This window comes from Lepus europaeus, chromosome 16 (genome assembly GCF_033115175.1).
Source record: "Lepus europaeus isolate LE1 chromosome 16, mLepTim1.pri, whole genome shotgun sequence".
In the NCBI taxonomy this organism is placed as follows: domain Eukaryota; kingdom Metazoa; phylum Chordata; class Mammalia; order Lagomorpha; family Leporidae; genus Lepus; species Lepus europaeus.
In genome coordinates, this window is record NC_084842.1 from 4,951,627 (window position 1) to 5,095,805 (window position 144,179).

At 47.4% G+C, this 144,179-nt stretch overlaps 1 protein-coding gene across 12 annotated transcripts; it reads right to left on the reverse strand.

Annotated features, from left to right (window-relative positions):
* Positions 1 to 9,791: 9,791 nt before the first annotated feature.
* On the reverse strand, positions 9,792 to 116,617 carry TACC1 (transforming acidic coiled-coil containing protein 1). Of its 12 annotated transcripts, none has more exons than XM_062212765.1 (13): positions 116,526 to 116,617; positions 76,478 to 76,593; positions 45,032 to 46,103; positions 40,522 to 40,582; positions 34,742 to 34,862; positions 30,955 to 31,007; positions 26,281 to 26,406; positions 24,810 to 24,886; positions 23,460 to 23,503; positions 20,405 to 20,565; positions 19,579 to 19,685; positions 14,999 to 15,119; positions 9,792 to 13,802 (listed from the first exon to the last, which is right to left on the reverse strand). In XM_062212765.1, exons 1-13 carry the CDS (start codon positions 116,600 to 116,602, stop codon positions 13,734 to 13,736), a joined length of 2,205 nt encoding a protein of 734 aa, XP_062068749.1. In that variant the 5' UTR covers positions 116,603 to 116,617; the 3' UTR covers positions 9,792 to 13,733. The 12 variants fall into 12 exon arrangements, with proteins under 12 accessions (XP_062068749.1, XP_062068747.1, XP_062068744.1 ...); XM_062212763.1 differs by having other exon boundaries at positions 34,655 to 34,862; XM_062212760.1 differs by having other exon boundaries at positions 34,655 to 34,886.
* Positions 116,618 to 144,179: the final 27,562 nt, after the last annotated feature.

The following is a 144,179-nucleotide window of genomic DNA, read 5'->3' on the forward strand; positions in this document are numbered from 1 at the left end:
AGATGGCAGCTTGACCCGTTAGGCTACAACACCTATGCCTATTTCCACCTTGAAATACACTGGAAAGACAGAGTGACAGAGGGATCCATCTGTCCACTGGTTCACTCCCCAGATGTCCACAGTAGCTGGTGCTAAGGCAGGCCAGAGCCAGGAGCCAAGGACTCCATCAGGAGTCCACATGGGTTGCAGAGGCCCCAGTACACAAATCCTCGTCTGCTGCCTTCCAGGGTGCATTAGCAGGAAGCTGGGTGGGAGAGCGAGTGGCCGGAGCTCACACCAGTCACTCCGATGTGGGGTGTGGGCGTTGTAAGTGGCAGCTTGGTGCAGTCTGCCACAACACCAGCCCCTAAAGGACTTTTTTTTTTTTTAATTTGAGAGCCAATGAGAGAGAGAAAAATAGAGAGAGAGGAGAGATAGTGTGTGTGTGTATGCGCGCGTCCACCTGCTAAGTCACTCCTCAACTGCATATAATGCCTGCGGTTAGGCCAGGGCCAAGGCTGGAAGCACAATCCAGGTCTCCCATGTGTGTGAGGAACCCCATCACTTGAGCCCCTGCGCTGTCTCCCAGGGTCTGCATTAACAGGGAGCTGGAGGCAGGAATTGAACCCAGGCACTCTGATACAGGACCCTGGGGTCTGAACCATTAGGCCACCTCTAGAGGATTATTATGGTGTGAAAATTTTGAAAAGGATGCATGCTAAAGGTGTTCAAGGTGCTCACGGAAAATGCATATCATGAAGGCGCTATGCACGAATTTCCAAATGTTTGCCAGCAAAATAAGCGCATCTTGTAACACCATTTTCTGTGGCTTTTTGCAGTCCACTGACAGGTGAGGGAAGTGGTCCTTCAAATCAAAGTGACAGTCCCCAAGCTCCACTGCACAGGACAGGCCTGGATCCAGCTCTCTTCTCAATCTGACTCTTCACACAGTAGATGCTGGAAGGAAAGCAAGGGGGCCGTTCCTTCAGCTGGGGCAAATTATCACACACTGATTTGTCCTTTTCCAGCCCCGGGAGGCACTGGTGGTGGCTCAAATGATTGGTATCCTGTGTTCCTGGCTTCTAGCTTCAGCCCTAGCTGTTGTGACCATCTGGAGAGTAAACCCATGGGTGGTATCCCTCTGTCCCTCTGCCTCTTAAATAAACAAATAAATATATTTGAGAAATAATTTTGGAGCAAGAAAACCCTGAAATTCATGCATGAAGAACCCTCATGAGGAGTCTTCAAAAAGGCAGAGTTAGAGATCTTCTGTCTACTGGTTTACTCCACAAATGGCCACAAAAGCCAGGACTGCACCAAGCTGAAGCTAGGAGCCCAGAACTCCATCCAGTTCTCCCATGTGGGTGGCAGGGGTTCAAGCACTTTTGCTATCTTCCACTGCTCTCCCTGGCACATTAGCAAGGAAGCGTATCAGAAGTGGAGCCGGCAGGACTTGAACCGATGCCCATATGGGATGCAGGCATTGCAGGCCATGGCTTGCCATGCTGCCCCACAACACCAGCCCCTACCATGAATGTCAAGTTGCCTCATAGACCATTTTTCAGAGCACTTTAGGGTCCACAGGCTTCTACTCCTTATATGCTCCCCTCATAACTTCCTCTTTTCTTCTTCTATCTCAGTTGGGGATTAGAAAGGATTTTGTGTCCTGTTTATTCCACCTCCCACCCCCTGCAGATTGATTGATTGATTGATTTGAAAGGCAGAGTGACAGAGAGGAAAGATCCTCCATCCACTGGTTCACTTCCCAAATGCCTGTAACGGCTGGGCCAGCCCAAAGCAAGGAGCCTGGAACGCCATCCTGGTCACCTCCTTGGGTGGGACCATCCTCCCATGCCTTCCAAGCACTTTGGGAACCTAGATTGGAAGCATGGAGTAGCTGGAGCTCAAATTAGGCACTGCCATAGGATGGTGCATCCCAAGTAGCAACTTAAGCCACTGTGCCACGACACCCACCCTGTGTCTTGTTTTCTGAATGTATGCATCTCCATGTTCCTACTCTAGATTTCTTCTTCCAGTTACCATAAACTGTGACTGTTGGTTAAATGGATAGTGCAATTGTTATTTTTTACTTCAACTCTTGACTGATCCGACAACCCTAATCCCCATAATCTTAGGTTAGTGGATTTTTAAAAAGTTTGTTAATTTTATTGATTTGAAAGGCAGAATGACTGAGAGTCAGAGACCTTCCACCTGCTGGTTCACTCCCCAAATGCCTACGACAGCCAGGACTGGGCCAGGCTGAAGTCAGGAGCCAGGAACTCCACCCAGGTCTCCCAAATGGGTGGCAGGGGTCCAAGAACTGAAGCCATCACCTGCTGCCTCACAGGACGTACATTGGCAAGAAGCTGGGTCACAAAGTGGGGAGCGGGGCCTTGCGCCAGGTGCTCTGATGTGGGGTGTGGGTGTCTCAAGTAGCAGCTTCAGCCACTGCATTACAGAGCCCACCCCCAGCACGTGATATTTAAACTTAAAAGATTTTTTTAACGTTTCATATCCCTAACGCTAGGCATTTAATTTTTTTTTTTTTTTTTTTGCCAGGCAGAGTTAGAGAGTGAGAGAGAGAGACAGAGAGAGAGAGAGTTATAGACAGTGAGAGAGAGAGAGACAGAGAGAAAGGTCTTCCTTCTGTTGGTTCACCCCCCTAATGGCCGCCACAGCCGGCGCTGTGCCGATCTGAAGCCAGGAGCCAGGTGCTTCCTCCTGGTCTCCCATGCAGGTGCAGGGGCCCAAACACTTGGGCCATCCTCCACTGCCCTCCCAGGCCACAGCAGAGAGCTGGACTGGAAGAGGAGCAACCGGGACAGAATTCAGTGCCCCAACCGGGACTAGAACCCAGGGTGCCGGCGCCACAGGCAGAGGATTAGCAAAGTGAGCCACAGCGCCGGCTGGCATTTAAAATCACAACCCACTGGCATTTGGGCTACTCTTCAGGGTAAGACCCCAGCTGAGACACCCAGGTCTCATCAGAGTGCCCTGGGTCAGGTCCTGCCTTCGCTCCTGATTCCAGCTTTCGGATCATGTGTGCCCTTGGAGGCGGCAGGAATGGACCAAGTACCTGTGTATCTGCCAGTCATGTGGGAGGCCTGGATTCACTTCCCTGGCTTGCAGCTCAGCCCTGGCCACTGCAGCTGTCTGAGGAGTGGACCGGCAGATGGGAGGTACGTATCTTCTCTCCCTCTCTCTCTTGAGTTTTGTGTAAAAAAGTTAAAATTGCAGCCCAGTACTTGTGCAAGGGTACTTCAAAAAGTTTGTGGAAAATTCATTCAATGCATATTTTAGTACAAAAAAAGTTTTATAGCCATAGATAGTATTTTCATAATATTCATTTCCCATGTATTATGAAAAATTTTGCACCAACATAAATTCATACTTTCAACTGCATTTTCTATGACCTTTTTGAAGACCCGGTGTTCAAGTGACTGCAGTAAGTTTCATGAAACGGCACTGACCTACAGTCTGCTTTCCCAGCAAGTACTCACTGGTCACTTCTAACCGCGGTGGGTTTTGCCCCCCAGTTTGCACATCACAGCCTGAGATGCTAAGCGTTTGGGAGCAGAGCCCCCAGTGAGCACTGGAAGTTGATGGAGGAAGTAAAATCCTATTTTAGACTTTATTTGCGCTGCAGACTGGTGAGGCCATAAAAATCATCTAAAGGAAGGAAAGAAAAAAATTGTGCCTGGAAAAATCAAGACTTCCTAAATGACAGCCGGCACCGGCCCCTCGTGGAATAGAAGGCCATTCATCACTGCTCTCCCAAGAGGGACTGTCTGGACTCTGTAATATTTTCGTAAAATATTGTGATTATGCCTGATTGCATCAAATTAGCTAATTGCGTAGTCATTTCTGATGTGTGGAACAGAAATGCCTTCCTGAATCTGTTCGGGTGAGTATTTGTGATCATGGGTTTGCACATTCTTCAGAACTCAACACATTTTGTCAACTTTCAGAAACGCAGGAAAGACAGCTTGGCCACCTGCACAGGGCGCACAGGTGGAGTAGAGTGCGTGGGCACACCAGGGGCTGTTCACAGTGTGTGTGTGTGCTGATCACGGAACGCTGGGTACCATGCCTTGATGAGGGCGGCAGCCTCAGCGGACAGAACCCAGCTTTGTGGGTAAAACTGAACTCCAGAGGAGCAGCCCACTGGGGCAAATGAGGACATGAACTTGGGGTTGAAGCCCAGGCTTTTCCCCTTGGAGTGATGTGGGCTGCCCACAAATTTTTCTCTGAATGCTGTAGCCAAAGCAGACATGGGAAAAAGTCCCATGGATTCACCAAGTTATGGCAAATCTTATTTTTTTTTATTTGAAAAGCAGAGAGCAAGCAAGAGAGTGAGCACATGCATGCTTCCATCCACTGTTCACTCCCCAAATGCCTGCAACAGTCTGCTGGGCCAGGTGGAAGCCAGGAGCCAGGACTCCATCCGGGTCTCCCAGGTGAGTGGCAGAGGCCCAAGCAGTTGAGCCAACATCTGCCACCTTTCCAGGCACGTTAGCAGGGATCTGGAATGAGAGTGGAGCAGCTGGGGCCTGTGCTGTGGCGTAGCAGGTAAAGCTGCCACCTGCAGTGCTGGCATCCCATATGGGCGCTGGTTTGAGTCCCGGCTGCTCCACTTCCGATCCAGCTCTCTTCTATGGCCTGGGAAAGCAGTAGAAGATGGCCCAAGTCGTTGGGCCCTTGCACCCACATGGGAGACCCAGAAGAAGCTTCTGGCTTTGGATTAGGTGCAGCTCCAGCCGTTGTGGCCAATTGGGGAGTGAACCAGTGGATGGAATACCTCTCTCTCTGCCTCTCTGCCTCTCCTCTCTCTGTATCTCTGACTTTCAAATAAATAAATCTTTTTTTAAAAAAATGTGGAGCAGCTAGGACTTGAACTGGTGCTCCTACATGGGATGCTGGTGTTGTAGGCCATGGCTTAAGCCACTGTACCACAATGCCAGCTCAAGGCAAGTCTATTCTTTTTTTCTTTTTTCTTTTTTAAAAGATTTTATTTATTTGACAGGCAGAGTTACAGACAGTGAGAGAGAGAGAGAGAGAGAGAGAAAAGTCTTCCTTTGGTTGGTTCACCCCCCAAATGGCTGCAATGGCCGGAGCTGCGCTGATCTGAAGCCAGGAGCCAGGTGCTTCCTCCCAGTCTCCCATGCGGGTGCAGGGTCCAAGCACCTGGGCCATCCTCCATTGCCTTCCCAGGTCACAGCAGAGATCTGGACTGGAAGAGGGGCAACTGGGACTAGAACCGGTGCCCATATGGGATGCTGGTGCCACAGGCGGAGGATTAACCTAGTGTGCCACAGCGCTGGCCCTGGCAAGTCCATTCTTATCTACACATCTCTAGCAAGTGTTTCAGTGATTTTGAAGGGAAAATCAGGGGATCTTTTGTTTTATGGTAAGCACTTTATGGAAACTTACAAAATCATAGGAAGGCAATTTCTGGGATTCACAGGGCAAATGAGGGTGTTACAGAGCTGCCACAAGCTGTAGATCAAAGCTAGGACTGTGGGGTAGCCGTTAGGCTGCTGCCTGCATCCCATATGAGTGCTGGTTCGAGTCCTGGCTGCTCTACTTCCAATTCGATCCAGCTCCCTGCTCATGCTCTTGGGAAAACAGCAGAGGATGGCCCAAGTCCTTGGACCCCTGTACCCATGTCAGAGGCCTGGCACAGCCCCAGCCCCAGCTGTTGTAGCCATTTGGGAAATGAATCAGTGGACACAGACTTCGCTCTCTGTCTCTCTCTCTCGGTAACTCTGCCCCCCCCCTTTTTTTTGACAGGCAGAGTGGACAGTGAGAGAGAGAGAGAAAGAGAGAAAGGTCTTCCTTTTTGCCGTTGGTTCACCCTCCAATGGCCGCTGCGGCCAGCGCATCTCGCTGATCTGAAGCCAGGAGCCAGGTGCTTCTCCTGGTCTCCCATGTGGGTGCAGGGCCCAAGGACTTGGGCCATCCTCCACTGCCTTCCCGGGCCACAGCATTGAGGTGGCCTGGAAGAGGGGCAACCGGGATAGAATCCAGCACCCCAACCGGGACTAGAACCCGGTGTGCCGGCGCCGCAAGGCGGAGGATTAGCCTGTTGAGCCATGGCGCCGGCCAACTCTGCCTTTTCAAATAAATAAAATAAACCTTTTTTAAAAAAGAAGCAAAAAACAAACAAACAAAAAAACCAAAACCTTAGGACTAAAACTCATGTCTCAGACTTCTACACTAAAGATCTTTCACAAAACAAGGGTGCTAGGAAGGGAGAGATGGAGTTTGTTTTTCCTTAACAATGTCTTTCTAGTATTGTGTCTGACTAGGATTCCTAGTCTCACACTAAGCTTTGATGCTATGATTACTAAAGGCTTCTTTGATATCCATTGAAATATTCCCCCTTGATGTGAGGAGAGGGCAAGAGAATTCATCCAGTGAACAGAAAGCCACCCTCTGTGTTGCTGAAGACTGTTCTGGCATATGCCCCAACACACATGAGGGGACCTGAAAAAGTTTGTGGAAACCGGAATCAAAAGGTAAATTTATTTTGATACAACAATTTTGAAGTCCATAGTTTTTTCATAATATCCATTTTCCATAGACTTAAAAAATACACACGTTGGTGTTAGAGCGAGAGCTCCCGTCACTGTTTCATTCCCCAAATTCCTGCAACAGCCAGAGCTGGGCCAAGTCAAAGCTGGGAGCCAGGAGCTCCATCCAGATCTCCCACGTGGGTGGCAGGGGCCCAACCCCTGCCTCTCAGGGTGCACAGTAGCAGGAGGCTAGAGCCCGGAGTGGTGCAGGGACTTGAACCTAAGCACCCTGACAGGGGACATGGGGTCCCAAGTGGCACCCTAACTGCTGAGTCAAATTCTGGGCCCCTCTGTAAGCTTTCTGAAGTCCCTGTGCAGTGGCCATAAGGACGATGGTACACCAGATCAGACACCTGGGTTCCAATACCAGCTCCGCCTCCCAAGCTAACTGATGGTAGCTTTTAGCCTCCTCCCTCTGTCAATTAAAAAACACAATCCCCCTTCAATGGAGGTGTTGATGTTCCGTGCTTGTCTCTGTAAAGAGACCTGGCGTGTGGGGCACTCGCATGTCAGTTACCCTTTCCTTTTTACTGGCTGAAAAATGGATTTGTTCACCGCAATGGATCTTTAGCCTGTCCTTTAAAAGAAACGTATTTGTAAGATAGAGCTATAGAGCGACAGAGATCTTCCATGAGCTGGTTATTCCCCCAAAGCCCACAATGGCTGGGGCTGGGCCAGGCCAAACCCTGGAGCCTAGAACTCCACCTGGGTCTCCCATGTTGACTGTAGGGGCCCAAGGACTTGGGCCATCCTCTGCTGCTTTCCCAGGTGCATTAGCAGGGAGCTGGATGGGAAGTAGAGCAGCCAGGACTTGGACTGGGGCCCTTATGGGATGCCGGCATCACAGGTGACAGCTTAACTCACTACGCCACAGTGCCAGCTCCTATAGTCTCTTCTTGAATATGTATTCCCATGGGAGCCACACTTTGAAGCAGTTAAACAGTTTGGCAAAGGAAAACAGATCTTAGAAACCCAGTATTTGACGGCTGGTATACATCTTGGGGAGTTTTGGCGTGGGCTGTAGCACACGAACACGCATTTCTGTCTCCCAGGGAATAGCTCAGTCACTCCAATTTTAGCATCTCCTCTTCAGCTGGTTTTCCATTCCTCTGTTTTGACAAAGTTAGGTAACTCTTTACGTTTGCAAAGCTGTTATATTGGGTGCATTACAAAAACATACACAAAATCATCTGGCCTCAAGGGGGAGCCACTGGAAAATTTCTGAAACTCCCAAGTTTCAAGTGGTAATTGTCATTGACAGAGTTTCCGAAGGCCAGGAGTCATCAGAGTCACGTTGAGGTGGGAACTGTGACCCCAGGAGTCCGGGAAGGGAAGTAACTGAGAAGCCAGGCTCTGAACGCAGGTCTGCGTTCAACACAGCGTGTTGCTCCACTCAGTCTGGGTGTCCCTTCTGTTAGATGTTCAGCAAGCCCAGTGCCACACACCTGAATTCCGGCCCCCGCATCTTGTCCTGTTTGGGGGCTTCCAGCCTGTGGCAGGGGCACCATCATCCGCTGCCTTCTCAGGCTTGCTAGCAGGAAGCTGGGATGAGGCGTCACTGTCCCGTGAAAATGTCTCTGCTTAAACTCTATGAATGCACTTGGTGATGTAATGAACAATGTAGATGGATGGATGTGGAAGGCACTGATGTGATGGATCCTTAGAAGCTGCAAACAGAGCAAACGGTAGGAACACTGCCCAAAGTCTGGAGGACTTGGTGCCCAGAAGGGACTACACTGCAATTCATTTGCCCGTCGTGTGAGGGCAACACTACCCACTAACGCAAACTCTGCGATCTTGGCTGCGGCACTGACCTGGTCCAGGTGCAAACGGCTCACGCAGGCTTCTGCATAATAACCAGTAGCCCTGACCTTGCACACACACATTCACATCTGAGGCAAATTTCTGGAAGCAATGCTTATCACCCTTAACTGCAGTGCCCTCTCACGTCTGCTCATCAAATTGTATCTTTTTAAATACCGCCTGCCTCTTGCTAACATGAACCCCATGCTCTCCCATTTGTCAAGATACGGAAGACACTGGTGGCCTGGAGTTATCAGAGCATAGCACTCTTCTAAGAAGCCGAGAGGCACGTTTCCACTGTGATCTGCCAGGGAATTCTCCGGATGCAGGATACCAGGCTTAGCATTTCCCTGATGGTGCTGCCACCTCCCTCAGTGCTTTTCCCAGCCTCTCCTAGTGGTTCCTGGGTGCCCTGGTGGGAAACTCCACTCTCAGGAAGCTTCAGAGGCCGCAGTGCCTCAGGTTGTAGCCAAGGGCCAGCGCCGGCCTTTAGTGCGCTCCCATCATCAACTATCTTCCTAATTTATTTTTTCCTGTAATTCAGCCCACAAAACTTCCTGTCCCATCTCCTCCCCCTTAAGCGGAGAGTTGGCCTGGCCGGTATTGAAAATGTGTTTCCGGGTATTAACCTAGAAGAAACACAAAACGTCAACTCTTTTCTGAAGGCTATTCTGTAATGTTTACACAGCTCTGGCTTATCCCGTGTCCCTCGGAGTTCAGGGCGCTTGGGGAGACTCGGAAATGCCAGGGCGGATAACCAGCCTCTGGGCAAACCCAGCAAGGCACAGACTACCAACTTTGTTTGCACAGATGCAAAAGCATGGAAATTTATACAGCAAGGGCCGGATGCCAAAGTGTGTGTGTTTTGTTTTTAATTACACACCCAACCAAGTGCATAAAACTCAAGAAAATGAGTGTGGAGATGTCATCTTTCCTATTTTTAGGCTGAAATATGGAGCTCTTAAAAGTGCGGCTGCCGTATTTCACTCTGGGATAAAGTGACTTCGGGGCAGGAAGACCACTTACACACACACACACACAAATCAGTGGTAAATAGTTTTTATTCAGGCAATGAAACATGGAAAAAATATATTAGTAATCATTATAATTTCATTTGTGTGAGTATAGCTTTTACAAATATTTACCTGACATATAAAAAGGGAAATTATGTATATAAAATTTATGTAGATGATTATCCCACACAACACAATCCTGACAGTAGTCAATGCAGCGCCCGCCCGCCCACTCGCTGAGGGTCCTCGCGTGCTCCGTGGCACCCGAGGGGACACAGTGCAGGACGCGCAGTGGACACTGGACTCGTTGGCACATTAGTACAGTGGGGGAACTAGTGGCAAACACGCACTGGCTAACAGCAACACTGCAGAGTTGACTGCTACCGCTGAGATCTAGAAGCCTGGATCCTGGGTGGAGACAGAGGCTGAGGCGGGGTGGGGCGGTGGGAGGGGGGCCTGCACACTTCCCTGCATCTGCACGGAGGCTGGTTTTGGAGCCCACTGGAAGGTCATTCGTAAATACGGGGTATCAGTTAACCACGTGACGGGGAAGTACTTTTTTTGGAGTCTAATTCAGATACCACTGAAAGGCAGAGCGGGGGCAGGGACGTCAGGCCACTGTCGGCTCCAAGCCTGGCCTCACTGGAACGGAAGCAGATGGCCCCAGGCCAGCATTGCACACAGCATCCCCGTGGTAGGACAATGGCTAGAACACATATGTGGTAGCTGTAACCATATTACAGTTGATAAAGTCATTCCTTAGGAATCTTGTGTGTCCAATTCTAACTGCATGCTAAGAGGCACAGAAATGGGATTGCATTTGGATTAAAAGAAACAACAACTATGAAAGTGCAATCTTTAGTCTCCAGAAGCGAGCTTGGCACAGGGCTCCAGCGGTCACTGGAGAACGCTCTCACTCAGATGGTCTCCCAGAGGAGACCCTCAGACACAGGGTCTGTAATAATTTATTTCTAGTAATTGGGAGGCTATAGGTTTGAGTGGTAAATTGCTTCCTCAAAATAAGGGGAATCTGGAAGCCAGGTAAACCTCTGTGGACAGAAATCGCCTCAAAATACCTCTTTTATTAAAAACCTCTGAAGACGACTTCTTAGACCTTTGGCTTGACATCCTGGGACTCCCAGACTACATCCGTTCTCTCAAACTATTCAGAATATATACATCTGCACTTCACAGTCCTGCTGGACTCGTTTCATCTTTCAAACCCCAGTTTGTCTCTTCCCAAACCGGAGTCGGCGCGCAGGCTCACGGCTCACGGCTGCAGACAACAGCCGCCTACGAACGACTCAGGAGATGCTCACCGACTGCGGGAAACACCGAGAGGAAAGAAAATGGGGAGCTTGAGACTCACTCCGCTCAAAAAGGATGCGCGGATCACTTCCAACTCCAAGCGTGTGGGCTACGCTAGCGCCCGCTCTGAAACCCCCCTTCGTGAGCGTGGGAGTCGCCACGAGGCCCTCTGTAGCCTTGCTGGCACGGAGCGCTTCCATCCGGGGAACACCTGCAGAGGGTTTACGCTGCTGCTGAGTGGGCAGGACCTACCCAGGGCTGTCTGAGACCTAAGTCCTCGCGTGGGGGGCGGGCAGAGAGCAGCTGGCTGGAAAGAGAAGGCAGCGTGAGCTGTCCTCCAAAGCCAAACGTAAAGCTCTCCTTGGATGCCACAGCACTCTGGCCGGCTGCCAGGGCCTCCGAGCCTTGACCCTCATGTGCTTCTGCACTTCCTAATTTGGGCTGGGTCTGAAGAAGCCAGAAACCACGTGTGGAACGTGGGGCTTCTGGTGTTTCCAGAGCAGCCTTGCAGAACAAAGGGCTTGGGCAGGTCACGGGTTTCAAGGGGCTTCTGCAGGCAGGTCTGTCTTCCATCAGAACATCGCAGGGAAGGACGCCACACACCTCGGCAAAGCCGAACACTAGAACAAAGGCTCGGGACCCGGAGCCCAACGAAACCACCCGACGTTCCCGAAGCACACGCAGGCCAGCGGCCACCTGCCCCTTCCCCCTGCCTTTTGGTGACGGGGCCCTGCACTGCCCAACAGGCAAGTGACATCAGGCCCTCACATGTGCTGAAGCAACCTCTAGACTATATTCTATTTATATTTTAAATATATTCTACTTTCAAAAGTTCCAAAACGTTTCTTTTTTGCTTGGTTTTAATGTAAAGTAAACATGCTTCATACTGCCTAGTCTACTTTCTTGACTTGCCTGATGGGTAAGACACACTTTAATTCTCCTTGGAGAGTAGCCGTCTAGTACATCAGACTGGCGCACATGGCCGCCTAATAGTGTGGCCGAGCAGCCAGCAGCAACTGTGACTTACCGCGGGCACCCCGTGTGCTTGTGCAGCATTGCGTTTACTGGGGTCTAGTTTTTAAGGGGGTCCTCGGAGAGACTGTCACCGCCTCTGTTCTAACACATACTGTGCTCCTTTAAAGTAGCGAAGTCTATAAATGGACGCCAGCCTGGGCCTTTCCTACTGAACTACATCAGTATAAAACAAGCAGACATGGGTACATCACCCAAACACAGCAGCACAGAGGTCTGGTACTACTTCTTTCAGCAGAATGCCAAGTTAATTTTTCTTGTGGAGAAGACCAAGGCAGCAGGGGGGTCCTGGCCGCAGGAGAGACACCTGCACTTGACACGGAGGCGAGAGCGATGCTCACGGGAAACCACAACTTCCAAGGCCCAGATGATTGTCAAGCCACCTCTCCAACCACAGACAGCCTGTTTTCTTTTCTTTTTTTGTACAAAATGTTAAGACGATAGGCTTCAAAACGCAGCCTAAGCACCGATGATGATAAATGCGTGTTGGTGAAACGGGACCTCTGGCTTTGAAAGGTGTTCTCAACTTCCCTGGGGCTGAAGATTGCACCTCCGTGAACACTGCTAGGGAAAAGGCAGTTTCTCGACATCTACAGAGGTTCTCCACTAGGCACGCTCACTGCTGAGCTGGGTCATGCAACAGTCTTACAGAAGTGGGAGAGGTGCACGAGCTGAACGCAGTGCGCGGCTCCGTGAGGATGTGTGAAGGTGGGCGCGCCTGGAAACACGCGCGTGGATTCGGTTTTGCCTGACACACGGGAGGGGATCCACTGGTATCACATGGAAAACTCGCAGTGGAGGGTTAACGCTGCGCTGGGCCCAGTGAGAGCTCTGGGGACTGGGTGTTGGGAGTCTGGCCCTCCCTCCTGCTCTCCTTCCCCAGTATCCTAATGGCCTCTGTTTGAAAACATTCGAAAGGAGCCGATTTCTGGAGCGGTTCACGTGATTTGTACTGCCTATTTAATTAAAAATACTATCTTAACTCTGAAAGGACTTTCTGATCTTGGTTTTTGTTGTTTTTTAAATATCTGAAGAACAGTGCATCACATTGGTAAGTTTAAAAAGTTTCTTTACCTAGTATTGGATAATGGGGCTACTGTTACTTTTTAATTAAATGAGACCATCTAAACCTTTCACAGCTGATCTTCTCCGTATATCTGAAAGACAGCAAAGATTAGGTGTTGATTCTGCATCTGTGACAAGCGGCAGAGGATTCTGAGTGACCCCACACCAGAGCTGCCAAGCCCCAGCTTAGCGGGAGACCGACCCCTTGGCTCACACAGAGGCTGAGGAGGAAGCCCTGGGGGTCACACCCCCCAAAGCTGAGGTGAGACCACGATGGGACGGCCAGGAGCCCTCCTCGTCTTTTCCCCGGCCTCCCAAATCCTCCAGTTGGCATTCAGGGCCAGGACTCTATTTAGAAACAGGGTTTGACGTTCACAGAAACACGTTCTTGCACGCGTTGGATCTTATCTGACTGTGCTTCAGGGACAAGCAGCAGCACATGGAACTGTATAGAGAGGAGCGTGTGACCGTGGGGGTGCAGGTACTCAGGGCCCCTTCTTGTTTGCAAACTGCAAGTAAGATCAGATCAAATTATCTCCTTAAGTAAAACCACTGGCATTGGAAATTACAAGACTAAACAATGGGTCACACAAAATCATCAGGTGGTTTTAGAAAGGCAGTGACAGCAACTAGAAGCCACAAAATCACAAATGTAACACGCTTGGGGTAAGAACCACGGAAGAGCGAGGAGTCGGAGGCCCGCGTGTGGTGGTCTGACTGTGTGTGCAGCTGGCAGGGACAGCGGGGGACGGGCAGTGCCCTTCCTGACCCTGTGGAGCTCGGGGCTTCTTCCAGGGCTGTGGTGTCGTGGCAAAGCGGGACAGGCATTGGTAGCCATGTGCTTTTTCAAAGTCGGTTTTTGTCTGCAAAGGGGCGATTACTCCTGGATAAGGCAAGGTAACTGTGGTCACGAGAGAAGCAGCCAAGTGCACTATCTGCTGAGCTACGGGAGGGAATCTCAGTCAGTCTTTCCCAGTTTGGCGATCAGCTCGTCACAGATTTTCGTCAGTTCTTCAATTTCTTGGTTCTGAAAGACAATGGACATGGTTATGCAGGCTCCTTTGGCTAAGCAGTCCCAAGACAGGCTATCCGCTTCAGGCAGACTAGATGTTATGCACGTGCAGACATCCTGATTATTACTATGTATGACTAGACCTCCTAATTCAGTGATTCAGCGATCCTTGCACAGCACGGGGTGGGGGTGCCCCGTCCACAGGGTCACTTGGTCCGGCCCTGCCAAGGCCACTACAGCAGGCTAATGTTTTAAGCTGATCATTTTGCATGGCCCACGAATGATGTGGTAAATATCCAAATGGTCCTTGGCAGAAACAGGTGCCCCGCCCCTGTGAAGAAACAAGGGCCGGGCACCTCCCCCTCCAGAAACGGTCACATGCTCACAACACTGTTTAGACTGAGTGGGGGGCGGGGGCAGGCACTAGGCTGCTGGAGCTAGCCCGGGAACCTCAGCTCCCAAGTGTTCCTGTTAGCACAAGAATCCCTTGGGGCACCTGTGAAAACCACAAGTGTCTGGATCACCCTCAATGTCTCCTGGGAGCTGGGATTCAGGCATATGATTATCCCAGATAGCACTGGCTTAGGAACCGCCAGAATAAGGACCCTGCTCTAGCCACAGGCCTGAGCACATAAGCAGAGACACAGTAAGCCCAAGAGACACTCCAGTCGAAGAGCAAAGCCTCAGACTGCTGACCAGCGAGCCTCAGGGGCCGTGGCTACCACTCATCTCCACTATCTGCGGCAGCTTCCCAGCCCTTGCAACGCTGGCTTTGGGGCCAGGCAGGTCCTCATTCGGCAGCATCTCTGGCCTCTACCCTCTGGATGCTCCCAGTTGTGACAACCAAACCCACCTCCAGACACAGCCCACATCCCCTAGAAGGCAACGATACCCTCACTTGGAAACCACTGACTGCAACCGATGAAGAGCGAAGAGACACAGCCACATATTACAAACAAAAGGGGTGGTCTCATGACCCTAAGAAGCCTTTGGTCCTCCAAACTTCAAACACCACAACCTCTCTGCACCCAGCCCGAGGCTGCCTCACACGACAGTCCTGGAAGTCCAATGCTTCGACTTTTTGTCTCCACCTGAAGCAGTTCACTGAGGAGCTGGGTTGAGGTCCGCATACAGAGAGGCAAGGCCTCTCTGGCCAAGATCCACTGTAAGCTAAGCAGCGCCAGGACCGATGGCAGCCACTGGCCTCGTACCTTCTGCTGCAGGGCCCTCTCCAGGGACTCCACCTTCATCTGCTCTTTCCGGAGTCCGGCGTGGAGAGCCGCGCTCTCGGCCTTTGCTTTGGTCCGAACCTGAGCGATCTCTTCATTGGCTCTGTTTATGGTGTTTGGTTAATAGGAGAAAGAGAGAAAAAGCAGAGTTAGCCACCGATCACAGCCAGAGTCAGGATATTCATCATGGACAGCCGTGTGACACAGGCCCGAAAGGACTGACTGCGTAGAAGAGAAATAACTGGTGATCGACGTAACTCAGTAAGAATCCAATTCATGAACAACTGCTAAGGAAATTTCTGTGGCACAAACCAATGACAGAATTAGTCTCAAGCACCACAATGTTTTCACAAGAAAACAGAATCATAAACCAGTTTCTACGATGGTCTTAGAGTAAAAAAAAAAAAAACCAGTGTAACAGTGGGCTGGATCGTTTTGGAGATCATCACAGTCAAGTCAGGACGTTTAGCCGCTGACATTGACTTGATTAATGAGACACAGAGGGAAATGTTAGAAACCAGAAATGTCAGAGGCCAAGCAGCGGGTGAACGGCGCACAGGATGCTGATACTCCGCTCGTAGCCAGAGGTGTGCAGATGAGAGCGAGAGGCTTGGATTTACCACACGGCTAATACTAAAAAGGGCGGTCTCGTCCTAGGTCCTTGGGAAGAAAACAGACTCCCGTGCTGCTGGGAAAGATGGAACTGGCCCCGTCCTTGTGGAAGGCACCACCCCCACGAGGACGATCTGAAACGCGGCCGCCCAATCCCACGTTCCGTGATCTCCTCAGAGACATCCACTCAGCACGTGGTGAGTGCAAGCCGTGGTCCCTGCCACGTGGTTTGCCACAGGAAAAGGGCTGGGACTAAGAAACGCCTTTCAGTAAAGAAATGGCTGAAGTCCCGTAACCTGGCAAAGCCTGAGCTACAAGTGCCTACGTGGGAAAATGGCCCTGGTAAACTCTCAGTGAAAAGAGGAAATGTGTATAACATGACTCCAATTAAAAAAAGTTCCAAACCATTTTGGGCAGGCACAAAGAAAGATCTAGAAGGATATTCAATAAAGCTTTAATAACAGTACCTGTGCGAGCGGGAAACAGTTAAAAGTTTTACAAATAGGAATATAAATGGTAAAATGTGTAAGTATAGATAACTTTCTACTTAAGAGAATACCCTTCCCCACTATAAGTTCCAAATGTACTGGATGTGAGAATTAACTGAGAATTTAAGAGAAAAACTAAGCTATTGGGGCTAGTGTTGTGGCACAGTGGGTTAAGCTGCCGCTTCTAACACAATCTTCTCAGGTTTAAATCCCAGCTACTCTGCTTCCAATTCGACTCCCTACCAATGCACCTGGGAACGCAGTGGAAGCTGGTCCAAGTGGTTGGGCCCCTGCCACCCATGTGGGAGACCAGGACGAAGCTCCTGGCACCTGGCTTCAACTTTGGCTATTGTGGTTGTTTGAGGGGGTGAACCAGAGGATGGAAAATCACTCTCTCTCTCACTCTGCCTTTTAAGAAAGTTAATAAGTCTATTTTTTTTTTTTTTTTTTTTTTTTTTTTTAGATTTTATTTATTTAAGAGGCAGAGCTACAGACAGGGAGAGACAGAGAGAGAGGTCTTTCATCAACTGGTTTACTCCCCAAATGGCCACAACAGCCAGAGCTGAGCCGATCCAAGGCCAGAAGCCAGGAGCATCCCCAAGGCCTCCCATGTGGGTGCAGTGGCCCAAGCTCTTGCGCCATCGTCCACCACCCTTGCAGGCCACTAGCAGAAGAGGAGCAGCCAGTGCACAAACAGCAACCATGTGGGATGCCGGCACTGCATGGGAAAACCCAGCCTACCATGCCATAGTACCAGCCCTATTAATACATCTTAAAAACCAGGGGTCAGCATTGTAGCACAGTGGGTAAAACAGCCACCTGCATACCAGTTCACATCCCAGCTGCTCCACTTCCAATCCGGCTCCCCACTGGTAACCTGGGAAAAGCAGTGGAAGATAGCCCAAGTGTCTGGGCTTCTGCCACCCATGTGGGAGACCCAGATCAAGCTTTAGGCTTGGACCAACACTGGCCACTATAGCCATATGGGGTATAATCAGCAGATGGAAGATCTCTAACTCTTTGAAATCAATAAATTTTTTAATTTTTAGAATTACAGACAGAGAAGAGACAGAGAAAAGTCTTCCTTCCGTTGGTTCACTCCCCAAATGGCCAGAGCTGGGCCTATCTGAAGCCAGGAGCTTCTTCCAGGTCTCCCACGTGGGTGCAGGGCCCAAGCATTTGGGTCATTTATGCTTTCTCAGGCCATAGCAGAGAGCTGGATCGGAAGAGGAGCAGCCAGGACTAGAACCGGCACCCATGATGGGATGCTGGCACTGCAGGAGGAGGATTAACCTACTTCACCACAGTGCCAATCCCCAAATAAATAAATCTTTAAAAGAAAGCAAAACAAAACCCTAAGCTATTAAAGCACTATTAGAAGGGAAATATGGGAGAGAGATTATTTCCCATCCAGAATGGTGAAGATCTCTGTTCCTATGACAGGAAATACATAAGCTGTAGAAGAAATGAATGATAAACTTTACTCCACAGAAATAAATTTCTACAGGGCCAGCATTGTGGCATAATGGGTTAAGCTGCTGCCTGCAATGCTAACATCCCATGTGGGTACCAGTGCGAGTCCCAGCTGCTCCACTTCTTATTCAGCTCCTTGCTAATGTGCCTAGGAAAGCAGCAGAGGACGGCCCAAGTGCTAGGACCCCTGCACTCACGTGAGAGACCCAGATGGAGCTCCTGGCCTAGTTGTGGCCATTGCAGCCATCTGGGGAGTGAACCAGTGGACGGAAGACGCCTAAATCTGCCTTTCAAATAAATAAATCTTAAATTAAAAAAAGAAGAAATTCCTATATACCAAAAGTACCACAGAAAGAGTCAAGAAGGTAAATTAGAAACTGGAAAAATTATTCACAATTCATATCACAAGGGGCTGGTGTCCCTAATACTTAAAATGCATAAATTACCCAAAAATGGACAATAATAATATATAGTAAAGCAAATATATGAATTGATTGCTGAAATACATTTATGTCTATTTTCCTATTTACAAATTTATGTATTCTTTGGCCCAATAGTTGCTTTTCTCTCCTGTATGTCATAGGCAAAATGATAATCTACAAGGTTACTTAGTGCAGCGTTGTTACAGCAGGAAAAGATTTTAAAGATGTATTTCACGTATTTGAAAGGCAGAGTGACAGATCTTTCCATCTGCTGGTTCACTCTCCAAATGGCCACAATGGCAGGGCTGGGCCAGGCTCAAGCCAGGAGTCTGGAACTCTACCCAGGTCTCTCAAATGGGTGGCCAGGGCCCAAGCACTTGAGCTAGCTGCTGCTTTTCTATGTACATTAGTAGGAACTTGGATTGGAAGCAGAGCAGCTTAACCCTTTCCACCACAACACTGGCCCCAGCAAAAGATTTTAACTAACCTGAATTTCCAACTGAAGGGATTGGTTAAATAAGGATACATTCCAACAACGGAATACCATGAGGCTGTTTAAAAATAAACAAGGAAGCTCTTCATGGATTGATGCATAAATATTTCTTTTATAAATTTTTTTTAAAAGATTTATTTATTTATTTGAAAGTCAGAGTCACACAGAGAGGGAAGGAGAGGCAGAGAGAGGTCTTCCATCCACTGGTTCACTCCCCATTTGGCCACAACGGCCGGAGCTGCACCTATCCGGAGCCAGGACTTCTTCTAGGTCTCCCAAGTGGGTGCAGGGGCTCAAGCACTTGGGCCATCTTGTACTACTTTCCCAGGCCATAGCAGAGAGCTGGATTGGAAGTGGAGCAGCTGGGTCTCAAACCGGCGCCCATATGGGATGCCGGCACTGAAGGTGGTGGCCTTACCTGCTATGCCACAATGCCGGCCCCCATAAAGATTTTCAAAACCAGACTGCTTGGAATTGGTGCTGTGGCATAGTGGGTAAAGCCGCCGCCTGCAGTGTCAGAATCCCATATGGGCGACAGTTTGAGTCCCGGTTGCTCCACTTCAGACCCAGCTCTCTGCTATGGCCTGGGAAAGCAATAGAAGATGGCCCAAGTGCTTGGGCCCCTGCACCCATGTGGGAGACCCAGAAGAAGCTCCTGGCTTCAGACAGGCCCAGCTCTGGCCATTTGGGGAGTGAACTAGTGGATGGAAGATCTCGCTCTGGCCTTTCAAATAAATAAATCTTAAAAAAAAAAAAAAATCAGACTGCTGAGCAAAAGCAAGGTATACAACTGTCTGTATAAAGGGGAGAAAAGTACACCCTGGAGGAAAAAACAGAACTGACAGTACTTGGGGTGAGGAAGGAGCTGAAACCTCCGTGGAAGTAAGTCAGAGCTGAGAGGGAGACACCATATGCCTTTTTATGTTTTTCATGTTGTAACCATGTGGAGATGGTTCAAAAAAAACGAAACAAAACACAAATTCAACTGAAGTTGCAAAACAGTGAATTTTGTTTCTGTGTCTCTGAAAGTCTTCCCGCAGCACCATGGGAAATGTCAAATTTACAGGCTCTTACTTGTCTAGCTTCTCTTCCGCATGCATCTTCAAGGCCTGGTAGCGCTGCTCCTCTTGCTTAACTCTGGCTAAGTAATCCTGAGCGCACTTCTTCAAGGCTTCTTCATTCTGTTCCAAGGTGACATTTAAAATAAGCTATCTTCTTCTTCTACTAGCAATATACCATGTATCAGTTTCATTTTTTTAAATGGGAAAACAATGACTTCAGAAGCCCTTAATTTATATCCCATGGCAATTTGTAACAGGCACATACAATTCTCACTGAAGAATTCTACATAATTCCTTTAAGTAATAATTTCAACATCACAAAAGTAAGGTTCAATTACACCAACATGCCTACTTAGTAAGGTAGTTATTTAAAACTTAATGGCAATTTCATTCTCAAATTGGCTGGTCTCACTTTTATTTTTAAATGAAATGGAAGATTTTTCAGTGCTGTGAAATAATATGCCTATTTACATCTCTGTTTGAAATGTTACACTTAATTTCTTCTAGAACCTGCAGCTTGAATCTTTCCCATATGGAATCCCTTCTACTTTTGCTAACACTGAAAAAGTGAATTAGCAAAAAGAACGTTTCATGGATTCTCCCAGGGAGGGTGGAGAGCTCTGGCGCTGTGCTCTGTGTTACACTCCGACCATGTCTGAGGCTTCCACTCGGGACCCGGTAGAGGAATGACCAGGACATGCCACCCAGTGAGTCAGAAGCTGCAAGGCCAGTAGGCCCTGTCCTCCTATTTCAAAGGTCACCCACACTTCTGGCCTACGTTTGGTGATTCCTTACCATAAGAGTACACCACCAGGGCTGGGAGGACAGGGACACACTACCTTCTTGAAGCCTTCCAAAACGCCTTTCAGGTTCTCATATCGCCTGAAGAGATCAGAAAGGGACCTCTCCACAGAGTTAAGGTCGGCCAGGGCCTGCTCCTTTTCCATGGTCAGCTGCTGGAAGCTCTTCTGGGAGGTCATGCTCGTCCTCTGTTCATCTTCTGGAGAATCGCAAGTCAAAAGTGACGGCATGGAAGTTGTCCAACAGATACCAGAGTCAGGCAGGAAGTTCTAGTGTCCACAGCACAGCGGAGGACTGCGGTTCACTACAACCTCGTATGTGTCTGACGAGTAACTTGCTAGCTCCAAACCCAGTGATGAGAATGAGGGAAATGCTACTGACCCTGACCTGGTCAGTATACACGGTGTTCTAAGTACTGAGACACCTCACTGGACCAGAGATCTGTGCGGGCATCACAGGAGATGGAATGCTCACCTCCCTGATTTAATCAGTGCATGCTGTAGCCCACAAAAATGTAGAATGAAAAATTTAAAAAGCATATAATGTCATGTTTAATAGAAGATAGCTGGGGCTGGTGGTATGGCATAGTGGGTAAAGCTGTGGCCTCCAGTGCCGGCATCCCATATGGGCACCGGTTCGAGTCCTGGCTGCTCCACTTCCCATCCAGCTCTCTGCGATGGCCTGGGAAAGCAGTAGAAGATGGCCCAAGTCCTTGGTCCCCTGTGCCCACATGGGAGACCGGAAGAAGTTCCTGGCTCCAGATTGGCCCAGCTCTGAACACTGAGGCCGACTGGGGAGTGATCTAGCAGATGGAAGACCTTTCTCTCTCTGCCTCTCCTTCTCTCTATATATAACTCTGACTGTCAAATAAATAACTTATTTAAAAAAAAAAAAAAAAAACCAGAAGACAGTTATCAGCTTCTTGTTGAGGGCCAAGTAGTGTTCTGGGTGGTGGTGGGCACACAGCTGTGAACGCAGCAAGTTCCCACGCTCAAGGACTTACAGGAGATACCCATCCATTGACAAGAGAACCAGGCAGGGGAGGGGGCTGCTGTCTTTACAGACGGGTCTCCCTCAAGAGAAAGATCTGAGCAGAGGTGGGAGCCACACAGCCTGGGAGGAGGATGGGACATGCACAGCATCGGCCGTGGCACAGGCCCAGAGCCGGGATGGCGTCAGGTGCTGTGGGCAGCAGAAAGACCAGGCTTGACTGATTTGGGGGTCAGTCCTTACCACCTTGACTAGAAGAGGCTCTAAGAGGACCCCTCAGCACTGCTTTGTTAAAAAAAAAAAGGGCTTTCCACAGAATCCACCATATGCCATCCTCTAAAACAAACCCAACCGCAGCCTTTGCTCACTTTCCGTCGAGTCTGTACATGCAAATTCACCTACTTGCTAAAATTTGTCTGTAACCCCCAAATCAACACCCAGGGGCTTTTTTTTGCAGTCATTTGTGAACATGTACAGAGCAGCAAACAATTTTCAGTCACCTGATACATTCTCAGCAGAGGTCAAACAAGGCGACACGCTGCCATCTTGTTTCCTGCTACAAACTAGTGTCCTTCTTGTGGTCTACTCAGTGCCATGTTTCTACACTTCTGCACTCTTTGCTGGTGATCTCAGTGTTTACGGTGGTCCCCGAGGGGTAGTGCGGAAGTGCTGCCTGTTGTCCCCTGGCTCTGGCTGGCTGTGAGTTCAGGGTTAATAAATCAGTAATGCAAAGCCATGTCCAAAAGTTCATAAAAATGGAATTAAAGGTATGTTGGTACAAAAAATTTCTGAAATCCATGCAGAGATTCTTCCATAATATGCACGTGTGAGCTTTTGAAGATCTCCCCAATATATGCATTTCAAAAATTTTTTTGTATCAAGATGAACTTTACATTCTTTCCTTACTTATGAGAGGCAGACAAAGGGAGACATTCAGGCAGACGAGTTCCTATCTGCTGGTTCACTCCCGAAATGCCTGCAGTAGCCAGGGCTGAATCAGGCTGGAACTGGGAACCCAATCCACGAGAATGGCAAGAACCCAGCTATTTGAGCCCTCACTGCTGCTCCTTGGGTCTGCACTAACAGATAGAAGCAATGATTGGGAGCCAGACCTGAAGCTCGAATTCAGGTACTCTGCTACAGGATGTGGGCATCTTAGCCAGTGTCTTAACCATTAGGCCAAACGCCTGCCCCAGATCTATCTTTTAAATCTATTTTCCCATAAACTCCTTGTACTGAATGAGGTGCCTAGGGGGCAGTGCTGTGTGGTAGGTTAATCTCTGCCTGAGGTGCCAGCATCCCAGATGGGCGCCGGTTTGAGTCCCAGCTGCCCCACTTCCAATCCAGCTCTCTGCTCTGGTCTGGGAAAAGCAATAGAAGATGGCCCAAGTCCTTGGGCCCCTGCACCCACGTGGGAGACCTAGAAGAAGCTTCTGGCTCTTAGCTTTGGATCAGCCTAGCTCTGGCAGTTGCAGCCATTTGGGGAGTGAACCAGCAGACAGAAGACCTTTCTTGCTGTCTCTTCCTCTGTCTGTAATTCTAACTCTCAAATAAATAAATAAACTTTAAAAAAAAAATGAGGTGCCTTTAAACAGAAACAGGAGACCAGGCTATGAATTAATCTAAGAATGGGAACATCATGACCAGGGACTCATAGGAAGCCAACCTGGCATTCTCCCTAAGAGCCATGGTTCTTGGTGCAGTGTTTATAGAACTCCCAGAGATAATGAGATAAGACACAGGCTGCATCACGGGCCAAAACGCATCTGTGGGTCCTGCTGTGGTCTGAATGATTGTGCCCTCCTCACGTGCAGAAAGCTGATCTCCCAGGTGAAGGTGTGCCGGCCTTTTAGGAGGCAAGGAAGTCCCAAGAGGGAAGTAAGGATGAAGGAAAGCAAGAAGGCGTAAAACAGGCCCTGCCATACACCAAATCTGCAGGGGCCAACCATGATCTTGGACGTCTTACCTTGGAAACTCTGGGAAGTCAAGGCCTGCTGCTTATAAGCTGCTCCGGTTATGGTAGTTATTATGTAATAGCAGCCAGCACAGGGTAAGACAGATTCTACGGCTGCATACTCTAGAGAAAAAAAACTTTCTCCTTACCAATCATTTGAGCAATGGTCTTTTCATATTCAGCCACAATTTTCCTGAATAAGAAAAAAAGTTATGATCAGAAGAGAATTTTCAAGCTATGGAACTTAGAGAAATACTGCCCCCAATAACTATATTAACGTATGCTGACAATTTGCATAACTCTTTTATTTGTGTGGGGCCCTCACTTTTTAAAAAAAAATTTTACATAAAGTTTATTAATGTTCAAGAAAGCTTTTTTAAAGACTTTATGTTTAGCAAGATTTTTATGATAGCGATAGAAACAAATGCCTTTACTTTTTCCTAGCATCTATTTGGATACCTCAGGGCAATAGATAAATTCAGTTTCGACAAAACAATCTTGCACAAACTAAGCGAAAGACATCCTTCAGGGCTCCCCGAGAGATCTGATGAGAGTTCAGGCTTTCAGGGCCCTGATCCACTGGCATTTTGTGTCCTTGTTCCAAATGCGTTTCAGTTATCCCAAGATTTTCACGGTGGCCCTCTCGGGTGCAGCAACGTCTTCCTGACTGTCTGCTGTCAGATGCTCTTCCCCGTGCTCGCCTCCCTCCCAGGCCCCTCCTTGGTGGCGTCCCTCACTTCAGACGCCACGTCCAAATTATTCTGGGTGGCTACTGCAGGGCCGTCCCTGCTACTTCACCAAGCCCAGCTCAGGAGATGCCCCAAAAACAAACACGGGAGCCGCCCAACAGAGTGGACACCTTTAAAACATCTCCTAATCGCTACTGTGCAGTGTGAGAACTAGTCCTTTCTTTCCCTTTTGTTTCTGTGATGCGTCTTTTGTCATTTCATGGCTCCTAACTCTCCTTTCTAGGGAGTGAGCAGAAAAAGTTAAGATTTCAATTTAAAGTTGACTTGTTTCTTGCTAACAAACATTTTAAAGCCTATTTGGTGGTGATGCAATCTGAAGCAATCGTGCATAATTAACTTTTAAAAAGAGTACTCTGGGGGCCGGCGCTGTGGCATAGTGGGTAAAGTCACAGCCTGCAAAGCTGGCATCCCATGTGGGCGCGGGTTCAAGTCCCGGCTGTTCCACTTTCAATCCAGCTTTCTGTTATGGCCTGGGAAAGCAGTAGAAGATGGCCCAAGTCCTTGGGCCCCTGCACCCATGAGGGAAACCAGGAAGAAACTCCTGGCTTCAGATCGGTGCAACTCCGGCCATTGTGGCCAGATGGGGAGTGAACCATCGGAAGGAAGACCTCTCTCTCTCTCTCTCTCTCTCTCTGCCTCTCCTTCTCTCTCTGTGTAAATCTGAATTTCAAAATAAATAAATAAGCCTTTTAAAAAAATCAATAATGTATACACAGCTATTCAATCCCTCCCCCAAACCTCCAGACTAACCTCATCTCCAAGACTTCTTGTCGGGTCTCTTCGTATTTTTTCTTCCATTCGTTTGCTTCAATCTCTTTAGTGATTATCTGGATTATAAAGAGCGTGGTTTTACCTAATCAATTTATTACAGGTTCAAGAGAAAACATCTCCCAGGAATTCCAGGGCTACCGACAGGCTCTGTGAAGTTCACCTGGGAGCCTCTTACCTCCGTGGGCCCAGAACCCTGCTTGGCACAGGACAGCCAGAGCAGAGCATCTGACTGGCAGAGTAGATGCCAGACCACCTGTCCTGTGTCGGATGATAGAATGGAACTGCTACTAAACCAGAGTATTAGAAGCTGGAACAGGCACAACATTCTGCGCCACAGAGACTTTCAGCTGCTTGGGAAGAATGGAGTCGGAACAAGGGGCTCAACAGTCTAAGGCTGCAGGCTCGAGGCATTCAGCTACAGGACCCATCCAGACAGGCAGGATGCTGCTGGTCAGACTAGAGCCCACAGCCATGTTTGGGTTGCTCTTGCTAAGTGGGGACTGCAGCTCCATTTACCCTGGGGCGTTCAGTTACTGTACACCCCTGGCTGTGTCTCGCTTCCTAATGGGTACATTCATTATGGGGGCCTTTCCTCGAGAGCTCGAAGGCTTCCGGAGACCGGGCACCTCTCCACTCTGATGCAGTCAGTGCTCCCCTTGGGAGGAAGCTGAGGCCACTCTCCTCACTGCTGAGGCTCTGGGGGCCCCCTCGCTGCCGCTCCCACGGTGACAGCAGGACGTGCCCCATTAGCAAACTCACACGATTCTAGGAAGCTTTAAAAGGCCATCGGCCAAGGTGCTTAACTACCCTTACCGTGGCATAAAAATAAAATTGCTATACCAAGGAATTATCTTCTGGGAAAAAAAAAAAGTGGAATCATGAAGAAACACACAGACCAAACATAAAACAGCACGGACGACTCAGATGACAAACGCGTGGCAGTGTCCTGTGTATTTTTCACATCACTCAGGAAAGGTCCAGCCTCGATCAGTTTTGAACAGAGGCGGCTCAAAGGACATAATGAAGGAAGCCAAGAGTTGACCTGTTTGATTACAGAATGAAAGAATCAAGCGGTACCCATTTTTGCATTACTCCAGCTGTAGCTTTCAGGAGCATGAGCACACCCTTCGTAAAATGAAGGCACCGACTCAGCTACATATGGAAGCAGAGTGGGCAAATTAGACACTCGGAACTTCAAAGCCGAACCACGAAGAGGTGCACAAAATTCTTAAGAATATTTCAGAACCACAGCTTTCCCCAGACACCAGAATGTCAGGGCTCCAGTGCCAACGCCGAGCGTTTGGCGGAGGCCTTGACCCGAGCTAAAGAAGCTGCAGGAAAGGGGAGCTCCCAGTCTGCGACAGCTGAAGCCGAGAGAGATAGCACCTGCCCGCTGGCACAGCTCTACCCAGAAGCAGGGCGACAGCAGAGCCAACAAGAAAGCCGTTACCTCTTCTCTTATCAGGGTGAGCACGGCCGTCTTATCGGATTCGCTGAGGCAGATCCCGTCCAGGGGGCTCTCACCGCCGCAGGCCACAGACACAGGGGCCTTCTCTGGGGAGGCCTCGAGCAGTCCCTGTGGGGGAAGTGGACATGTTCAAGGCGCTCAGTCTTCAGCTTCTGAACCCCAGCTCTCCTCATCCCTTTTTCATCACACTGACTACAACCTTTACAAACACGTTGGGAAAAAAAAACAGTAGGAAGGAGGCTTTTGAGACACACACACACACACAATGTTAGTGTGCAGCTTCACAGACCTCAGCCTGGCCCAGTACAGAAACCCACCTCCGGCCACAGTAAATGGAAACACAAAACTACTTCCTAGCAGCTCTGGGGGAGGGCAGCTTACCATGCTGGCAGAAGTCTGAGGTCTCCTGGAACCTCTCTGATATTCTGGGAAAGGTCACCAGAGCCAGGGCACCTGTACCTCCAAAATGGCCCCTAAACCTCCCACCCCCATCTCCCAGTTCTGATCTGCTCATGTCATCTCCTCCCTGTGGGAAAGGACCTAGTGCATCCCATATGGGTGCTGGTTCGAGTCCTGGCTACTCCACTTCCCATCCAGCTCTCTGCTATGGCCTGGGAAAGCAGTAGAAGATGGCCCAAGTCCTTGGGCCCCTGTGCCCACGTGGGAGACCTGGAAGAAGCTCCTGATCCTGGCTCCGGATCAGCGCAGCTCTGGTCCTTGTGGCCAACTGAAGAGTGGACCAGCAGATGGAGGACCCCTCTCCCCTCTCTCCCTTTCTCTCTCTGTGTAACTCTGACTTTCAAATAAATAAATAAATCTTTAAAAACAAAACAAAAAAAGGCTCTGGCTTCCATGTATGACCGCTCTATGGAAAGGCCCAGGCGGCAAGGAACTGAGTCCCTGCCAATAGCCAGTGACCTACCTGGCTCACACCTGGAGATGACTGTAGCCCCGGCTGGTGTCTTGATTACAGAGACCCCGAGTCAGCACCCGGCAAGCGTGCCCTATGACCTCTGACCCACAGAAACCGAGAGGTAATTCCGTGTTTGCGGTTTTACACGGCAGTGGGTGACTACTCCACCCTGGCCATCAGAGCACTCACTGTCCTGTGCCCTGTTTCTTTTCATGAAACTGCCTCACCACCTTGCTGCAATAGGACCTGCTGGATGGGAAGGTAACACACTAAGCGAAGCTGACACATCTGGTTCATTCTGTTGCTTTTTTAAGTTTATTTGAAAGACAGAGCAAAAGTAAAATAAGAGGTATCTTCCATTCACTGGTTTGGGCTGGGCCAGGCCAAAACCAGAGCCCTCTGGGTCTTCATGTGGGTGGCAGGAACCCAAGCACTTGAGCCATCACCTGCTGCCTCTCAGGGTGCACATTAGCAGGAAGCTGGGATGGGAGCAGAGGTGGGACTTGATCCCAGGTTCTCCAATATGGTAGCTTACCCCACTGCGCCACAACGCTCACCCATCTTGTCACATTTCTAATTATGAGTTAACACATTTCAGAGTCTTTTCAGTTTGTGTTGCTTTAAGTCAGAGTCCCAAGGCCTAGTCAACTCCAAGAAGCAGCTCGTCTGTCTCCTTGGCCATACAGGAGTTAAGAATTTGGGAAATATGCCCTAAAGTCTTCTTAGTAAGGACAACGTTAGCATCCATTCTAGAGTTCAGCATCTCATCTGTCTGTGTGCCTGCTTGTGTGACAACTCAGTGTCAACCAATGCTGTGTCAGAGCAGGTGATGGCTCAAAGCTGGGTCCTGCCACCCTTGTGGAAGGCCTGGATCGGGTTACCAGCTCCTGACTTCCATCAGGCCCAGTCCTGACCACTGCCGGCATTCAGGGAGTGAGCCAGCAGATTGGAACTTGCTCACTCTGCCTCTCTGCTGCTTAAAAAAAAAAAAATTAAGAGGAAAAAAAAAGACTCCTAGGTGAAAAGCATTGCAGACCAATGGCTGGAAAGCAACGTGAGACAAGGTCCTCCACGTACCATATTCCCTGGCCTTAGTTTTGTCCCAACCACTACCTAGCACTGGCATGGCACTGTAAGAGGAATGTACTTCAAGCAACACAGAAAGACTTAAAGTACACACTGGACTAAACAGATTTCTCTATTCAACGTTTTGAACACTGAAACTTCTTTCTATGTTTACTCAACATTCTAAGAGAGCAGAAATTAGTTGCTGTCAGGAAGTTTAAACAAGGTTACTTTTAAAAGGCCACAGCACAGGATATTTTCTTCATCAGCCAGCTTTCAACACAGGTAAGTGTTCTCCATTCTCTCTGTATCACCCTCCTCATCAAAACCGCACCACCCCTGCACAGCTTGAGTCTTCCTCACCACCTGTCGCACCTTCTCCTTACAACTACTCTGACTCACTTTATTGGTAAGTTGGGAATCAGGGGGGTTAAACCATCTGAACCTGCGGCCACATGAGCCAAGGCTTTAGCCCACTCCATGCCCCTCTGCTACTCTCACACACTGAAAATACCGGAAGTGCTCTCAGGGGTCCACAGAAGGAACTGGTTCCCAGGGTGTGCCCGCAACTCTGGCAGCAGAGGGTGCCTCGTCCTCTCATCAGTCCAGGGACACACCTCACTGTGATGCTTCCAATTCCACAGGCTTTAGGTATCTTTTCTTCCCCTAGCTCCTTGCCCAGCCTGCTACAGGCTCCTCCTCCACTCAGCCCTGAGAGGTTAGAGGTCGGCCTACACAAGTAGTTCCTTCTCTACCTTCTAGGTCTAGGGAAACAGTGTGGTCACAGCAAAATAGTGACTCGTGAAAACGATTCAGAGGCACAAGCCATCTGCATTACAAGAACGAGAGAGAATAGGAAATTTACAGTGAATCATGTGAAGGTATGTTGTTTCGTGCAGTTCATTTGACAAATATACAAATGCATGTGTCATAATGAGTCACATAGGAGTTTTCAAAAAGGTCGTGGATGGGGCAGACACTGTGGTGCAGCGGGTTAAGCTGCCGCTTGGGATGCCTGCATTCCATCTCAGAGTCCCTGGTTCAAGACCCATTTACTCTGCTTCTGATCCTGCCTCCTGCTAATGTGCCCAGGGAAGGCAGCAGATGATGGCTCAAGTACTTGAGTCCTGCTACCCATGTGAGAGACTCAGATGGAGCTCCTGGCTCCTGGCTCCTGCATGGCCCAGCCCTGGCTGTTGGGGGCACCTGGGGAGTGAACCAGTGAAATGCAAGATCTCTCCAATGCTACCTTTCAAATAAAATCTTTAAAAACAAAATAAGCGTATCTTAATTACATTTTTCCACAAACTTTTTGAAGTATTCATATATGTACTGTCAAGATGTGAGGTTTTTACTGCAGATCAAGATGTTTCTATCACAACTTCACGTACTCCCACAATGTTAACGATCACCTGTGTCCTAACTCTATCAAAGCCAACCAGACTTTTCTTGAGCTCATGTCACATACTTACAACTGCCTATTGGATATAGAACTTAGGAAGTGGCCCTACAGCATCTCGAAGCCACGCAGCTAAAAATGAACTGCACTCCTGCACTCCCTTCATATTCCTAACTGACAGGTTCCTACACTCAGCACAGTATTTGTTGTGCTAAATGCTGGGGTGTAGTGCAACGTCTTGCAGAAAAGGCAAGGAGAACAAAGAAATGTCTCAAAGAATTCACAGAACTGAAAGAAACACCATGGGATTAGAAAAACTTCAAATGTGAGAGGGAAAGAGGAGACTGCCCCACTATAGAAGGCTGCATTGGACCCAGTAAGAGTCTGACCTTCTCCTAAAGGGAGAGGTTTATGCAAAGAGTAACAAGATCAGTTTTGCATTTTGTAATAAGATGAGAAACTAAGCCTGGTTAAAAAACGGCCATGGTGTTTAAAATGGTACTGGCCACGGGCTCAAGAAAAGCCGACGGACTCACAGTACATCCTGGATGTAGAGCCACAGATCTTGCCTGTGGAATAAGGAAGGGGCAGAGAAGGGGCAACGTGACTCCAGGTGTGTTGCCTAGACAGCTAGGTGACCAGTGCTGCCACCTGCTGAGAGAAGTCTCCTGAGGTTAACAGCAACAATGGCCACTCAGATGCTCCAGACAGAAACTCCAAGGGATCCTCATCAGCTCGCTCTCACCACACCCACCCAGGCCACGATGTGTGTCACTATGACACCAAGCAGTAGTGCTCTTCCTGCTACATCCCTCTCCGCCTCCATTCCACCTGTCACGGGTCACAGCGCTCCCTACTGAACTCGCCTCCGTGGCTGCCTATCACTTCTACTACAGATGCCAAACCTCCCAGCGCTATGACGGCCCCAGATGCACTTGCCTTTGCTTACCATACACACAGCATCCGCCAATCACATGAGATTAATTTTAACAACATGGTTTAGTTAACCCAACATATCCGAAAAATTACTGTCTTAACACATAGTCAATATAAAGAGTCCTTGAGACATTTCTTTTTGTATGAAGTCTTCAAAAACTGGTCGTTTGGGACATCTCAAGTCAGACTGGCTACAGTGCTCTGCCAGTGAAGAAACTTTTTAATGTTTTACCCCACCAGCTAACACAAACTAGAATTCATTTAGCGAATTAATGTGGCCTTCAAAACAGATACTGCAAAGAAACCCGGCTTCCACCCCGTCCCTCCAAGCTGAAGAACTCACAGGCACAGCACAGCCGTCTTTTTCCATCTTCCGGCATGCCTCTCTCTCTAGGCCTGAAACACAGAAATCATCTTTAGTTAGCCAAGAAGCCAGTGCCTTTTCTTCCTCATGACACTCTTGGACCAGAATGACTGCAAACACAGAGACAGCATTTCTGGATTTTAAAAGGAGCACTGGCTCTGCTGAGCCCTGTGAAGTTCAGTGTTAAAAGTCCACAACATTCAGAAGGAAGGGGAGGACAAGGTTAGTCAGCCAGTGACACTTTCAGGAGCAAGGAACAGCAAAGGCTGCCCCCTTGTGTCCACAAGAAGTTTAGCAGATGCGTCGTCCTAACCATGGATTATTTCATAACGAGGAAAAGACTGAATGCCATTTTATTACTCAGTCTCAGTGAATTTAATTTCCAGCCCAGAAGGGGGCCTTCAATCCGCTTAGTGTAACAGATAAGGCAACAAGGTTTACTTTAATGCCTGCAAAACTGCAGTCGTTGGCCTTTCCACACTCTTCAAATTGGTTTCCTGTCTCATATCTATCTTTTCCTCTACCACCAGAGACAACACTTAAAAAATAAAAACAGGGGTGGGCGCTGTGAGGCAGCAGTTAAAGACGCCACCTGGGATACCTGCACCCCACTTTGAAATGCCTGAATTCAAGTCCCTGCTGTTTCCCCTCCAGCTTCCTGCTAATGTGCACCCGGGAAGGCAGCAGGTGACGGCTCAAGTACTTGGGTCCCTGCCACCCACAGCAGAAACTTGGAATTCTGGGTTCCTGGCTTCCGCCTGGCCCGGTCCCTGTGATTATGAGCATTTGAGGATTGAACCAGCAGAAGGAAGATTTCTTTTTCTCTTTCTATGCCTTTCAAAAAAAAAAAAAAAAAGCAATATACTCATTAAAAATTTAAAAATACAGAAAAAATAGACATTTTTAAACCTATAATCCTTGATGTAGCAATAACCAATTACCATTTTAGTGAACAGTTATTTAAAACACAAATGGGACCACTTCTCTGCCTCCCCCAGACCTGTAAGATCAAGTGCAATTTCTCCGGACTGTGCTTGTTTCCCACTTCCCTGCCTGTACTCACACAAAGTGGGCATTTTAGCAATACAGAGGTTCCTTCCCATGGCTGTGAGTCTCATCTTCAGAAGAACATCTATGTATGTATCCATCAAGACCCAGCTCCGGGGTCACTCTCCCCAGGAAAGTCTCTGATTCACTGGAGAGACCCAGAGGCCACCCCCACCTCCAGCCACCACAGGCTCTGCTTGTGCCCGCGATACAGCTGATCGATTACAGTGTAACAGCTTGTTCAAATCTGCCTCACTTTTCCAAAGCAGACTGGCCTTTACTAACTGTGAGGATGGAGCTGTGTCTAGGAAGCCACAGCTCTCTGGCGATTTAGCGAAGGCATTTCTTCCAGTGAGAAAGAATGCAATTCAGGGAGTATTGCCCACGTACCTGCGTCAGAGGAAATTCAAAGATAAATGTCTCATAGGCCCTAAACTCTAGAAGTCTATCATTTTTTACCCCTGTACAATAATACATTGCACTGGGCATCGTGGAAGGGTGGAGAGAAATATGAGGGACCAGCAGGCATGGTAGGATCCAAGTAACCTTTGAAACTGGTCTGAAAGGATGGGGTGAAATTTTGTAGAAACTGTCAAAGACAGATATTTCAAACAGAACGAACGAAATGCAGGAGTAAGAGTACCCAGGATTCACATCGGGTGCCTGGATGGGAGACAGGTCTGCGGGAGCAGGCAGGACAGGAAATAACCTGTTCACAGTCCTTTCACCTGCTCCTATGGTGGGACGGCAGAGCGTGACTTCTACAATTCTAAGGGGGCTGGCGCTGTGGCGTAGTGGGTAAGGCCACCACCTGCAGTGCCAGCATCCCACATGGGCACCAGTTCGAGTTCCGGCTGCTCCACTTCCAATCCAGCTCTCTGCTGTGGCCTGGGAAAGCAATATTGCTTTCCTGCACTGCTTGGGAGACCCAGAAGAAGCTCCTGGCTCCTGATCAGCTCGGCTCTGGCTGTTGTGGTCATTTGAGGAGTGAACCAGTTGATTGAAGACCATTCTCTCTCTCTCTCTCTCTCTCTCTCTCTCTGCCTCTCTGTAACTCTGCCTTTCAAACAAATAAATAAATCTTTAAAAAAAAAATTCTAAGTATACAAAAGCCCACAAATTAAATAGGCTACATGGGGTCAGTGTGTTGCACAGCATTTAGGCACTGCTTATGATGCTGGCATCCCATGTTGGAGAGCAGGTTCAAGTCCAGGCTACTCTGCTTCCGATCCAGCTCCCTGCTAATGTGCCTGGGAAAGCAGTGGAGATGGCCCTTGAGCGGACTCTGCCCAGATGGAGTTCCAGCCTCCCGGCTTGAGCCTGGCCTAATCCTGATTGTTGTGGCCACGTGGGGAGTGAGTGAACAGGTAGAAGATCCATCCTGTCATTCTGCCTCTCAAATAAATAAATCTTTTAAAATATATAAAGAAAAATTATATTAAAAAGGTGTGAATTTTTTGTTACGTTTAACACAGTTAGGAGCATGGTTCTGAAGTCTCCTCATGTGAATTTTAAAGTCACAGATACAGCCTGGGATCTAGAGAGGGCCTTCACTCTAGAATGATCGGACAAGCCCAAGTTTAAGAGGCTGCTTCTGCTCAGGTTCGTCTAGGTTCTTAACAGAACTTAGGGAGGACGTCACAGGGCACTGGTCAATTTCATTCTACCACATCCGTGCCAGGAGCAATTTTAATAGCCTGCTATAATGAAAACAGTCTCTTCACACTTCAGCACTGTGGCTGAAAAGCCACAGAACTGCTTCTGTTCGAGTCCAGGCCCGCCAATTACTAGTGACAGGGTTCCCAACACACTGTCACAACATATGACACTGGGCATCTGGGGGAACAGCAGGGGCTTCTACCGTGAGCAGCCCCTGAAAATTCTGACCTTCCTCTGAAGAGTCATAAAGATCCTCATCCCACAAGGGTCCTTCCTGTGCCCGGGGGACAAGAACGTCCTTACCCCCAAGAACGATCAGAACCAACAGGCCTTGCTAAACTCTCCCACGTATTACCATGAGCTCCATTCCCTTCTGTTGTCCAATCAAGCTTCCTCACAACTGTCCATAAAAATAATTTCTCTTGCTAATCTGTCTCAGCCATGAACCCTGCAATTGTGCAAGGAAAAGGTATTACTGTTTTCCCCACACTAGCCCGGGGAGCTCAGTCAGGTTATGTCACTCCTGAGTCTCACCCCGTTTCCCTGGAGAAGGGAGAAAGCAGCAATGCCCAGTGAGGAGCAACGAGTTCCCAGGAGGCACCAAGAACAAAGTCTGCACACAGAAAAGCACTACCCGTTAATTATTACTCCTCTAAGTTTTAAAAATGAGCATAATCATGACAAAAAAGAAAAGCCAAACGTATGACACAGTTTTAGGCCACTCTATGTTAAGGTACAGCCACATCAGCAGAACTACGACGACATTCGAGCAGTCTCATCCACCAGTGTCTCTGGATATCCTGTTCCTGTTACCCATACATCCCTAACTCTTGGATAAGCACTTTGTGAATCACCATCCTAAATCCATCCTCCAGGTGACCCAATTCCCAAATCTCTCTAAGGTACCGCCTGGTGTAGGCTTTCAGGCATTGCTATGCTTATGTATGAGAGAAAGATGAAGAGAACTTCATACCTGCTTCTGAGGATGAAAACGCATGATTTATGGTAGACACGGGAACATTGGAACATTCAAAGTACTCCAGGTCTTCCTCTGGCTCACCTTTCCCCTCGGCCCCAGCTGATTTCTGAGCACACGACGTGGACGCCAGCTTCTCCTCGTCGGTAGCATGGCCATCCCTATGAGAAATGTCTGAGAGCTCGGAGATCACTGCTCCTTCATCCTGCGTAACGCAACAGAGAAGAGGCTGCCCTTCAGGAGGGCACAGGGAAGTGACATCGGGGACAGAAACCCCAGGGCCAGCCACCTGGCTGCGACCAGAACGAAGGGGAACCATTCAATACGAAGTGCTGCTTCCAGAACCTAGCTCCTGTAATTTGAGTCTGAGGTTTGAAAACAGCTTTCCTGGCCTACATTTAAAGGCAGACAGTTTAAGTGGTCCAAGACAGAGGTTTTCAAATCTATTGCTTGTATACCTAAGTTTTTTTTTTTAACTCCATAGAGCCCTATTGTATTTTCAAGTCATATTTGAAAACTTTCAGCATTGCAAAAAATACATATTTAGGTATCTGGCAAGGTCTAAATATCCGACCTGACCTGCATAGTGCATAATGCTAATGCATAGTGCTTAATATCCTATGGCCCATTTTAAAACTATACAAGCAGGTTCTTCAATAGTCACAAATTTACATTATTCTTTTCCTTCTCTGAAGATATATTTCCACTCCACTTCCATCAAGAAATTATTCCAATGAAATACATTTGTATGATTCAAAATCTTCTTTAGGTCACTAGTCGTCCTTGTTGTTTAAAAATTCTCTTCTCTTGGGGGCAGGCATTTAGCAAGATGGTTAAGACGCCCCTTGGGATGCCTGCAACCCATACTGGAGTGCCTGCATTCGAGTCCCCACTTCAAATCACAGCTTCCTGCTAACACACGCCCTGGGAGGCAGTAGGTGATGGTGCAAGGACTTGGGCCCTGCCACTCCCTGAAAGACTCAGACTGAGAGGCAGGCTTCTGATTCAGCCTGGCCCAGCCCCAGCTGTTGCAGGCATCTGCAAGTAAATAAATTTTAAAATGTTTTCTTTGACCCTAAGTGTTAAAGTTTTTTCCTCCATTACAATTACTAATGCACAATTTGTTTTCAAAATATTACAAACACAAAATATTATCAAACACAAAAGAAAATTTTCAGACGGCAGAGGAAGACGGTGGCTGAGTTAAGATGGGCCAGGTGATCGTCTCCTTATAGACACTAATTTTAACAGCTACTCATGCACTAAGTCACTTTTACAAGCACTAAGAAAGCCAGGTGAGAGACCCCAGTGCCAAGTGTTAGTAATAAGTAAGAAAAGACATACAGGAGATGGCAGGAAGCAGAGTTGCCTGTGCCATCCATCCTCTAGCTCTAAGTATTATAGTGTGGAGATTTTTCACTTCCTACTTGGTGGGGGGGAGTAGGAATTAAGACCAGACCATAGACTTGAAATTCAGTACCACTGCCACCATGATAAAAACCACAGTCACATAGGGTCCCAAGCCAGTACCCACAACTGAGCCTTTGGACCTTCCTATATCTTCTGGCAGACAGCAACAAGACTCCAACCTCCAGGATTAGGCAGCAGGAAGGGAAGTTTAGGACTCTGCCTTGAAACCCAGAGCCAGGCCTACTGCAGTGAGATCCAGCACTTGATACAACCCAAATGCCTCCCAGGCCACTGCTTGCAGAGAGCCTCTCCACTTACCCACATTGGTTGCAGACCTGCTCCCAGTGGGACATACTTACTTTCCACCATAAGGGGATGGACTTGTTTCAGCATGAATTGCCACCAGTCTTGCATGGGCCTGACATGGACCCCCAAGACTGCACAGGGCCCGGTGACTGGGCAACCCAGAAGAGTTTCAGCCTGAGCATCCCTGAGAGACTGCCACTATTAGCCTTCCCTCAACCTTGAGCAGACAGCAAGGAGTCACAGGACTGTTTCTTGGGACTCAATGCTAGGCTGGCAAAAATCAACTCTAACCAGACCCTTAATGGTCTCTATCCCCAAGTTGGTACCAATGGACAGTCTCTGGACCTGCCCTGCTGCCAGCTGCACTGCTTTGCTCCCAGATGATATGACTTATATCACGGCCAGCATGATCTGCATCTGGCTGTTGCTGTGATCTTGGGCTGTGTGTCTACGTCAGCAGCAGACAGACCACAGTGAATGGGTTTTGGTCCCCCCCACATTCCCCAAAATGCATGGTTTCAGTAGGCTGTGGGCTGTGACCTAGCATTGTGGTGTTGGCAGCCACAGGACTACACATCAGGTCTGATCCCAGCCCCAGAAAAGTATTTTAGGGATAGACTATCCCTGTTTAGTTACTGTCCAGTTCATTCTGAACAACAGATCAACTATGGGTTTGGGAGAAATCTGGGCTTGAAGCATCCTCTATTAAAACACTGACAACACACCAACAATAAACTTGCAGCAAGCCTCCACTTGGGGTGTCACCTAGTGCTGAAACAGTACAAGTGTGCATAGGATCAGAGAGACTAAGCAGACTGCACAGAGCACCTGGGACAGCCATAAACAAGACTAAGTTACAAAGACTGGAAAAAATAACCAATTCTTCAATGCACATTCAACATCATATGCCAACAAGTTTCAAGAACTTTGCGGGGTACGGGTGGGAAAAAAAGCATGTGGTATAGGGGGTTACGTCACCACCTACAATGTAGGCATCCCATATGAGCTCCAGTTTGAGTACTTGTTGCTCTACTTCTGATAAAGCTCCTTGCTAAAGTACCTGGGAAAGCAGCAGAAGATGGCCCAAGTGGGCCCATCACTCACATGGGAGACCTGGATGGAGCTCCTGGTTCCTGGCCTTGCCTTGCAGCCCAGGCTGTTGAGGCCATCTCTGAAGTGAACCAGTGGACAGAAGTTCTAACTGCCTTTTATGTAAATAAGTATTTAAAAAGCAAAACAGAAAAGAACTTTCAGGGAACCATGACCTCATCTAATGAACAAAATAAGGTGCCAGAAACCAACCAGACAGCAACTGACATTTGTAAATTCTCAGATGAAGAATTCAAGGTAGCTATTCTAAGGAAACTCAATAAATTTCAACAGAACACAGAGAACAATTCAGTACCTAACAGAGAGACTTGATAGAGCTGGTGGTAATTTTTAAATAAAATCCCTGAAATGTACATAAACAAAATTAAAAACCTGAAAGAGGAGCAGGTATTATAGTGCAACAACTTAAACCACTGCTTGGGATGCTTGCATTCCATACTGGAGTGCTGGTTTGAGTTCCAGCTACACTGTGCTTCCAATCCAGCTTCCTGCTAATGTGCCCAGGGGACACTGGATGATGGCTCAAGTCCTAGGATTCCTGCCACCTCATGTGGGAGGTCTGGGTGGAGTTTCTGGCTCCTGGTTTTGGCCTGAGCAGATCCAGGTGTTACACATGTTGTGAAATGAACCAATGAATAGAAGATCTCTCTCTCTTGCTGCACCCCCATCTCTGTCACTTTGCTTTTCAAATGAATCTTTTTTAAAAAGCACAAGGAAGCTATCAATAGCAGAATCGTTCAAATTGAAGAATTAGTGAGCTCCAAGACAGGCTACTTGAAAATATAGAGGAGAAAAAAGAATCAAGAAGAACAAAGAAAGTTTATGGAAACTTAGGAACAGCATTAAAAGAGCAAATATCCAAGTTTTGGGGGTTTAAGAGGTACATGAGAATACTGAAGGGTTAGAAAGCACATTCAAAGGATAGAAACAGAAAATTTTCCAAACATAGAGAAAGACACAACTATCTAGGTACATGAAGAATAGAGCTCATCAATCAGCTTCAACTCATCCAAGTCTATCCCCACAAAAAAAAAAAAAGTGACTCAGATGAACTCAACACATTAAAACAGAGTTAGAAAAAACACCTTTCATAAGTAACGTTTTTAAAATTTTAGACCAATGATAACTTGTGTTGGTCTAAATAAATTATCTTCATGTTCTAGAGCCTGCACTATCCGGTTGGTAATAACTAGCCATATGTGGCTACTGAATATCTGAAATGTGACCTGTTTGAAACAAGATGTGTTCTAAGTATAAAATTCATACCAGAACAAAAGACTTCTAAAGGCAATCCCAATGGTTTGTGAATACTTATCAGACAATAAAAATATCTAGGTATATATTGGGTTAAACAAAACAACTCTGGGGTAAGTGTTTGGTCTAATGTTTATGACACCAATTCAGATACCTGCATCTAATACTGGAGTGCCTGGGTTCAAGCTCCCCATTCCAGCTTCCTTCCAAGATACATTCTGGGAGACAGTGATGATGGCTCAAGTGGTTGGTTCCCTTTACCCATGGGGGAGACCTACACCGTGTACCTAAACTCCTAGCTTTGGCACTGACCTAACCTTAGCCACTGTGGGCATTTGGGGAACAAACCTGTGGATGGGAACTCTGTCTCTCAAATTTTTAAATGTAAGTAAAAAGAAAATATGTTAATAAAACTAATCTCTGTATGTCTTTTTTACTTTTTATGTGATGTAATTTTTAATTAAAAAAGTAAATTTTATATCTATTATAATTTTTGCCATAATTTAAAAAGCTTTACAGTACAATGCTAGTTTGTTTAAGCAAACCAAAGGCAAATTTCTCACTGTTTTTGCGGCTTACATTAACAGAATTTGAGGGTCTCTTATACATTTGTTTAATAGATGAGTAACTCAAGATTGTAAGCCCCACCCCTCCTTTTAAAAAAAATCTTAGATCACAGCAATCAAATGGGCTTGGGTTTTTTTGCTTTTTATTTGTGCTTCTCAACTTATTCATAGTCATCAATGGCTTATTTATTACTAGAATACAACTCGGGCCAGCATTTATTTAATTCTTGCTTTCCATATTTATAACTGTAATCACTAAGAAACTATATAGATGAAACAGAAGAACATCCTGCAACAGAAGTATCTCTCAATTCTTTGTACTTCTTTCAAGTCATGTAGCAAAAAAAATCTATCATCAAAACTTATATTTTAAGGTAAGAAATTTTGTTTTTATCGAAAATTTGCCTATCACTCAGTATTGAAATAAAAAGGTAACCATTTTCACATAAAAAAAAGATCAAAGGGCTGGTACTGCAGCATAGGGGGTATAAAGGCAACGCCTGTAGTGCTGGCATCCCATGTGGGTGCTGATTAGACTCCCGGCTGCTCCACTTCCGATCCAGCTCTCTGCTATAGTCTGGGAAAGCAGTTGAAGATGACCCAAATCCTTGGGCCCCTGCGCCCACATGGGAGACCCAGAAGGGACTCCTGGTTCCCGGCTTCAGATCAGCTCAGCTCTGATCATTGCAGCCAACTGGGCACTGAGCCAGCGGATGGAGGACCTCTCTCTCTCTCTTTCTCTCTGTGTAACTCTTTCAAATAAATAAGTAATGATTTAAAAAATCAAAACTTATTTTTAATGACCTATGAACTCACAAGTCAGTTCTCTCTATTCTATTAAAAGCAATGAAAAAGTAATTAGAAAATCATCTGACTTTTAAGAATTATCCAGCTTTTAGAGTCAATTCAAACCTTCTCTTTGATGCCCCAAGGGTTTGCATACCCTGTGGTGATGCACTTTTGCATGATTTAGAATGGGAGTTTTAGTGCCCCATCTCCTAAAGGTGAAATGAGAGTCACTGTCAAAGGGTCCCCTTGTCTTCAGGGGCCTTCTTGGAGGATTTTAGGATATTAAAGATCTGGAAATTGGCCTCCTTAAAGTTGAGTACTCAGACACCCACTGGAAGGTCTTTGTGAATCAGCCCCCAGGGAAGGTAAACTCCAGCTGGGGGCCCCCTCAGCAGCTAAGAGACATTCCGGTGATAGGCACAGACTTACCTGAGAACCTGCATCCAAAGCAAGAGGCTGAGTTTCATGCTTCTTCACCTTACAGCCACTCCTGGAACAGAAGAAGCACAGACAAACTAGTTTGCAATCACATTGACAACTTTCAAGGTATGAGATGGAGCAGAAAGCAGTATGTGCAGATAGAAGCCAAAGCACACAGCACCACGTGAATCACACATCTGCACATCAGAGATGAAGAGACAATTTTTATGTCTCTGAATCTTCTCACAAGAGACAGAGTAAGCAAAGAACCACAGTGAGGCTCATTTTCTGTGGGTTGCCAAATACCAGTATTCTGACCCCTATGGTTTCTAGTCCCAAAAGCCTGAAGTCAGGATAGCCTTAGCAGCTAGACACTTGGTTCTTCTCATCTTTACTTGCTTGGCTCTGACATGTCATCGTTAGAAAAATCATCACGCCGGACCATATTCTTTAGAAGTCCTTTATTGCACTAAAAGCCACAGAAGTCTCATAAGACAGCTCCAGTCTAGACCTGTGTGGTAACAGAGAAGAACTGTGGTCAACAGAAAGTATGAAAACACTTGAGTAACCTGTTACCATTCCTATTAAGTAGCAAGATGGAAGACGAATGCCATGTACTGTGCAAAGTCTGGAACTGGAGAAAACTTGGACCACCTGTTATTTTTGGGAACACAATTTGTCATCACAAGACTAACTCAGACTCTGCTGTTTTAATGACCCTAATAAAATTTCCAGTAAAAACACCACTCCAACCAAAAAGAGGGGAAAAAAGATATTTTTTTCTAAAGTTACTGGAACGTACGCGATTATTAGTTCACAGTTTTCTCTCACTAATGCTCTTACTAATGCTAACCTCAACCACCAAACTCGAGTTGACTCCAATAAAATTTATTACCTGCTCCAGGCCAGCATTTATCCTACCAGAACAGCCAATTATTCCCAACATTAAATAGCAGAGCAGTCCCTCAAACCACTGCTGTGATGATATTGGGGCCAAGCCAGCTCTGGGTATTGTCAAAGCACCACGCGACACGTGCCAAGCCAAGGGAGCGCAAGCTCTAGCATCTAAGGTAGGGAAGGCCGATCTCCACTCCTTTTAGGTACAGATAATTGCAAGGCTAAGCTGACTTATGAAGTGGCAAATGAAATGCAGAGAATCATCAAACTCAGAAATGGAAGCCAACATGCTAGGTAGAGATGGCCAGGGCAGGGCTGGGAGAGGAAACTGCCAAAGTCCCAGGGACAAAGAGAAACAACAGCAAGAGTACTTACAACAGAAAACAGAGAAATTTCACTTGTTCAGTAGTCCTGATGCACCAACAAAATTAGAGACAGGAAAGAGACAGACAGATGGAGAAAAAAATCATGTAAAGACTGGAATATTTATCTCTGGTCTGGCAGATGTAAGAGCTGTACATTTCTTTCTATGAGGGGAGAAACAAATGAAAAATGCCATACTTATGAATATTATCACTGGTGAGTGAATGACTAACAGGACCTCAACTCTAATGCAGCAAGAGTGCTAGAAACACTCAGAAATATGTTCAAGTTTACGATGAAAAGTAAACTTCCCAATATTTGCAAGTATATAAAAACAGTATTTCACTACTGAGCACTTAAATGTCTACTCACCCAGATCAAAGACAACACATGAGTAAAAATATAGTTGGCAATGTGTCTGATTACCTCTACAATACGTGTGTGTCACCAAGAAGCTTAAAATGATTTTACAGCCATGCACTGCGTAACAACATTTGGGTCAATGACATATGGCATATTCGGCATGGTGGTTCCATATGATTATGCCGCCGAGTGATGTCAGAGCCATCCTAGTTTATGTAAGTACACTCTATATTTGCCAATGGAATTAACTAATGATGCCTTGCTCAGAACATGTCTCATCAGTAAATTATGACTATAATTTATCATATCTGGTCTACAACAGTCATATCATGGTGTCCCCATCCTACAGAAGAATCTGAGAAGCCAATTCTAGGTATCTTTTTGATTGTCCCATACAACTCCTTACTCTCTTGAGACTCTACCACTATATTTATGCAGGCACTTCAAAAAAATCATGGAAAAGGAAGTTTAAAGGTAAGTTTATTTTGGTGCAAAAAAAAAAAAGGTTTGAAATTCATGTCTAGTTTTTTCATTAATACTTATTTTCCATGAACTTTATTAAGACCTTGCATATGATTTCAACCTTTCCTATGAATGAAGGGATTTCCCAATGTTACACAAGAAGGTTTGTACCCTTGTCTTGTGAAAAGAACAAGAGTTCTCATTGTGTAAGAAATTTTTAAAAAAACCTATAAGGTATATGAGATCACCTGATAAAAAACAGGATAAAGGGAAAATGCTACCAGCTAAGGGTGGCAGGACTCAAGACAGGATACTTTTTGCTACTGAACAAAAAGTATAGAATAAATTGCCCTCTCTTTGGCCTTGATTTAGTCTTACCTAACGTTGAGTGTGCTGCCTACAGATCTCCAACACACAACTGAAAGAGAAGGATTCTAGAACAGCTCCTTAACAATTTTGTAGGCAGAAGCATCCTGCTCTTAGAGGAAGAAGTACCAAGGCAGCAGCATGCACAGCACCTACCCTAAGTTTTGTCTAGACACAGGTTACGAATCTTAAATGCCCCAAAAGAGGACTGTGAAGACAGCTGATCAGTATTTTCCTACAACCGTTCAGCTGCTCACATATAATCAAAGAATAGATGCTTCCATTCCCAGCTCCTTTAGACATGCTGGGGCTGCCAAAGAGCTGACTCCTATGTTGTTCAACCTTCTTGGTGCCAAAACCAGGACTTCTATAAACATCTGGGCACTTCCTTTCTGGTTTAATTCACCATGGCATCAAGCTTCTTTAAGTCACAGTAATGCTAAAGGATGTCCCTGACCAACCTACAATGATAACTACTAACAAGGTACCTCTCATCTTTCTTGTCATTGGCCTTCTTTATATTTGATTCTTAGTAAAATGTCACATGATCACAAAAGTACACATAGTATTGTCATCTACTCAGCCTTGAGTTTTGCAAAATGCAATCCTGTCACAAAATTAAACTGAAATCTTGCATGGAACACAGACTGAAGTGGTTGCTCTGAGAACTCCAAGGACCCTGCGAGAGTCCATCCAGATTCCCCAAAAGAAATGGAACAGGCGGCAGCCAGGTCCACACAGCAAATAACTAAGTAACTGATTCAGTCAGGTTGAACTGATCATCTAAAAAAATTATACACTCTTGTGGCTGGTGCTGTGACGCAGCGGGTAAAGCTGCCGCCTGCAGTGCCAGCATCCCGTATGCTGTGTGGGCACCAGTTCAAGTCCTGGCTGCTCCACTTCCCATCTAGCTCTCTGCTATGGCCTGGAAAAGCAGTAGAAGATGGCCCAAGTCCTTGGATCCCTGCACCCACATGGGAAACCCTGAAGAAGCTCCTGGCTTCTAGCTTTGGATTGGCATAGTTCCAACCATTGCAGCCATCTGGGGAGTGAAGAAGCAGAAGACCTCTCTCTCTCTCTCTCTGTAATTCTGCCTTTCAAATAAATAAATCTTTAAAAAAATAAATAAAGGGAACGGTGCCGTGGCTCACTTGGTTAATCCTCCATCTGCAGCACTGACATCCCATATGGGCGCCGGGTTCTAGTCCCGGCTGCTCCTCTTCCAGTCCAGCTCTCTGCTGTGGCCCAGGAAGGCAATGGAGGATGGCCCAAATGCTTGGGCTCCTGCACCCGCGTGGGAGACCAGGAAGAAGCACCTGGCTCCTGATCAGCTCAGCGCCGGCCATAGCAGCCATTTGGGGGTTGAACCAACAGAAGGAAGACCTTTCTCTCCGTCTTTCTCTCTCACTGTCTAACTCTACCTGTCAAATAAAAAAATAATAATAATAAATAAATAAAAATAAAAAATTATCCACTCCCAACAGAAATTCACTTCTGCTAATGAACTGGAAACTACATGGGGAGGCAGGAATTCTCACCAATACTTTGCGGTAGGAGAGTTTCCAACAAAAATCATAGCTTTCTGTTTAAGTAAAAAGACTTCTACAAGACCTCTTTGGACCACTTCTCATGTGCTGTTGACACTAGACAGGTAATCTGTAGGCTTGGCATTGTTTGAACCACACAGAATCTGAAAATGATGGCTAGCATACACTTGAATCTGTATATAAATTGATTCCTGATAACCCAGTTAAAATTTCTGATAACCATCTGATCCCTCCCTGCCCATCTTGTGCCATACTAATATATATAAGTACATGGGATATGGAGGAAAAGAGCTTAGCTGACTAAGACAAAGATGTAGGAATGAGGCAGAAAACCCCTGGTATTTCTGAGTTCACACAAGAGTTATATAAAAGAGTAAAAACCACAGTATAAATCTAGAAGCTTTGTATTTGTCCTGCTGTACCTCAAAGATAACTTTAGTTTACCAACACCAAAAGCAGCCAGCTGCAAAGTCACAGAGAACACACAGGACACAACACCCAGCACACACTATGTCACTCACGTTATTAAACGCGACTTGGCCTTCTTGGGTGACTCTAAGATTTCATTTATATGATTACCAGTGGTAGAACAAAAGTCACTGCTTGTTAAAGTCATAGTTGGTTTAAAGGGATCCAAGGATTCGTCAAAGTTATCTGGGTCAAAGTGGTAGGAGCCCTTAGAGGAAAGGGGTGGGGAGTTCTGCAGGATGGAGCGGCTCCCAAAGGGGTTACAGTTGGGGTTGTCCCACTCATTAGGGCCTAGCCTGGAAGATGCTTGGGAGAGAGAAGCATCTCTGGCTGCTGGGTCTGGAGGCTGCTCTATATCTACAGGCTTACTGACACCTTCTTTTTGTATCTTGGGAGTCAGTTTGTTACCCAGTTTCCTGCCAAGTTTCCTTGGAAGAGCTTTTCTGGCCTCTACATTTTCCACATCTTCTGTGAAATCAAACTCAAGTTTGAGAGGTGAGCTCCTCGCCTCCTCCAGCAGCTCAACCCCTGCATCAGTGGTGTCACTACTAAGCGCGCCCGAGGTTCCTTTAACATCAGGCAGTGATTTCTGGATCCTGGAGCCTCCTAGGAAAGAAGGGTTTGGGTTTTCATCCAGCTCGTCCACAGCAGACTCAGTTTCTGAGAACTCTCGCCCTATTGTTTTCTTCCTCAGAGAGACAGGTTTGGGCTTTCGCAGCTTGCTTCTGCTGGGCACAGGCTCTGGACAGGAGCGTCCAGCCTTGAGATCAGCTTCGGTGGGAGCTTCTAGCATAATCCCCATGCTGCCTTCTGTCATTGCCTTGCCGTGGTTGGCTTCCGGCACACTGGAGGGCAAAGCCTCATCCAAGACCACAGTCACACAGCCATCAGCTGCTTCTGTTCCTAGAGCTGCCGGTGTATCTGTGGAATTCTTGGTTTCTATGGAAAATGGCCTCACCACTGAAATCTTGCTACTGTCATGTGCTGGCTCTTCTTTGAAATCCTTGACTGTGCGAGAACCAATGGCCTGTGGTGGAACCTCATTTTCTGAGGGTCTAGAACAAGTCTCAGATGGGCATTTTTCAACCACTTCTGCTATCAGCTGTTCATCGGCTTCTTGTGATTCTAAAACAAAACACAAAAGCAATCTCTTAAAGAATTATCCTTATGGAACTGATCACTACGTCCTGCTTCCTGAATGTACATATACAAATAGAAAGCTCTTCCCTCAGTTTTCATTATGCACCTCTAAAGTTTGGTAAGGATGGCAACATAGCCTCAAAGAGAAAACCCTTAAATGAATCTTCCTAACCAAAACTGTGTGTGTTCGCATTATCCAGGTGATATGAGTAGTGATGACATCAATAGCCAGTTGGTCAGGAGTACTGGGACCACTAGTGTCTGAGGGGGCAACCCTGTGACACAGAGTCTTTACTTACTCAGCACTTGTACAGATAGGGACAGAGAACTGAACTGCTGTACACCCAGATGGGGCTTAAGAACTTAAGAAATGTGCCTCAAAATAGTGAATATTTAATAGACACTGCCACTTAAGCAGCTGAGTCTTCTAAAAAATGATACTTGTAAACATTTCAATGTTGCTTTTCCTACCAAAAAGATTTAAACTCCCTTTACGTTCTCTTCTACATTTCACAAAATTTACAAATTTAAGAAATTAGATGAGGGGCCAGCACTGTGGTATAGAGGGTAAAGTTGCCACATGTTATACTGTAACATTTATATGCATATGCCAGTTCATGCCCCAGGTGTTCCACTTCCAATACAGCTCCCAATAATGGCCTGGGAAAAGCAGTGGAAGATGACCAAAGTGCTTGGGCTCCTGCACCCAAGTGCAGAACCAGATGAAGCTCCTGGCTCCCGGCTTTGGCCTGGCCTGGCTCTGACTATTTTGGCCATCTTGGGATACGTCTCTCCCTCTCTCTCTTTCAAATAAATAAATCTTTAAAAAGAAAAAAAGAGAGAAAAATAAATTAGATAAACTGTTATTGTTAATAACAACTTTGAAACATAAATTTCCCCTGTTCCTCCTTCTGACTTCTAGAATAGTTGATTAAAGCACAGTCTTAGGTGCCAAGCTGAACTGTTTAAGCATTTATCATTTGCAGGGCTAGTGGTGTGGCACAGCAGGTTAAGCTGCCACCTGTGGGTCCCAAATGGGTCCTGGGTTAAAACCTGGCTATTCCACTTCTAATCTGGCTCTCTGCTAATGCACCTGGGAAAGTTTGGGATGATGGCCCAAAAACTTGTACTACTGCCACTTAGATGGGAGATGTGGATGGAGTTTCAGGCTCCGGGCACTGGCCTGGCCCAGCGCTAGCTGTTGCAGCCATCTGGGGAGAGAACCAGCAGATATAAGATCTCTTTCTCTCTGTCTTTCCTCTCTTTTTGTAACTCTACCTTTACAATGAATAAATAAATATTTTTAAAAAATCATTTGTAACTACTGATTTGCATCAGTCAAAATTCCCTCAATAACACACAACCCAAATACTACTAAATAAACTAGATTTCAATCAGACTCAGATTTAGCTATTCTGTATGTTTCAATCTCATAAATCACATTGTTTTTAAAACTAATAATTTGAATCTTTGGAAGTATAAAGTATATCACCTTCAACCACAATTATTTTAAGGAGAAGATTCCACTGCCTAAAACATTTGAAAACTACAGTTAAAAGGGAAAGTTCATCTCTAAAAATGGAGATAAGAAAACGGGAATGAACTGGCTGGCCTTCTAGGAATTTATATACACCACCTTTTAAGAGAACTTCAGCATCTCTCAATTTTTACCACCAGTGATCCCACTGCAGGTGACAAATCATGAAAAATTTACAAGAGGAGCTGTTTTTGAAGTCTTTAACTGGGGACTAGTGTTGTGGTGTAGCAGGTCAAGTCTCCACCTGTGGCCACTGGCATCCCATATAGGCGCTGGTTCAAGGCCTGGCTGCTCCACTTCCAAACCAGCTCCCTGCTATTGAGCCTGGGAAATCAACGGATGATGGTTTAAGTATTTGGGCTCCTGCACCCACAAGAGAGACCTGGAAGAAGCTCCTGGTCCTGGCTTCGGCCTGGTCCAGCCCCAGCCATTGCAGCCATTTGGGTAGTGAACCAGCAGATGGAAGACTTACTTCTCTCTCTCTCTCTCTCTCTCTCTCTTACCTCCTCTCTGTGTAATTCTTTCAAATAAATACAAAATAAATCTTTAGAAAAAAAAGTCTTTCATTTGGTGCCCAACAATGGCAGGTAGCACAGTGAGAGAGCTCCCCTCTCCACAAGGAAGAAACAGTCCTGTTTGTCCTTACGGAAAATTATTTTATATTAAGAGTATGAATTGTATCAAACAAGGTAGATAGTCAAGAAAGGTATTTCTTTTTTCCATCCTTTTAGTCTGCCTCAGTAAACTTTCACTACAAATTAAACTGATAAACTGAAAGAAGTGGCTACTTAATAAAACACGAAGAATTTGGTAAAATAAATACTCCTAAAGTACTGATAGTAAATGTGTATTTTCATATGTGAGCTTTACTGAAACTGCTGTCTACCCATAAATTAATATAGTCTATATCAAATGTTATGACAGCTCTTTCCTTTCACTTGCTGTGGATATGCTTTCCAATTACATTTGTAAAAATTGGTTCTTTCAGTTTTTATATCTGCAGAAAGGTGATTTTGACTTGGCCATGGGAGCATCTCTGTTTACTTTAAAACAATCTGATTATTTAAATTACGTGGAATAGGGAATACTTGTGTTTTTACCATCCAAAGATTCAGATCTACTTACTGCATAAATTGACTCTGTCAGGTTGTATCTGGGAACTGTCTCAGCCAATCTGCATCTTTGTACCTAAGCCACTGTGTCTAAAGACTCCTGCAGACCAGTTTTAACCTACAAAGTGTTGATATCACATGGTATAGGTGCAGTGCATCCTTAATCTGCTTAGTCTTTAGCTAAGGACAGTCTATGAGAGTTATCTAAGTGCTACAAATAATAATCAGATTCTCTCAAAATCTGAATGTAGACAGTAAGTGAATGTGTGCAAGGATGAGGATGGAAGGCAAGGTAAGACAGACAGAAGACCATGTTATCCCAGCAGAAAGGTGACTAAGAAAAGCGGTGCCTAATGACTTTTCAACACTCACCCCAGCTTAGTTCCCAAGAAATTCTCCCATGTCTTCACAATATATAGTTGAGCTGGGTTGAGTGGGTGTCTGCCCTAAGACCAGAAGTATCCACACCAAAGTTCACAGGAAACTCACATTCAAAGATCTGAGGTCAAGTGCTGCCACCTCACAAAACAAACATACAAACTTTCTGATACAACAGGATGAACCCTACAACCAGCAACACCGAGAAAATAGGATGGGCGAGCATTCAGCACAGCGGTTAAGACGCTGCTTGGGATGCTGGCATCTCATATCAGACCACCTGGGTTTGAGTCCCAACTCCACTTCTGCTTCAACATCCTGCTACCGCACAACCTGAGAGGCAGCAGATGATGGCTCAAGTAACTGGGTCCCTACCACCCACATAGGAGGCCTGGGTTGAGTTCTGGGCTCCAGGTTTCAGCCTGGCCCAGCCCTGGTTGCTGTGGGCATTTGGGGAGTGAAGCAGCAGATGAAGGCCTCTATCCCTGTGCCTTTCAAATAAATCAAAGTAAATAAATAAACATTTTTCAAGGTATGGGATAGACTGGCTAAGATCTGGCCAGTATTTTTTTCACATGTGATTTCAGCTGACTACAAGCTCAATATATCCCACTGTGGTATAAATGAGCACAAAGCAAATTCCACCTGAGACAATATTAACAGATCAACAAAAACACCCATGACAGCATTAAGTAAAATACACGAGGGCTTGTATGAACCAGGCAATGAGCTACCGAGAGCTCTGCCTGGATTATTTTATTAAACCAGACAATGGTTTTTAGCCATATGCAATCCTAAGTCTTTAGGACCTCCAACTCCAGGGCCTGGCTATTAAACCATACATTTGTTAGATCCATCCCTTAGCAGCCAGAATAGTGTCCTGTAGTCTCCTTGATCATAACATCTGGGTTTGTGAATTCAGTTAGGTTCTAAACTCAGTTTGGCATTTTTCATCTTAAAAAACCAAAGGTGGGAAGGCACTGTAGTGTAGTAGGCTAAGCCTCCACCTGCAACACCAGCATCCCATATGGGTTCCTCCAGCTCTCTGCTAACACAACTGGGAAAGCAGTAGAAGATGGCCCAAGTGCTTGGGCCCCTGCACCCATGTGGGGGACCCAGAAGAAGTTCCTGGCTCCTGGCTTCGGATTGGCTCAGCTCTGGCTGTTGCATCCATTTGGGGAGTGAACCAATGGATGGAAGACCTCTTTCTCTGTCTGTAACTCTGCCTCTCAAATAAATAAATTATTTTAAATCTTCTTTAAAAAATGTTAACTAGTTCTTAAACAACATTTTAAAAAAATCATAGGTAGGGGCCAGCGCTGTGGTATAGCAGGTAAAGCCACCGCCTGTAGTGCCGGCATCCCATATGGGCACCAGTTCTAGTCCCAGCTGCTCCAATTCCCACCCAGCTCTCTGCTATGGCCAGGGAAAGCAGTAGAAGATGGCCCAAGTCCTTGGGCCTCTGCACCCATGTGGGAGACCTAGAAGAAGCTCCTGGCTCCTGGCTTCGGATCAGTACAGCTCCAGCCATTGTGGCCAGTTGTGGAGTGAACCAGCGGATGAAAGACCTCTCTCTCTGCCTCCCCTTCTCTGTGTAACTCTTTCAAATAAATAAATAAATATTCAAAAACAAATAAATAAAATAAAAATCATAGGTAAAAATGAATGCATGGATGTAGACCAAAATGGTTGTATTTCTAAACAATCAATCTGGGGCCTGCGCTGTGGTGCAGCAGGTTAACGCCCTGGCCTGAAGCACAGGCATCCCACGTGGGTGGTGATTCAAGACCTGGCTGCTCCACTTCCTATCCAGCTCTCTGCTATGGCCTGGGAAAGCAGAAGATGGCCCAAGTCCTTGGGCCCCTGTACCCACGTGGGAGACCCGGAGGAAGCTCCTAGCTCCTAGCTTTGGATCAGCACAGCTCTGGCCGTTGCAGCCAATTGGGGAGTGAACCATCGGATGGAAGACCTCTTTCTCTGTCTCTCTGCCTCTCCTCTTTCTGTGTTAACTCTTTCAAATAAATAAATAAATCTTTAAAAAAAAAATCAATCTATTATACGTAGCCTAGAAAAATAAGAAACATTATAGCATCTTCGAGTATATTAAGGGTTGCTTGAGGTAAAGGGATTAGAATTATTTTAGCTTCAGAGGATAAAATTATGGTCATGTGGTGAACTGTTAAGAGGGATGCTCACTAAAAGGAAGAGAAAACTAACAGAACCAAGAAAACAAGTAGTTTAAACAGCCAGCTCCCTACCAGTCAGAAACGGTACGGAACAATTTCTACAGCAAGGCCACTTCCAGGCAGTAACACCTTTTCTTATGCTTCCGAATTCCTTCTGGACACGCAAAAAGAACCGTGTCTCAAGTGTAGAGAATGTCTGGACAGGTAGGTGGTCAGAAGCCTGAGCAATAGTACTGGTTTTGTTGTCAGCCAATCTGATGTTTCACACATAACTACCAAGGTCTCAGACTCTTCATTTGTAACATAAAAAGTCTGAGCTAAAAAAACACTTGAGAGCCCTCAGAGAATCCAGGTATTTAAGAGATGTACAATAATTAAATGGCTAGACTCTTCACAATGTGTAAACATGTTTTCTGGGTGGTTCACCCATCCATTTCTTTCTTTTTATTTTTTAAGATTTATTTTAGTTATTTGAAAGGCAAAGTTAGGGAGGGAGAGGGAGAGACAGAATCAGGGCTGGGTCAGACCGAAGCAAGGAGTCAGACACTTCATCCTGGTCTCACATGTGAGTGCAGGGGCCCAAGGACTTGGGCCATTCTCCACTGCCTTCCCAGGAGCATTAGTAGGGAGCTGGATAGAAAGGGGAGCAGCTAAGGACTCAAACCAGCACCCATATGGGATGGTGGTGTTACAGATGGTGGCTTTATCCACTGCACCACAGCGCTGGCCCCTCACCCACCCATTTAATTCAGAGTCATCATTCAACAAATATTTGAGTATTTTTTATATACTGGGCCCTGAGCACCAGGAATGTAACAGTAAACAAAGAGATGAAGTCTCAGCTCTCATGCAGTTTAGAGTCCAGTAGGGAAGGGATACCGATTAAATAATTACTGAATGCATGAGGGGGAGAAATGAGCTTGGAAAAGACCAGAAAGGCATCACAACCTGGTAGTAATTACATCTATACCCATAGCTTCACTTATGTCATGGCTTTACCCTAAGAGCTCAAGGAAGCCACACAGGGTGTTGAGAGCGGGGAGTACAGCCAGATTTATGTTCTAAACAGCCCAAGCCAGAGGCAATGTGGACAAGGACTAGAAGGGGGTCAAAATGGAAGAAAAACAGTTAATATATTATTCCGGGGGCTTCGATGAAAGGCGGTGCTAATGAATAGGAAGAGAAGCTGCCTGCATCTAAGAGAGGGGGGAAAAAACAACCAGGGAGGTTAGATAAGGCTTGGTGGCAAGCTGGATACAGGACTGAAGTACAAAGAGGTATCAAAGATGATGCCGCAGTTTGTAGCATCTGAAACTAGAAATGAGACTATTGTTTGATGAGAACCAGGAAAGACTAGCCAAAGTGCTGGGGGCCTGCTGGAGGGAGGCCATGCATTTGGCCTTGGACCCGTTGCAGGCTGCTCTGGCACTTCGAAGTGGAAATGCTGAATAGGCAGTAAGCTCAGAAAGAGCTGCTGGGAATAATACTTGACATAAGCAAAGCCATGGATGTAGATGTGAGTACTGCCAACGTCACTCTGAGTGCTCACTCAACACTATAAGTCATCTCCACTCCACACTTTCAGCACTGGGTCCCAACACATTTTAAATCTAAATTTTTAATAAGTTGATTTTAAAAAAAGAAATTCAAATAAAAAAGATGAACCTAATTAATTTTAATCATCTATATAGATTAAAAGAATGTTATTGACAATGACATCATAGTTACAGATGAAAATGCCCAAAGATATTGAAGATGCATATGGAAATGTTTATGAGATGCTGTCTGGTTTAAAAATATTTAAGCAAAAAAAAAAACAAAAAGAAAAACTGGATGGTGGAAGTAGGTACAGCAGAATCCTGTTAACTATTTAATCTGGGCAATGGAAGTACAGAAGCTCTAGTTTTTTGTGTCATGTTGGAAACATCATATTTTTTTAAGTTTTTTTAAGAAAATATTTATTTGAAAGTCAAAGTTACAGAAAGAGGGAGAGACACCAACAGAGAGAGCTTCCACCCTCCAACTCACTGTCCAAGTAGCCACAATGACCAGGGCTGAGCCATGCCAAAGTCAGGAGCTTCATCCAGGTCTCCCGCATAGGTGGCAGGAGCCCAAGCACTTGGGCCATCCTCTGCCTTTCCCAGGCCATAGCAGGGAGCTGGATGGTAAGTGGAACAACTAGGAAACAAACAGCATACATACTGTGGAATGGTGACACAGGCGGCAGCTTTACCGCTGGGTCACAATGCTGGCCCCCAAAGTTTTTTTTTAAGTTACATAATTTCTCTCCAGTTCCCCTGTCCCTGTCACTGGCTCTTTAACACTGCCCAGTTCTCCTTCACAGGCTTGAGAAAACCTGCAGGGGGCAGGGGCACTGGAGAAGAGAGGAGCAGTCTGGGACCCAGCAGTCCTTTCCAGCCTCCTACCATTCCCAGACTCATCCAGTTCCTGGGGTTCTGGTGCCATCAGCATCATTCCCACACTGCCCAGAGGAAGCAGTTCACGACTCCCCTTTCAATCACCTCTCTCCTCACTTTCTGTTCCTGCCCTAGTCTCCACCGTCCTCCACATCTACCCAAATCCTCCCCCCAGATTCTCCTCCTCTCCCCTGACCATGCTGGGAGCTGACACTCTTGAACGGGGTGTGTACAGAGCACCTAAAAGGCAATCTGTAGAAGTGAAATTGACATTTAGAGAAGCAATGACTTCGAACAGCCCTTGTCGTGACTGTTGAAGAACAGTTTTTTTTTTTTATACTATTTGTTGAACTCTTTACTTAGAGTTAATCATATGTGATTAAAGTTAATTGAAAATAGACCTTAGTGGGGCCAGCACTGTGGCGTAGCAAGTGGGGCTGCCACCTGCAGCGCCAGCATCCCGTGTGGGCTCCAGTTTGGGTCCCAGCTGCTCCACTACCGGTCCAGCTCTCTGCTGTGGCCTGGGAAGGCAGTGGAATGATGGCCCAAGTCCTTGGGCCCCTACGCCTGCGTGGGAGACCCAGAGGAAGCTCTTGGCTCCTGGCTTTGGATCCACGCAGCTCCAGCCATTGCGGTCAGTTGGGGAGTGGGCCAGCGGATGGAAGATCTCTCTCTCTCTCTCTGCCTCTCCTTCTCTCTGTGTAACTCTGACTTTCAAATTAATTAATTAATTTAAAAAATCATGGGGCCGTCGCCATGGCTCACTTGGCTAATCCTCTGCCTGTGGCGCCAGCATCCCATATGGGCACTGGGTTCTAGTCCCAGTAGCTCTTCTTCCAGTCCAGCTCTCTGCTGTGGCACGAGAGGGCAGTGGAGGATGGCCCAAGTGCTTGGGCCCCTGCACCCACATGGGAGACCAGGAAGAAGTACCTGGCTCCTGGCTTCAGATCGGCACAGCGCTGGCTGTAGCGGCCATTTGGGGAGTGAACCAAGGGAGGGAAGACCTTTCTCTCTCTCTTTCTCACTGTCTATAACTCTACCTGTCAAGTAAATAAATAAATAAATGATTTAAAAAATTAAAATAGACCTTAGTAAAAAAATAAGAGTGGGAATAAGAGGGAGGAAGAAGAGGGGTGGGAGGATGGGCACAGTGGGAAGAATCACCATGTTCCTAAAGTTGTAATTATGAAGTCTGTAACTGTAAAGCTATATATGTATATTCCTACAGATTTAAGAGTACAGTTTAAAAACTTACCATGGGACCCTAAATCCACTTAAGCTGGGTGGGAAAATAGAATTTTAAGTGTTAAAGTGATCACATGGATAGGATCAAGTGTTAAAATGATCACATAGATAGGATTAAGTGTTAAAGTGATCATATAAATAGGATTAAGTGCTTGGTAATAACAATAGATAGAATTAAAAAGGAGTGAATGCTCCAACATGGGAAGCAGCCCATACAGCAGACTCACAGAATGACAATCACTTTAAGTAGCACTCTGACCTCAGAATCAGCCCTTAAGGCATTCTGATCTGGCTGAAAAGGCCAGGGGAGCATTTTAGGCATGGGAAGCCAAGACACTGTGGCAAAAAATGTCATACATGAAGGACTTCTGTGGGCAAACCCCCAGTGGAAAGAAATGGTCATCAAAGAAGGAGGTACTTTTCTCTGAAGGGAGGAGGGAACTTCTATTTTGCTGATGACCTTGGCTAAATACTCATGGAGTTTGTGGATTCAAAAGGCTTCTACAGCCTTCGTAGCTCATGTAGAGTATCGGGTGATCACTGACATCATATATAGGAGTGTTAATTGTTAACAACAGGAGTCACTGTGCACCAACTTCCCATGCAGGACTCTGTCCTCAAAGAGTTGTATTATGAGAGTTAACAGTAAAACTTGTTCTCAAAGATTGATTTGTTTTAGTGTATTAAGTGGAGGATATTATTATGTCCCATAAGTTTTAGTTATGCCTAGGTGTCCAACCCCATTGCTTGTTTTCTTAGGTGCTTCCTTAATTAATGATAAAACTTGTTCTCAAGGACTTAATTTCTTTTAATGTATTAAATGGAAGATATTCTTGTATCTCAAAAATTATAATTGTGTCTAAGTGTTTAAGATGTATTATTCTTGGGTGCTTCTTTAAAGTTAATTAAGTTTCTCCAAAAAAAGTCAAATTAACTTCAAGATACAATGACTTTGAACAGCCCTTATCTCAACTGTTTTTTATGCAAATTGCTTAACTCTTAGAATAGAGTTGTTCTTCTGTGTATAGTTAATTGAAAACAGATCTTGGTTGGCACCGCAGCTCACTTGGCTAATCCTCCACCTGTGGCGCTGGCACCCCAGGTTCTAGTCCCGGTTGGGGTGCCGGATTCTGTCCCGGTTGCTCCTCTTCCAGTCCAGCTCTCTGCTGTGGCCCAGGAAGGCAGTGGAGGATGGCCCAAGTGCTTGGGCCCTGTACCTGCATGGGAGACCAGGAGGAAGCACCTGGCTCCTGGCTTCGGATCAGCGTAGCGCGCCAGCCATAGTGGCCATTTGAGGGGTGAACCAACGGAAGCAAGACCTTTCTCTCTCTCTCTCTCTCTCACTGTCTAACTCTGCCTGTCAAAAAAAGAAAAAGAAAAAAGAAAATAGATCTTAATAAATAATAGGAATGGGAAGAGGAAGAAGGGTGGGAGTGTGGGTGGTAGAGCAGGTATGGTGGGAAGAATCACTATTCCTAAAGTTGTACTTATGAAATGCATAAAGTCTGTCTTCATCAAATAAATGGTTTCTTGGGGAAAAAAAGGGGGGGTGGGGGTGGGAGTGTGTGCCTCAAGAGACAAGGGCAGAGCAAGGCAGGCAGCCTCCAAGCTGGGGCAGGAGGAAGAATGGAAAAGGGATACACCCCACGGTGTAAGACAGAACTGTTAAGCCCAGCTCCACACCAGCAACTGTCCTTGCACACCTATAGCCCACCAAAGGGTCGACAGCTGTGTCACCCCCTCAACTGCCATCCCAAGCTCCCATACTCCTTCCTCACCCTACACCTAGGAGGGGCAGGCTCAGCTATGGAAACAGATCAGCGCTTTGTGGAAAATAGCTTTACCACCACATGTTCCTCGTAAGGTTTGCTGTGTCCACCTCCAGTCAAGTGGCTGGGAATCAGGAGATTTAATCAGGGGCTTAGTGGGTGTCACAGGAGCCTCAACTGCAATATCATAATGTGTGCTACCCTGCCAGCCTGAAACGGGAAAGGGAAACACACCACTCATCTGGCTTCAGGCCCCTGCTGGAGCAGATGGCTGAAGGAGCTCAGCCAGACACTTGCCTGGCAAACAACTTAGCCAGTCCTACACCTCATCACTGCAGACCCTTTTCCCCTTTATTTATTTATTTATTTATTTTTTGACAGGCAGAGTAGATAGTGAGAGAGAGAGAGAAAGAGAGAAAGGTCTTCCTTTTTGCCGTTGGTTCACCCTCCAATGGCCGCTGCGGCCTGCACATCTTGCTGATCCGAAGCCAGGAGCCAGGTGCTTCTCCTGGTCTCTCATGCGGGTGCAGGGCCCAAGGACCTGGGCCATCCTCCTCTGCCTTCCCGGGCCATAGCAGAGAGCTGGCCTGGCCTTTCCCCCTTTATCTAGAATCTTCCATCAGGGCAGAGAGATGGGTGGAAGAGGACTGCTCGTTCACTTATACCAGTCCAGGGAGCTATGAGGATATAAAACAAGATAAACAAAACAACCAAATGAAACACAGAACTCAAACAATACACCATCAATCAGCAAGTGTCCCAGTATCAGTTGGCCCCATAGACGTACTGATCCCCTGAAACAGAACCTAAACATCAGATATCACAACACAAGTAACTTCTAGTAAGTAAAACAGCCAAAGTCTTGGTCAGTTCCAGTTCCCAATTAAGTGTTCTGGCCACAGCTGTCAGTGCTGGCTTTTCATCTGAAAGCACTGTTATGTAACTAACCTACCTTTATGTGCCTTTCTGTGTTCACAAAAAGCCTGTGTTCCCTAAAACCCTCCTTCCTGAGTGCCAAAAAGCTCTCTCCTTAGAATGTGTTTGATGAATTTGACTGTGACAAGCACAGCACTGCCTGGCGGCTGGGTGAGCATAGACGGTAGAGATTTGATCAGTAGATGAATTCAAAGCAAACACAGAGGAAATCCAAAAATAGTCCAGCAGTTCCACTTCTGCCACATTTACTGCTCCTAATGAAACTCTTCCTTTCAACAATCAGCCTTCCCTAAAGCTAAAAGGTTCTGTGAATCACCCACGGTTCTCTCAAACAGTAGATGCCTATGATGCTTACTCAACACAGATTATTCTTACATAAGAAGACATCTTCCCCTTCATACTTTTAAAGGAAAAGGCATGGAATGCAATATTTTAAGGATTGAGGTAAACAGTTTTGACATTCTAGTCTGCACTCTGAAAGTTGAAAATATACTGGGTTAGGGGGCCAGCACTGTGGCATAGCGGGTAAAGCCGCTGCCTGCCATGCTGGCATCCCCTATGGGTGCCAGTACAAGCCCTGGATGCTCCAATTCCGACCCAGCCCTCTGCTATGACCTGGGAAAGCAGAAGGTGGCCCAAGTCCTTGGGCCCCTGCATCCACATGGGAGACCCGGAAGAAGCTCCTGGCTCCTGGCTTTGGATCAGCTCAGCTCCAGCTGTTGTGGCCATATGGGGAGTGAACCAGAGGATAAAAGACTTCTCTCTCTCTCTCTCTCTGCTTCTGTCTCTATGTAACTCTGCCTTTCAAATAAATAAATAAATCTAATACACACACACACACACACATATATACTGGGTTAAAATACAACTTTATGAAAAACCTTGAATGCCTTAGAAAAAATGTCATTATCACAAACTATATTTTTGAAATTCTGATAAATGTATTCCACTAATTAACTGCTTACATGTATAGTATCATTTAAGGGGAGCTAATATAGCAATCAGTTTAAAAAGCATCAATACTCCTTGACTTACAATTGGGGTTGTATCAAGATACACTCAGTGCAATTGTGAGCCCCATCCCCCCAATCTCTCTCCCTTGATTTGCAGTCCCTGTCTTCACTGTGGTGATTACAAGCCAATGTCCTACTAAAGATAAATGCACTAAGGGAGTGGCATAAAGGTCAGGCCAGCCTTGCAAGACCCCAGACCACAAGATACAGAATCCAATGATCATTTTATAGCTCATATCTAAACACTAGACTTTTAGAGATGCTTCACAGGGACTTCAAACCCTGATCAAACAACCAACCTAGCCAGAGACCCCAGGCAGGCCAAAGTCTACGGGGTCATCATAGCATCTTGAAAAGAACATGCAGATCTCCTATAGCTGACCAATCCAAGGAGGGACATAAGTGCTGTGAACCAACCAGAGACCCACACATTAGCTGATGACACAGTGCTCCCCCTCGGCTTTAATCTATGAAATGCACCACCTTTTAGTCCCTCGGGGAGTCTGAGTGATAACTACCCATTCCATGCTCTGCACACTGCAAATAAACTACTTCCAGGAATCAGCTTGCTGCATGCCACTGCACTACAGAGTACAGTCAGTTGTCTTCCCTGCAATCACAGACCTCACTAGAAGCTGCCCAGCGTCACATGAAAGCATCTTAACACACATGGAAAAGATCAAAACTCAAAATTGGAGGTATGATTTCTACTGTACTTTCCTAAGGTCATCTTAAGTTGAACAATCTTAAGTCAACTTGTTCTAAGTCAGGGATCATTGGTCTGAATCTAACACTGCAGAATTCACATTATTTTCAAATATGCTTGACTTTTCCCTCCAAGATTTTAACTTTCAAAAAAAAAAAAAAAAGCTTTATTTGAAAGGCACAGTAACAGAGACAGAGAAAGAAATAAATCTCCCATCTGCTGGTTCACCCCCCGCCCCCATGTGACTGCAATGGCCAGCAGTGGGCCAGGTCAAAGTCAGGACCCAGACCCTATCTGGGTCTCCCAAGTGGGTGGCAGGGGTCCAAGTACTTAAGGCATCTTCTGTTTTCCCACACACATTAGCAGAGAGCTGGGTTGGAAACTGGGCAGCCAGGACTCAAATCGGTACTCCGACATGGGATACCAGCATCCCAGGTGGTGGCTTAACTTGCTGTGCTACAACACTGGCCCCTGGTTTTAACTTTATGGCAAAATATTATGTGGAGCTGGCACTGTAGCACAGCGAGTAAAGCCACTACCTGCAGTGCCAGCATCGTGTATGGCCCCTTGGGCCCCTGCACCTGCATGGGAGACCCAGAAAAGGCTCCTGGCTCCTAGCTTCAGATCAGCTCAGTTTCAGCTGTTGCAGCCATTTGAGGAGTGAACCAGCAGATGGAAGACCTCTCTCTCTCTGGTTCTCTGAAACTCTTTCAAATAAGTCTTCAAAAATATATACACTTTTTCTATGTTCTTATTTAAGATCTGTCCATCACCTCCTCTCCTTCAGCTATGGATGGCCTTTTCTGGGTTTCTAAATATCTGATATAACAACAGAGAAAGTTGCCAAAACTGGAACAAGCCTCTTGCATCTCAAAAACATACACACTGGCTCTCTTCTTAACCTTAAACCTCACAAATACCTCAGACCCAAGTAACATCAGGATAAGGGTTGCCCACTGGAAAGATCAAACAGTCAGAAGGAGGGAACTTTCAGCTCGCCCCACCCTCATCCTCTGGGGGTGTGGGGGAATGGGCTGGAGACTCAGTTACAAAAACTCTCTGGGCATTTGCCCTAACAGTTAAGCCGCTGGTTAAGATGACTCCGTCTCATAACCAAGTTCCTGGGTTGCAGTCCTGGCTCTACTCCCTATTCCCACTTCTTTCTGATCCTCATTCTGGGATGCAGCAGGTGATGCCTCCAGTACTTGGATCCTTGCCATCTACATGAACCACAGGATTCAGTTCCTGGCTTTTGGTTTTGGCCTGGCCCAGCCTGGCCACTGTGAACTAGCATATGAGAGCTCTCTCTCTTTCTCTATCTCAAATAAATTAGTGGTTTAAAGAAACTCTTAACAGAATTGAGAGAGTTCCCAGGCTGGTGAAGACACCGAGGTGCTGAGAGGGCATGGAAATTGTCTTGCCCTACGCATCTCTTCCATTTGGCCGTCTTGTGTTTTATCCTTTATAATAAACCAGTAAATGTTAAGCAAAACGTTATCCTGAGGTCCATGAGTTGTTCTTGTGAATCATCAAACCCGAGGGGGTGGTTACAGAAAGCTCCAGGTTCACAGACAAGTCAGACACAAGAATAGGTAGCCTGGGGACCCAGGACTTGCCGCCAGCATCTGAACTGAGGCCAGTCTTGTAGGACTGAACCCTTAAATCTCTGGAGCCTGACGTTAACCCCAGGTAGTTCGGATCAGAATTGGAATGATTTGCTGAATACGCAGGTGTTGCTGCAGAATCAGAGAACTAGTGTAGAAAAGACACCATATACCCTACAAGTTATAGAGTGGCCACAGATTAAGCAGAGAAATGTAGTCTATGTATGAGCAGGAATAAACATTCTGTCCCCACGTAATGAAGAAAGCATTTTGTTTCATGATGACTCAAGGCTGGAAGGGAAACTAAGCAAATTCCTATACAACTAGGCACCACAAAATTTCCAGCAGTGAAACCCATAGGTCCTCCAAAGAAAGAACAAAGTTTCCCCCACAGCCAACTACCTAACTTCTTCATTGCTAATCGATTTCAGTTCAGAGATCAAAATAAAACAAACAGGGACCACTACAGATATGTAAACAAGTGATTCATATTGAGCCAATTCTCATCCTGAAGTCTAGAACCCTTCTTATTTAGCATGAAAATCTCATTAGTCAAAACCAAATCCCTTTCTACCCATTTTTCCTTTGTCTCCATTTCAACACTTGACTGGTAACACCAATGAGCTCCACCTCTCCTCTAACAAGACAAAAGAGTAGAACTTACACTTCCACAGACACACACACACACACACACACACACGGACTAGTCTGAGCAAAGATAGGTCATGAATCAACCATGATATAGAGCCTCTCTAATTCATTCCAGAGCTACCTTCATTAATTTAATTTATCTTCATTCATTGGATGAAACTGAAAAAAAAATAAAAGTGGGATTATAAGCCAAGGAAGAAGGGCTCCAAGGTTGACATTCAATCTTGGTGGTATGACGGGGTCTCAGCATTGTCACATCCATCAAGGGGCAGGCATCTGAGAGTCAGGATGAAAGAGGGGCAGCCTCTAGGAACAAATCCCCAGTTTCCTTGCTTCAGGGTGCTCAGAAGATAAGGAATCTGTATAACCAACATAGGCCAGATAACTCTAATAGAGGAAACTGTTCCCTTTACTGCTCTACCTGTCTCATTGGGAGAGGTGATTACACAGCTTCCAACAACTCCTCAGACTATAATATGTCTCATACTGAGCAGACCTCTAAACTATAGTATAGGTCCCTCAGTTGTTACCAAGATCCTGGCCAGCATTTCTGAACTCAGGCCCTAAGCACAGGTCTCTGTTATTGAGGGCCACGTGACAGATATGCAGACATGCCTCAAACCTGGAGGGCCCAGCCCTGAAATTTTGCAAGTGTATGTATAACAGTAAGTAACTGACTACAAGCCATAGTACTAAGAAATTCTATGTAAAGATCCAAAACAGATGTTCAATGTGAGCACTCAACAATTAAACCAGTAGCTTCTTTGTCAGAACCTGAAGCCCTAAAATCAAATCACAGAACATTTCTATCACCCAACCAACCACAGTTCCTTATCCTGTGCAGCACACACTGTGCTAGGCAGAGGCACAAAGGAATCATAAAAATAAGTGTGTGCAAGTTGAAATCCAGTCAGACACACAAAAGTCCCTTCAAAGAACAGTCAAATGCTGGGTCCTGAGGGAGTAAGCACTAATTCTCATTATGATCACCACATCACAGCTCACAAAACATTACACAGAACATTGCCACTGCTACACCTCTGATGTTAAAAGAGTCAGTTTCTTGTGTCACCAACTTCCCTTTCCAAATGAGTTACTTTTTAAATTTGCCTTCATATGTAGCAAATAAAAAACCCCACAGAAATCTGTAGAAGCATTCCATAAAATAATTATTTGCAAATGCCAGCTAGACTGTATTTTAAAAGGACCTTTAGACTGACTTCAAGCTGAGAAGAGGAGGGATGAATGAATACAGCTACAGAAGCTGGAGAGTCAGTGAGTGGACCAAGCTCAGCATTTCCTCTGAAAAGGAAACAGCTGCTCTTAGTGCTAAGAGCTGAATAAGTTAGAGCCTAAAGATGACTTCCTAATTGAGCACTGATACACTTTGACCCTGATACTACAGAATCCATGTTCTACCACCCTTTACACAACAAAGATAAGCTAAAAAATCACTTTATTAGCTCTTCTAACCCAATCTTAGTTCATATTCCTTTGGTAACAAGAGTAACACTCTCCCCTGAAATGCCAGGTCACAAAGCAAGAACATGGTATAAATGTTAAATTTCATAAATTGCAGTGTGGTTAATAGTGGCCTACTCCTTTTTAAATTTTATTTATTTTTATTTACTTGAAAGGTAAAGAGACAAAAGAAAGAATGAGAAAGAGGGAGAGAGAGAAGAGAGAGAGAGAGAGAGAATGAGTATCTCCCATCTGCTGGTTCACTCCCTGAATGCCCACAACTTCCAGGGGTAGGCCACGCCAAAGTCAAGAGCATGGAACTCAACCCAGGTCTCTGACATGGGTGGCAGGGATCCAACTACTTGGGTCATCACCTGCTGCCTCCAAGGGTGAGCATTAGCAGGAAGCTAAAATCACAGTGGAGTCAGGGGTCGGCATTGTGACTTAGTGGGTAAAGCTATCACCTAAAATGCCAGCATCCCACATGGATGCTATTTTGTGGCCGAGCTGCTCCATTTCCAATCCAGCTCCCTGCTGAACCAGCTTCCTACTAATGCACCAGGGTGACTACAGACAGCAGCTCAAGTATTTGGGTCCCTGCCATGCACATGCGAGACCTGGATGGCGTTCCTGGCTCCCAACTTTGGCCTAGCCCAGCCCCAGCTATTGTAGGTATTTGGGGAGTGTCAGTGGATGAAAGATCTGTGTGTCACTCTGCCTTTCAAATAAATAAATTTTTTAAAATAATAAGGCAAATGAATAGGAAAACAATCAACCCTGTAATGTAGCTGAACCTTGATAACATTATGGTAAGGAACAGATCCAGTCAAAAAAGATCACCTATTAATGTGAATTATCCAGGATAAGCAAAGCTATTTCAAGACAAAGTAAATATCAGTTGCCTAGGACTTTGGGTGAGATGGGAGGGGAATAAGACGTGACTGTTCACAGGTGGAGGTTTCTTTGGGGGTGACAAAATGGTCTAAAATTAGATTACTACACAACTTTGTTGTTATACAAAAAGCCATTGACTTGTATGCCTTCAAAATCGGTGACTTGCATGGCATGGGAACTATATCTCAGTAAAACTTAGAAAAAAGAACACTGATGCCCAGACCCTGGGGCAAGGAGCAGGAGCAGTGTCCCGTGATTCCTAATAAAATTTCTGGCTACTTTACACAGACATACATTTCAGAGTGTGCTTTAAATAGTCTCATATGTGTCACCTGTAGAGGCACACAGGTGGAGAGGTGCTGGCCTTATCACATTGGTTTTGGGTTTTAAATCTCTCTTAAGGAAGCCCACAAAGTGCTAGATAAATCCTATTTACAGAAAGGTGAAGAAAATGACGTCATTCCTCTCTTCACCAGCTTTAGCCAAGCATAGGAAACAACCCAGAGATACGACAACTGCTAAGCTTTATTTTGGGGTGGGATGAGGCGGGGGACTAATCTTTAACATTTAACTTATTCCAAGTCCTCCCTGCCTGTTGCTGCTAAAGCTTCTTAGGATGCTGAGGAGGGCAAGAGGTCTGGGAAACAGAACCTGTTTGTCTCCCTCCAGACTCAATGCCTAACTCCTTTTGTATATTCTAGAAGCAGAAACCCAGTGTCCAAACAGGATGAGGCTCAATCATTGTCCACTGTGGAGCAAACGTCTGATTCACACAGGAATCCCTTCCTACCACATTTTTTTTAACATCAAAAAAAGCGTTAAGTAAGTAGTAAGTGATGAAGACGGTCAGCTCTGTACCAACAGCTGTATAATGGATTAACATTTATTCCTGATCTGACCCTTTCCCTTTGAAGGCCCCACTCTGCCCCTCTCTTACCCTCCCAGCTCCTCCTCCTCTGTGTTGAATCAAGGGTTCCGCTGGGAAACACGTGTGATTGTGGTATTAGTACCACCCATTTCTGCTCAAGTGGTCCAACCTGAGGAGACTATTAATAAGATCTATGTTAGCATATGGGCCAGTGTCCAAAATTTGAGAAGTTTTTTTCAATGTTTCATGTCTGAGTTTCCATCCCTCTGGTTCCAATGTTAAAATGTATTTTATTCCTACATGTTCTCAGCCATTCAGTCAAGGACATCAACCTTAAAATGGGGAAGTAGATACAGGGTATGGTCCAGTAATGAATCCACCATATAAGAAGGCCTTTTCCAGGAATGCAGGGTAGAACCTCAGGGTGTGGGCTGCATACCTCATGTTTGTTCCCCTGACAACCAATAGGATCCAGGCCACCCAGAAGTACGGGAGCAAGGGGAAGGAGTTCCAAGTGGGTGAGGCAAATCAGAGGGCAGCACACTGTGTCTACTTTCCCTTTACTAAGTGACAGAGAACATGCATTTCAACTCTGGGGCAAATCACATGGACTGGACACTCAGACATGAAGTTAAAAAATACTTCCCAAATTCTGGATACTTGTTTATCCTCTTAGAAACAACATAATTTTAGGATGTCTCAATACCCAAAGCAGAAAACACAAATACCCCACACAACACACACCAATGGAACCAAGACAACAGACTAACTGTTCAAACTCTTCCTTCCTAGCATCCAAAAAGGCACCCCACAGAAACATAACCAGGAGCTAAGGGAGGCAGGTTTAGCTGCTTTCTGTTAAGAGACAGGGCACCAGCTGCCTGCTGTTCTCTGAGATAAGCATCTAACTACTCACAGAGGCTCACTTTGTAAAACCTAAGATTCTACCGGTAAAGAATAATCTGGAAATCCACTTGATAAACTGAAAAAGCTTGTACTAAGGATGAAGAAAGCATTTCAAATTTCCAAAAGCCTGCTTCATGCTATTTCATTTTAAAAGAGACTCAAACTCTATCTTTTGAAGCCCAAGATTAAAAAATAGAAGGGTGGGGCCCACTAATCCGGAAGTGTCTGCCCACCAGGAAGCCAAGTCCAACAAGTCCAACAATGAACACATTCCCTCTTCTCCCGTCCTGAGTGTTCAGAGATGCCATAGCCATTTGGAATTGTTAGGTGTCATTCACAACAAAGTAGAAACCCCTCCCACAGACAGATGTCAGAAAAGACCCCTCCCCCAACAGGACTTCTCCCTGGATCCTGAACTCTTCCAGCAGGAAGCGCAAGGGGAGAAAGAGCACGTGCTGGCAGATGGGGCTCCTTTGCAGAGATCTGAAATTGTGTAACTTCAATCTGTTGCTGCCAAACCAGAATGTGCAATCTCTTCAGAAATAATTACTGGAGGATTCAAAATACCAACTGCCTCTCTCACAAAGTAGCAACCACCCACACAGAGCTGGGAAGCTGATGCTAGATAAAGAGGGAGGAATTTCAGCTAGAAAGGAGCTTCCGGACAGAGCAATGGCAGCCAGTGTGCCAGGGGCATGTGCCACCAGGACAGCAGGACACAGACCCTGCCTGAGGACCCTGTCACTGCTGCCACTTTTGCTCCTGCACTCTAAGGAAGGGGAGGGGAGGCAGTAGAGAGACCTCAAAGGAGGAAAGCAATGGGAAAAGCTTTACTGACTATGAAATTACATGGTTTGGTACAAGTTTTTTAAAAGTAGAAAAGTACTGGAGAGGCCCCAGTGAGTCTCACTTCCTGGAATTCATGCCTTTGAGCTGACCCATTTTAACCAAAGGGAGACCGGAAATAACAGTGTGACTTCTGAGGCTACATTATAAGATATCACAGCTTCTGTCTTGCTCTATGAACAGCTAGCCACTGTGCAGGGAGGACTCTCCAGTAATGCTGACGAGTGGTCCACATGGGGAGGAACTAAGCCTCCCACCAATAGCCAGCACTAACTGACCAGGCAGTTGGTGAGCCAGCATAGGACAAGATCCTCAGGCCTCAGTCAAGTCTTCAAATGACTGCAGCCCAACCAACACCAAACTTTTAGTATTCTCACAAGTGACCCGAGCCAGACCTCCCAGCTAACCTGCTGCTGAATTCTCCACTTACAAAAACTGTGAGATAAATATTTATTATTTTAAAGCCAAGTTGTGGACTAATTTGTTATGTAGCAATAGATCACCAACAGAAGCTTCTTAAAAACCCATCTTTCTACCCTAAAACAGGTGCAAAGTCCCAAACAGGCTACATGTATTATCATATACTTGACTCTTCTCATCTATATATAACTTAGGTAGAGAAGGAACGCAAAAGCTGTTACTAATTTTTTAAATTTCTCATTGATGAGCTGAAGCTAAGCATTAAGGAGGCGAAAGGTTTTTAATCCTACTGCATGGTTTTCCCAGTGATGATTTTTGCTTCTGGTGAGTACCCCATAACTAAACTGTACTCCATCCAAACTTCCAAACTTCTGATGCTCAGAATTCCTAAGGTATGTTTTTATACTTCATGCACTTTATATTCCAAGTTAACACACATGAAATGTGAATCTCCTGCTAATTTTCTGTAACTACTATCACTTCCCAGGATACTGATGAGGATGTCTGTTCCTACCACACACCCTGTTCTGGCAATGTTTTCAGAACCTTTATTTCCTCTGTTAAGTCTTCCTTTCAGACAGCAAAGAGATATTTCACAAATTCCTTGGAGAGAAAAACTGTATAATACGTTCCAAAGAGCTCTGATCTGTAATCTTCAAAGCTGAATTCAAGACCCAGACTGCATCCTAGTAGTAAACGCTCTGGCCTCAGATTCACAATCTGTGAAATGGAAATCACACATCTGGCAGCATCATGGTTATAAAAATCAAATACGCAGCTTCTAGTATAGGCAATAAATAAATAGAGTTGAAACAGAAAGCTGGTATTCTACTAGGTGGGAGTCTGGGATGAGAAAGCTGGAGATCAATCATTTCTTCATTTCTGGCAATAACATAGGAAAGAGGGTACTTGGCTGGCTGGCCAGGAGGGTATAGGCATCAAGTACAGCTTGCATTCATGAATTAATAAAATATTCCATATCATTACTATCTTTAGATCATCAATTTAAACCCTGGGGCTCTAATCATACTTGTGTGAACTCATAAATGCATGCAGACATTAGGGGTGAGACAGTGAGCTCATAAGCAGCAGTCTTCCTGGGACAACTTTAACCATCACAAGGTGATTTTGCAACCCTCCGTTATCAAATCCCCAGTGAGATGGCTGTTTGAAGTGGATAAACCATGACCTCCTATTACTAGTCTGGGATGAGGAGATAGTGACAAACTGGTTTATACCCCAAGGCTCCCTGGGAGCAGAACTACTGGTCACTCAAGAAGAAAACTACAACTATTCTTGAACTTCATCATTTAAACGGCTTCAGACCACATCTACTTTTTAGGTGATGGTCTAACCTGAATGGTGACAATGTGATTTTAGAAGGACAGATGCCTCCCAAAACACCCATGTGGAAAATGCCTCTGCCACCAGAAGCTACCAAAGCAAATTACAAGGCTTTATCTGATGCTCAGGTAAGTCCAAAACAGGGAACTATGACTCTGAAACGAATTTAATTATTTTAATATTTCTTAAGTTCTTAATGAGATGTTATTACTCACCTAAATGGAAAATACTTACTTGACACTTACTAAAATTTTCACTTTCTGCAGGCCAACTTTACTCCCCTGCCTTGGAGTTTATTTTATTAATGCTATTCCTCAAATCTCTGTTGCAAAAACTAAGCTTTCTCCTCCCAAGAAGACATTCTCTTGGGTGCAGCACCACATGGAAGTGGTGGTGCTTCCTCTGTGGCTTGGTTATATTGTCCTAAGTAAAGCAACAAAGAAAACATGGTTCCAATCCCATTGATCAACTGAAAATTTCAACTTGAGAGGTAAAAATATTATGTGGAAAAAATGGAATTGCATAATGCTGCTAAAGTTCTCAGCCCTTGCATTATCTTAAAATAAAATCATATAACCTAAAAAAATTAAACTGTGAAAGTCAATCACAGCAAAAATAATTTTAATGAAAATAAAATATAAACATTAGTCTGGGATGCTGTCAAAGGAGCAATAGGACTTAGGCAAGGTAATGTTAAGGGGCCTTATTAGTGCTATTATTTCTAGGAAATTGTAATAAAGCAATCCCTTAGTGGGGGTGTGGAAAGGATGTTATACCTAAGCCTCTGGACAGACATACTTGTAAATCTGAATACAATATTCTAATACGTTGTGAAAAATATTTGCACAACATTTGCTTATACAGTAGTCCCCCCATCCTCAGTCAACCACAGTACAAAAATATCCAATGGAAAATTCCAGAAATAAACAATTCATAAGTCTTAAATTATGCATCATTCTGACTAGCAGGATGAAATCTTGTACTGTCCTGCACTGTCTTATTCTCTCCTGCTCTGGGCCTGAATCATCCCTTGGTCCGGCCTATCAAGGCTGTATAGGCTACCTGCCAACTGGTCACTTAGGAGTCATCTCTGTTACCAGATCAACTACTGTCATGGTATTGTAGCACTTGTTCAAGTTAACGCTTATTGCACTTAATAATGCTGCCCAAGAAGGAAATTTTATTACAGTATATTGTTATCACTGTTCTATTTTACTATTAGTTATTGAGGTAAATCTCTTACTGTGCTTAATTTATAAATTAAACTTTAACATAAGTGTGTATCCAAAGGGAAAACATGGTGCTAGGTACTTCGAAAAAGTATGTGGAGGAGCAGGCATTTAGCCTAGTGGTTTAAGCCACTGATTAGGATGCCTGCATCTCTTATCAGAGTACTTGGGTTCAATTCCCAGCTTTGGCTCCTGATTCCAGCTTCCTACACACCCTGGAAGACAGCAGGCAAGGGATCCAAAGTTGGGTCCCTGCCATCCACATGGGAGACCTAGATTGAGTCTTCTGGCTCCTGGCTTCAGCCTGGCCCAGCCCTGGTCATTGTGGACATTTGGGGAATAAGTGAGTGGATGGGAGCTCTCTCTGCCTGCTTGTCAAATGAATAGAAATAGGGAAAAAACAAAAACAACCCCACAGCCTTAGCTTTAATTCCATTTTTCCACAAACTTCTTGAAATACTTTCATGTGTACAGGGTTCATGCTATCTGTGATTTCAGGTACTCACCAGAGGTCTCGAACATTAGATAAGGTGGAGACTACTGTAAATGTAACTACTGGAAAAATCTAAAGCTCAAATTCTAACAAGACCTCTCTTCTAGGTCTTACATATATGCTTTGTTAAATAAAATTTATAGGAGGAATTTATTTTAATCTGAGCTCTGGCAATAGGGCCCAACAGATTAGACCAAACTAAAATGGAGTCAAAAGTGCTAAATGTCACAAAACCAACTTGAGGTTTTAAGAATGCATATAGATCTTTAAACAGACCAGTTTTTTCTGAACCAGGAGATTCCAGTTTACTAGAGTCAGTATAAGTCCCTTCTTCTTTTGTTTGTTTGTTTTCATCTGTTTGAAAGGCAGAGCAACAGAGAGACACATCAGAGGTATCTTCCATCTACCACTTAATTCCCCAAATGCCCACTACAGTCAGTGGTAGGACAGGCTGAAACGAGGTGTCAGGGACTCCTGAGTTTCCCACATGGGTGGCCAGAACCCAAAAGCTTTGGCCATCATCTGTTGCCTCTTGGGCACATTAGCAGGGAGCTGGATTGGAAAGGAGTATCTGGGACTTGAACTGGCACTTTGATATGGGATGTGGGAGTCTCAAGTTGTGGCTTAATCCACGGAGCTAAAATACCCACTCCCCCTAAAAAAGAAACTGGAGGTTAACCAATCAGCTTTTCCCCTATTGCTCTGTTTCCTTGTGCCAACCTTACAGAACCCCTTCCAGTGGGAGTCCTTATTTTATTTTGTAGAATGGAGCAGCCTCATTCATAAACTGCAAATAAAAGTCAATTAGATGTTAACTAAATCTGTTGTAATTTGTCTTTTGACAAGTCTAAAATATTCCAATAAACATACGATTTCAAACTTTAAAGAGATCTGCACAAATTAAAAATTCTCAAACACCTAAAGCTGCATCCCTGCCACCAACACAGGAAACCCAGATTGAGTTCCAGCTCCTGGCTTTGGCCTGGCCCAGCCCTGGCAGTTGTACACATGTGGGGAACCTTTCAAATAAAATAAATTTGAGGCTGGCGCTGTGATGTAGCAGGTGAAGCTTCTGCCTGCAGGGCCGGCATCCCATATGGGCGCCGGTTCAAGAGCCAGCTGCTCCACTTCTGATCCAGCTTGAGCCCCTGAACCTGCGTGGGAGACTCAGAAGAAGCACTTGGCTCCTGGCTTCAGATAGGCCCAGCTCTGGCCATTGCAGCCATTTGGGGGGTAAACCAGCAGACGGAAGATGTCTCTCTCTCTCTCTCTCTCTCTGGCTCTGTAACTCCACCTTTCAAATAAATAAATCTTTAAAAAATTAATAATTTTTTAGAAAACAAGTATTTGTAAAAAATAATAATGAAACAAAAGTATAATGGCTGGGGAGCCACATAAAAAACAGGTGGCAGGCCAGGTTTGACCTCTGGAGTCATGGTTTGCTGCTCCTAATCTAGACCACCAAAACTGTGTCAACAAACAACAGTATTCCCTGCAGGGCTTCCAACAGTAAATATGTATAGATTGATCCCATTTATCTCTTTCCTTCTATTCCCAGATTACAATATGTCTTTGAAATACCTAGTCATCCAATTAACATATCAAATTGCATAAATTTAACTACAGAGCTTCTGCATTAAGATTCTCTTTCTCAAAAAAAGGTAAACAAAGGTGCGTGTATGGAGGAGTGAGGAGATGGAGCTCAAGTGGCAAAGGGCTCCAGTGCAGTTTTTGTAGGCTAAAATGACATGGGGCGGGGTGGGGGGGTGTGGATTCCAGCAGACAGCAAATAAGAACTTCTAGCCCACACATTAGCACACATAGCTGGCGCTGTGACGTAGCAGGTAAAGCCGCCTCTTGTGGTGCCAGCATTCCATGTGGGCACCGGTTCAAGTTCTGGCTGCTCCATTTCCGATCTAGCTCTCTGCTATGGCCTAGGAAAGCAGTGGAAGATGCCCCAAGTCCTTGGGTCCCTGTACCCACATGGGAGACCAGGAAGGGGCTCCTGGCTCCTGGCTTTGGATCAGTGCAGCTCTGGCCGTTGCAGCCAATTGGGGAGTGAACCATTGGATGGAAGACCTCTCTCTCATTGCCTCTCCTCTCTCTGCAACTCCGACTTTCAAATAAAGAAATAAATCTTTAAAAAAAAAAGTCACTAGTCTGACATTTTCAAGAAATCTCTTTGGCTAGAGTTTTATATTACCAGGTGGGCTGAAACTGGTTTATATCTGAGGTATTAAAAAATAAATACATAAAGTCCACAACCTTCTCCACTGTTAAGTTTCTGGCACAAGGGTATTAAGCCTGGCCGTTATACCCCCTCCTGGGTCCCACACAGGAGTGCCTGCTTTGCTCCAGTTCCTGATTCCAGCTTCCCGCTAATGCAGACTCTGGGAGGCAGCAGTGACGGCTTAATTACTTGGGTTCCTGCCACTCATGTGGTAAACATGGATGGAGTTCCTAGCTCATGGCTTCTGCTCTGACCTAGCCTCAGCTTTTGCCAGCATTTGGAGAGTGAACCATTCTTTCTCTGTCTCTCAATAAACAAATGTTTTATAAAAATCCATGGCATACAACTATGTCGCTGGAAGAGTCGTTATAGAGTTCAGACATTGTAAGTGTCTAAAAGAGACCCAGTAAAAAGAAAAGTCATTTCAAAGTAGACTTAGATGCTTCTTTGAGTTCAACGAATTAGTTGGAAATCAACATGGGAGCCACAGGTTCAGTGGATGGCACACAGCCCACACATTTGAGGGACACTAGTATATACCAGGAAACAGAATCCTTACACATAACTCCAACTTCTTCACAACTTGTAAATCATTAAATCATTCCTACAGAAGATACAATCTTAAATAATCTATAATTGCTGTCCAACCATGTCTCAGAACCACATAACCAAATAACAAACAATTTTAGGAGAAAAGGAACCATCCAGCCCCTGAAATTAAATTTTGACATGAGATGACTCTTAGTAAAGCATTTTTGCCCACCAGACTTGGTCAGACCTGTGCTTGGCTGCATTTTCACATTTGCCAAGTCCATGACAAGGTGATTAACAAGACTCTGGACTAGCTCCAGATGTTGGGGTAGGAGTCCTGGAAGGCAGGACACTACCAAGCTGGTATGCAATTATCCCACTGTTTAAAGAAGCTAGACTGAGAAATCTCACGATACAGAAGGTCATTTCCTAGGCTGTATGCCATTCCCTCTACATCTCCCACTCCCACCCGTTACAGTCTGCAATCATGAACTATCCCCGAAGGGTTTTCCTGAGCCCATGACTCTCTAAAAGGAAAATGTTCCAAAGTTTTCCTCCTAGAGAGAATGAAAAGGAAATTGTGAGAGCCACTGGCACAAGATGGACAAAACAATTGGGTCTCTGTGGCTTCGGGGGCCTAGGACATCCAGGCCTCTATTCACAATTGGTAAAGAATCCGGTCAGATGAATCAAACAGCTGACAAAATGATGAAGAAGGGCTGACCAAGTCGAGGGCAAGTCAAAGAGGCTTTCAAACAGTTACTTAACATGTCTGATGAACTTTATTTAAATATGATGGAAAAAGTGGGAACTGTGGCACAGTGGGTTGACACGCACCAGTATCTGAGTGCTGGCTACACAGTTTCAGATCTAGCTTCTTGTAAATGCATCTTAGGAGGAAATGGATAATGGCTCAAGTGCTTAGGCCCCACGTGGGAGACCCGGATGGAATTCCTGATTCCTGGCTTCAGTCTGGGTAGGGAATTTGGGAAATGAACCAGCAGATGGAAGATCAATCTGTCTCTCCCTCTCTCTGCATTTCAAAAATACATATATATATATATATATATACATATATATATATACCTTTAAAACATAATAATAACGAAATTTGGTTGGGAGGACCACAAAATAGTTCTTTCAGGCCTTTCAATCTCCTTTCTGATGTGCCAACCTTGAGAGAAGAAAAGGAAAGCTATGAGGAGCAAGTGGCATCTCTGTCACTGAGAGTGCTATGCAGCTAAATGACAGGCACAAGATCTCCAAAATATAAACGTCTCTTCCCATGTGGTCTCTCCCTGCAGCAATGGCAAAATGCACCTCCAGGTTGAGGGTTCTGCTGAATTCTCAGTAGGGCATGCACTCATGGAGCTCTCAATCTAAAGCAAAAAATGTCCAAAAGCTGATGTCATTTTACCACTAATACCAGCTCCACTACAGTCTACTACCACAGTGGTTTGACTTTCTTGGCAACCACTGAAGAAGTTACTAGGGACTGGAGAAGTTACTAGGAGGTAAAGCGGCTGCCTGTAGTGCCAGTATCCCATAAAGGCGCTGGTTCCAGTCCTGGCTGCTCTGCTTCCAATCCAGCTCTTTGCTATGGCCCAAGTCCTTGGGCCCCTGCATCCACGTCTGGGACCCAGAAGAAGCTCCTGGCTCCTGGCTTCGGATTGGCCCAGCTCTATGAACCAGCTCTATAAACTTTTCTCTCTGCCTTTGCCTTTCTGTAATTCTGCCTTTCAAATAAATAATCTTTTTAAAAAAAAAGTTGCTAAGCAATAAAATACAATAACAATGGAGGAAACTGGATAACTTAAAGCTGGTAACAGCATCAGACACTGGAATAGAGAAATCACAAGAAAAACACATCTATCCCGAGTCTCTTCTCCCTACAGCAGCCATTTACATCATCTCTCTGCTCACAGCCCTCTGTTTCGGGTTGAATTGCGTCCCTTAAGAAAATACGTTAAAGTTCTAACTCCTGGTACCTATAAACATGACCTTATTTGGAAATACCTTCAAAGATGTAATCAAGTTAAGATGAGGTCATTCTGGATTAGAGTGGGCCCTAAATGTAATGATTGAAGTCCCCCAAAAAAGGTCACAGGAAGACACTGACACACAGTCAGAGAAGACTGTCATGGGCCAAGGCTGAAATCGCAGGTAAGTCACCACAGGCCGGAGACTGTCAACAACTCCCAGAAGCTAGAAGGGGCAAGAAGGATTCTCCCAGGAGCCTTCGGAGGGAAGATGGTCCTGCCAATACCTTGCTTCTAGTTCTGATTTCAGTTCTCCAGAATCATGAGAATAAATTTCTGTTGTTGTAAGCCTCTCAGGTTGAGGAACTTTGTTATGGCAGCCCTAGTAAGTCAATACACCTTCCAATGGCTTTCAGTGTTACTCAGAAAGAAAACCTAATTTTCGTGACAATGTGATCTGGATCTCCACTCACCTTTGTGACTTCAGCTCCTACCGTCCTCCCCGCCCCCCCCGTCCCCCCCCCCCCCCCGCCCCGCCACCACCACCACTACCACCACCACCACCACCACCACCACCACCATGACCGTCACTGCCTGCTAGCAGGCGTGGCACACCAGCCACTGCACTGGCCTCCCTGCTGGTTCTCAACACAAGGCCTCAGCCACCACATGCTGCTCATGTCAGACCCTTGCGGGTGCCATTCTCTGCAGAAAGGATCCTTTATCCTGGAATCTACAGGTCTTGCTTCCTCAATCTTCCTTCAGGCCTCCATTTAAATCACCTTATCTGTGATGTTCCCCTAACTGCCCTCAGCATCTCCTGCCCCACCCCATATTCCCTACTCCTCCCAGCCCTGCTTCACCTTAACACAATCTGACAAACAAGCGCTTAGCCCTTACTAGCTCATCCCCTTCCATAATGTTAGCTCGGTGAGATCAGGGCTCTACTGAATGAACGAATTCTATCAGGTCAGGTGAAATTTTACACAAAACTGCCTGGGTAGCCAAAAAAGGTTCCTACTCATTAAATGGGACAGCGGAAACTGTTGTAGATGAAGGGTTCTGAGGGGGTCATGAGAGAGTACACGTCAGATTTTCCAGGTAGGCTGAAGGGGCTGACCACTGTCCCTCTGTGGAAAAGGGAAAGGTAAGCCATTTTGAAACAGCCTCACAAGATTTTTATGAAAACGAACTCTTACCTATAATTTTGGTCTCTAGCCACACCCCAGTAGAAAGCGGTTTTGTCTGAGCAGTTGGTAAAGCCAGATCTTAAACCTAACTTCACCACTGCATGACACAGACGTTTTTACTGTTTAGGGTTTGAGGAAAAGGTCCAAAAAACCGTCATTAATGATAATGTATTGCAAATGCACCTACTCTACTCAAAGAAAACCTCTGATCGCCACATTCCTTAAAAGAAACAAAAATGAAAACCTTTTACAATCAAGCCAGGAGCTGAGAAACAGCTCTATCTGAGTAAGGAGACAATCCACACCCTCACAAAAGGTCTGAAGTCAACACTTCTTTCCTTCCTTCATTTACATTTTTTTCAAAAATGTAAAACACAAGAGGCAGAAAAAAAAAAAATCAAAGTTTTGTTTTACCTTGGGTTCTGGCCCCAGGTCCTGCCAATTCTGATGATGAATCACAGGACTCCTTGAGGGGCGATTTGATTGGCGTTTCGGCTTCAGGGGTCTCAAAATTACCTTCAGAATCCGAGCTGCCAAGGGGGAAAAATGAGGAATTACCACTTTCAACGGTATTTCCGACACCCTTTAAAAAGCCACCTCTCCACAAAGGCTAACGTCCGGCATGTCTAACTTTAGAGCCAGCTGATCCTCAGCACAGATGGGCCTGCGGGAGGCCGCTGCGGGTTTTCGGCAGTGCCCTCCTTGGGTTTCTCGCTCTGGCCTCCCCCATGGAGCTTGTCTCGAGCGCCACGCATCTGTGAGGTCCTCTTTCCCTGACACCCGAAAAAGGAGCTTTTCAACCGATTCCCTTTCTCACAAGAGCCCCTTCCCAGAGGCGTAAAAATCCATATCACTCCCGCTCCCAGATTAAGCCGATGGTAGCCATGCCTTGATTCCTCGGCCGACCTCTCTACCTGTGTGGAACTCCCTGGGCTAAGAAGGCTGTCACCTGCCTTTTGCAATCACTCGGTGACAGCTCAGCGGAGCCCACCATGTCTCCCAGCTGCCAGGGGCCTGTCATCGCGCGACCTTTCCACACACAGCTCGCATGTAGGGGGCCCGGGGGGCGCCTTCTTCCCCACGGGGAGGGCTCTAAATTCCAGCCGGGGTGACCTGTGCGTGTCTCGGGGGATGGGGGGTGGGGGGCCGGGACATCGAAGCTCAGAGAGAAAGTGACCGAGGCGAACGCCGATGCGGAGAGACTGCAGATTTCGCTCACAGCGAAACGGAGGGGGAAAGAGAATACAGGCGGAGACAGAACATCCCGAACTTTCGATCGCGCCGCGGGAGCCGGGCACGGGCAGAGAGGCAGCATCGCCACAGACACGGTTACCGCGGGTGGGCGACCACACACAGGCAGGCGGGAATGAGGCGCGGATGGAGGCAGCAGCGGCACGGGTGCGTCTCGGCGGGGATGCTGTGTACTTGCCTGAAACTCAAGGATTTGGTCTCGGCTTGCGAGTCCTCCTCCTCGGGGTCGCCCTCGGGCCCTCCGGCCTCGTCCTCGCCGGCGCCCCCGCCGCGCACCGCGGACCACGTCCACTTCGCCCACTGCACGGGGGACAGGATCTGCCAAGGGCTGAACGCCATGAGCGCGGCTCCTCCGGCTCCGGTTCCTACGGGTAGTAGGAGGATGGGGGGAGAGCCTTCTTTCCCTTTCAAAATGGAGGGAACCGGTGACAGGCGGCTGTGAGCGCTTCCAGCCGAGGCGCGGATGTGGTTAAACGAGCGCCGTCGGGGCCCGGGTGGAGCGCTTCCTCCCTGCCGGCAGCCTGCCCGCTTCCTCTTCGTCCTCGTCCCCCCACGGCTGCGGCCGCGGCGCCCTCCGCGCCGGGCTCGTCCGCCCGTGAAGGTGTCTCTCGTGAGGGGGTGGCCTCCTCAGGGCCCCGGCCCGCGGCGCCCGGCGGCTCGAGGTCTCCGGGGGTCTCAGGCGCCCGCCCCTCAGCCGGCCGGGCGCGCATCAGCTGCCGCGGGAGCCGCGCCCCAGGAGCCGCCCCCTCGGACCGTACTACTCGCACGCGCGGGCGGGGGCGGCGGCGGCGGCGCCGGGCCTTTGAAGTCTGCGGCGCGTCGGCCGGATCCCCCCCGCCGCGGCGCCGCGCTGGTTGCGCCCCGACTGCGGGCCGGGGGCTTCCCGGCGGGCGCCTGCGGCCGGCGGGCGGACGACCCCGGCGCCCCCAGAGCTGCTCGGGCCTGGTCCGGAACCACTTGGAGATCCCTTTTCCGAGTCCGTGAGCGCTGCGCTCTTCCGCCTTCCCTTTTTATGTTTCTGGGTGGCTACTGGGACTTAATGGCGATATGGTACCGCACAGAAGTTAGACCCCTCCTGAAGAAAAATAAAAGGCGGCGGCGGATGGCGGCTTTCCCTTCCCTGACACTGACGGCGTGGACGAGTTCAGCCTGGTCGTCTCCATCCCTGTCACTCCCCGGGTGTGGACATCCGTCAGCCCGGGGTTGGAACTTAAGATGCCGCCCGCCCGCCTGCCCGCAGGCGTGGAGTCGCCGAAGGGCTGCTAAATGACCCTGTGAAATCAGCCCGATCTCCTAGCTGAGGCTTCCTTCTGATAACTTCCAAAGCTTCCGTTGCTGGCTGACTGCTGCTTCGGTAGTTTGAAGCCAAGCAGGCCTGAGGACGGATGGCAGCCTTCAAAATAAAACATCTCCGTGTTGGAAGGCAACGGGAGAGCAGACTTCCTTCGTTTTCCATTTGGAGGGTGTGCTCAGAGCCGGCCGTCTATCCTCTTCCAAGTGAGCCAGTCGCCCTCCTACCTGGATAAGGTGTTTGTTGTAGGCACCGTTTTATCGCTTTCCTGAATCTGGGGTGACTGCAGATGTCCCTGGAGAGAGCCATCTCCGAAATTTGGGGGAAGGCCACACTGAAATTTGCAATACGGCCGAGTCATGTCTGTCTTACATATTGGATAACAAAAACATAAGCAAAAATAATACAGGGCTTGGCAGGTAGTCTTGTCCTGATGGAAAGGCCCGCGGTTGCCTGAAGTCTTAGAAAAAAGGAAGAAAAGGCGAGAGTTTGGGAATGCTTTGGAATTCATTCCAATTTCTGCCCAAAGATAAACACAGCCCTCACGAATGTTCTAGGGACTGCCAAGAACATTAACTAGTAGGCTGCAGTCCTTTTCTTGGGCTCACATGAAACATACTACATTATCTGGCTGCTTGTAGGTTTTTGCTAACCAAGTAAACTTCCAGATTCGTGGTCCCCCATGTTCCTGGATTTGACACATGTTCCACTGCCTGGAAATATTATTACGCCGTGTGAATCAGTAACTGGCATACCCTAGGTCCTGTCCATTCTTCCTGCTCAATAGTTCTCAAGTATTTTCACTCCTCCGCACCCCTGCTATAATGACTGCACACCCCATTTTTATAGGTCTACTGGGTGAAGGGCTCCCAGCTGGTTTTTACATCTGAGGGTTTTCGTACCTGGGCTCCCCTTGCCTGGCTGACCTGTGACCTGTGCTCTAATATTGCCCTTCCTGTACCTCTCTGTTCATGTCTGTTTGGTTTCCTAGCCACAATCAGTGAAGGATTGGCTCTGAACCTTGAATATGCCCAGGAAGCATCTGGTGGGGGAGCACTTCTTAAAAAATTGCCAGTAGGATCTCCGAATCTGTTTGACCAAAGGTCCTGGGAAATCATTTCAAGGTAAATTTGGGAAACAATGCCTAGCTTGAACCAACAAATTGCTGCTTCCCGAACAATAATACCTTTTCCTGCAGAGTTCCGCCCATTCCCAGAAACATTCTCTCCCCCCAACCCCACTCCAAGTTCTCGGTCCTTGGCTACCTCATCTAGCCCAAGTGTCTCCCTCCTTTCTGTCATTTCTGTACCCCAGTCCTTCATAGAGACTGTGACCTTGGCGTTTAGAAGGTTTGGTTAGTGGAAGGGAGCACTGTTGATGGTCATACCAGGACAACAGGCAGTTAACAATAGTTATACCAGGACTGTCTCAGGCCGAATGTAAGAATGTCACTCGGCCCTTAGCCCACTGCACATAACATTTTTACTTACATATCTGTCCTACTTCTGGACCATAAGCTTCTAAAGGGCAGGAATGATACATTTGTGTTTCCCCAGAGATTAGGACGGGGCATACACTTAGTTGTGCAATAAATGTGTAAAAAATAAATATTGCTGTTTACAAATATTGCTTGTATTTTTGGCTAGTGGGACAAATTCAAGTGTGACTTCTGGGAAAATCAAATTCTAAATCAGCAGAGAGTAGAAACCAGGACCAGTAATGCCCCAGTAAGATAAAGCCTGAAATACTATTTTTAAAATTTATTTTATTTGAAAGAGAGAGATCTTCCATCTACTGGTTCACTCCCCAAATGTCCACAACAGCAAGAGCTGGGTCAGGCCAAAGCCAGGAGTCAGGAACTCAATCTGGGTCACCCATGGTGGTGAGAAGGTCCCAAGTATTTAAGCCATCATCTGCTGCCTCCAAGGGTTCGCATTAGCAGAATGATGGAATTAGGAGCAGAGCTCGGACTCGACCAGGCAATGTAATTCCGGATGTGGGTATCTCAAGTGGAGCCCTCCCCACTGGACCAAATGTCTGCTCTATGCAGCAACTTCTTAAACCCAAAGAGGCAAATGCCTAGGTCTCTGAAAATCACCTGTGTGCAAATTCATGGACTTAGCGTGAATAGCAATGAAGTTACTATTCCATAGCCTAAAATGATTTTATTTCCTAGCAGTATAGAAATGAAGCTCATACATCAATTTTCCTGTACTTCTGGGAAAACAATGAGCAATGTTTGACAACACATATTCTACCAAGGTAGACTAATTTTGTTGCTACCACCTGCATTTTATTGAGGAGAATGTCTGCAAATACATAACCAAGTAATCAAGCACAATGTATTTGTTTTGGAAATGACCTTAAACTCAAATCTGTTCTTTCCTTCCCCTGCTTCTTGACCTGCCAAGGAGTTTGGGATCAACACTCCATGAAAATCTAAAATGTGGGGCCAGTGCTGTGGCATAGTGGGTTAACGCCCTGGCCTGAAGCGCCAGCATCCCTTTTGGGCACCAGTTCAAACCCCAGCTGCCCCTCTTCCAATCCAGCGCTCTGCTATGGCCTGGGAAAACAATAGAAGATGGCCCAAGTCCTTGGGCCCCTGCACCTGCATGGGAGACCCGGAGGAAGCTCCTGGCTCCTGGCTTTGGATCGGCACAGCTGTGGCCATTGTGGCCAGTTGGAGAGTGAACCATCAGATGGAAGACCCCCCCCTCTCTCTCTCTCTGCCTCTCCTCTCTCTGTGTAACTCTGACTTTTGAATAAATAAATAAATCTTTTTTAAAAAAGGAGCTTAAAAATACATATGCATATACCTTTAATAAAAGTTTAAAAAAAAAAAGAAAATCTAAAATGTAACTCCCTTGAAACACTCCACAAATGGTGGCCAGGCCAGGCTCATACCTCTAGCTAGGTTGGCAAAGTGGGTCCTTTTGTAAAACATAAATAAAAGATTAAAACAAAAAGTAAACAAGCTCAAAGGGGCTGAGGAAGACTCTCTCTTTGACCTAACTCTGGTCAGGCCCCATAAGCCCTCTGAGCTTCAGCCCTGGGCTTGGGTCCTTCCTGGTGGGGTCTAGTTTTATTAATAATCTCGAGGGTCAGTCTAGTGAGAATTCCCCCACCTTTGACATCTTCATCACCATGGCCCACATTCTGCAAGAATCCTGTCCAGTTGGGTTAGTCAGAATCCTTCTTTATCCCTGGTGTTTCCTCTGACCCTGGGCTGATCAGTCCCTGCTTGTCCTTGTTGTATTCAGAATTGAGCCAGATCTCTCTTTCAGTTGCTGCAAAACCTATTGCGATAGACCCTTCTTAAGTGAAGTTGTCCTTATTTAATAAGTGCTAAGAAACTGTTTTCTGGGGACGCTGTTGTGGTGCAGATACCCACATTCCACATTGGAGTCCTGGCTGCTCTGCTTCAACCCAGCTTCCTGTTAATGCACACCCTGGAGGGCAGCAGGTGATGGCTCAAGTACTTGAGTCCCTGCTACCCATGAAGGAGACCCAGATGGAGTTTAGTCTCTTCTGCCTTTGGCCTGGCCCAACCCTGACTATTCTGGGCATTTGGGGAATGAACCAATGAACAGAAGATATCTCTCTCTCTCTCTCTGTCTCTCTGTCTCTCTCTCAAATAAATAAACATTTTTAAAAAATGTTCTTAATTTAAAAAAAAAGTTTTCATTAACAAGGCAAGTGACTACCTCTTTAGCAGCATCGTTACTGTGGGAATACAGCAGAGGGAGGGGGACAGAGGCAAGATGGGGCCAAATTGTAAATGATTCCATATACCTGTACAAGAGTTAGAACTTGATTCTGTAGTAGAGAGAGCAAACACAAATGGCCTCTCAGCTACTGAAAGGGAATGAAGGGGCCTGGGTGACATCTGTGTTACCTGGACAGCAACTGCCCTATCCAGTTCCTGCTGCCCAGAGTCACCTTAGCAATCTTCATGCAAAACCAAAATCCTGTTTTTTAAAGAAATTTTCCAATATTATAATTGCTTTTACTAACTTTAATTGTTGCAGGACAAACAAAAGCCATCTGTGATTCTGTTTTGCAGACAGAGCTTGGATAGGCAAGTAGGAAGCATCAGGCTTTGAAGCAAGCAAAATTTCCATTTAGAAGGATCATTCTGGGGCCAGCACTGTGGCTCACTTGGCTAATCCTCCGCCTGTGGTGCTGGCATCCCATATGGGCGCTGGGTTCTATTCCCGGTTGCTCCTCTTCCAGTCTAGCTCTCTGCTGTGGCCAGGGAAGGCAGTGGAGGATGGTTTGGGCTCTTGCACCCGCATGGGAGACCAGGAAGAAGCACCTGGCTCCTGGCTTCGGATTGGCACAGCGCCGGCCGAAAGGGCCATTTGGGGAGTGAACCAACGGAAGGAAGACCTTTCTCTCTGTCTCTCTCTCACTGTTTATAAATCTACCTGTCAAAAAAAAAAAAAAAAAAAAAAAAAAAGAAGGATCATTTTAGGGGCTGGACATTTGGCACAGAGATTAAGACCCTGCTTTGGGAAGCTCATGTCACATATTGGAATGTCTGGATTTAAGTCACAGCTCCAGCTCCTCTATTCTTTCTAGTACATACCCTGGAAAGGAAACAGGTGATGCCTCAAGCATTTAAGTTCTTGCCACCCATATGAGAGACCCAGAATGAGTTTCTGACTCCTGGCCTCGGCCTTTCCCAGTCCTAGCTGTTGCAGAAATTTGGGAAGTGAACCAGTGGATGGAAGATATGTCTGTCTCTCCTTGTCTGCCCTTCAAATGAAATGAAAATAAGTTAAAATTTTTAATAAAAGAAAGATCATTCTGGTAACACATTGGCAGCTGGGATGGAAGGTGTTGAGACTGGGGGGGAGGGGCCTTATGAAACTGGTATTTCCCTGCCCTAAACTGCCTAATGAAGAGAGTTGCCCTCACAAAGGTAGAAGCAGAATTGGAATTAGTGTCCTTGTCTTTGCCTCCGCTTGCTCAATAAGTATGAACGCTGCAGGCAATCCAAGTGTAACGTGAACACTAACACAATGGAAGGAAAAGAAAATCCCTCCTGCTCAGAAAACTGAGTTTCTCACAGCCAGTGAAATGAAAAGGCATCTGTGTATGACATGGAGTTGAGGGAGTGGATGAAATGAAGAAGGATTATGGGACATCCCTGGGGGGACACTGGGGGACCACAGAGGTCAAGAAACTGCTGAGAAAGCAGAAAGGTCAGGCGGGTAGGGAAACCCATGCCACTCAGCTATATTTTCTAACAATCCAAGAAATGCTGAGCAAAATACACATATAATTCAACTAGGATGGAAGGCCAGATTGATGATGCAACCAAAACTTCCAGGCAGCTCCAAAGCTCTTGGGAAACACACAGGCCCATCCGAAATTGGAACCTACATGGCAAGTAGGTGCCTCAGTGGAACCTCCACAGACCATCTCCCACTCCCCTTCTCTGCTTTTGGAGAGCCATCCTATGCACTGACTGGATGAGTTCTCTAAGACGTGCTGGGAATTCCCTGGATGTGGTTGTCCTATCAACCCCATGATGAGTGAACGTTCTCTCCCCGACTCAACGAGATAAACACCACCTATCCTTAGCTTTTTGAATCCTGGAATATTTAAGTGCAGGTCTCTGAGATGTGATAATAGTACCTTATACCAATATAGCCCTTTAAACATTTCAAGTAGTTCCATCTGATCCTTGCAATCATTGTCTCAGGTAGGCAGAGCAGCTGGTGATAAGGAAACAAATGCAGAAAGGGCAAGTTGCCTGTCCGAAGTCACACAAGTAACTAGCGCCAGACTGGAACCCAGAACCAAAACCCCCCTGTTTTCATCACTATTTACTCTGCATCCGACTGAAAGGAGGCAGAACACACTCCCAGCCACACTGTGGCTTACGATGGCATCAGCTGGACCACTCCCCTCAGTTTGCTGCTGCTGCTGTCCTGACTTCCTTCTTATTTGGTACAGGTTACACAGTCACGCCTAGCAATGGCAATGAAGCTGCCATTGCCACCAGCCACTTCTCTGCCCTATCGCAGTCTAAGCAGCCAAGAACATGCTGATGTCCACACAAGACAATTGCCCATCACAGCCTCTGACAACATTCAGGTATGTTAACACGGCAGTCTTCACCTTGCAAGATCAGATGTTATCTTAATTATCTTCCACCTGCTGCCCATAAGCAAACACCTGTAGAACTACAATGCTGCTTCTATTATCCAAACACACCCAAATCAGGAAATTTGGACAATGCATTTACATAAGATTATACTGTAAAGAGAAGCTCCCTTCTAATTTTTTAAAAGAGGAAAGTTAGACTTATAACCACAGTTAATACTCTTTCAGGACTCAAGGAAGATTAACTGGGATGTGGATTGTTTCCATTAAAGACTGGGTCGAGGCCAGTGTTGTGGCTCACTTGGCTAATCCTCCGCCTGCGGCGCCAGCACCTCAGGTTCTAGTCCTGGTTGGGGCGCCGGATTCTGTCTTGGTTGCTCCTCTTCCAGTCCAGCTTTCTGCTGTGGCCCGGGAGTGCAGTGGAGGATGGCTCAAGTGCTTGGGCCCTGCACCCACATGGGAGACCAGGAGGTAGCACCTGGCTCCTGGCTTCAGATCAGCGTGGTATGCTGGCCTCAGCGTCCCGGCCATAGCAGCCATTTTGGGGGGTGAACCAACGGAAAAGGAAGACCTTTCTCTCTTTCTCTCTAACTCTGCCTGTCAAAAAAAAAAAAAGACTGGGTCAAGTGGCAGGTATGTTGCTATAGGGGGTTAAGTCACTACTTGCAGTGCCAGCATCCCGTATTGGAGTGCTGACTGAGTGCTGGCTGTTCCACTGCTGATCCACTTTCCTTGCTAAAATACCTGGAAGGCAGTGGAAGATGACACAAGTATGTGGGTCCCTGCCACCCACGTGGGAGACCCAGATAGAGTTCTAGGGTCCTGGCTTTGGCTTGGCCCAGACCATTGCAGCCATTTGGGGAGTGAACCCTGAGTGGAAAATCTCTCCCTTCCACCACCAACTTTCAAATAAATAAATCTGAACAAACAAAAACCCAACTGGGCCAAGCTGCCCGCCCTGGGGCCTGCTCATGCTCTGGTGAGCAACCCTTGTCACATCCACCTTCGGATATAGTTGATTCTGTATCATGTAAGTAAAGTGTGATTCCCTGAAGTATGGCATTCCTTGCAGGTCACAGATCAACCATTAGCAGAAATGCCATGAGGTAGAGTTCTACCACGTCAGCTTTCAGAGACCCTAGGAATAAAACATACTAATGATGTTTACACTAAACAGGGGTGCTATGAAGTCCACGAAATCATTTGGTCTGGTCTTGCCAAGGCAACTACAGATAGGATTCAAAATTCCTTAAATCTATAACAGACAATTTCTTTTTAAAGATCTATTGATCTATTTGAAAGGCAGAGTTACAGAGAAGCAGAGGAAGAGAGAAAGACATCTTCCATCCACTGGTTCAATCCCCAAATGGCTGCAAAGGCCAGAACTGGGTCTATCCAAAGCCAGGAGCCAGGAGCTTCTTCTAGGTCTCTCACGTGAGTGCAGGAGCCTAACCACTTGGGCCATCTTTTACTGTTTCCCAGGCCACAGCAGAGAGCTGGATTGGGAGTGGAGCAGCCAGATCTTGAACTGGCGCCCATATGGGAAGCAGGCACTGCAGGCGGTGGCTTTACCCACCTCACCATGGCACCAGTCTCAAGCAAATTTTTTTTTTAAATTATTTATTTGAAGGGCAGAGTTACAAGAGAAAGGGGAGAGAGAGAGAGAGAGAGAGAGAGAGAGAGAGATTCCACACACTGGTTCACTCCTCAAACGGCCACAACAGCTAGAGCTGGGCCAGGCTGAAGCCATAAGCCTAGAACTCCATCCAGGTCTCCTGCATGGGTGGCAGGGTTCCAAACTCTTGGACCATCTTCCGCTGCTTTTCCAGACACATTAGCAGGTAGCTGGATAGGAAGTGGAGCAGCAGGGACTGGAACCAGTGCCCATATAGGATGCTGACGTTACAGGCAGCAACTTGACCCACTGCACCACAATGCCAACCCCAGCGGGCTAATTTTTAAGTTGATAATTTCGTATGGCTCCCAAGTGAAATAAATATCCAAATGGCCCTTGGCAGAAAAAAAAAGTTCCCTTACCCCTGCTACTAAACCATTATTATTGAAAAGCCAGTCCTATGAGGTCCTCCCTTGTTCCCATGGAATACTGTGAATGTGTATTTTTTTACTTTATAAGAAAGTTCACTTTAGTTCTCTTCTGTGGGCTGTAGGAGCATTCAAGAAGCAGTTGTTGAGTCTAGAATACATAAACACAGCTCAGTCAGTCTGTTTATTCTAAATGAGGAAAAGAACCCCAACATTATCCCAAATTCCTTCCCCCAATTACCACAAATCCGAAGCTGAAAACAAACAAACCAAACACGAACACAAACGTCCACTGGAAGAAGGGAGCTATCTTTACCTGTAGAATCAGCTACTCCAGGTGGGGGCATGCGGTCCTTCCTGCTAAACTACACTCCTGCCCATACAGAGCCTGTCAAACAGGAAGATCACTTTGTGGGATCCTTCTGACTGACTCGGCACATTTTCTGTCCTTTGGTTGAACTCAGATTCCTTTTGAGCAGATTAGGCCTGGAGAAGGTGGAGAGCTTGGTACACAGAGTCTCAAGAAGCGAAACGCCCCAAACCTCCCCTAAGTTGTTGCTGAATTCCAGTTTCTAACAAGCAGCGCTGTTCCGATTTGAAATGTCTGCTTGATTTCGCTTACCTGTTTGGGGGAGGATAGAACCTGAGGCTTGGGTTTTATAAAGAGGCTGAAGGGATTTAGGAAACTGGAAGAGAATTTTCGTATCCCTTGTATTCCATCTCCTGTGCCCAAATCCCACAGTTTATCCTCAAAGACTAGGACACCAGTCATTCAGCCGGACTTTCTGAGATCACCCTGATAGCAAATATTCCACCGCTGTCCTCATAAACACACATGGGAGCTTTCACAAGGTCACACGTCCCCATTGTGGGTTTAGGAAGCACTGCCCCCAGAAAAAATGAGAAGGTGACAGACAGGAAACAGGGTCGCAAAGCGCAGCTAAGCTTCACTAGCAGGAGGATGTGGGTGAAGAATCCACCCAGAAGCAAGAGTAAAACCACCAAAAGCTTCCAAAACAGCGGGCCACCTCCCCCACCTTGGGCCTCACCCTGGGGATCTGGAGGGATTTCTTACAGTAACGTAATGTCAAAACAGTGTTTTCTGAACAACAGTCTCCCTATGTTCCAAAGAGATAAGAAGATGGGAAACTAAGGAGCAAACTCTACAAGCTGAGACGTGGCCTCCCATAAATTCCAGTTTTTATCTCCTCAGCTACTTTGGTGCTAATAATGACATAGTGTGTGAAGATTGAAGGAAATATGTCCTTTTATTATTCTTTTTGTTACAGTTCAAAGCACAGAGGGAAAATTATCTTTTTTGGGTGCATTAAAATTTTTTTAAAGATTATTTATTTGAAAGGCAAAGTTACAGAGAAAGAGGAAGGGAGAGACAAAGAGAAAGAGACAGAAAAAGATCTCCCATCTGCTGGTTCACTCCCTTGTCACAAAAGCCAAGGCTGGGCCAGATCAAAGTCAGCAGCCAGGATCTTCATCTTGGTCTCCCCATGGGTGGCAGGGGCCCAAGTACTTGGGCCATCTTCTGCTGCTTTCCCAGGTGCATTAACAGGGAGCTGGATCAGAAGTGGAGCAGCTGGGATTTGAACAGGCACCCATGTGGATGCCAGTGTCAGGTGCTTGACCCACTATGCCACAACGCTGGCCCCTAGTTTAGATTTAATAGTGATAAAAATGAGTGATATGTTAATATTTAGATTTTTAAAAAATCTGGGGCCTGTGCCACCCACAGGGAGACAGGATGAAGTTCCTAGTGCCTGGCTTTGGCCTGGCCCAGCCCTGGCTGTTGCAGCCACTTGGAAGTGAACCAGCAGATTGAAGATCTCTCCCTCTCTCTGTGTAACTTTGCCTTTCAAATAAAGAATCCTCCGCAGGCAGAGGATTAGCCTATTGAGCCATGGTGCCAGCCTTAAAAAAAATTTTTTTAACCAACAACCAAGAGTTAAGAAGGGAATTAGTTCCACAAGATATTAAGACACATTTATACGGAAACAGGCAGCTCCTTGTTCTGTAAACAAAATCAAAAGCCCAGAAAAAGAACCTATCAGAGTCAGGAATTTATTACATGATAAAGATGTTACAGAATCGAGGGGGATGGAAGATAATTTAAGAAATAGTTGGAGACTAATTAGCTTCCAATGGGAAGAAAGATCAAGTTAAACACTTACTTCAAAGCATATACCAAGATAAATTCCAGATGGGTTAGATGGCTAAATAATAAAAATCAAACCAGGGAGAGGAAACAATCTAAAAGCAACAGAATCTGTCAAAGCGCTAAAGAAAGGATGGCTGTCCAACTTGGAACTGATGGAATCACATGGAAATAAAGATGGCAGAATTGGCTACAGAAAATATTAAAGCTTCTGGGAGCAGGCATGCAGCCTAGCAGTTATGACACTTGCAATCCGCAGCAGAGGACTTGGGTTCAGTATCCAGCTCTCGCCGCTCACTCCAGGTTCCTAATGCAGATCCTGGTAGGCCATGGTGATGGGCCACCTAATTCAATTCCTGCCACCATGTGGGAGATCTGGATTGAGTTCCCAGATCCTGGCTGTGGCCTCAGCCCAGCCCTGGCTACTGCAGGCATTTGGGGGAACGAAGCAGTGGGTAAGAGATTCTCTCTCTTTCCAGTCCTGCATCACCGTGGATACAACCTAAGAACAGGCATGCTTAGGTGATTGTGTCATTTGCAAGGTGGCTACAATGTCACTTGGCAATATGGTCTGTTTTTAAGATTTATTTATGGGGTCGGCGTTGTGGCGCAGCGGGTTAACACCCTGGCTTAAAGCGCCGGCATCCCATATGGGCACCAGTTCTAGTCCCAGCTGCTCCACTTCCCATGGCCTGGGAAAGCAATAGTCCTTGGGCCCCTGCACCCACATGGGAGACCTGCAGGAAGTTTCTGGCTCCTGGCTTCGGATCAGTGCAGCTCTGGCCGTTGCAGCCAACTGGGGAGTAAACCAGCGGATGGAAGACCTCTCTCTCTCTCTGTCTCTCTCTCTCTCTGTCTCTGCCTCTCCTCTCTCTGTGTAACTCTGACTTTCAAATAAAAATAAATAAATAAATCTTTTAAAAAAAGATTTGAAAGGTGGAGTTACAGGGAGAGAGAGAGGCAGAGGCAGAGAGAGTGAGAAGTCTTCCATCGACTGGTTCACTTCCCCAAATGGCTGCAACAGCTGGAGCTGGGCCAGTCTGAAGCCAGGAGCCAAGAGCTTCTTCTGGGTTGCCTGTATGGGTACAGGGGACCAAGCACTTGTGATGTAGGCAGGCAGATAGGATAAACTTCGATTCGTGAGCTGGAAGACCAAGCCTTCACCACACCCCTGTGTGATCTCATCCCTCTGCCAGACCCCACCTGTATGCCCACCTGCCAATCAGGCCACATAACCACTCCTCTTTGGAAGTGGATAAAAGGCCTGGAACATGGTGGGCCCTGCCTTTTTTCTTCCTCGCCCTTATTGCCCTTGTTGCTCTTTGCCTTTGGGGTGCATGGCCTTCAGGTCGCCGGCGCTCTCTTCTTCACCTTTGCTTCGCTACTCATGCTAAGCTGCATGGGGCTCTTGGCCTGCTCTCCGCTCAGTATGGACCCCAACTTAATTTCCAGATTTTTTTCGTTCTCCCTTAAAGCCTTCACTCCTCTATGCATTTCTCTCACTAAATAAAAAGCTTAAAACTTACCATGCTGCCTGGTCTGTTTGAGCCAGTATTCAGAATTCTTCTCTGAATACGTGGCAAGAACCCACACAGCTTATTCATTTCAGAAATATTTGTAAGAAAAACGGTTTCACTTGGGCCATCTTCTACTGCTTCCCCAGCCACTTTAGCAGGGATCTGGATAGGAAACGGAGCAGCCAGGACTTGAACCAGCACCTATATGGGATGCCAGTGTCCTGGGCAAAGGCTTAACCCTCTGACGCCACAGTGCTGGCCCCAGCAATATAATCTTACAAGACCACCAGTTATACCCAGTCTATCATTGACCAAAATGTCATGCAGTGGGGCCAGTGTTATGATGCAGCAGTCTAAGCCACTGCTTGCCATGCCAGCATCCTATATTGGAGCACTGGTTCAAGTCTTGGCAGTTCCACTTCTGATCCAGTTCCCTGCTAACTCATCTGGGAAAGCAGAGGATGATGACCCAAGTACTTGGACCCCTGCTACCCACGTGAGAGGGCCAGATGGAATTCCAGGCTCCCGGCTTCAGCCTGGCCCAGTTAGGGCCAAAGAGGCCATTTGGGGAGTGAACCAGCACATTGAAGATCTCTTTGTCTGTCTTTCCCTCTCTGTCACTCTACCTTTCAAATAAATAAATCTTAAAGAAAAAAAGCCATGCAGTACATTCATGGATTTGAACAAATTTCTCCTCTTCTTATCCATGTACACTAAGGCTCCATGCCAGGAACAGTGTTTTAGTACTTTAATTTTGAAATCTGAACGTGTAACTTATTAATAGAAAATTCTTCAGTTATGAGGAAGTTTTAGTCAAAGGAGCTCTTTCACGGGGAACCCTGACCTGCCAGAGATTAATACAAGGGGACTTCAAACAGTTCATGGGAAACGCCTATTATGACACACCTTATACTTGCCGGGTCTCTGCGTATCTGACCCTGGCCGTGGTGCTCAGTGATCCTCCCAGTAGCATATTCCATCCTCACCAGTCCATTAGTAAGGCCTCATCTTTGGCACCAAGATCAACTTGCCTGTTGATTCCAATCTTCCATGAACTTTTAAAAGTGCTTTTGAGTACGAAGCCACCTTTGAGGGCACCCGGTGGGTGGAGAAGGGAGGAGAGCAGGTGTAACAAAGCTCACCATCTCTGTCAGGGTGTGCTCTGTCCTGGAGGCCCAGGGCCAGCCAGTGGCATCAGGCAGTCTATGGGCCTAATCTAAGTGGCTGGTGACCAGCACATGCAGAGCTCGGTACAAGGAGGCATTTGTCTGTACAGCCAGCGAGCTATACACAAGGAGATTTTGCCAGGGACTTCTAGGGCTACGACAGCCCTCACAGACACATACAACTAGGCCAGAGCATAGAAAGCACACTGTATGTGGGAAATATGCAGGGGTTCATGTGACCATCTCTCTGGGGGTGCTCTCTCTTTGCAATTCTTACCTCTCGGATGGTCTCTTCTTGAGAAACCATGTTGGTAAATGGATCTGGACTAGAGGGAGTTTCTTCCCAGCTAGGAAAAGTAGAAACTATGGCCAGGCCTCTGGAATAGGTTGCCAAGGCAAAATTTTATAAAGCAGGACACTTAAGAGTTTGGAAGTGGGGGGTGCCAGTGCTGTGGTATAGCCGGTAAAGCCACTACCTGCCATGCCAGCATCCCATGTGGGTGTTGGTTTGAGTCCCGGCTGCTCCACTTCCTATCCAGCTCTCTGCTATGGCCTGGGAAAGCAGTAGAAGATGGATCAAGTGCTTGGGCCCCTGCACGCGCGTGGGAGACCCAGAAGACGTTCCTGGCTCCTGGCTTTAAATCAGCCCAGCTCTGGCCGTTGCGGGCATTTGGGGAGTGACCAGTGGATGGAAGACTTCCTTTCTCTGTCTCTCTGCCTCTGCCTCTCTGTAACCCTGCCTTTCAAATAAATAAATAAGTAAATCTTTAAAAAAAGAGAGAAAGAAAGAAATAAAAGAGGGGCCGGCGCTGTGGTCCAGTGGGTTAATGCCCTGGCCTGAAGCACTGGCATTCCATATGGGTGCTGGTTTGAGACCCGGCTGCTCCACTTCCCATCCAGCTCTCTGCTATGGCCTGGGAAAGCAGTAGAAGATGGCCCAAGTCCTTGGGCCCCTGCACCCACGTGGGAGACCTGGAAGAAGCTCCTGGCTCCTGGCTTCCATCCGTTGAGGCCAGGTGGGGAGTGAACCAGAGGATGATGGAAGACTCTCTGCCTCTCCTTCTCTTTCTGTGAAACTCTGACTTTCGAATAAATAAACAAATCTTAAAAAAAAGTTTGGGGAGCTCTTTAAGGAAAAATGCCACAGGACCTCATGAGCACAATGAGCCAGAGCCTAAGAAAGGAGTTGAGGACAGGGGCCTGTACTGTGGCATAGCTGATCAAGCCACCACCTGTGATGCCAGCATTCCATATGGGTGCCCCACTTCAGATCCAGCTCCCAGCTAATGGCCTGAGAAAAGCAGCAGAAGATGGCCCAAGTGCTTAGGCCTCTGCCACCCATGTGGAAGACCTTGAAGAAGCTCCAGGTTCCTGCCTTTGGCTTGGGTCAGCCCAGGCTGTTAAGGCCATCTTGGGAGTGAACTAGTGGATGGAAGATCTCTCTCTCCCACCCCCTCCCTCTCCTGCTGTAACTCTTTCTTTCTTTCTTTCTTTCTTTTTTTAGGATTTATTTATTTGAAAGGCAGAGTTATAGATAGGCAGAGAGAGAGAGAGAGAGCAGAGAGATCTTCTATCTGCTGGTTCACTCCCTAAATGGCCACAACGGTCAGAGTTGTGCAGATCTGAAGCCAGGATCTTCTTCCGGTTCTCCCACGCGGGTGCAGGGACCCAAGGACTTGGGCCATCTTCTACTGCTTTCCCAGGCCATAGCAGAGAGCTGGATGGGAAGTGGAGCAGGCAGGACTCATAGCGGTGCCCATATGGGATGCCAGCACTGAAGCCAGCGGCTTTACCTGCTACACCACAGCGCCAGGTTCTCTGACTTTCAAATAAATAAGCAAATCTTTAAAAAAAACAAGGAAGAGGAGGAGGAGGAAGATGAAGAGGAGGAGCTGGAGCAAGTGTAGGGTCTGAACTTTAAGCCATTTTAGCTTTATGGTCAATTCAGCTCTTCCCAGAGGGCAAAAGAGACCCTTGTGGCTTGAGAGTGGTCCAGCAGGCTTCAATTTGGGAAGTGAAAATATTGATTTATTGAGGGAGAGGCCTACAATGACCTCCTCTGTCTTCTTAGAGGAAATGAAAAATGTTAACTCTGAGAAACTTGATAAAATTGTCAAACAATATCTCCTACCCAGATTGTGAAACAGAACTCAGGGTTGTATTCCTTCTGCACCAGTTATAAACACACACACACAGCACCACACACATACACCATACACACACATGCTTTTAATTATTAAGATAGAAAAGAAAAAAAACCCATAATGCTTCTTCAGCATTATACGCCTTGGCCTTTTGAATTTCCACAAGATCGCTATGGTCGAGTCTAACCCCACCCCCACCCTTTCCATCCATTATTTCCTTATTCTGATCAAAGAAGCCCCTGAGATTTTGCTGGGCACAGAACCACCCAGCTAGAGCCCACGTGTCCCATCTCTGCCTGGCCTCGGTTCTCACCTGTGGGATGTGGGCACACGTAGGGGCAAAGCCTTTAAAAAGAAAACTGCTTGTCTTGCGTCCTCTTGGCTGATGGTGAGCCCACCTCTGTGATGTGGATGAGAACCAGACTCAGCAACAAGAGAGACAGGGCCACAGCCCTAGGATCCCATGTCTGAGGCATGCCCACATCCCAGTGGACCTGCTTCTGACCCAGCTTCCTACTGATGCACCTGGAAGGCAGCGGGTGATGGTACAAGTGCTCAGGTCCCTGTCACTCATGAGAGAGACCTGGATGGAGTTCCTGGTCCTGGCTTCGGCCCAGCTACTGCTGTTGGCAGCCATTTGAAGAGAGAACCAGCAAATAGATCTCTTTCTTTCTGTGTAACTCTGCATTTCAAATAAATCTTTAAAAAAATTAAAAAAAGAACCTAGGTTATGCTGAACACTGGATCTCTTTGTTAATGGCATCTACATCTCCCCCAACCATAAGTCTCCTTTGGGGCATTTCAACACCTAAGTGCCTTTAGATGGAGGTGCAAAAAGAACCCACCTTAAATTTCATTCTAGGGCCAGTGCTGTGGCATAGTGAGTAAAGACACCACCTGCAGTGCCGGCATCCCAAATGGGCACAAGTTTTAGTCCCGGCTGCTCCTCTTCTGATCTATGGCCTGGGAAAGCAGTGGAAGATGGCCCAAGTTCTTGGGCTCCTGCACCCACGTTGGAGACCCAGAAAAAGCTCCTGGGTCCTGGCTTCACATTGGCACAGCTCTGGCCTTTGCGGCCATCTGGGGAGTGAACCAGCAGATGGAAGACCTCTCTCTCTCTCTCTCTCTCTCTCTCTCTCTCTCTCTCTGCCTTTCTGTAACTCTGCCTTTCAAACAAACAAATAAATCTTTTTAAAAAATTCATTCTACATCATTGTGAGCAGGATTATATTAAGATCCATTCTGAAATTCATCTTGTATCTCAGCGGTGTTGTTTTCCTGGGGACAGAAAATTCCCCATCCATGAGGCTCGAGCCTGCCATGTGGATCAGGCTCTAATGATCCTAGAAACAGGGCTGAGCTCAACCCTCCCTCTGCAGTACAGCTCTGAGCTGCAGTTCTGACTTTCTGGAAATTAGACAGTTGCATCCCTAGGATGACAGGTATGGACTAACAAGCTGAAAGGGGGAAGACACTTAGGGCCCACAGAGGCTAAGTCCTCCAGGTAGAATGCAATTGGATATTGCAAGACAGATATTATCTTCTCTGGGGAGATCTCCTTGAAATAATATGATTTCTTAAGATTGCAAATATTACATAATAGATGAGCACTTCCCCGATTCTAAGGGTAAAATACTGCCTGACCTACATGCAACAAAGAAATTAATCACTGTTGTTCTTTGGCTTTAACACTAACTGGTGTTGGAGATTATTTCTAGCACCTACCCATAGAACACTCTTTTAGAAATTGTTTTTCTATAGACTTGTAATTACTCAAGTCATTTTGTTATGTATCTTATAGAACTCCCATAAGCAACTCTGTGTCTCTTCCTTGCCCTTTGTCAATCTGCTTTTCAAGTAAATAAACAAATCTTAAAAGGGCTGGGGTGGGGGGGAAAGCAGCACTGAAGTGTAGGGGGTAAACCCGCCGCCTGCAGTGCTGGTATCCAATATGGGCAGTGGTTTGAGTTATGGCTGCTCCACTTCTGATCCAACTCTCTGCTATTGCCTGGGAGAGCAGCAGAAGATGGCCCAAGTCCTTGGGCATCTGCAACCACATGGGAGACCCTGAAGAAGCACCTGGATCCTCCCTATTTGGGAAGCGAACCAGCAGATGGAAGATTCTCTCTCTCTCTCTCTCTCTCTCTCTCTCTCTGTAACTCTCTGCCTTTCAAATAAATAAATACATCTTTAAAAAAAGGCATTAAGTCTGGCCTGAGTGTGACAGCACCAAAGTTTGTACTACTAGGACTCAAATCTCTGGGGGAAGGTCTGAATCTACACTTTCTCCCCACCCCAAAGATTTGCAAACTTGGTATGTGTAACAGGGATACAACTTCTTTCTCAAATTCACCTTTGTTTTAAAATGTGACATACTTTATAAAGCAAAGAATTCGGGGCCAGCACTGTGGTGCAATGGGTTAAGCCACCGTCTGCAGTGCTGGCATCCCAGATAGGTGACAGTTCGCTTCCCGGCTGCTCCATTTCTAATCCAGCTCCCTACTAATGTGCCTAAGAAAGCAGCAGAGGACGGCCCAAGTGCTTGGGCCCCTACATCCACATGAGAGACCTGGATGAAGCTCCTGGCTCCTGGCTTCGGTCTGGCCCAGTCCTGGCTGTTGCTGCCGTTTGGGGAGTGAGCCAGCTGATGGAAGACCTCTCTCTCTCTCTCTCTCTCTCTCTCTCTCTCTCTCTCTCTCTCCCTCTCTGTAATTCTTTCAAATAAATAAATATTTTTAAAAAATAAAAATTCTTTTGTATACAAATAATGTGTTTCATTTTAAAAGCCTTTGTTTAAGGCAAAACAATACAAATATCATTCATTCATTACACAAATTTTACCAGTGACCAAGCTCAAGCTCTGCTAGCCTTTGCTAAACACTTGGTTGAACAAAACACTGTGAGGGGCCAGTGTCGTGGTGCAGAGGGTTGAGCCAGGGCCTGTGATGCCAACATCCTATATGAGTGCCGGTTTGAGTCTCCACTGCTCCTCTTCCCCTTTAGCTCCCTGCTAATGTGCCTAGGAAAGCAGTGTAAGATGGTCCAAGTGCTTAGGCCACTGCCACCCAGCCTGGCCCAGCCCAAGCTGTTGCAGCCTTTGGGGAGTGAACCAGCAGATGGGAGATATCTCCCTCTCTCTGTAACTCTGCCTTTCCAATTAATTAATTAATTAATTAATCTAAAAATAAAACCCAACAACAATAGACTATGTTCCTGCCCTCATGAGTTTGCATATGAGTGAGTCTTGTAAGTAAACAAAAATTATGTAACTTTATAAGTGGTCAGTATGAAATACAGGAGTCATTGGGGCTTTGAGAAAGGGAAGAGGGGCGGCCAGTGGAGGCGTCCAGGGGTCAAAGGAGGGTGCTGTGGCGTGGAGATGTGCTGAGATCTCAGGGATAAGTAGGAGTTCACCGGGGAGACAAGTGGGAGTGGCAGAGAACTGGGGGAAGGAGCCCCTGCCCTCCCAAAAGTGCGGCAGGAGAGGGGGAGCAAGGCTCTCAGGTTGGAGAAGTTGGAAAGGCGCAAGTCAGCAAGGCCAAGTCACCACAGTCAGGATCACTGTCTTTGAAAAGTGATTTTTTTTTTAATGGACTTATTCATTTGACAGGCAGAGAGACAGAGATCTTCTTTGCATCCACCGGCTCATTCCCCAAATGCCTGCAATGGCCCAGACTGGGCCTGGTGAAGCCAGGAGCCTGCAATTCAGTACAGGCCTCCCATGTGGGTGTCAGGCACCCAACAACATAGGCCATCATCTGCTGCCTCCCAGGGTGCACATCAGCAGCAGAGCCAGGACTTGAATCCGTGCACTACAACATGGAATGCAGGTATCTGAAGTGGTATCTTTAAATACACACACACAAACACACACACATATGTATATATACATATATTTGAAAGTCAGAGTTACAGAGAGAGACAGAAAGAGAGATCTTCCATCTGCTGGTTCACTCCCCAAATGGCTGCAACAGCCAGGACTGGGCCAGGCTGAAGCCAGGAGCCAGGAGCTTCTTAGCTTTTTCCATGTGGGTGGCAGGGGCCCAAACACTTGGGTCATCTTTTATTGCTTTCCAGGTGCATCAGCAGGGAGCTGGATCAGAAGCGGAGCAGCCTGGAATTGAATCAGTGCCCACTTGGGAGGGCAGCAGGTGGCAGCTCCTCAGGTGGTATCTTAACCACTGTGAAAAATACCTGCTCCTGAAACTGAATTTTTGACAATGCAGAAAAGTTCAAAAGTTCACTTAGAGTTTTGCCTTTGATAAGCAGCCATTGTTAAAAATGCTGGTGAGCAATATACCCAATTTTTATCTGTTTCAAAGTACTTTTTAACTTCTATAATCAAGTTATTTCTATTTTTGTACTATGTTTCTCGCTACTAGAAATAAGCTCTGTGAACATAAAAGCATCATATCCATCTTTTACTTTTTTGCTCAATAATATTGGTGACAAAATTTTAAAAACCCCTCTCTTACCTACACACAAGCATATACTTATGTGGCTGGAAGGATGAATGAAAGATAGATAGACAGACAGACAGAAAGGTGGATAGATAGGTACGGAGGTTGAATGATGGGTGGGTGGTTGGGTGGACAGATAAACATATAGATGATACTTCTACATATATTGAGTCTTGCATACACATATTGTCCTCTGCTCAAGGTGAGTGCTTAGTCATGACTCCTCCTGTTCTCATTATAATGTGCTGCTCCCCAGAAGAGGAAGAAAGAACTAGAACACGCAGCCAAGATGTCCCTGACCCTCCCTGGGACCCGCCCCCCTGCAAGTGCTCTGCTCTCCTTAGCTGCACGGCGTGCCTTTGTGTGTCTGTACATATAATCTGCCTAACTTGCTCCCTAAGGAGGGGCACTGTTCCTCAGAGAAACGAAACTGTGGTGACCAACCCTATGCTTACATGCAATGTCTTAGCATAAAGTCCTAGAGGTAGGATTGTAGTGTTAAAACAAAGGTATTTTATATTTTGGTGCACAGAAAGGTGGCACTAATTGTCATTTTTAATCAACAATGTATGAGTCAGCATGTGTACTAAACCTTAATCAATACTCAGTCCACTCACTCTTTTAAAAACCTCGCCACATGGATGGAAGAGATAGGCAGCTTGCCAGTGACTGTTGGTTGTATTTGGACACATTGATTGTTTATGAAGTCTGAACATCTCTGAATGTGTTTATCCAGCCATTGGCTGACTTCCTCTCTCCCTCCCTGCCTTCCTTCCCTTCTCCCTGTTTTTGTGAATGCAGTGCCTTCAGTCACTGCAGTGTGGTCCCTGGCCTGGCAGCAGACCCCAGGGAACACAGCAGAGTCCCCAACAAGGCCCTCCCCTGCTGAGTCAGAAACTCGGGGGGGCTTGGCCCTCTGACATTCAGACAAGGTCCCCTACGCCCTGCTGGTGCCCACGTACACTGGAGAGCCTTAAGTCACAGTATCTCCAGGCGTGGGGACTTTTTTCTGCCAAGGGTCATTTGGATATGTATAACATCATTCACAGGCCATACAAAATGATCAACTAAAAAATTAGCCTGCTGGAGATTTCTTGAATTTAGAGCCCCACCTGCGGTTGCCTTGGTAGGGCCAGACCAAGCGATTTTTTGCGGGCCTTATAACAGCCCAAGTGCCAAACGTTCCCCACCCCTGCACCTCATTCTCCATACAGGAAACAAGTCTCCAACATCCCCCCTAGGGACAAAAAGCCTTTTGATCAGCAGCAAGTTCAACAGTTCCTTCCCAAAGCGGGAGGAACATCATTTATGGATTGCATAGCATTTACTATTTTCTCGTTTCCACAATACTCTGAATCACCTCAACAAAACTCACGAGTCCACAGCGTCACCAGCACCAAGCTCCAGAGCCAAATTACAGCTGTAAGAGGTATTTCCTGTTCTGTCTTTGCAGCTCCAGGGTGCATGTGGTTTGGCCGTCCTGGCTCCATCGCCTACTCCCAAGGCAGCGGGTGGAAAGTGACTCAGGCCTGACTAAGCATCTTCCATCCCCTTGTGCCCCTGATCTGCTTCCCTCAGTCACACTCAGCGAAGGGCAGGAAACTCAAATCCATCCCATTAATGCCTCCTGACAACCTCCCCCAGCTGTCTCGCCCTCCTGTTTCCTACAGCAAATCTGAGGCCCTCGGCAGTTCCAAAATCATCCCATATCCTTGGTGTGGGAGACGGGTGAAGGGTTGGCGCCGCAGCCAGCAGCAGCAGGCGTCGGTCACTGCGGCAGGCGTCAGTCACCGCAGAGTGTTGGCAGGAATGCTAGGGTGTGAGGTTTCTTCCTGATACCAGGGGACAGTACATGCAGAAACGTGACCCCGCCCTGGAATTAGCCAACAAGATGGGCAGTTTCATTCGTCACCAGCCTCTTTTTTCACAAGTCCCTTTACCTAAGATGCAGCAATGACCTACCCTGACAGACAGATTGCCCAGGCTAACGGATGCCAGGAACAGCGACCCGGATATTCTGTGGCAATGTTCCTCTGCCTCATTCCACGGTTCCGGACACATCCGCTTGGCAAAAAGCTGCCCCAGAGAGTCCCAGAATCCCCTCGCCAACACCATCGAGGCCAAATTGAAAGAACTTCCCTAACACTCAGAGGCTGAGTGGACTCCTTGTCCTGGCCTCTTTCTTTCCTCCATTTAGATGCTGACTTCTTCCCCTGATGAAATATTCAGAATCACTCTGTCTTACCACCTACACCTTAAGGAAGGTCAGTCATTCAAAAACATCATGGCTCTGAGATGGGTGAGGCACACCTCGGGAACCTCTTCTGGCCTAACTCCACCGCACGAAACAAGCAGGCTGCAAGCAGCCAAACACGAGGAACCGATTCCTTTTCCCTGTCGCAGGGGCCTCCGAGGGATGAACGCGGGAGAATGTTCCACTATACCCAAAAAAGGGAACAGTGTGACTCAGCTTCCATGGAGGGTGGGGAGAGGGGCCACGAGGGAGGGCAGACCCAGGAGCTGTGAGGTGACAGAGCCAGAGGCAGGGGATGAAACCCACAGCCCCCAAAGCCACCCAGGAGACAGCAACGCTGCCGCTTCCGGAGTGGCTGACCCACGGCCGCACAGCGTCGAAAGCCGGCTGAGTGGAAGGAACCTGAGAGTCCTGGGTTCCCAGCTGTCAGGCTGGGTCTTCCGATGGGGGCGCCGCGGCTCAGCAGGGGGAGCGCAGTCTGGACGCTTCTGTGTGAGGAGGCCTGTGGGAAAGTCAGGGCTGCCAGTGCAGGCCCATGCACAGGGGCACTCAGGCTACACACACACGCACACACACACACGCACACTCACACCCCTCCACACATAGAGATACACACATCCTGTACACTCCCAGCATCTCACACACACACTCACCCCTCCACACATACAAAGATACACACATCCTGTACACTTCCAGCGTCACACACACACACACACACACCCCTCCACACATAGAGATACACAAATCCTGTACACTCCCAGCATCACACACACACACTCCTCCACACATACAGAGATACACACATCCTGTACACTCCCAGCATCACACACACACACTCCTCCACACATACAAAGATACACACATCCTGTACACTTCCAGCATCACACACACACACACACACACTCACACTCCTCCACACATACAGAGATACACACGTCCTGTACACTCCCAGCATCTCACACACACACACACCCCTCCACACATACAAAGATACACACATCCTGTACACTCCCAGCATCACACACACACATACACTCACACTCCTCTACACATACAAAGATACACACATCCTGTACACTCCCAGCATCACACACACACACACACACCCCTCCACACATACAGAGATACACACATCCTGTACACTTCCAGCGTCACACACACACATACACTCACACTCCTCTACACATACAGAGATACACACATCCTGTACACTCCCAGCATCACACACACACACACCCCTCCACACATACAGAGATACACACATCCTGTACACTTCCAGCATCACACACACACATACACTCACACTCCTCTACACATACAGAGATACACACATCCTGTACACTCCCAGCATCACACACACACACACCCCTCCACACATACAGAGATACACACATCCTGTACACTCCCAGCATCACACACACACACCCACCCCTCCACACATACAAAGACACACACATCCTGTACACTTCCAGTGTCACACACACACATACACTCACACTCCTCTACACATACAGAGATACACACATCCTGTACACTCCCAGCATCTCACACACACACACACACACACACTCACCCCTCCACACATAGAGATACACACATCCTGTACACTCCCAGCATCACACACACACACTCCTCCACACATACAGAGATACACACGTCCTGTACACTCTCAGTATCACACACACACACACACACCCCTCCACACATACAAAGATACACACATCCTGTACACTCCCAGCATCACACACACACACACACCCCTCCACACATACAAAGATACACACATCCTGTACACTCCCAGTATCACACACACACTCACACACACTCACACTCTTCCACACATACAGAGATACACACATCCTGTACACTCCCAGCATCTCTCTCTCTCTCTCTCTCACACACATACACAGACACTCCTCGACACATAGATACACACATCCTGTACACTCCCAGTATCACACACACACTCACACACACTCACACTCTTCCACACATACAGAGATACACATATCCTGTACACTCCCAGCATCTCTCTCTCTCTCACACACACACACACAGACACTCCTCGACACATAGATACACACATCCTGTACACTCCCAGCGTCTCTCTCTCTCTCTCACACACACACACACAGACACTCCTCCACACATAGATACACACATCCTGTACACTCCCAGCGTCTCACACACACACACACTCACACTCCTCCACACATAGAGATACAGACATTCTGTACAGGCCTCCGACAACAAAGCCTGGAACCAAACAAACAGAGGCTATATAAGAGGCAGTCAGGTGAGTCCAGGGGCTGTTGGGTCTGATCTTCGAAAACGCCCCCCTCAGGCCAGTGGGTGTTTCCACACAATTTGGCCAGTGAACACCCCTGAACAGCGTGCAGAAGGAGGACCACCAGTGCCTCAGAAGCCACAAGGAATGTTCTACCCACGCGAGGAAAGACCAGCACCGCATGCCTCAGAGGGGACACCCCGGCGTACAGACGGGGCAGTTATATCAAAAAGGCCCGTCTCCTTCTCCTATGTCCCCTATTTTCTCTTACATGGACTATATATTAATACTGTCTTTGAAAGGCTTTCTCATTTTCTCCTGGTCAGCACAGGAGCAGGTGGAAGGCCCAGTCTCACTTACCGCCCCAACCTCAGGGGAGGATAGCACACGCCCCCTGGTGGCAGGACTGGAGAACAGCGCCTTCCACATGGCTGGACTCTGGAGACACCAGCCCTGCCTCTCTCGGGCAGGGTGAATGCCAGCTACTCCTGAAATCTGGGTGCCTATCTTAGTTCTAACCGTCCTCAAGGGAACTGGCCAACGCCTTGCTTTGGGTATCAACTGTAAGGGTGGCCCACTGTTATTCAGGACTTGATGTGTTATCATGGTGGGCCACCGGACATTTATCAGAAACCATGTCTTCACACATATGTGATTCTCATGTGGTCAACATGGGGCTCAACAAGGCTTGTAGGTCAGTGGACCCAGGTTTGAGAAGGCAAAGGAAACGGTCATCTTCCCACCTTATCTCACCCGAGCCTTCTTGGTTTTGTTTTCTCAAACCCATATTTAGAAACGATTTTGATGTAGCCATAGAAACATAACATTTTGCAGTTGTTAGGAAAGCAAAGTTCACAGACAAAAATAATTCAGAATAAAAACCACGGAAGGCATTCTATCTGCTCTGTATAAATGCAATACAGTACACAGGTAATTGTCTATAGAATGGGCTGGACAGTGCTTCCTCAAATATTTACTTTCCTGAAGGTACATTATCATAGGGAAAGCGCCATAGAGACTCACTTTCTAGCAGATAAACAGGAACATCTGCTGGTTTATGAGCTGCCTGGGTAGGCAGCCCTTTGTGGAAAAGACTGCTAATTGTGTCTCCTCTGCTTCAGTCGGGTTCATCAAACCTGAACCCAGATCCACCCTCTCCCAGGCCTGTTTCTTCATTTGTAGAATGGAGACAATAATGTCTACTTCATAGAGGATTAAATGATGTAGGTGCTAAGACTCAGGGTTTGTTTAAAAAAGATTTGTTTGTTTGAAAGAGTGACACAGAGAGAAAGAGACCATCCATCTGCTGATTCACTCCCCAAATGGCTGCAACTGCTGAGATTGAGCCAGGCGGAACCCAGGAGCCAGAAGCTCCATCGGGTCTCCCACTTGGGTGGCAAGGCCCTAAGTCCTTGGCCACCTTCTGCTGCTTTCCCAGATGCATTACCAGGGAGCTGAATCCGAAGTGGTGCAGCCAGGACTCGAACCGGCGCTCCAAAGTGGGATTCTGGCTTCACAAGCAGTAGCTTCACCAACTGTGCCACATCAGCAGCCCCTCGGGGTCTCTAACATTCCCAACTTTTATATCTCATATAAATGTATATTTTACATGGAAAAACCACTAAACATTTTATCCTATTCTCAAGGGATCTCTGACCCAAAGTTTTCAGATCTGTTGCTCTACAGCAAAGTATAGAGTCCCAGGAGCTCCTCATTAGCAGTGACACGCTACGCACTCAGGTTTTTATGAGAAGATGCATTCTGAGACAGATGTGTGGGTTTTCCAAGAAACAGAAAGATCCTGCCTTCAGGATCTATAGCTATGACTCCAAGGTTTCCATGTAACACTCCTGCTTGTGGTTTGACTACCCCTTTACGCTGTGAAGCAGCACGGGGTAGGACCAGATGCGATCATTAAGAAGTGATTTGGTGGCCGGCGCCGTGGCTCACTTGGCTAATCCTCCGCCAGCGGCGCTGGTACCTAAGGTTCTAGTTCTGGTTGGGGCGCCGGATTCTGTCCCGGTTGCTCCTCTCCCAGTCCAGCTCTCTGCTGTGGCCCGGGAGTGCAGGGGAGGATGGCCCAAGTGCTTGGGCCCTGCACCCCATGGGAGACCAGGAGGAAGTACCCAGCTCCTGGCTTTCATATCGGCGCAGCACTGGCCATGATGGCCATTAGGGGAGTGAACCAATGGAAAAAGACCTTTCTCTCTGTCTCTCTCTCACTGTCTATAACTCTCTTTCTCTTTCTCTCTTTCCCTCTCTCTCTCTCTCTCTCTCTCTCTCACGCACGCGCGCTAATTCTGCCTGGCAAAAAACAAAACAAAACAAAAAAAAGCAAACAAGAAGTGATTTGGTGATTTGATTATGAGGACTCTGCCCTTAGTAGTGGAGTAATCCATTCATAAGCTCATGGCTTAATGGGTTGATGGGTTATTTTGAGAGTGGGTCTGTTTTAAAAGGCAGTTTAGGGGCTGGCACTGTGGCATAGCGGGTAAAGCTGCCACCTGCAGTGTCCACATATCATATGGGTGCTGGTTGGAGTCCTGGTTGCTCCACTTCCCATCCAGCTCTCTGCTGTGGCCTGGGAAAGCAGTGGAAGATGGCCCAAGTCCTTGGGCCTCTGACCCACGTGGGAGACCCAGAAGAAGCTCCTGGCTCCTGGCTTTGGTTTGGCTCAGCTGTGGCCATTGCAGCCATTTGGGGAGTGAGCCAGCAGATGGAAGACCTCTCTCTCTTTCTCTCCCTCTCTGACTCTGCCTCTCTGTAGCTCTGCCTTTCAAATAAACAAATTAAAAAAAAAAGGCAGTTTGGCCCTGTCTCTCCTATGTGTCCCTCCTGCCATGTGATGCCCTGCTCTGCCCCAGGGCCCTGCAGAGAGCGCCCGCCTGCAAGAAGGACCTCACCAGATGCAGCTGCCAGACCTTGAGCCGGGAGCCAAATAAACCTCTTTTCCATATAATTGACCTGGTCTCAGGTATTCTGTTATAGCAACAGAAAACAGGCTAAGACAATTCCCAATTATAAAAAAAAAATTAGCTCCTATGTACAAGGGAAAATATGAGATATTTGTATTTCTATCTCTGGCTTATTTCACTCAACATTTCCTCCAGGTGAAACCATTTTGCAAATGATAGAATTTCATTCTTTTTTAAAAAATATTTATTTTATTTACTTAAAAGAGTTACCGAGAGAGAGAGAAAAAGATAGAGAGAGAGAGAGAGAGAGAGAGAGAGAGAAAGAGAAAGAAAGATATCTTGGTTTACTCCCCAAAAGGCTCAAATGGCCAGGGCTGGGCCAGGCTGAAGCCAGGAGCCTCTTCCGGGTCTCCCATGTGGGTGCAGGGGCCCAAGGATTCACACCTCCTTCTGCTTCTTTCCCAGGTACATCAGCAAGGAGCTGGATCGGAAGTGGAGCAGCCAGGATTTGAACCAGCGCCCATATGGGAAGCCAACATTGTGCTAACCCCAGGAACTTCATTCTTTTTTATATTTGAATAATACTCCATTTTATACATATATCACATTTTCTTTTTCCATTATCTGATGATGGATGCCTGAGTTGATTCCACAGTTTGGCTATTGTGAACAGCGCCGCCATATACATGGTGGAGCAAATATCTCTTTGAAACAATGAGTTCATGACTTTTAGGACAATTTCCAAATTTAAGCAAGCTAAATATTAATTCTTTTTTCCTTGAATGGTTACTAATGATATTGTCAATGGACCAAACATACGATTGGTCAAGATTAATGTATAATACAAACAAAAACAAAAATTCTGTACAAATCCTTGCCGGCGCCGCGGCTCAATAGGCTAATCCTCCGCCTGCAGCACCGGCACCCTGGGTTCCAGTCCCAGTTGGGGCACCGGATTCTGTCCTGGTTGCTCCTCTTCCATTCCAGCTCTCTGCTATGGCCCGGGAGTGCAGTGGAGGATGGCCCAAGTGCTTGGGCCCTGCACCTGCAAAGGAGACCAGGAGAAACACCTGGCTCCTGGCTTTGGATCAGCGTGGTGCGCCGGCCTCAGTGCACCAGCCGCAGCGGCCATTGAGGGGTGAACCAACGGCAAAGGAAGACCTTTCTCTCTGTCTCTCTCTCTCACTGTCCACTCTGTCAAAAAAAAAAAAAATCCTTCGGAGTTAAAAACGCTGAGAATAAAAGTGGTCAAAGTGAGGGGTTCCTGGCGTTAATAACTCTCCAAGGTCACCAAGTCTCTACAGGTAAAAGGGTTGGAGGACAAAGGAGGGATAGAAAAAGTGGTTGACCAGTTGCCATTTCTTACATAGCCCTACTAGTACTTTCCCCATATTATTACAAAAAATACTCTAGACCACCCATGAAACATGCGAGCCTCACAAAGCAGCCAGATGACCCAAGAGCTGCTAAAGGCGCCAGCACTTTGGCAGAGGAAGTTAAATTTAAAATGCAACTTTATGACGGACTAACAGTTGATTAGGCTAGCATAAAATCTATGAGAAGCGCAACTAATGTGGTCCTTTTCTTCCAATCTCCACACATCCCTCTGTGTTCACAAGGCCACCACCTCCTGTCTGACCTTCTGGTATATGTCCTGCCTCCAATATTATAAATGAGTATTCAGAGTTTACACACTTAGAAATGCTTTTCTATGCTCACGTAAATTCCCACGTAGTGTTCACAGTACCTGAACTTAAGAAGGTGGGCAGTTAAAAGTTGTTGAGTGAGTGAAAATGGAAAGAAATATCATTTGTTTGGTGATGAAAATGGAAAGAAAAAAATCATCAAGGGTGTAGGAAAAAATATCTTAGTATAAAATTGGCAAAGAGAAATAAACAAGGAATTAAAAATGCCAAATAGCCGGCGCCGCGGCTCAGTAGGCTAATCCTCCGCCTTGCGGCGCCGGCACACCGGGTTCTAGTCCCGGTAGGGGCACCAACCCTGTCCCGGTTGCCCCTCTTCCAGGCCAGCTCTCTGCTGTGGCCAGGGAGTGCAGTGGAGGATGGCCCAAGTGCTTGAGCCCTGCACCCCATGGGAGACCAGGATAAGCACCTGGCTCCTGCCATTGGAACAGCGCGGTGCGCTGGCCGCAGCGCACTACCAAGGCGGCCATTGGAGGGTGAATCAATGGCAAAAAGGAAGACCTTTCTCTCTATCTCCCTCTACTGTCCACTCTGCCTGTCAAAAAAAAAAAAAAAAAAAAAAGCCAAATAAACATACAGAGAAAAGTTAGCTCTCATTCATGACAAAAGAATGTATTTTTTTTCTCTTACCAAATTGATGCAAAATGACTGTGCCCATGGGCAGGTGTTTAGTGCTACTTGGGAGTCCTGCAGCCCATACCAGAATGCCTGGATTTGAGTCCACGTTCCTCTTCCAATTCCAGTTTCATGCTAATGCGTACTTTGGGAGGTAGCAAGTGATGCTTCAAGTACTTGGATCCCTGCGACCCACATAGGAGGCCTGGGCTGAGTTCCAGGCTCCTGACTTCAGTCTGACTCATTCCCAGCTATTGCAAGTCTTTGGAGAGCAAACCAGTGGATGAAATATCTCTCTGTCTCTTGCCTCTTTCCCTCCCTCTTTTTCACTCTGTCTCTCTGCCTTTCAAGTAAGAAAAAACTAATAATTTTTTTAAAAGATGGTGCCCAGTATTGGAAAGCATGCTATGAGAATGGTATTGTCATATACTGCTGGAAGAACAATGTGGTACTATTTTGAGGGTACAAACTTGTAATAAATAGCAATATTTGGAATGTTCACATTCTCTAACCCTGTAATTGAACCTCTAGGCATGTAAGTTATTAACCAGAGATGCACAAAGAATTCTAAAGATGTCTATTAACCATATTATTTATATGAGCAGAAATCGTAACCATCCACTTAGGGGAAAATTAAATTATAGTACCTGCAGATAATGAACCACTAAGCAAACATTAAATGATATATATTTTTTTCTTAAATATTTATTTATTCGTTTGAAAGGTGGAGTTACAGAGTCAGAGAGAGGGAGAGAGATCATCCCTCTCCTGGTTCATACCCTAAATGGCCACAACGGCCAGAGCTGAGCCTATCTGAAGCCAGGAGCCAGGGGCTGCTTCCAGGTCTCTCACGCAGGTGCAGGGGCCCAAGGACTTGGGCCATCTTCCACTGCTTTTCCGTGCCATAGCAGAGAGCTGGATCGGATGTTGAGCAGCCGAGACTGGAACTGGCGCCCATATGGGATGCTGGCAATGCAGGCAATGGCATTACCCACTACGCCACAGCACAGACCCCTAAATATTTCTGAATTAAGTAAAAATAATATGGGGAAATGCTTATATGGCTAAAGGAAAAATAACCCTCTTTTTGTAAAATATTTGCTGGAAAAAAATAGAAACTGTAGAAAAATGTGCCAACATGTTAACAATTGTCTCTGGGTGGGGTGCTTTATTTTCTTAATGATAGTCTGGGTTCTCTAAATTTTTAGATATTCTTTTTCAAAATGCACTTTCTGATCATAAAAAGAATATATGTCATGGAAATTTGGAAAAATCGGAAAAACAAGAAAATGTTTATACATGCTATTGAATTATTAATAAACAAACATTAAGAAGCTAAGTGTTGAAAAAGGGAAATGTAGCCCCCAGTGTGCCACGAGGCACCAGCAGTGAGGAGCTGTGGGCAATCACAGGAAGCTGTGGCTTCAGGCACCCAGCACTGTGTTGGGCTGCTCCCTGTGCTGAATACTTCTCCCCAGTTCCCTGGTCAAAAAACCTTCACCTGTGGCTCCTGAAGTTAAGAGCAGACTCCCCCATGGCACCCTCCGGCCCCACCCAGCTCTATAAACTCACTGCTTCCCAGCCTCTCCAATCCACTCCGTCTCCATCCTCTCTTCTGAATCTCACCATCCCACAGGTACTACAGGCCACCTTGGCACCTGCTGCTCTTCCACCCAGACTGCCTTTCCCTGGCTTCCTTCACCTGGCAGCTCACCCTTCCAGACTTCTACAAGAGTCAGTTTCCTGGGGCTGGCGCTGTGGCGTAGTAGGCTAAGCCTCTGCCTGCAGTGCTGGCATCCCATATGGGCGCGGTTCTAGTCTTGGCTGCTCCTCTTCCCTTTATCATGAGCAAGGATAAAGGATTGAAAATCAGGTCTTTTGATGTGTTTTGTCCCCGCCTTGTAACTGAATGTCAATCAAAATTATGCTTAAAAACTCAACTACCATGGACCACTTTGGGTTTTTTCCTCTCTCGGAAGCCCCCTCCCCCTGCCCCATGCTGCTCTGATTGGAGGTCTTTGACTCTAATAAATGTTGCTTTTTAAATCTCAAAAAAAAAAAAAAAAGGATTAAAAAAAGAAAATTTAAACATAGGATTATCATATAATCTAGCAATTCTACTCCTATGCACATTCCCCCTAACTGGCAAAAATCTGTACACCAATGTTCAAAACACAGTTATTCACAAGAGCCAACGGAAGGAGGCAAGCCAAGCCTCCATCCAGAGCTGAGTGGCTAGAGTGTGGCGCAGGTACACACAGAGAGACAGCATTCAGCCGCAAGAAGGAATGACATTCCGATCCACGCTACAGCACAAGTCAGTCCTGAATGCATTATGCTAAGTGAAGTGAGCCAGACACAAAAGTACAAATACTGAATGATTTCACTTATTTGATAGACTTAGAGCAGAAAACAGAGACAGAAAGTAGGATAAAAGGAAGCAGGGGCCAGGGGAGGACAGACACCCGGGAGTCATTGTGTGATGGATGCAGAATCTCTGAACGGATGAGAAAGTTCTGGAATGGATAGTTACGATGGTTGCACAGTGTATTTCATGCCACCGGACTGTACACTTAAAAATGGTTACGATGATTAATTTTATGCTCTTTAACAAACAGCCAGAGCAGGCTTCCTCAGAGGGTGGACCTCCACGATCCACAGCCATGCGGCACAGCACCAGCTCATTCCCAGCCCAAATCATGTACTCTGTGGACCACTCTGCTTCTACCCAACCCAAGACTTCAGAAAGTCCACTTTCCTAGCTCAGAACAGCAGCAGCCATGGTTGGGTTTTCTTTTTGCTTTTTTTTTTTCTTTCCTCTTCTTGATTTTCAACACTGAAACAAATACCAGCTGGGAGAAGCTCTGGGGAAAGGGGTGCAGTTGGCCACTAGAGCTAAAATAAGGAAGAAATTGTGGAGCAGAACTGCACCTGAACTCCCTCAGGGTAGCACTGTGGGTAGGAGATTTGTCTTACTTTTTTTTTAAAAAAGATGTACTTATTTATTTGAAAGAAAGAGAGGGAGAGACAGAGATAGAGAGCTTGTATCCGCTGGTTCACTCCCCAAATTGCCACAACTGCTGGAAGCCAGGAGCCAGGAACTTCATCCAGTCTTCTACATGGGTTTGGAAGCCCATGCATTTGGACCATCATGCACTGCTTTCCCAGGTGCATTAGCAGGGAGCTAGATCAGAAGTGGAGCAGCCCATACAGGATGTGGGCGCTGCAGGTGGTGGCTTTACCTGCTACACCACAATGCTGGCCCAAGATTTCTCTTACTTTTAAGGATTTGTAGAGAGGGATTTTTCTTCCCTTAAAAGCAACTCTTTTTAGTAAATAGTAAAAAGCAACTCTTTTTACTAGTTCAGCGACCATCACATTCTAGAAGTTGTTGTGTCTAAACTCAATACATTTGCACAAGTAATTCCCTTGTCCTGCAACCATTTCCTTTTGAATTGATATCAACAGAGATGAGGCCAGCCAATTTTCCCTTAAAAACCACACATTTCCACATCCACATTTTAAAAGCTACAGCAAATGGGAACTGACGTGTTTTTAATGACAATAAAAATTGGACGGTGTGAGGGTAGTGGACAATGCCATAAATTTGAAAGGAACAGGTTTCAGAAATGTTTATCCCTTGAGGCTGGCATTATGGCACAGCTGGGTAAGCTGCTGCCTGCAACACCCACATCCCATATGAATGCTGGTTTGAGTCCTGGCTGCTCCACTTCTGATCTAGCTCCTGCTGATGTGGATGGGAAGGCAATGGAAGATGGCCCAAGATCTTGGGCCCCTCCACCCACATTGGAGACTCAGACAGAGTTCCAGGCTCCAGGCTTCAGCCTGGCTCACTCTGGCCACTGCAGCCATCTGCGGAATGAATCAGCAGATGGAAGATTCCTCTCTCTCTCTCTCTCTCTCTCTCTCTCTCTCTCTCTCTCCCCCCTTCCTCCTCCACTCCCCCCAACCAATCCCTGCCACCGTAACTGCCTTTCAAATAAATAAGTCTTAAAAAATAAATAGTGTTACTCATTTTGGGCCATGTTTTCTTGGGTCTAAAACGTCAAAGCCAGCCCCTCTGTCTTCATGTCAGAGCCATGTGTCCCACCGTGACTCACCAACAGAAGGCATTTCAGCTTAGCTGTTGCTGACTTTATCATTCACCAAACGTCATACAGCATGTATTGGATCTACATGATCAGAATGTTGCACAACAAAACCACTCAAGGTTTCAGAAAGTTCTCCTGACTTTGCCACTGGCCTGCTCTTTTATGCCAGGTTCCAAATGCAAACACTGGTCTTGAAATATAACCAGTAAGAAGTAACAACAGGTGCCTATCTTGCATTCCAGGCAAACAAGCTACACAATTACTCAGTAGTTAATTAGTCACGCACCAGATTCCCCAGTGAATCCCAGGCTCTGTGTTACGTCATTCCCCGACCTCTCCACCAGTTAGTAACTGCTTGAAGAGACCTCTCAGCCACATTGCCAAAAATAATAACCAATTCAGGAATTCACGACTTCCAACATTTCCTCAAATTACCGTGGCCCCCAAATACATTTGGAAAATTCACCCCAAAATTGATCACAGGGCAAGTGCCTGCGATGCTGGCATCCCATATCATAGCAGCAGTTTGAGTCCTGGCTTGCTCAGCTTCTGATCCAACAGAGGATGGCCCAAGTGCTTGGACTCAGATGGAGTTCACCTGGCTTTGGCCTGGCTCAGCCCTGGCCGTTATAGCCATTTGGGGAGTGAATCAGCAGATATAAGATCTCTCTCTCTCTCTGTCACTCTGCTGTAAGATCTCTCTGTGTCACTCTGCCTCTCTGTAAATAAATAAATAAATAATCTTATAGAAAAAAGTGATGGCACACAAATCAGCCCCCCTCAGAAGACACCCAGCTCATTCATGAATATGCTGCCCAAGGAGCCCAGCACAACATTCAACGCACAGGTTCCTATGCACATAAATGGACTGATAGTAATGGACTGATAGACACCACTTTTGCCATTTTTAAAATTTGTTTTTAAATGATTTATTTATTTTGAAAGTCAGAGAGGGAAAGGCAGAGAGAGCTAGAGAGTCTCCAATGACTAGTTCACTTTCCAGATAACTGCAACAGCTGGGGCTGCGCCAGGCTGAAGCCAGGAGTCTCATTTGAGTCTCCCATGTGGATGGCAGGGGCCCAAACACTTGGACCATCTTCCGCTGCCTTTCCAGGCCAGCAGCAGGGAGATGGGTGGGAAGTAGAGCAGCTGGGACACAAACCAGTGCCCCTATGGGCTGCCGGAGCTGCAGGCGACATCTTTACCCGGTATACCACAACACTAGACCCCTAACTTCGCCCATTTTAAAGATGCAGAAATTTGCCCAAATGAAAAGCTACTTATTTTATTTTATTTAAGAGGAAGAAAGAAACAGAGAAAAGGAGAGAAAGAGAGAATGTTTGCATCTGCTGGTTCACTCCTCAAATGCTTGCAATAGCCAGAGCTCGGCTGAGCCGTAAGGCAAGAATTCAATCCAGGTTTCCTTACCAAAACCAGACCCTTGTTTCCTTCACCTTGGAGATTGTTGGCAGCTACAACTGCCTGTAATAATGAGTCTTAAAATCAGACATTTCATGTTCATCTACACTTGGTTATATCTCACAATAGCATTCTTATAAGAGATGTATCTGTTAACTTGTAGTATATGATTAAATTATTCTGAACACAAACTGTGAGCATTCTGAAACCTAATTTCAACACCAGCGCATATGATTTCCACATACTTTGTAAAGGAAAGGAACAATAGGCTTTGGAAATGCCACAGCCGAAGCTGAACTTCCTTGCGGTCAGTGTTATCCACGACAGCCATGTGTCCGGCAGGAAACCTGCAGCCAGTGACCCTCACAATGCATCCCCCACTTTCCTGGTCCCTGGAGAGACTTGGGCTTGTATCTGTACTGTGTACAGACTCAGATAGAAAGCACATTTTTTGCTTTTCCTGTGTATTACAGTTCTGGAGTCTCTATTTCTAAAGAGTTGTACCTGTACACGCCAAGTGGTTTGTAAGCCGAGCCTGCATGTGCTGACGAGACCTATAACCCCAATGCTGACTTCACGTGTTCACACACTCCACGTTGTTATATATTAATGTTAGCCATCGCAAAACACACCGAACACCAGAGTAAGGGAGAGGGTTTATTGGGGAACACCCAACAGACCGGAGTGAAGGGGCGGCGAAGGAAAAAGAGAGAAAGAGAGTATAAGAAAGAAACAGAGAGGAGAGGAGCTAGCAAGGAGAGAAGATAGAGCAGAGCAGAGGAGAGGAGAGCAGAGAGCAGGAGAGCTAAGAGAGCACGTGTTCAGGAACAGGCCCTTTTAAAACTTCGCCTGAGGGCGGGCAGGGAAGCAGGAGCAGCAAATCTCATTAGGATGGGGGTGGAGCCTGGCTCAGGTAGCTGGGCCATGCGGCCACCTGGTTAAAACTGCGCCAGTTTCCTAACACATGTGTTCACCTGAACACAGAAGGGCTGTGCTCCTAGGCCAAGGCCCACAATGGGATTTTATACGGATCACTTTTAGGTAAGGTTTGCAACATGTAAGGCACGTGCAAACCTCTGGGTAATCCAGTGCAAATGCAATGCCCTGAGCTCACTTCTTCAGCACGCATCCGAGAATGATTCCTAGTTTTACTTCCAAGTTGCACAGGAAACCTGGCCACGCAGCCCTGAAGATGAAATAAAACTTCATCGTTGGCTTAAACAATATTCTGTACTAACTCAGAGATAAAACAACTCGTGATTCCTACACATGCTCTTATGTCAACCTCCAAACAGCCCAGAAAGCCCGTGATATCATTTCCCTTCACAACTGAGAAAGCAGAGACACAGATAAAAGCGCTCCAGCTCCTCGGGGACAGAGAGCCACAGCTATCTGCCTCCAAAACTCTTAACGTCACCCCAGGGTTACATGGCCTCTTTGGTTTTCAAAGGTTAAATCAACGTTGCAGCAGGCACTGTGGTGCGGCGGGTCAGGCTACTGCTTGGGAAAGCCTGCATCCACGTGGAAGTGGTAGTCTCTGCTTCCAATCCAGCTTTCTGGCTAAGGCACCCCTGGGAAGGAGCAGATGATGGTCCACACACTTGGGTCCCTGAAGCCCATGTGGGAGACCCAGGTGGAGTTCTTGTCTCCTGGCTTCTGCCTGGCCCAGCGCTGGCTGTTTCTCTCTCTCTCTCTCTCTCTCTCTCTCTCTAGCGTTGTTAATTTTCATTCCTTACTTACTTGAGGGGAGGGGAAGGGAACGGGTGTGTATTCTGCCAGCTGAAACAAAAGGATGCTTCCTAGGACAGCCCCAAACCTCAGGTTACAGCACCAGCTCTGAAGACATCACTTTGTAGAAATGTGACCTTGGACAAGTGGCTTGATCTCTTGGTGCTAATTTCCTTATCAGTAAAATGAAGACATTAATAGAAACTAACTCAGTGTCCTTGGGATTCAAGAACACACACACTATTTAGAAGTGTTTTGCACATCACACACGCTCCGTAAGTCTCAATGGGTCTTAACCTTAAAAAGCTGCCCGCACTAAGTTTAGATTTGCATCCTGTGAACCTGGGGAGGCACAGCTAACACACCTGGTATTTACATATTCACAGCACTACTTTGCATTCAAAAGACTCTCAGGAGTCTGTGGCGCTCGCAGGAGAGCATCAGAAAGCTCTCCTGTGTGGCTGGGGCAGCCCACATGATGGGCAGGTGCATCTTTCTCTAACTTGCTTTGACTTTGGCTGAATGAAGATAAAGGGTGTGGATTCCTTAGTGCGGCCTCTCTCCGAGACTCGCGCACACTCTGAAAAGTTTTTTTTTTTTTTTTTAATGAAAACATTTAAGACTGTTTGGGTTCTCGAGCCGTTATGAACACATTGTCTTTGTCGAGTTGCCATCTTCCAAATCGTGGCACTTGCTCTAAATCACGTTTTCTAAAAACTCCCCTTCACGGCTCGCACGACGGTACTTGGCGTCCCCAACTGTGCCTGTCCTAGAACAAAAGCCCAATTGCTGCTGCCACAACACAGCCCTGTGTCTGAGATCATCATGAGGCCCTCGGAGCAAACACGAGAGAGGGAGTTCTCGCAAGCGACAGGCGCGGAGCCGAAATTCCCGGCCGCCAAGGCCAAGGCGAGCTGTCCTAACACCCACACCTTCCTGAACACAGCTCTGTCTTGGGGAACGTTCCTGGGTCCTGCAGGACAAGTGCGCTCTCCTGCCCGGACGCATTGCGCAAAACTCGCCCCCTCCTCTCCCCAGCGCAGCGCGCGTACAGCGCCAGACCGTGGAGTCCTGCGGGCAGAGCCCCCGGCCCGGCGCCCCCAGGCGAAGCTGTCCCCGTACGCCAACCCCCTGCGCCCCCCGAGCGCTAGTTCCCCGTGCCGCGAGCCGGACCCCGGCCTTCCCAGCCCTTCTGGGACAGAAAGTCTTGCGCGTCCGTCCCAGGCTGCCAAGCAGTCCCCCCAAGGTGGCCCCCGGAGAGGGATCTGGGACTCACGCGGTCTCCCCGAGCCTGGGGGACCTCTCCGCGGCGGGTTCCCGGCCCCTCGGGGTCTGCGAGTGTGAGCCTCCCATCGCTCGGAACCTGCGCCCCGGCGGCGCCCCCCTGTGCTCCGCGCGCGCAGGGCTCTGCCGGGACCTCGGGCGGGGAGGCGGCGGGGCGGGAGGAGGAAGGGTGGGGCTGAGGGTGGGCGGGAGTGGCGGGGAGCCCAGCCTCGGGGTCCCGGCCGCCGGGGAAGTCCGGGGAAGCAGGCTGCCAACTTTCCCTACCGCGGCCGGGCCTGGCCTGCGCACGGCCTTGGGCTCCCTGCGGGGAGATGCCGAAATCCGGGGGCCCTGCCCGGGCTGCAGAAGCGTCCCGGGCAGCGAGGGAGCTCTGGGGACTGAGGGCAGCAGGTGGAGCGGGCTGGAGGGCCGTGGCGCGGCGCTTCTCTTCCCGCTCGCCCTGGGTCTGCAGAGGCCGAGGAGGGAAGAGGCCCGCGGGTAGTCAGAGAAGCCCCCGTGGGGGGCGGGAGCCCCGGGCCGCCCCGTGGGTGGGGCGTGGCCTTGCCCCTCCAAGGGCGCAGAAAGCTGGAGTGGGTGCTGTGGCACACGCCATGTCACCCTCTCTTCTTTATACCTGTAAAGTGAGAGCGTGTGTCCAGCCGTGTCTCTTCCAGTCCCTGGCCGCTTTGGCTCTGACCACCGAGGAGTGAATCGTGCCCAAACTCTGCCTTAAGGAAAGAAAACAATAATGCACTCGCCCTTTCCTCCTCGACCTGGCGACACCTGCCGATTTTCCTTCTTAGGATAACATTGCATGGACTGTCTCGCCCACACCTGACCCCCCACGCCACTCTGTCATCTGTCCTTGCCCCAGCGTGGGGATTTTTTTTTTTTCTTTTGAACAGATTGAAATGTCCTTTTCTGCCAGAACCTATTCAGGCCCCACTGAGCCCTCCCCCTGTCGTGCCGTTCCGCATCCTGACATGCCACTCTCCAGACAACAGGGGTTTGGTGTCACCACTCACCCAACATTGGCATGTAGTGCACCCTCCCCGTGCATCGCTCCAGCTCCCCGTTATCATCTTCCTTCCCAGTGTCCCAACAGTGCTTGCCAGTCCCCCAAATGTGGCATTTACCAGCCTTATTTTTTTTTATTTATTTATTTGAGAGGGAATGAGAGAGAGAGAGAGAGAGAGAGTCCCCATTTGCTGGTTCTGTCCCCAAACGCTGGCAATGGCTGGGTCTGGAGCCAGCAGCCTGGAATGCAATCCAGGTCTCCCACAAGGGTGCCAGGAACCCCATTCCTTGAGCCATCACTGCTGCCTCCCCAGGTCTGCATTAGCAGGAAGCTGGACTCAGGAGCCACAGCTGAGATTTGAACCCAGGCACTCTGACATGGGACCCAGGCATCTTACGTTAGGCTGAATGTCTGGAGTTTTGGAATTGTCTCTTCACTTGTCTGTCTTTTGAAAGAGGAGTTCTTTAATGGCAGAGACATTTGTTTGTTTGTTTGTTTGTTTGTTTAGAGATTTATTTATTTCAAAGAGAGAAAGCAGAGACAGAGAGAGATACGTCTTCTATCTGCTCATTTATTTCCCAAATGGCCACAACAGCTGAAGCTGAGCCAACCCAACACCAAGAGCCAGGAGCTTCTTCTGGGTCTCCCACATGGGTGCAGGGGCCCAAGGACCTGAGCCATCCTCCACTGCTTTCCCAGGCACATTATCTGGGAGCTGGATCGGAAGTGAAGCAGCCAGGACTCTAACCTGAGGCCATATGGAATGCTGGTGCTGCAGGCCAGGACTTTAACCTGCTGTGCCACAGTGCTGGCCCCCAGGGACACTTTCTTACCCCGTATCCTAGTGGTTGTCTCATGGTTCATGCACAGTAAATATTTGCCGAGTGAATGAATGAGTCAGTGGCTAAGCACACAGAACTGCGGTCAACATGAATCTCATTCTTGACAGGAAGCTACAGAGAATAAAGACATAGGTGGCTACCTTTTAATTTCTCCAGACAGGATCAGAAAACTGAAAATAGAGACATAGTTATAACATATCTCTTTGTGGGCCACATTTCGGCCACCAGTTTATACATTAACTTTGGTGTACTTAGCAGTGTTGCACTTAACAGTGTACTTAACAGGATGCTGCCACACTGCAGACCCTATGTGAGATTTTTTTTTTTTTTAAAGTTTGCAGAAAAAAAGAAATTACCAAATAAGTTAGGGGTGGGTGTTTGGCGTGGCGGTCAAGAGGCCAGTTAAGATGCTGGTGTCCCACACTGAAGTGCCTCATCTGACTCCTGGTTCTGGCTCCTGATCCCAGCTTCCTGCTGGGGCTGACCCTGGGAAGAAGCAGGAAGGGCTCACATGAGGGGCTGGCTTTGTGGCCCAGTGACACCAGCATCCCATTTGGTAGCACCGGTTCAAGTTCCAGCTGCACTGTTTCCAATCCATCTCCCTGCTGGGCCACGCAGAAACCAGGAGCCAGGGGCTTCATCCAGGTCTCCGACGTGGGTATAAGGGGCCTGAGCACTTTGGCCATGTTCCGCTGCCTTCCCAGGTGCATTAACAGGGAGCTGGATTGAAAGTAGAGCAGCTGGGACTTGAAGGTTGCTCATATGAGATGCCTCCTCTGTGGGTGGCAGCTTAGCCTGCTGCGCCACAATGCTGACCCCTTCTGTGAACTTTTGAACAACCCCTTGTATGCATGGTTTTCAAAAAATGTTTACACCAAAAATTGTATTTTTAAATTCTGCTTCCATGAACTTTTTGAAGTAACCTAAAAAATATATATATAAGGGGCCAGCGCTGTGGCGTAGCAGGTGGAGCCGCCACCTGCAGTACTGGCACCCTATATGGGCGCCGGTTTGAGTTCTGACTGTTCCACTTCCAATCTAGCTCTCTGATATGGCCTGGGAAGGCAGTGGAGAATGGCCCAAGTGCTTGGGTCCCTGCACCCACATCGGAGACCCTGAAGAAGCTCCTGGCTCCTGGCTCCTGGCTTCGGATTGGCGCAGCTCTGGCCGTTGCGGCCATCTGGGGAGTGAACCAGCGGATGGAAGACCTCTCTCTCTCTCTCTCTCTCTCTCTCTCTGCTTCTCCTTCTCTCTCTGTGTAACTCTGCCTTTCAAATAAATAAATAAATCTTTATATATACATATATATATGCAGAGTGTCTTGAGATAGGAAATAAAAATTTAATAATGAAAATGTAGTGAGATGGGAACTGAGATTTTTGTGGGAAGGACTTCAAACAGCTAAGGAAAAGTTGACTCTTGGGAAATGATTTTTAGTTCAAATTCTTCACATGTTCTATGTGAAATACTTGGTCATTGACTGACGTGCCGTTGACAGTGCAAACAGCCGGGTCGGAGCTAGGGTTCCCTTCAGAGAGCATTCAGCCTCTCCTGGTGAGAAAGGTCTTTACTCTCTGTGGGTCATTCCAAGGGAAATGGACGGGAGGGGGAAACAGGCAAGCAGGGTGGCACTGGGAACCTGGGAATGTCTCTTCCTTTAGGTAGACAAGACGGGCCGTGGGAACAGTCTAGTTACTATTAGTGTGGGAAGGCCCAGGGTGGGGCCACAAAGACGGCTTGAAAGAAAGAGGAGAGAGTGAGGCTAACATCCCCTTGTGCTGCAGGGAAGCCGAGACATGGGGAGAAAGGAGAGACTGGCTCACAGGCTCCAAAGAGCACCTGCACCAAGACGGCGGTGGAGGTCTGCTTACGGCCCCTCGGTTTAAATCCGTCCTCCTTTTGATGCTGCAGTTGCAAAACCAAACCAGGAAAGTTTGGGAGATAGAGAATCGTTGCTATGGAGCCCTGGTTTCTGCTCTGAGGAAATGGAAACGCCTCCTGTGCCCTGGGGGGTTCTGAAGTGGTACACTCAGGGCCGGCAGCCCTGCTGTCTCCTGTCCCAGGCCCAGAGAACGTCATGCCAGTTCTGGGGCTCAGAATCACCCGTGTAACTGAGGTGCTCTCCACCAAGCAGAGGGCAGGGAGCTAACCTCTGGACACCACCAGGCATCCCGTCTGACAGAGACAACAGCGAGGATAACACCTTCTATTTTTCACGTCCTGTAACTTCTGCCTGGTGGCAACAGAAGCAGAAAAGGAGGAAGAGAAGAAGAAGAAGGGAGGGAGTCTCCGTGTTGGTGGGCTGCTGAGCGAGAGGACCAGCTGGGGCCAGCAGGGACAGGTGGCCCAAGACAGAGCACAGGAGGGTGGTATTTGGATCCAGTATTAAGATCTCCATTAGAGTGCTATAATCCTGTTAATGTGGTATTTATATGTGTTTATTTATTTGAAAGGCAGAGTGGCAGAGAGAGATGGAGAGGGAGGGAGATGGGGGGGGGGGAGAGAGAGAGAGAGGGAGAGTCTCCCTTCCACTGGTTCACTCCCCAGATGCCTGCAACAGTCTGGACTGAGTCAGGTCAAAGCCAAGAGCGCAGAGCTCCACCTGGGGCAGGAACCAAAGCACTTAAACCGTCATCTGCAGCTCCCAGGGTGCACATTAAGGGGAAGCTGATCAGAAGTAGAGGCAGGACACACACCTAGGCACTTCATCCAGGACGTGGGCCTCGCAAGCAGCAACGTAAACCACTGTACCGTGACACCTACCCAATAAAGCACTTTATTTATTTATTTATTTATTTATTGTGGAATACTTATTTGATTTTTTTATTAACATATAATAGTTGTCCATTTTTATGGAGTCTAGTGCCATACTTCAATACACAGCATAAACCAATGAAACCAGCCAACCAGGCTTTCATTCACAATAAGGTACTTAAGATTTTTATTTATTTATTTGAAAGATTTGCAGAGGAAGCAGGTGAGAGAGAGAGAGACAGACAGACAGAGACAGATCTTCCATGCATTGGTTCACTCCCCAGATGGCCACAATGGAGAGGGCTGAACCAGGCCTAAGCTGGGAGCCAGGAGCTTCTCCCCGGTCTCCTACAAGAGCCCACACACTTGGGCTATCTTCTGATGCTTTTCCCAGGCCATCAGCAGGTGAGCTGGATCAGAAGTAGAACAGCCAGGACGTGAACCGGTACCCATATGGGATGTCAGAGTTGCAAGTGATGGCTTAACCTGCTATGCCACAACGTGGGCCCCTAGATAAGGTAATTCTTTTACATTAAAATAAATGTAAGGAAAAAAAGTGAACCTCAGGATTGTCTCTAAGATGGACAAATACATCCTGCAGTATCAAACCCTACCTCCAGAATCAGGCCACACTCAGACCGCACAGCCCTGGGATTAAACAACCCTGGGAAATACTTAGCATGCTTTATGTGCTAGACTCTCAATGCTTTAGATGTTTCACCACACTTACTGCTTACCACAACCCCCTGGCTAAGCACTGCTTAGTGCTCTTACTTTATTCGTGAGTAGGTGGAAGCGTGGAAGTGCTAAACAGGAAGAAGCCCACATAGCTGGAAACTGGCAGAGCTGGGATTCACAGATGGGCCAGCTGCAGAGCTGCAGCCCAGGGCCTGGGCTCTTGGCTGTAAATCCTTCATCCTTACACTGCATACCCTTATTTCACACTGAGGTAGAGAAAGCTAAGTGGTAGAGCCAATATTTAAAACCAGTTCTGTCTGGACTACAAAGCTTATGTTCAACGTTGATTTTTTTCTTTCCTCTCATCTCAGCAATCATGCCACATGAGGATTCCCTTCAAAGGAGCCAGCCTATCTCAGAGCCACTTCATGCCTCCTCACTTGGAAGTTAAACGCCAATCTAGAGGTCACAGGATACACCTGGTCCATTCCTTCAGCGCCACATCCTATCCTGGAAATCAGGTAGCAGAGGTGCCCCAAACCGCTTTCCTTTCTGAATATGGGTTGGCAATTCTAGGTCCTTCATATGCCCATATAAAACTTAAAATAAGGCATCGGTGTTACGGCACAGAGGGTTAATCCACCACCCACAATGCTGGTATCCCATATAGAAGTGCCAGTTTGAGTTCTGGCTGCTCCGCCTCCCATACAGCTTCTGATAATGTGCCTGAGAGAGCAGCGGAAGATGATCCAAGTGATTGGGTTCCTTCTACCTGTGTAGGAGACCTGGATGGAGTTCCAGGCTCCTGGTTTCGACCTGGTCCAGCCCTGGCTGTTGAGGACATTTGTGGAGTGAACTAGCAGATGGAAGACCTCTGTCCCTCTGTCTTTCTGTCACTCTGTCAAATAAATAAATCAATATTGAAATCAACCAATTGGGGCCGGCGCAGTGGCATAGTGAGTAAAGCTGGCGCCTACAGTGCTGGCATCCCATATGGGTGCAGTTCAAGTTCTGGCTGCTTCACTTCCAATCCAGCTCTCTGCTAGGGCCTGGGAAAGCAGTGGAAGATGACCCAAGTCCTTGGGCCCCTGCACCCGCATGGGAGACCCAGAACAAGCTCCCAGCTTCGGATCGGCCCAGCTTTTTGGGGAGGGAACCAGCAGATGGAAGACTTCTTTCTCCCTCTCTCTGTCTGTAACTTTGCCTCTCAAATAAATAAATCTTTTTTAATGTTTTTTTTCCCATGTGATTTGTTGAACTATTACTTAGTATAGAGTTAACTGTATGTGTATAAAGTTAATTGGAAATAGATCTTAGTAAAATATAAGAATGGGGATAGGAGAGGGAGGAACAAGAGAAGTGGGAGTGTGGTAGGAGGGCTGGTATGATGGGAAGAATCACTATATTCCTAAAGTTGTATTTATGAACTATATGAAGTTTTCATTCCTTAAGTAAAAGGTTTCTGGGGGAAATACAGGTTTATGAAAAAACTATTCATGGATTTCAATTTTTTTAGCACTAAAATAAGTTTATCTTTTAATTCCATTTTTCCATGAACTTTTTGAAGTTCTCTCACATACTGTATCCTGAAACTTTGTTGTGTTTGCTTGCTATCTCTAACAGCTATTTTGTGGGTCCCTTGGGGTTTTCCGTAAATGTAGTTTGCAATGTTTCCCATTTTCTGCCTCGCCTTGTTGCACTGGCTAAGTACTCCCATACAATGCTTTTGTTTTTAAAGATTTATTTTATTTCTTTGAAAGGCAGAGTTATGGCTGGCGCCGCGGCTCACTAGGCTAATCCTCTGCCTGCGGTGCCGGCACCTCAGGTTCTAGTCCCAGTTGCTCCTCTTCCTGTCCAGCTCTCTGCTGTGGCCCAGGAAGGCAATGGAGGATGGCCCAAGTACTTGGGCCCTGCACCCCCATGGGAGACCAGGAGGAAGCACCTGGCTCCTGGCTTCGGATCAGCGTAGCGTGCCGGTCATAGTGGCCATTTGAGGGGTGAACCAACGGAAGCAAGACCTTTCTCTCTCTCTCTCTCTCTCACTGTCTAACTCTGCCTGTTTAAAAAAAAAAAAGGAAGAAAAAAAAAGAAAAGAAAGGCAGAGTTAGAGAGAGAGAGAGAGAGAGAGAGAACTTCCAACTGCTGGTTCATCTCCCAAATGGCTGTAAAGGCTGGGACTGGTCTTGGTGGAAGCCAGGAGCCAGGAGCTTCTTCTGGGTCTCCCACATGGGTGCAGGGGCTCAGGCTGCTTTCGAAAGTGTACCAGCAGGGTGTTGGAATCAGAAGTGGAGCAGCTGGGAGTTGAACTGCGTCCATATAAGATGTCAGCATCACAGATAATCTCTTAACCTGCTTTGCCACAGCAATGGCCTCAGGCCATTAAATTTTAATAAATGCTAATTCTACACCTATCTAAATAGTCACATTGGTTTTCTGCTTTATTTTATTAATTTCTTAATTACAATTTCAGTGTCACTTGATCATCATGCATGATCTTTTTTATATGCTGCTAGATTTTGTTTGCTAATATTTTATTGAAGGGACCAGCGCTGTGACATAGCAGGTGAAGCCGCCACCTGCAGTGCCGGCATCTCATATGGATGCCAGTTCGAGTCCTGGCTGCTTAACTTCCAATCCAGCTCTCTGCTATGGCCTGGGAAAGCAGTAGAAGGTGGCCCAAGTGTTTGAGCTCCTGCACCAGCGTGGACTACCCAGAAAAAGCTCCTATCTCCTGGCTTCTTTCTCTCTCTGCCTCTGCTTCTCTGTAACTTTGCCCCCCCCCTTTTAAGATTTATTTTATTTTATTTGAGAGAGAGAGTTACAGGGAGAGATAAGACCAGACAGAGAAAGAGGTCTTCCATCCGCTGGTTCACTCCACAAATGGCCACAATGGCAGGAGTTGCATGGATCCAAAGCCAGGAGCCAGGAGCTTCTTCCAGGTCTCCTTCGTGGGTGCAGAGGCCCAAGGACTTGGGCCATATCCTACTGATTTCTCAGGTCATAGCAGAGAGCTGGATTGGAAGTGGAGCAGCCAGGACTCGAACCAGCACCCCTTTGGGATGCTGGTGTTGCAGGCCGGGGCCTTAATCCATTGCACCACAGCGCCAGCCCCTCTGCCTTTCAAATAAATAAATAAATCTTTAAAAAAAATATTTTACTGAAGTTTTTTTGCACTCCCCAGATGTCCACAACAGCTGGAACTATGCCTATGTGAAGTCAGGAACTAGGAGCTTCTTCCAGGTCTCCCATGTGGGCACAGGGGCCCAAGGACTTGGGCCATCTTCTACTGCCCTCCCAGGCCATAGCAGAGAGCTGGATGGGAAGTAGAGCAGCCAGGACTAGAACCAATGTCTATATGGGATGCCGGTGCTGCAGGTGGGCCCCAGTAAACTCTTTTTACAAAAGATTTATTTACTTGAAAGATATAGTTAGAGAGAGGGAGAGACAGCTCCTCATCTCCAGCCATCTAACCTGACAGGTGGTACCAGAGGCTACCTATTTCTGTTCCCTCTCCTGTAGCCTGCTCACTTTGCAGGTTGTGCCATTATCTGTAGGAGTGGTCATAACACTCTGAATAGCCTCACATTTTTAATCGTGAGGTGGAGGCCCCGTGCTAAGGTTGACAGAGCCTGACTCCCTGATACCAGGGAGCTCAGAGCCAGCCCGACCGTCCACCAACAGAGTTCTTTTATGTGGGAGAAAAATTAGCATAGATGATATAGCCGGTATTATTTTGAGTTTCTGTAAGACTCAGCCACATCACATCTTAATCAATACTCTGATCATTAAACAGGGGAAAAGAGTCCCGTTATATTGTGATCAAACCACCTGTCCCAGAGGAACTGCCCTGGGCGGAAGCCTTGCCAGTCCTCCCCTGAGCTGAGCCTACCCCTATTGCTCCAAGGCCTGCAGCCCAGTCAAAGCTCCCAGCTCTCGTCGTACCTACATCTACCCCTACCACAGAGTTCCTCTGATGTTTGCATCGCTTCTCCCTCTGTCCTGAGTCACGCGTTCATTCATCCGAATGCTACTCTTGCATCTGTCCCACTCTGAAGCCATCCCAGGGGCTCTCATCAAACTCCATATCCTCACATTGTGGTGTTGATGCTGCCTAACTATAACCAAAAAAAAAAAAAATCAAAGCCAAGAAAGGGACTCACAGAGCAGAGCTGGAAGGGACAGCAGAAGCCACCTGGTTGCCCTTTTTTGCGTTAATGTAAGCAAATCAAGGTCATGACACAGTTGAAGGTAGGGACTTGCCCAAGGTTACCAGGACAGTCAGTGACAAAGCCAGAATCACGACTGAGGTTCCACCCACCCCCACAGTCTTTAGTTTTCTCTTTCTTCCCCATCAGTATTTCCTTCATTCATACTTAATCCAAAGACCACAGCTCTGTTAATCCTTTTTTTTTCTTTTTTTCTTTTTTTTTTGCTTTAAAACACTTCCCAAGATGGCCCAAGTCCTTGGGTCCCTGCACCCACATGGGAGACCTGGAAGAAGCTCCTGGTTCCCGGATTCAACCTGGTCTAGGCCCTGCCATTGCGACCATTTGGGGAGTGAACCAACAGATGGAAGATAGGTTTCTCTCACTCTCTCTCTCTCTCTCTCTCTCCCCCTCTCTCTCTAACCCTGCCTTTTAAATAAATAAAATAAATCTGAAAAAAAAAAAAAGGTGGGGGGGGGGGGCTGGCACTGTGGCTCAGCGGGTTAACGCCCTGGCCTGAAGTGCCAGCATCCCATGTGGACACCAGTTTGAGTTCCGGCTGCTCCACTTCCGGAGACCCGGAAGAAGCTCTTGGCTCCTGGCTTTGGATCAGCCCAGCTCTGGCCATTGAGACCATTTGGGGAGTGAACTAGGGGATGGAAGACCTTTATGTCTCTCCCTCTTCCTGTCTGTAATATATATATAAATAAAATCTTTAAATAAATAAATAAATAGGCTTCCATAGCCTTGGCAACTCATGACGACAGCCTAGGGTGATTACTGGCGCCATAAACTAGAGTGTCAATTTGTTGGGTCAACAACAGGAGCCACTGTGCACTTGCTCCTCATGTGGGATCTCTGTCCTTAATGTGCTGTACATTTTGATTTAATGCTATAACTAGTACTCAAACAGTATGTTTCACTTTGTGTTGCTATGTGGGTGCAAACTGTTGAAATCTTTATACTAAATTGATCTTCTGTATATAAAGAGAATTGAAAATGAATCTTGATGCAAATGGAAGGGGAGAGGGAGTGGGAGAGGGGAGGGTTGCGGGTGGGAGGGAAGTTATGGGAGGGGGAAGCCATTGTAATCCATAAGCTGTACACTGGAAATTTATATTCATTAAATAAAAGTTAAAAAAAATTAAATAAATAAATAAATAAATAAAATCTTTAAAATAAGACACTTCCCAGTTACACTTAGTGTCAATGGGAGGAATTACCCTTGGTGATTATCCTTTGCACGGCCTCTCAGTTTACTGCAAAGAGTGAACCCTCCAGTAACCAAGACCAGAACCTTTTCTCTGGCCTGGAAGTGCGGCGGGGAGGGGGAGAACCCTTGGGACTGGAAGAGAATTGAGTCAGGTGACGTCATGTGCCTGCTTGTATAAGTAAGTTTTCAGTGCAAGTTCCCAGCCAAATGCTTTCCTGCCTAAGGACAACTCAGAAAGTTCTGGATAGGGGCCAGCGCTGTGGCGCAATGGGTTAACACCCTGGCCTGAAGTGCCAGCATCCCATATGGGCGCCGGTTCTAGTCCCAGCTGCTCCTCTTCCAATCCAGCTCTCTGCTGTGGCCTGGGAAAGCAGTAGAAGATGGCCCAAGTCCTTGGGCCCCTGCACCCACGTGGGAGACCTGGAAGAACCTGTTGGCTCCTGGCTTCAGATGGGCCAGCTCCAGCTGTTGCGGCCATCTGGGGAGTGAACCAGCAGATGAAAGACCTCTCTCTCTGTCTCTGCCTCTCTCTGCAACTCTGACTTTCAAATAAATAAAATAAATCTTTAAAATAAAAAAATGTTCTGGCTGATTCCACCAGCCCCTCTAACACTGTGCTAGAGAACAGCACCTGATGCTTTGTCTTCCTTTTCTTTTGCAGAATTCTGGCCAGAACGACATAAACAGTTCTCTGTCTCTTCGTTTCAAGGTGAAGCAGCCTGTGCTAGCAGACACGAGCTGGTGCTGCAGACCTGCGACCCAGCCCTCTCTGCCAAGTGCCCACATCCAGTCTTGTGTTCTCAGGGGCAGGAATGAGGGCAGCGTTTTCCTTTTTTAACCTTCTTTTGTTTTGCATTTCATCTACTTGTCATTTCTATTCCTACACAGTCGTTCAGGGACAATGTGCCCTTTGTGTGCCTCTTATTGATGTTCTTTTTAAAAGCAGGCTATTTTTCTGTGCCCTGGCATTGTTTTCTGAGGCAGAACCTGCCTGTGATGCAAAGATCTTGGGCTCAGCAGCCACAAGTGGCTATTTGGAATATTAACTCTCATACTTCTCTGGATCTCCCAGAACTTTGGCTTAGTGACCTGGGTATTTATTTATTTTAAAGATTTATTTGGGGGCTGGCACTGTGGCTCACTTGGCTAATCCTCCGCCTGTGGCGCCGGAATCCCATATGGGTGCCGGGTTCTAGTCCTGGTTGCTCCTCTTTCAGTCCAGCTCTCTGCTGTGGCCCGGGAGGGCAGTGGAGGATGGCCCAGGTGCTTGGGTCCCTGCACCTGCATGGCAGACCAGGAGGAAGCACCTGGCTCCTGGCTTCGGATCCGTGCAGCATCAGCCATAGCGACCATTTGGTGAGTGAACCAACGGAAGGAAGACCTTTCTCTCTGTCTCTCTCTTTCTCACTGTCTATAACTTTACCTGTCAAAATAAAATTAAGAAAAAAAGATTTATTTGAAAGGCAGAGTTACAGAGAGACAGAGAGGAGAGAGAGAGAGGTCTTCCATCTGCTAGTTCACTCCCCAGATGGCTGCAATGGCCGGAGCTGCGCTGACCCGAAGCTTTGGGGAGCTTCTTTGGGGTCTCCCACATGGGTGCAGGGGCCCAAAGGCTTGGGCCATCTTCTACTGCTTTTCCAGGCCATAGCAGAGAATTGGATAGGAGGTGGAGCAGCTGGGTCTCAAACTGGCGCCCACATGTGATTCCAGTGCTGCAGGAGGAGGCTTAGCCCACTATGCAAGAGCTCTAGCCCTTATAAACAATTTTTTTAAAAGAACAGAATGCCATTGATTTGCACTTTTCCATATTGCAGGAAGGGGGCGCTTCAGACAAGAATTTGGTTTCTCTCTCTCTCTCTCTCTCTCTCTCTCTCTCTCTCTCTGCCTCTCCTCTTTCTCTGTGTAACTCTGACTTTCAAATAAATAAATAAATAAATAAATTGTTTTAAAAAAAGAATTTGGTTTGTGTAGTCTTGGCTTTGGATTTTCCTATTTTCTTGCCTGTAGCCCGAAAGTTTTTATATCTGTCAACTCCTTGACCCATTTTGCTATGGATGCTATAGCCATTTTTTCGAGCATTTGAGATCTAAAAAGGTGTGGGCAGTCGGAGTGAGAGCCACAGATTCTGTCTGCTGACTCCTCGGCTCCTCTGTAAATGGTCCCCGGGGGAAAAATGAGCCATTCTGGGACCAGTGTTGTGGTGTAGTGGGTTAAGCCGGCATCCCATAAGGAAGCGCTGGTTTGAGTCCCGGCTGCACTGCCTCCGATCCAGCTTCCTGCTAATGCACCTGGAATGGCAGCAGCAGATGGCCCAAGTGCTTAAGGCTTTGCCATTCATATGGGAGGCCAGCATGGAGTTCCTGGCTCCTGATTTTGGCCTGGATCAGTGCTGGTGTCATGGCCATTTAGAAAGGGAATTAATCAGCAGGTGGAAAATCTCTCCCTCTCTTTCTTGTTTTTGTAAATTTTATTTATTTGAAAGTTAGAGTTATATATAGAGAGAAGGAGAGGCAGAGAGAGAGAGAGAGAGAGAGAGAGGTCTTCTATCTGCTGGTTCACTCCCCAGATAGCCACAATAGCCAGAGCAGTGCCAATCCGAAGCCAGAAGTGTCCTCTGGATCTTCCACGTGGGTGCAGGGGCCCAAGGACTTGGGCCATCTTCCACTGCTTTCCCAGGCCATAGTGCAGAGCTGGCTCGGAAGTGGAGGAGCTGGGTCTTGAATCAGTGACTATATGGGATCCGGCACTGCAGGCAGTGGCTTTACCCACTATGCCACAGCGCCGGCCCCAATCCCTCTCTTTCTTTGCTTCTCTCTTTCTGTCACTCTGCCTATCAAATAAATAAATCTTTAAATTAAAAAAAAATAAGCATTCTAGTCATACTTCTAGAACAAGGCAGAGACTAAGACAGTCAGTACATGAAGGGAATTGGCGGGGGTGGGGGTGGCGCTTGAGCAAAGTGGACAGAATGTGGGAAATGCAATACCTGGATTGCCTGGACCACAACACTGAAGGGCAGCCAGAGGACACAAAAGCTGACCCGCGGTCCGTGTGGTCCCAAATCCCACTGCACGCAGGAACTGTCTGCTCGGCATTCCTGACTGGTGGGCAGCCAAGCTCTGCTTGCCAATCGTCAAAGCTACTTCCGGCAGACACTCAGATCCCCCTCCAGGACGGGACTCAGCAGCCCAGCTCCAAGGAACGTGCTTAGCTGAGGCCCTCCAGCTGCTACTGCCTTCCTGGTCTGTCCCAGCCTTGAAGCTCAGATCAGGCTCTTCGGCAGGCGGAGCATGGCCGTCCCACAAATACCTGTTTCTGCCCAACACGGGGCTCCCCTAAGGGGCAATCTTGGCCTTGGTGGAGCTCCCATGGGCCAGGCTGTATCACAGCCTGAAGTTTCTTCCACACGGTCTCGTTCTCTGTTGTCTTTCCTATACATTGCTCCTCAGTCAACCCTCCATACGGGAACCACAAGGATTGTCTAGGGTGTGAAACCATTTTTTAAAATTTTATTTATTTGACAGACAGAGATAGAGAGAGAAGTAACGGCACGAGCTGCACCGACCCGAAGCCAGGAGCCAGGAGCTTCTTCTGGGTCTCCCATGTGGATGCAGGGGCCCAGTACTTGGGCCATCTTCTACTGCTTTCCCAGGCCATAGCAGAGAGCTGGATCGGAAGAGGAACAGTTGGGACTAGAACTGGTGCCCATACAGGATGTCAGCGCTTCAGGCCAGGGCTAACCCTCTGTGCTACAACACTGGCCCCTAGTGTGTGAAACTATTGTATATGACACTTTTGTGGTGGAATCATGACACTGTGCATTGAGCAAAACTCAAGGAGCTTTATAGCACAAATATTGAAACTTAATGTACATAAATTCACTTAGGAGGTCAGGGGATCTCAGGAAGGAATGCAGACTGTGACAAAACAATGTGTCTCACTGTCATATGAAACCAACTTCACTGAAGGGAGCATGGGGGAAGAGTCAGACCTCAGTAACTCTGGGAGAGAGCGGAGCCTGTGAAGATTAAAAGCAAAAGGAACCACAAAAGGCAGTGCAATCTGGCTGATAAAAGCTGTTTCTTGGAGCTGACGCTGTGGCGTAGCAGGTTAAACTGCTGCCTATGACGCCAACATCCCATATGGGTGCCAGTTTGAGACCCAGCTGCTCCACTTTTGATCCAGCTCCCTGCTAATGTACCTGGGAAAGCAGTAGAAGATGGCCCAAGTGCTTGGGCCCCTGCACTCATGTGGGAGACCGGGAAAGCTCCTGGCTCCTGGATTCAACCTGGTCCAGGCCGTGCCATTGCGACCATTTGGGGAGTGAACCAACAGACAGAAAATAGGTTTCTCTCTCTCTCTCTCTCTCTCTCACTACTTCTCTCTGTAACCCTGCCTTTTAAATAAATAAAATAAATCTTAAAAAAACAATATGGGCGCCGGGTTCTAGTCCCGGTTGCTCCTCTTCCAGTCCAGCTCCTGCTGTGTCCTGGGAGGGCAGTGGAGGATGGCCCAAGTGCTTGGGCCCCTGCACCCGCAGGGGAGACCAGGAAGAAGCACCTGGCTCCTAGCTTCAGATCAGTGAACCAACAGAAGCAAGACCTTTCTCTCTGTCTCTCTCTCACTGTCTAACTCTACCTGTCAAAAAAAGAAAAGAAAAGAAAAACTATCAAATAAAAAAAAAGCAAGGGGTGTGGTTAAAAAAAAAAATAAAGGGGGCTGGCACTATGGCGCAGCAGGTTAACACCTTGGCCTGAAGCACTGGCATCCCATATGGGTGATGGTTCGAGTCCCGGCTACTCTACCTCTGATCCAGCTCTCTGCTATGGCCTGGGAAAGCAGCAGAAGATGGCCCAAGTCCTTGGGCTCCTGCACCACGTGGGAGACCCAGAAGAAGCTCCTGGCTCCTGGCTTCGAATCAGCTTACCTCCAGTCATTGTGGCTAACTGGGGAGTGAACCAGCGGATGAAAGATATCTCTCTCTCTCTCTCTGCCTCTCCTTTTTGTGTAGCTCTGACTTTCAAATAAATAAATAAATCTTAAAAAGAAAAAAAAAAAAAGAACACCAAATGCCACCACAGTGGGGCTATAACAAAGGGACACAGAGCCAAATGAAAGAGCTCCCAATGGCCAGAGCTCTGAGTTATAATCCAGCACTACTGTATTAATTTCACGGGGCCGGCATTGTGGCTCACTTGGTTAATCCTCTGCCTGCGGCACTGGCATCCCATATAGGCACCGGTTCTAGCCCCAGCTGCTCCTCTTCCAGTCCAGCTCTCTGCTGTGACCTGGAGAGCAGTGGAGGATGGCCCAAGTCTTTGGGCCCCTGCACCCACATGGGAGACCAGGAAGAAGCTCCTGGCTCCTGGCTTTGGATTGGCACAGCTCCAGCCATTGGGGCCATTTTGAGAGTGAACCAGCAGATAGAAGACCTTTCTCTCTCTCTCTCTCTCTCTCTGTCTCTACCTCTCTCTGTAACTCTGCCTTTCAAATAAATAAAATAAATCTTAAAAAAGTATCCAATAAATATCCAAGAGTCCCATACTAATATCAATAAGCGATTAAACCAGTAATGAAGAGATGAGACAGGCCGGTGCCGCGGCTTAACAGACTAATCCTCCGCTTGTGGCGCCGGCACACCAGGTTCTAGTCCCGGTCGGGGCACCGGATTCTGTCCCGGTTGCCCCTCTTCCAGTCCAGCTCTCTGCTATAGCCCAGGAGTGCAGTGGAGGATGGCCCAAGTGCTTGGGCCCTGCACCCCATGGGAGACCAGGAGAAGCACCTGGCTCCTGCCTTCAGATCAGTGCAGTGCGCCAGCCGTGGCGGCCATTGGAGGGTGAACCAACGGCAAAGGAAGACCTTTCTCTCTGTCTCTCTCTCTCTCACTGTCCACTCTGCCTGTCCAAAAAAAAAAAAAAAAAAAAGAGATGATACAAATGCCCCACAAAGGAATTCCAAATAATTTATGTGGCTTCTGCACCTCAGAGAGGTGGTGTTGGACTCCCTACTCAGCTGGCCTGTGCAGAGTGACTTCTTTCCAAAAAGTACAAAATGGAGAGAAGGAGGAAAAAAAGGAACTTTACAGGGGAGAAATCTGATAAACACTACCCCAGTCGGGTGATGAAGGTCACCGTCAAGGGCCACAGTTGGGTCGATAGTTGGTACCCTTGATACAGTGTGGCGACAAGGACAATTTATCACTGTGGCCTTTCTCCCAAAAATATCCATTATTCAATATTATATTGTAAATAATATTACATATTATTCAAACATATGGCAAACATAAGACAATTCCCACTTGAGGGACATTCCACAAAATGCTGTACCAACTGTCCTTGAAACAGACAAGGTCGGGGCCCATGTTTGTGGCGTAGTGGGTAAAGCCATGGCCTGAGAGGCTGGCATCCCACACTGGCACCGGTTCATGTCCTAGCTGGCCTGGAAAAGCAGCGCAAGATGGCCCAAGTCCTTGGGCTCCTGCCACCCACATGGGAGGCCTGGATGAAGCTCCTGGCTCCTGGCATCAGCCTGGCCCAGCCCTCTGGCTGTTGTGGCCATTTGGGGAGTGAACCAGTAGATGGAGGATCTCTCTCTCTCTCTCTCTCTGCAACTCTGACTTTCAAATAAATAAATACATCTTTTTTTAAAAAAATGTAAGTACTTTCGAGTTTGTTGTGGGCGTGGCGGTGCGGATGGTTCAGCCGCTTCTTAGGATGCCCACATCTGCTATCAGAGTGCCTCAGGTGAAGTCCTGACCCTCGCTTCCCACCCAGCTTCCTGCTAACGCGCCTGGAAGGCAGAAGACAACGGCTCCAGTGCTTGGGTTCCTGACATCCATGTAAGGGGTCCTGATGGAGTTGCAGGCTCCTGGCTTGGGCCTGGCCCAGCCCCGATTGTTGCAGGCATTTGAGGAGTGACACAGTGGCTGGCAGACCACTCTCCTCTCCCTTATCTCTCCCTGTCACGTTGTTACTCTGACTTTCAAATAAATACAAACTAAACAAAAACAAAAAACTGTCAAGATTACCAAAAATAAGGAAATTCTGAGAAACTGAAGCCAAGAGGAAAATTCAAGTTTCCTAAACACAATATGGCATCTTAGATGGGATTCTGGGACAGAAAAGGGATATTGGGTAAAAACCAAGGAAATCCATGGGGTTGGCACCATGGCTTACTTGGTTAATCCTCCATCTGCAGCACCGGCATCCCATATGGGCGCCGATTCTAGTCCCAGCTGCTCCTCTTCCAGGCCAGCTCTCTGCTGTGACCTGGGAGGGCAGTGGAGGATGGCCCAGGTGCTTGGGTCCCTGCACTCGCATGGGAGACCAGGAGGAAGCACCTGGCTCCTGGCTTCGGATCCGTGCAGCGCCAGTCGTAGCAGCCATTTGGGGAGTGAACCAACAGAGGGAAGACCTTTCTCTCTGTCTGTCTCTCTCACTGTCTATAACTCTACCTGTCAAATATATATATATATATATATATATATATATATATATATATAAAAGGAAATCCTTAAAAAGAATGGATTTTAGTGGGTCATTATGTGTTAGTATTGGCCCTATAATTGTGACAGAAGTACCATACAGATATGCAATGTTAGTAATAGGAAAGAAAAAGTTGGTGCCAGTGCTGTGGCATAGTGGGTAAAGCCAACGCCTGCAGTGCTAGCATCCCATATGGACGCTGGTTCAAGTCCTGGCTGCTCCTCTTCTTTTTTTCTTTTTTTTTGACAGGCAGAGTGGACAGTGAGAGAGAGAGACAGAGAGAAAGGTCTTCCTTCCACTGGTTCACCCCCTAAAGGGAGCCTGATCAGAAGTGGAGCAGCTGGGACTCAGCTCGGTGCCCTGACATGGGCTGCAGGCATCACAAGCAGCAGCTTAACCCCTGTGCCACAAGGCCGGCTCCCATCCTCACAGTTCATCTGTAAGACGAAAACAGCTGTAAAATTAAAAATTTATTTAGAAAATACTTCCTTATATTACTAAAAACGTGCTTTCTTATATGTAGTAAAATCTGCCTGCCAATAACTTGGAACACTTTGAGTGACAGGTGACTGTTCCGCAGACGGCTCTGGCCACCCCATGTCACTGCTTCTGGCTGCCACTCGGGGCTCAGCTCAAACACCATGAGCTCAGCGCGGCTTTCCTAACTGCACAGCCGAGGAAGCAGCTCCCAATGCCATACGCCTTCCCTATCATCTCGCCTCCGCTCCTTCCGCGGTCACTGTGGGTTCTGTCTACTGTTTCATGACCACCGCCAGCCAATGAGACCTCATTGTCATGTCCACAGCTATCTTCTCAAGTGCCTAAAAAGAAATCTAGGTACTGTGGGCCGGTGCTGTGGCATAGTGGGTAAAGCTTCTGCCTGCAGTGCCGGCATCCCATATGGGCACTGGTTCAAGACCCGGCTGCTCCACTTCCGATCCAGCTCTCTGCTACGGCCTGGGAAAGCAGTAGAAGATGGCCAAGACCTTGTGCCCCTGCACCCACGTGGGAGACCTGGAATAAACTCCTGGATCCTGGCTTCAGATCAGTACAGTTCTGGCTATTGTGGCCAATTAGGGAGTGAACCAACAGAAGGAGGATTTATTTATTTTATTTGAAAGTCAGAGTTACACAGAGAGAAGGAGAGACAGAGACACAGAGACAAAGAGGTCTTCCATCCATTGATTCACTCCTCAAATGGCCGCAATGGCTGGAGCTGCCCCAATCCAAAGCCAGGAGCCAAGAGCCAGGAGCTTCTTCTGGGACTCCCACGTGGGTGCAGGGGCCCAAGGACCTGGGCCATCTTCCACTGCTTACCCATGCCATAGCAGAGAGCTGGATTGGAAGTGGAGCAGCTGGGTCTTGAACCAGCGCCCATATGGGATGCCAGCACTGCAGGTGGCATCTTTACCCACTATGTCACAGCATCGGCCCTGGTAAGTACTTTTAAAATAGTTTCTCAGAATGGACGTTTGGTCTAGCGTTTTAGATGCCCACATCCCATATCTGAGTACCTGGGTTCAAGTCCTGGCTCCAGCTTCCTGCTTCTACAGATCCTGGGACGTAGCAATGATGACTCAAGTACATGGATTCCTGCCACCCATGTGGGAAACTTGGAATGAGTTCCTGGATCCCGGCTTTGGCCCAACCAAGCCCTGTCTATTTTAGGCATTTGGGGGGTGGGCCAGAAGAGGGGAGCTCTCCATCTGTTTTTCTGTCTCTCAGTTTTTCAAAAGGGAGACAGGAAGAGAGAAAGGCAGTGTGATCACAGAGGTAGATACTGGCCAGGACTACTGTCAGCCACCAGTTACCACTCCAGGTCTGAGGGCCCACAGGGAGCTGAGTGCCAAGGGTTTGCACAGAGCAGAGTGTAGCGCGGGAGGTGGAAAGTGGCAGCAAAGGCCCAGCGGCACACCTGGAGCCACGCAGCTTCCGCTACTTCTCAACACCACGCACCCTTGTGTGCGCTGGACCCAGCTCTGTGGCCGCCGCAGCCTCCCTCTCCCCAGCTGTCAAAGGACGGGTTTGGGACAGTCTCCAAGACCCCTTTCAGCTCCGGCACTCGTGACTCCAGAAGCAGACCAGATGCTTTCCCAGGCTGGGCTGAGCGCCGCTCAAATCCTGACAGCTGTTCGTTCAGGCGAGTGCGCCCAGCCCTCCCTCTCCCATGACACTTCTCTGTCCGCAGAAGCCTGAGGGTGCGCGGTGCATGCTGCCCTGCGCCTTCCAGCGAGGGGCGGGCTGGGCCCGCACAGGGTGTGCAGACCGTCTCAGGCCTGCTGTGCAAGATGAGAGAGACCAGACTGGGCGCTGAGAACCGGAAAGCAGGCGGCGGGGACAGTTAGGCCCTGCAGGACTGGCAAATGCCAGGACCCGGCAGATGCTAATAATTAGCCAGAAAGTCAAACCATGGAAAATTCCAAAGTTCCACGGGAGTCCCACGAATCTTGGGCATCTGAGGGTATCAGGTGCAGAGTGGGGCTCTGCGGGACCCTCTTGTCTTATCAGAGGGTGACCAAGATCCCGGATAAAGGAAGGAGGAAACCCTGGAGACAGTGAGGACCTGCGGGGTGAGGAGGCAGAAAGCAAGGGTTCGAAGACAACCTGCTTCACAGCGTTCCCCACGCTTGGCTCACTCACGGTTACTCTGCACTTCTCCTGCGGCGCCCTTGGCGTCTCCTGGCCACTGCTCTCCAAATGCCTGACCCAGCACTGTGCCGGCTGCTGCCTCCTGCAACCTCCCGGCACAGCACTCTCCTCACAGAGAGAGCCGCCTCCAATCCTGGAGGATGCAGTTTGTTAGAATTAGGTCAGAGTTAAGCACCCACACCCAGCCCTGAGTTAGAACCCCAACGCCGGTACTTATTGGCATGTGTTTCTGTGTGTCTCAGTTCTTCCATTAAACCCTGTGATCCTGATTTGCAAACTGGGATAAGAAAGCAAGAGCACTTCAGAAAGTCCATGGGCGCATTTGGCTTAGCAGATAAGTTGCCCATTGGGATGCCCATGGCCTGGAGGACCTGGGTTCAACTCCCAGCTCTTGTCTCCAGTTTCCTGCTAATGCAGACCCTGGGAGTAGTGGTGAGGGCCCAGGTGACTGAGTCCCTAATACCTCCATGGGAGACTGGGACTGAGTTCCCAGCTCCTGGCATTGACCTGGCCCAGGACAGACTGTTTTGGGTAGCTGGGGACTAAACCCTTGGGAGTTCTCTCTGTGTCTATTTCTCCCCATCTCTCTACCTCTCACAAATGTAAAAATATGCATAAAGGCAATGAAAAGATGAGCTTATTTTAGGGAAAAAAATTCAAATTCGTTTGCAGGATCTTTTAAAATTTCATGGAAAATATGTATTTGGAAAATACTATGCATGGATTTCAACATTTTTTGCACCAAAATAAACTAATTAAAATAAAATAAAAAAAAGAAAAGATATACTGGAGCCGGCGCTGTGGTGTAGTGGGTAAGGCCACTGCCTGCAGTGCCAGGATCCCATATGGACACTGGTTTGTGTCCCGGCTACTTCTCTTCTGATCCAGCTCTCTGCTATGGCCTGGGAAAGCAATAGAAGATGGCCCAAGTCCTTGGGCCCCTGTACCCACGTGGGAGACCCGGAGGAAGCTCCTGGCTCCTGACTTTGGATCAGCGCAGCTCCGGCCTTTGCAGCCATTTGGGGAGAGAACCAGTGGATGAAAGACCTCTCTCTCTCTCTCTTTCTCTGCCTCTCCTTCTCTCTCTGTATAACTCTGCCTTTCAAATAAATAAATGAATCTTAAAAAAAAAAAAGATATACTTACGTATTTATCTGAAAGGCAGAGTGGCAAAGAGGGAGAGACAGAGACAGAAAGAGATCTTCCATCCAATGATTCACTTCCCAAATGCCCACAACATACAGGGCTGGGCTGGGCCAAAGCCAGGAACCAGGCACTCCACCCTGGTCTCCCATAGGGGTGGCAGGAGCTCAAGCATTGAGGCCGTCTTCTGCTGCCTTCCCAGGCGCATTAGCCAGGAGCTGGATTGATTTCCATGAACTTTATAAAGTACCTCGTGGCACTCGCCTCATAGGCAGCCATGAAGATAAACGAAAATGTGTGGGAAGTATTTGGCACGACACTTGGCTCATAGGATGTGTTTAGTAAATGCCAGTCAGTGACTTATCCCCCACCGACTTGTTTCCAGTAAAAGCTGGCGAACAGATGCACGCTGTTTGAAGATCATTATAAATTTAATCCAGACTGAGACTGTGCCCACAAATCTGCCCTTTGAAAAAGCCACAACATTCTCTTGTAAGTCATGATCTCCTTGATGTTTTTTTAAATTAGCTATATTTAGCTCTCAAAGTTTACAGCTCAGCTGGAGATCCTAAAATCATCTTTCCAAAAACACAAGTTGTTTTGCCAATGGTATTTATTCATTTTTAAAAAAATATATAAATACGTTTTGTTTTTTATAACATTAGGTCAGAGGTGGGACTAATTTCCATAAATACAAAGATAAATAAATTAAATTTACTCCATTTGATCAAAGGATCCAGTTGAACAAGGCTGACCATAAAAACTAGGTTTTTAATTTTTGTTCTACTTTTCCTCTTTAGCCCCCGGGGAAACAGTTTTTCCCACAAGTCCAGGACTGTCTCAGCTCCTTCAGAGCTGGGACCCGGGTACTCTCACCCACCCACCCCAGCTCAAGCTGAAATTGCATCACATTCACTGGAATCTACTTTATGGTCTCCAACACCAGTTACTTTTTAAAACATCATTAACCTATTTTTATTTATATTTTATTTTTTAAAGATTTATTTATTTTATTTTGAAAGACAGAGTTACACAGAGAGAAGGAGAGGCAGAGAGAGAGAGGTCTTCCATCTGCTGGTTCACTCCCCAGTTGGCTGCAATGGTCAGAGCTGGGCTGATCCGAAGCCAGGAAACTGGAGCTTCTTCCGGGTCTCCCTCAAGGGTACAGGGGCCCAAGGACTTGGCCATCTTATTTATTTATTTATTTATTTATTTATTTATTTTTGGACAGGCAGAGTTAAATAGCGAGAGAGAGAGAGAGAGAGAGAGAGAGAGAAAGGTCTTCCCTTTTCCGTTGGTTCACCCCCAAGTGGCCACTACAGCTGGCGCGTTGCGGCCGGTGCACCACACTGATCCAAAGCCGGGAGCCAGGTGCTTCCTCCTGGTCTCCCATGCGGGTGCAGGGCCCAAGGACTTGGGCCATCCTCCACTGCACTCCCGGCCACAGCAGAGAGCTGGACTGGAAGAGGAGCAACCAGGACAGAATCTGGCTCCCTGACCAGGACTAGAACCCGGGCCTATTGAGCCGCAGCGCCGGCTTGGGCCATCTTCTACTGCTTTCCCAGACCACAGCAGAGAGCTGGATCGGAAGTGCAGCAGCTGGGACTCGAACCAGTGCCCATATGAAGGTGGCAGCTTTACCCACTATGCCACAGTGCCGGCCCCTAATCTATTTTTAAAGATTCACTTGTTTATTTGAAAGGCACAGTTTACGGAGGTGGGAAGGAGATCCTCTATCTGCTGATTCACTCCCCAAATGGTGGCAACAGCTGGGGCTGGGCCAGCCGAAGCCAGGAGCTTCATTTGGGTCTGCCATGTGGGTGGCAGCGGCCCAAAGCACTTGGGGCCTTGTTGCAGGGAGCTGGATCAGAAGTGGAGCATCCGGGACTGGAACTGGTGCTCTCATGAGATACCAGTGTTGTAGGCGGCAGCTTAACCCGCTGCACCACAATGCTGGCCCCAGCTACTGATTTCCAGACTTACACTAAAGTACTTCTTAGGTTAACCCAACAACTCTGTCTGTACTGCAAAACCCATGTATTGAGCAACCCTTCTATGTGCTATGTAACCGAGATGGCAGAGCTGGGACTGGAACCCAGGCACCCTGGCTCCGGGGCCTGGCTCCCTCTCATTCAAGTCCACCACCTCTGAGAGAAGAGAGGAAGTTACCATGGATGCAGCTTGGACGAGAACCCTAACTCTGCTGTCCACCGAAGCACGTTTCCTATCATAGAACATTCTGTCCCGGTCCCGGGACTCGGCTCCTCCCTGTCTGTTCTCTGGGGCTTCCTTTGCCAAAATACTACATGCACAACAACATCCGTCTCAGCTCTGTCAGGGCTGGGCAGTGCTCAGACTCGGGGTAGGGGTAGGGGGATTAGGGCTCCCATCCCACCTGCACCACCAGCTGGCTGGAGGCCCCTGGCTCTTCCTTTAGATTCCTCTCAGCAGAGCGGGGACCCCACAGGGCTTCCATGAGGATTCCATGAGCTGATCTGCTAAACGGGTTCGATGACTAAGCCCTTCTCCGTAAGGAAGATCTATCGGAAGCTGTCAAGGTAACTGCTGACATGGTCAGGTAGGGAGAAAGGACTCAGGGAGTCGGCAGGCCCAAGCACAAGCCGGCTGCCCCTCCCACGTCCCCGAGACTGGGGAAGCCGGGCTGGCACACCACCCTGTGCAGGGCTTTTGAAGGTCTTGGACGGAAATGTAAGTGCCATATTCCATGAACTTTTTGAAGCCCTCCCGTATAGAAGACTTGAACCCTGCTCTTATGGAGCTGCCGAGTGATGTGCCAGGTCCCCCAAGAGAGATACATGTCCTGCTACCTCCGAGGGAATTCTGAAGCTTCTCCGGTGAAAGGGATCCCTGCGCACTAACACCGCAGGCTACTATGACCACGTGAGACGCAGCACGCGTGCACCGTGCACCTGCTGCTGGAGATAATGCTCTAGCATTAACTTACGTCCCACACACTTCCATAAAGTGGAGTTACTAGCATTACCATCATCCCATTTCACAGAGGAGACCATTGAGGCGGAGGGCATTTAACCGGTCCAAGGCCACCCAGCTGGACAACACTGGAACCAAGACCAAACCCCAGTTTGCCTCGGGCTGCCTCGGGTCAGATCCCTCCTCTGACGCTTATTAGTTTTAGCTGCAGCCTCAACTTTCCCATCTGTAAAATGGGACCGATGGTGATGCTCTCTACCACCCTTAGAGTGCCACCTGGTACACAAGTGCACAATGAGAGTTGAGCAACTGCATCGCGGTCACCAACTAACAGGCGCATGCCAGAGAACAGCGCCAGACACTAGGCGGGCAGCTAAGGGACAAAGCCAGCGCGTTCAGAGAAAGGGCGTTTGAAGCGTCCGTTCACGACGGCTTTGGACATCTTCCAGCGCTGCTCGTGCGGCAGCCGTGCTGAGTTCTCGGAGCCAGTCCAACGCCAGCATGCAGGCTTCTGGGTAGGCCAGGTAGCTGTGCCACAGACCGCACCAGGAATCTGCCCATCAACGCGCAGCACTGGGCTAAGGGCCCGTGCCACCTCCCCACGTGCGCAGAGCGAGTGTCCCCATGACGGTCCCGCCGGGCCAGGGGCGGCGAGCGCACCCTGGAGAACGCCCCTTCCCAGCCCTATTTCGGGGCGCCCTGGGTGCTCCTGACTCCTTGATGCTTCAGGGAACCCAGAAAACAAAACAAGAGCCGGCCACATCTGCTTCCCAAAAAGTCCGCAAAAGAACCTCCCCACCCCAAACAAAACGTGCGCGCCCACAGACCCAGGAAAGCGAGGGCGAGTAGCCACGCCCGAGCCTCCGCCCGCACTCCCCGGCATCCCCTCGCCGCCACCACCATGCCCCTGCGGGCACAGGCCAGGCCCAGGGCGCAGCCACGGGCGGCCGGGAGTGCGCGCAGGCCGCGCTCCTACCTGTGCCGCCGGCCGCGCTCGGAGCACAGGGGCGCGCAGGCTCCAGGGACCCTGACCTGGGCCGGGGTGCGTTTCCCGCCGCAGGCCCTGGGGCTTTGGGAGAAGGCTGTTTTGTAACCTTCGGCTTTGATTTCCAGAGGCTGAACAGGAAACGTCCACGGGCCCGTGGGCGCCTGGCCACTCCCGCCCCGTCTGGAACGGAGCCCTTCCGTCTGGGTTCGCGTCCTTTCCCTCTTACTCTGAACTCCGGCGCTTTTCTTTCTTTTTTTTTTTTTTTAATGTTTAATTTTTTTTTTTTCTTAATGGAACGTCAGCTTTGCTCCCACCCCTGACATACTGGAAAAATGTTCCTCTGGTTAAACTTGGCTCAGGCACACTCTCGCCTTGTGAGAGAATTTCTCCTGTTACCAAGTTCAGCTGGGGGGGGGGGTGGAGAGAGAGAGGGAGGAAAGAAGAAAGAGATGGAGGGGGGGAGGGGAGGGAGAGGGAGAGGAGAGAGAGAGAGATGCTTTGCCAACTTTTGCACTGGGAACATTTTTGATGGCTTCTAAGAAATGTACACACCCACCTCCCTCTTGCTGGGCTTTTTCTTTCGTTCTAACCTAAAGGTCACAGTGAGAGCCGCTCAGAGGGTGTCCTTTAACCGTGAGCCTGTCTGTAGGAGACTGCCCAGGTCAGCCGGGGCCACGCAGCTCCGGGCCTGCAGGGCAGTGCACGCGAGGTGTGTGGCCGGCAGGGGGCAGCCACGTTTTCCTTAGCCCGCTCTCACTTCTAGGTCTTTCTGCCATGGTCACACAGGATTTGGCTGCCACCCCCCCCCCCCCCCCCCCCCCGTGGATCCTGTTCCAGCTTAGAAAGTGTGGAGTCTTCTGCAGCGCAGGCGCGTGTGGTGCGGGCGCAGTGGGACTGAGGGTGGATGCTGAGATTCCCGAAGGGGTTGGCAAGTCTACCTTGGCAGAGACACCACAGACCCAGCACCTGCAAGGTACTTCTTGTCTCCCGCGGTAACACGCCTAGCTCTCGAAGGGCTAACCAGGGATTTGTTTACGAACAGGAAGTGCCTCCCGCTGCGTCGTGGCTCAGCCGGTCAAGCCACTGCCTGCCCATAAGGCCACTGGTTCGGGTCCTGCTCCACCCTGATCCAACTCCCTGCTAATGGCCTGGGAAAGCAGTGGAAGATGGCCCAAGTGTTTGGGGCCCTACTCATAGGGGAGACCCAGAAGAAGCTCCTGGCTAAAATAAAACCAGGAAATGGTTATGTCTCCTCAATGCTGTGTATCAGAAGGTGGGTAATAAGCAAATGACTAGGGTAAGCAAGGTTATAAGAGAAGGCATTTTTTGCTAGTTCATCAGATTGGAAAGTTTCACACGTTTACCAGCATCTTTCATGAGCAGAAATCACACTGTCTCTGTAACAGACCAGGGCAGCAGTTTCCAGATTGTTGAGCTGCTGTGCTGATTACATAGTACTGTTGGCGAGTTTGTGAAGCAAGACTGATCTGGGTGATACTTTTCTGTTCCAGCTTGAGTTTTGCACCTGAACTTGAAAGAAATCGAAACGCGTTTAGATTCTGAAATTTAGAGATTCCAGACTCATTTGAGTGTGGGGATAATCGTGTAATCAACAAAGCTCAGCCCATCATTAAAGACACTTAATTAGATGTTTATTTTATGTTCTAACATATGAAACATAAAACACAGAACTTCTCATTTGGCTTTTGTCCTCAAATGAACTTCAGTGATTCTGAAAAGT

What these genes read in the sequence shown, in the direction of transcription:
- TACC1 (XM_062212766.1), bottom strand. Translation starts at nt 77,653, where the DNA reads ATGGCGTTCAGCCCTTGGCAGATCCTGTCCCCCGTGCAGTGGGCGAAG. An exon ending in GCCAAGTCGCGTTTAATAAC is followed by an intron (nt 40,583 to 45,031) that starts GTGAGTGACATA and finishes CTTCTGTTCCAG; the next exon opens with GAGTGGCTGTAAGGTGAAGA. An exon ending in AAGACGGCTGTGCTGTGCCT is followed by an intron (nt 26,407 to 30,954) that starts GTGAGTTCTTCA and finishes CTTCCCCCACAG; the next exon opens with GGACTGCTCGAGGCCTCCCC.